Source organism: Carcharodon carcharias, chromosome 3 (genome assembly GCF_017639515.1).
Source record: "Carcharodon carcharias isolate sCarCar2 chromosome 3, sCarCar2.pri, whole genome shotgun sequence".
NCBI lineage: Eukaryota > Metazoa > Chordata > Chondrichthyes > Lamniformes > Lamnidae > Carcharodon > Carcharodon carcharias.
The window spans coordinates 186,584,384-186,728,562 of NC_054469.1; the positions used below are offsets into that span (position 1 = coordinate 186,584,384).

A 144,179-nucleotide genomic window follows, 5' to 3' on the forward strand; every position below is an offset into this window, starting at 1 on the left:
TGGGCAGTTAATTGCCACTGGCTACCCACTGCTGCCAGGTGGGTAGCTGGAGCCAGCACGACCCTATCTACAGCAAGGTAGCTCGGAAGTGTTTACAACTTTCAAAATTTACCACACTCCTGCCTCTAACTAGTAAGCATCGGGCCTTTCCCGGAATTTAGGTTCCTGGGAGTGGAATTCTATTACCTGAGGCTCTCCATTGTCCATCAGCACCACAGTGGAGGTATTGCACCATTCAGAGGGTTAGGATTAACAAGAGACCCAGGCCACAGTTGAAGACAGGATGGGTGATGCTGGCTGGAGGTTGAGGGGGTTCGGTAGGGGGTGTGTGGGGGGTGAGAAGAAAGGGGCCACCCCTTCCCCAATGTTGGGTCCCTCAATTGGGCACCGAGTACTTTTGAGTGAGGAATCCCCCATGGAAGCCCACAGGCAAACCTGACAGACTTTGTTTCCCGGATTCCAAAGTAGTGACTCCCCCACCCACCATTGGTTGAATGCCAATGGCAGCAGGATGAGGCCATTAACTGGGCATTAATTGCCTGCTAAAGGGCCTCAATTTAGCATCCAGCAAGAAGGCCATTCATGAGCTTTCCTGCCCCAGACTTAATCGGGCACCCGGCACCCAAACTAGCCACCAGGGGGCATTAAATTCCACCCAATGTGCCTGGTACATGGGGGCAGTGATGGAGTGATTCGGTGAGGTCTCTTGTCTTTTCAGTTGAAAGCCTAGGATAGAATTAGAGGCTGAGGGTCAGAGGGAAGCGACCATGCATTTCAGGGCATGAACCAAGACTGAGTTAGATCTGTGATTTCTACTCGAGCTTAGAAAATGATTCTACGGTACAATAAGCACTTCATTAATTCGATAAACCACGATTGTTTAAAACCCTTTAGAATATTGTCCCGGAGATTTTTCCCCTATGTGGCCTTTCACGACTTGGGTCAGTTAGGCAATATTGCACTGGTCTTGTTAAAAAATCTTTTTTTTTTAAAAAGAGAAAGAAGTGATCCCGCAAGAATATTACTTTATCTGTCGTCGTCGTGTTATTATTCCAAACAGCCTTTCAATGCAGACTTCTCTATGACCTTAACAAGTGAGTGCACTGGGAGCTGATCAATTGGATGCTGAGGTGGGAGGAGCCGGAGCTCGTCAGCAAAGCTGAGGTGCAGAGACCGGACTGGCTGGAGAATGTTTGACACTTGGCTGTTCGGCTCGGTGCGACTGTGACCTTTCTTTGTGTTTCACTGGACTTCTCTTTTCCTGGGAGTAAAGAAAGACCTCTGCCCACTCCGAACTCCTGGATCTCTCCTGTGAGCTGCAGCAGAAAAGCTCGTCAGCAATTGGAAACTTTGCTTTCACTCGCCAGCACCATGGACAGCCCGGACTTCGACAACCTGGATGCCGTCGGTTTCCTTCAGATTTGGCAGCGATTTGACGCTGATGGTAACTTAATTTTACTTTGCCACATTCGATGTTAGTTAGAGGGGGAGACCCTTAAGTCATTTTATCAATACACCGACACAATGCAAGTATGGGATGATTGCATAAAAAACTCGAAGTATTAATCCTTATCTGGCTATAAAATAGGAATAATTTTCTATTAGGTTTTGAAAACTTTTTGGGACCAAATTGAGCGCTGGAATACTCAATAGAGCGGAAAGGATAAAACAAATTAATTTTAACAATATTTGCATAAAGACGGCGGTTGAGCAGGACACTCTGACACTTTTCATGGGTTTGACTGTCGCCCGTTCGAGACGTTTTATTATTAAGTTGGTCCAGTGGTAAGACTAGGGTCTGCTTCAATTTTTTTTGTTCTCCATGGGTGAACTCAACCAATTTTATTCCATTGTTGCAGCTTCCCACTTTTCACACTGATCCAACTCCCCTAGTAATCCTGACTCTTGAACCAACAAATCGGTCTTTTATATCGAACATCATTTGAACGGACTCCACCCTTGGATTAGGGGTGTAGTTGGTAATTTTGGGAATATTAATTTTAACCAGTTATCTGTTCTATCAGAAATAGAATTCTGTTTGGTACTTGCAATTTTTATTAAAAAAAAGTAGAAGATAGAGCAAAATCAGATGAAATCTTCAATTTTGCCGTTTATAAAAAGTTGACCTTGAGAGCTTCAATAAAGAGCTGGTACAAGGGTCAGGTGTTGGGGCTTCTGATTCATAAGTACCAATTTCAATACTTTCCCCCCAGAGGACATTAAAAGCTGCAGGTCAGGAACCAGTCCAGTTTGCTTTGGGTCATTGACTGTCATTGTGCTCACTGTCTGCATTTCGGAATGAATTGTGCCATTGAACATTGGTGCTCATCGGAGAAATGCTCCTCATTCTAGACCCAAACGTGTCAGCACCATGGAGTCAAGGACCTCCCAGATACTGCCAGACCTGCATCCCAGCATTTTCTTTTTCATTTCAAATTTCTGATATCTGCAGGATTTTGTTTTTGTGTTTGTGTCAGCACCATTGTAGGGGAGTACACTCAACATCATTCTAAAGTAAATTGTAAGACACTATAGGTATCACAGACTATTTAGGAAGTGTGGACTTGGGCATGGTGTCATTTCAAGCCTATTTATTCTTTTGTGGTGAACTATGAGCTATACTTTTATAGTCAATAAAAAGTTTTCTTTTCAATTTATGCGCTACTCACTCCATTCAGGACAACACATAAGATGGTGGAACCTTGTCTTTGAGAGCACTCAGTGGTTCGCTCTGACCTCTGTACATCCTTTTGGAACAGCAGCAACCAAGCAGAATTACTATACCACTAAAGCAGATTATCATTTTAAAATTGCTGCTCTTAACTAGCTCTGTCTGAGCAATGTCTGTTAGGCAGGCTGTCATCACCATTAATGCAACCCAGTCAGCTCTCTTGGCAAGTAGTTTTCTGTTGTGTGTTGTCTGGAGTTGTAAACCTATTTAGATGACAAATGAAAGTATGAATACAAATCCATGTGAATAATAAAGGCATCTTAATGAAATCAACTGAGCAGTAAAATGCCCCAAATTCTAGCTAGCCATGTTGGTACAGATTTGCTCCTGGGTAGGCAAGTATGCTCACAGTGTTGTTTCCTAATAAATTCAGCTCTATTTACTGTACTGTATTGTTGCTTATTCTGTAACAGAAGTTCTTCAGACAGGATTGCAGAAAATGCTTGTTTTTACTAATCTTATACAGTACTTCTGCAAATGATTTTGTTGGAACGATTACACTGTTTGTTAAACTCCATCTAGATAACGGCTACATTGAAGGCAAAGAACTGGATGATTTTTTCCGTCACCTCATGAAGAAACTTGGTACTGAAGTGAGTACACATGCTACTTTAACTTGTTAAGTAAACCTAATTGTACACATTTCCATGACAACATATTTAGTTCCTTTCTGGCAGCTGATTGCCAAGTGCATGGATCAAAAGAAATGGGAAGCGCTTTCACTAAAAACAAAATATTGACAATGTCAGTCATGCCAGAGAATAATAACGTTTTGTTCAACTCTGATTGCATTTGCAAGGACAGAAAAGAATTATCTGACTGGATTGCACGATGTTTTCATGACATTCACCCTCCTTAAAAACCCAGCAAATCCAATCCTTTCCATGAATAAAATACCTCTTATCTTTTCTCTTTTGTGTATCAAGTTTGTTTTAGACTTCAAATCATAATTGTTTAAATCATGACTGCAATAGTTCTGCCACAATTATTTTCTTCAGTCAATTAACTCTTTATGGTGAGCTTTTCTTGAAGTTTTTAAATTTAAGTGATTTTAATTTTGTGACTTCTGCAAAAAATATCAATAATCTCAAATAGAATTGAATATATATACATGGGGCCAATAAAATATGTTATTAAAAAGCAAATAAACTGCAATTGTTGGAAATTCAAACATAAACTGGTGGAAATGCATAGCAGATCAGCAAATATCTGTGGAAAGAACTGACAGTTTACCATGTCAGGCTGAATCCTTCAGGACTGAAAAATGAAAACTAGGCTCGCCCTTAGAATCAGCGAGGCAAAAACAGACACACAAATCAACAAAAATATGCCAAGGAGAAAGAAGTATCTGTTGAAAAATCCAGTATCCTTAACACATTCGAGTGTGTAAGAGATCATCTCGATCAGGCAATAGAATATAGTGTGACAGAAACAAAGAACATCGAAATAGCTGATGTAGTAACTGACACAAATTAAGAAGAGAACAAGAAAATGGAAGAAATTATCACATACTTTGTTATCTTTGTGAACATTTGTGTTGATAAGGCATTGTATGCTGGTGGTCTTCATTCCAGTACAGCAATATTCAGCATTTGCCTAGGGGCAGCACTGTTGCCTCTGAGTCAGAGGGTTATGGGTTCAAGGTCGGTCCAAGACATATGTACATATTTTTAGCTGACACTCCACTGCAATGTTGAGGGAGCACTACATTGTGGAAGATACCATCTTTCAGATGCGATGTTAAACCAAGCTCCCATCTGCCCACTCGGGTGGATGTAAACAACCCCATGGTGCTATCCAAAGAAGAGCAAGAGGGCTGTCCCAGTGTTGTGGCCAATGTTCATCCCTTAACCACTACCACTGAAACAGTTTAATCGGTCCTTTTTTTTCATTGCTGTTTGTGGGGCCTTGCTGTGTGCAAATGGAGTGTTTTGCTTCCCCACATGACAACAGTGAGCACACTCCTGAAATAATTCACTGGCTGAGACATTATCCAGATTGTGAAAGACACTATACAAATGCATGTCCTTTTTTCCTAGATTATGCCTGTCGTAATATGCCTTTAAGGGATTTCGACATGATGTCTCTAGAAGGGAGTGGTTTTAGTTTCACTTTTGCTTTTAAGCAGAGCACATACAGGCAGGCTCTGCTGCTGATCAGTCTTCAAACTTTCCACCTTTGTACCAATGTACTTACTAAATGAGCCCACAATTTGTTTAACCAATTCCTTAGTAATTGGTGCCTTTATATCATTGCGACAATGCACAGGTGAAGCAAGGAAATTAGATAATTTGTTTAATGTCAGTGATTGTTAAAACTGCTTCAATATTTTGAGTGAATAAAATAAAGATTTTTATGGATTGCTTTATCGGATTAAAAGCAAAACTTGGAAATAAATCCAGAAATATGGCACAAATTCAATGTCACCATTTTGCCACAAGTGAACTTGTTTGCAGGAGGACTGGATTAATACATATGTGGCTGTGAGTGGTGAAATTGCACTTTCGCAAGTTTATTCACAATGCAAAATATCTGATCTGAACCAAATTTTCAGATTCAGTGCAAAGAGTGGGACAAATATATTCTGGCCTCTAGAAGATGAAAGTTTTATGAAGCTGGTAGCAATAAATAGTAAAAGTGTCTGTCTGTTTTTGAGGCACATTGAAATTCAGAAAAATAAATGACCAAGTTTGAAGAAATAAGTACCCTCAACTAGGAAGATACTGCTGTATAAAATCAAAACTTTGTTCTAAATTAGTCTGTGCACTATTGGTACTGAATCTTTCTGTTGAATTTGTTCTGTTTTCAAATAATTAGGTCAATTTGTTTGTCTTTTATACCAGAAGCTTTTCTGTGCAGGAGAATAACCTAATTTAAAATGCTGATGTCAATTCAGAATTGCTTTAATTGTCAGTGCATGGAGCAAAGACCTGACACTGACTGAAGATTTTGTGGAAGGTATGGGAAACCAAGTGTCTTAAGGATATTTAGATTTAGTTAATGGACAGAGTGGCTCCTTCAAGGTTTAATGCTGCATCACTATGGAATATCAGGGTGATTTATTGGGAGCTGAACTAAATTGTCATTGAGAAAATGCTAGAATTCATTGTTAAGGAGGCAGTGGCAGGGCATTTAGAAAATCATAATACAATCAGGCAGAGTCAACGGGGTATTGTGAAAGGGAAATTGTCTGTTCCAAATTTGTTAGGGTTCTTTGAAGATGTAGCAAGCAGGGTAAATAAAGGGGATATTTGGATTTCCAGAAGGCATTCGATAAGGTGCCACATAAAAAGTTACTACATAAGATAAGAGCACATATGGTGTTGGGGATGATATATTAGCGTGGATAGGGGATTAGCTAACCAACAGGAAACAGAGAATCAGGATAACTGAGTCATTTTCCACTTGGCAAACTGTAACTAGTGGAGTACCGCAGGCCTCAACTATTTACAATCTGTATTAATGACTTGGATGAAGGCACAGGCTGTATTGTAGCCAAATTTGCTGACAATACACAGATAGGCAGGAAAGCAAGTTGCGAGGAGGATACAGAGCGTCTGGAAAGGGATATGGATAGATTAAGTGAGTGGGAAAAGCATTGGCCAGTGCAGTAGAATGTGGGAAATGAAGAAGAATAGAAAAGTAATAGACTGCAGAATGCTACAGTACAAAGGAATCTGGGTGTTCTTGTACATGAATCACAAAAAGTTAGCATGCAGGTACAGCAAGTAAATGGGAAGGCAAATGGAAGGCCTTTATTGCAAAGGGACGGAGTATAAAAGTAAGGAAGTCTTGCTACAGCTGTACAGGGTGTCGGTGAGACCACACCTACAGCACTACGTATACTTTTGGTCCCCTTACTGAAGAAGAGATACACTTGCATCAGAAGCAGATCAGAGAAGGTTCACTAAGCTGACTTCTGAGATGAAAGAGTTTTTTCTTATGAGGAAAGATTGAGCAGGTTGGGTCTGTACTCATTGGAGTTTAGAAAAATGAAAAATGATCTTATTGAAACATATAAGATTCTGAGGAGGCTTGACAGATACTGGGAGGATGTTTCCTCTCATGGGGGAATTTAAAACAGTTTAAAAATAAGGGGTTTCCCATTTAAGACTGAGATGAGGAGGAATTTCTTCTCTCAGGGGGTTGTTAGTCCTTGGAATTCTCTTCCACAGAGAGCAGTGGAGGCCAGGTCATTGAATTTACTCAAGGCTCAGTTGGACAAATTTTTTATTGACAAGCAAGTTATGGGGATGGTGAGGGGGGCAGGCAGGAAAGTGGAGTTAAGGTTGCAGTTGGATCAGCCATGATCTTATTGAGTGGCGGAGCAGGCTCAATGAGCCAAATATCCTAGTCCTACTCCTATTTCTTATGACCTTATGAAGTTCTGAGAGTATGAATGGGTGGTACATGCAGCATGAGGACAAGTGACTAGCATGAGACATAAATTGTGGTCTGGATAGATCACTAGTTCTGGGCAATTTTTGTGAAAATAAATGTTAATCAAGGCAAAGGAGCTTTGCACTCATTAATTTTAGGTTTGGTTTTTTCACCATTAACAGCCAGGGAGTAATAATTTTATTGATTTTGTGTTACTGTTGAGTGTTCCATTCGTTAATTTTAACAAATGGAGAAAACAAATGGAAAATGATGTGCATTGCGCCTCTGTATTTTTCAGATTTGCTGCTGATGGGTAAAGCCTTCCAAAATTGGTGAATCTGTCAGAAATGTCAGTATCACTTGGGTCGAGTGTAACATGGACCAAATGCAGGATAAAGTTCCCTCTATTCAATCCAGTCATATGTGTGTTAAACCCCAACTTCATTGTGGCATCTCTGAGTGATTCTTTTAATTTCATTTTGTATCAAATTATGGGCAATTTTTGTGTCATGGACCAACAGCTGTTTAACATTGAACTGAGACAACCCACACTGGTTTAATGCACAGTGTCAATGTCTAGCATGCAGACCAAGAAGTTCATTTATCAACTTATATGCATTCCTTCCAATTTATTCTACTGGGAAGAGTCACTATTCATGAGTAAGGAAATCCAAGAATGATCATGTTACTTCTCCTTGAATTGTTTAGATCTGCAGGTCAGGGAGGTATTTTCCAGAGTCTTTTTTTTCCCTTATTGGTCCTTTTCTGGTCTCTCCAGAAAATAGCATGTCAGTGAAGAAGAGGAGGGAGCGTTTGCAGGAGATGGCTGGTGTGGTGCCATAAGAAATGCCTAGTCATTATGTTCCACCCATCATGAGTGTGAGACAGGCTTGATGGGACCAGCAATTGTTTTCCCTGTTAATCATTTTCCTCTGGTCATATTAGTTAGGGCTAGAGTCAAATCCAGGTGGCAGAGTGCGATTATGTTAACTCAAGGTGCATTACCTGGTGGAAAATATTTTCAGATATCTTACTGCCTTAAATTTAATGTTCATTAACATTTTTCTCTCCCTTAATTTAGTGGGTTTATTCAACAGGCTTTTTGAATGAGTTAATGCCATCACTGAGAAAATGAAGAGCAGAATTTCAGACAAATAACACTATGCTTTCATTCATGAAATCCCACAAGGTAGTGTCAAGGCTTACATTTTTGTTTCATTTCACTGAACAAAAATACAAGCTGAAAGCAATGTGTTCAAACACTATTACAAATAGACTTTGATCAATTTATGGTAAAGCAAATGTTTACAAACCATGGCACAGCAATGGTAGCATACACTCAGATCAAAACACAATGTTTACCTACATCCACCAATTGAAGAGCTTTAGCTGTTAAATATTTGTCTCCATCAGATACAATTTATAAGCTAAGTTCCATTTCATGTGGCTGGTTTATATTAGGCAGATAGTTAACCATTAAAGAGGAGCCACGCCAGGCTTTGCAATTGAACCACCACTACTCATGTCAAACCTGGCTTGTGTCAATAGATCCACTGTTTCTTCCACATGATTAACCAAACTGCCTCAGGCAAAATCAAACTGAATAATGTTAACTTGTGCAGCTGCATCCTCAAAGTTGACAGTCCATGTTTTCATGAAGGCTTAAAACAGATTTATTTTCCTACTTTACTCTTGTGTATCCCGGAAGGTGCAGGATTCTGCTGAAGACCTGTCTGCAGCTGATGGTAGATGATAAGTACCTTGCCCAAGTGTATTTTTTTTGGTGATTATATGTGCCTGAACGGTGAGTTGCTGTCGGACTATTTCATGACTGGGTGGGGGAACCACAGGCAGGTAGGACCTCTGTTTAATGTCACATTCAAAAGACAGTTTTCTCCTGAAGTTTCGGCATAGATTATATCCTTGTTTGATCATAAATCAAAATGAAGTTAATATTTGTTATTTAAACAGCATCACCATGACACACAAAAGATCTGTGGCATTATTGGAAAAACAGAGATTGCTCCAGTGTTCTTTCATCTCTCAGCTAATGTTAGCTAAAATAAATGAATTGGTCATTGCTCTCACCTACTGTTTGTGGGATCTTGCTGTGTTAAAATTGGCAGCCACATTTTCCTACAAAAGAACAGTGACTACCTTTTGAAAATAATTGTTTCTGAAAGAGACATCGTGAAATTATCTGATACAAATATAAGCTCTTTCATTCTAAGGTACTTAATGTCTAGCTGTCAATAACATAATTTGTAAAAAATTGACAATGGACATTATTTAATTCATGTTCCTTGTTTTACTGGTCATACAGTATTATTGTAAAATTGTTAAACAAAAACAGTGATGGCATAAAAAATAGCTGCCATGATAATTTCACGATACCTTCAATCTAACATGGCCCACCTTCAAGAAAAGCATGACCAAGAGGACAATGAGTAACTGTGCTGATCTCACACTCCCAGCTGGGAGCGAGCCCCAAGGGAACATGAGCCAGAGATACAACTAGAGCAGTTGTAAAGATGTAAGTGCATTAGAAGCAATTCAAAGAAGGTTTACGAGACTAATAGTAGGAATGGGCGAGTTGTCTTATGAGGAAAGGCTGGACAGTTAGGTTTGTATCTGCTGGAATTTGGAAGAGTAAGAGATGACTTGATTGAAACCTTTAAGATCCTGAGGGGTCTTGAGAGGGTGGGTGTGGAGAGGATGTTTCCTCTTGTGGGAGAGCCTAGAACTAGAGGTCACTGTTTAAAAATAAGGGGCTGCTCATTTAAGACAGAGATGAGAAGATTTTTTTTCTCTGAGAGGGTGGTGAGCCTTTGGAACTCTCTTCCTCAAAAGGCAGTGGAAGCAGAGTCTTTGAATATTTTTAAGGCAGAGCTAGATAGATTCTTGATTAATAAGGGGGTGAAGGGATTTCGGGAGTAGGCAGGAATGTGGGGTTGAGGTTACATTCAGATCAGCCATGATCTTCTTGAATAGCAGAGCAGGCTCAAGGGACCAAGTGGCTGACTCTTCCTAATTCGTATGTTCATATGTTTACAGTGCAGCTCCAATTCTGAAATCTGCATTTTCCAAGCATGGCTTCCCGTTGGAGATGCTACATTTTCTCTAATGACTATACGAAAGGGTATAATATACCATGATCATGGTGGTTTACATAGTGAAAGATGCAGCTCTCTCTTACAGGACTTGTAAGTCAAGAGTGAAATGACTCCTGACTATCTGCTGTCCTGCCGTCCTGTACGTTCTCTTCAGTGAAGTGTGCAATTTCTTGAAGGAGAGTTTGGAATAGATTTGAAATGCTTGTGGATAACATCAAAATTCATGCCAAAAGCCATTCATTCAGTACCAATTCTAACCCATGTCATGTTTTCAGGAAAGTCAGAGCTTCAGGGATTGGTGTCTGATCACACGTGTTGTGATCCTACCGGTGTCAATTAAAAAATATGCGAGCAAATGTCCAAGTTAATGCTCATGGCTCCCAAATTTCACAGAACCTGAAGTGCTTTTTGGGGAATTTGGATGCACCCAAAGTCACCATGGCACCAAAATTCCCAATACAGCACCTAATAATATAACTCAGTGCATAGAAGATAAATTTATGTCATTTGCCCTTCAATTAATTTCCAGTAGAGCAACACCCCAGCAGATATACTCCAGGTGCTAGACCTGTTGCCAACTGTAGACCAGACTACAGCAAGAGCCTGTGCTTTTAGGAGAAATGCGAGATTTAATTTAATACTAAAAGCTTCATGAGTAAGATATAATATGGCTTCAAATTCCAATTGAATTACCTTGAAATCTACTGCTGCACTTGCACGCACTATTGCAAAAATGAGATTTTACTGTTACATTACCTGTCATTTATTATCAACCTGGGCTATATTAAGTTCTTTGAGAACCATCAATTAAAAAATAATTATATTTCCATCTGGTTGCACTTGCTTTATAACTTTATTATTATTTTTAAATTCTATCAATCTGTGTCCTCTACACCAGCTTTTTAATCAGTTTAAGTACAGGAGCTTAATTATTTTATTTTAAACAAATGATACTAGCTTTGTATGTATGTATGTCTATATATATGTTCTATGTATCTGTGTATATATACATATAGGTATGTGTAGGTAATTACATCAAAGCTAGACCATTCCACCCTTTGAGCCTATTCTTCAATTAGAAAATGGTTGCTATGTAGCTGAACACCGTTTAACCAACCTAGATCCCTTTCCCTTGATGCCCTTTTTTATTTCAGATCTTTGGATCTCAGTTTTGAAAATTGACCCAATATCTTTGGCCATTTGGGGGAGAAAGTTCCAGGTTTCCAATACCCTTTATGTAGAAAGGTCCTTCCCAGTATCACTGCTGAGTAACGTGGCTTTAATTTTAATATTCTGCCACCCCACTAACCCCCCACCCCCCTACCTCCCCCAATTCTGGATTTCCTTGCATGAGGAACTCATTTTTCTGTATCAAATCTGCCAAATCCCTTTCTTCTTTTAAAGCCTCAATTAGCTCACTCCTCGACCTTCTAAACATCAGAGAATGTAAGGCAAGTTGATGCAACTTCTCACAATTTAACCCTCTAACACCTGGTGAATCTGCATTGAATCTGCACACATGCGCCCCAAGACCAATATCTTAAGCTGTAGTGTCCAAACTGGATGCAGCAATAAAGATAGTGACTTACCATGTGCTTATGTATCTTATGTATGTATACAAATACAATGTGTCCATACATTTATGCTAGTTAAGATATAAATCCTTATTTATTCTATGAGTCAATGCTTTTATCTCTGATCTTGCATTCATCATACCTTGTGAGTATTATTGTTGTTAAAAAGTACAGGTAAATTAGGGAGTAATTTTACAACTTTCTACTCCTGGGAGGGCATTGATCTACATACCTGGATTTCTAACATGCACTTCCAGCTGGCAAAACTTTCTACCAGGAGTGTAAATCCATAAAGTTTACCATTCAGAGTCTGCTTCTTTCCATATAATCTGTGGAATGCTATGAGAACTTCAATAGTTATGTATTTTATATACAAGAATTTGAGGAATTGCTTGATGTTGAGTAGGATTAGAGTAAATGATCTGGTTCTAATTCTGATAAAACTAAAATAAAATCTATTTCAAAAATGAACTTATGGCAGCACTATTTATCCCTGATTCCAAGTCACACAGGAGAGTGGATAAATCTCTCTCTGCAAACAATGCATGACTGATCCTAGTAGGTCATTACAACTTTTATGAATTTGGGTGTAAGCTAGCTGCCAGCTTCAGCCTGACTACTTCAGTAACTGCACTATATTGGCAAGCACAATTTCCTTCCTTAAAGACCATTTGTGAACTAGTTGGCTCTTTACAACAATCTAGCAATTTTATGGTCACTTTCTTTTCAAAGCATCAAATGTTATTTATTTGTTCAACCTTCAGTATCAAAGATAGCAGAATATTGTCTCATCTTTTTTGAAGTGAGTTCTTTGGTGAATGATGAGACCTATATTTTATTTGAGGTGAGCAGCTACAGACAAATAACAGAAGAGAGCTGCATCAGGGAATATTTTATCCCACTCAGTCATTGAGAGATGTCATAGCAAACCCATTCTCTACACCTGACATCCACAACTACACTTTCCAGCAGGAGATAGCAACAAAGGAGAAATTGAAGGACTTACACTTCCTCCCTAGCTCAGGAATATTCAAGCCAGCTGTAATGCCTGTATCGCAACCTGGACCCTGATCAGCTAACACAACACAGAATTTGGCCTCTTCCTCATTTGAATTCCTCACTGAACAGTGATTTTCCCAGCTGAACCATCAGTGAAGTTCTGTACTCCTGTATTTATTTAAGATGCCAGAAGGGTTCCAGTGCTGTAAACCATAAAAGAAGCTGTCTTGGGTTACAATTGTCCAAGCCTGTGTCTTCCAACTAGTGTTACAGCTCTGAACAGATGACAAAAAGTGATCACTTTTGTAAATCTACTTTGACTTTATTCGTTGTTCTGTTTTGCTATTAAAATGTTGCTGCGTGTTGGTACTTTCAGCTGTTGCTGGTAACTTTACCTTTATAACCACATGATTTTTTTCATGACTGGAACATCCAGTATGGCGCAATTGAGAAGAAGACTCAATATTTAACTGGAAACTATTTTTTTTACAAATGCATAGTGTTACATACATATGACTATGTCCAGTGCATAAGATGCATATTTAAAAGTGTAAAACACAAATGCTACATGTGCTCCTGGTGCAACAAAAAGCTAGAAAAGTACACCTGTTCAGCACCATTCATTTCCTTATCTTCAGCACCAAGTCCCAATTCTTCACCTCAACCCCACACCAGCACCCGCCTCCACCCCACAAAAAAGACAGACGTTTGAGTTGTTACCAAAAGCATAGCCGCTTAGACTGTTAATTTTTAATGTTATTGAAAAGTAGTGTTATTTATGGAAAATGGGAATGAAAATCATTTTCAATTGGTAAGAATAATTTAAACTTAAATTTTTCAAGTGGCTACAGGGGATAGAAAAAAATCTGTTGTTTTATTCAAAAGTTGGCAATGACAATGTAAGTTGAGTTACAAAAGTTAAATACACAGCTATAAGTTTTGTGTTTGCCAGTTTGCTAATTAATGATTGTGGCGGGTAAGATAGAGTACACTTAGGAAAAACATGCTGTGGGAGCGACTTTTTAAAGGCAAGTAATGCAACGAGCAAGATACCTACTTAAAGCTAAAGAGAAAGATTGAACACCATAACTGAGTTTCATGGCAAAAGCTGCAAGGAAGAGGAAAACAATCACCAATAACAATACCTGAGCACTGCAGCAGCAGGTTAGCGGGAAGTTTATATGAAATTCCAAGAGGAGAAATAGGAGATCAAGATAGCGATGTTGAGCTTGCTATAAACATGCCTTTAAAGTATCCATTATATATTCATTTATAGGTTTCCCCATGAAAGCCATGAGGAGATCCCATAAGCTAATAAGGTTTCAGTCCGTTTTATCAACTTTCTGGATTTTTTGCAATCTATTAACTTATTGGCATCTTACATGTGTAGTTTTTTGACAATATTAGTGCTGTTTAATTTGGGGAGCTTATGCTGCCTTTCTAATGTTAGGATGGTGGGATTCTCAGCAACACATCAATATTTTCGAAGAAGGTTCCTCATTTAAAAGAGCTTGAAAAACTGCTGCTTTCATTCTAAACCCTGACCCCAGAGACAGAAAGTGCTGAAAATTGCCCAACAGGTCAGGCAGCAGTTGTGAAGAGAGAAAAATAGCATTAACATTTCAGGTCACTGGCCTTACATCAGTTAGAGACGTGTAATTGGTTTGAAGCAAGTACAGAGGCAGGGAAATAGGTGGAGAAGCAAAGGGGGTAGGTCTGTGATAGCGTGGAGGGCAGGAAAATGACAAAGGGGATCATGTTGCAAAGTTCCCATTGGAGAATAAATACAAACACAGCTGATTGGGTTGAATGGCCTGTTTTATGTTGTAATCTCTCTCTCCCCCTCTCTCTATGTATTTTTATGTATACTTGTGCCCAGTATGCCTGACAAAAGCACTTCTTTTATATATTGTTGGTGGCTTCTAATATCAGCAGCACTATGTAATTTATATTGCTGGTTTACTGTAAGTTTGCACTTTAATTAAAAGTTAAACAAGTTAAGAAATATAGTGGGGGTGGGGTGGGGGGTTGGGGGGGGGTGAGTTTTAACGGAGTCTGTGCTCCTGCCACCTGGCTTAAAAGTCAGGGGAAAGCCCACCTCCACTTGGCCAGGTCATCCAAGCCAATTTTACAGTTATTGGTGCATACATTTTCTTGGGTGAGACTAGCCCCCTCCCCCGGTCTACCGGGGCTAAAGTGCAGCCGCCGGGAGCTGCTGGTCAATAAATGAGCTCTTTAACCTCAGCAACACCACTGGGCGAGGTAGTCTCTCCAGGGATTACAGGCAATCCCCAACAAAGCAGAACCATGGAGCAGGATACCCAGTTAAGCCTGGGGTTTCGCCAGGGCTAGGCTGGCAGACCCCAGCAGGGGTCAGGTTTGCAGGGCTGTGGTGGGGGGAACTATGTGGGGAGGGGGAAAATGCCTTGGAATAGTCTTGCATTGGATACAGGGTGCACAAGCAGGGGCACCCCCACTAGCCAGCAACAAGGCTACCAGGTTTAGCCTTGTCACTTTGCCCAAGCAGCGGTGGGTAGGTGATGGGTACTGTGCTACCACTGTGGCCTTCAATTTTACACACCTCCACCGCCACGTACCACCCATAGAGACATAGAAGTGTTCAAATACTGCTTCTCCTTAGGCAGTCTCTCGGGATCGAGATTGACTTGCTTCCACTCCAGTACAGTGGGCTCTGAGATGGCCAGTAAGTTCAATGCAAGACCTACAGACCCAGCCACATGTGGGCCAGGTGGTGCTTAAAGGGTCAGGCAGATGAGGTATTTGGAGGTTTGTACGCTACTTCAGGTGCCTCCGCTTCACCTCTGCATGCTCCCAACTGTCTTGATTTGTTGACAGATTCTCAGTTGAGGAGTTATTCAAAATGTTTTCTCCAGTGAACACCGACTGGTTCCCTGTCTTTGGTGAACTCTCCTCCATGTTTTGCTCTCAGGGGGGTGGGTCCTTGAGTGCTTGGGCTGTAGATTGACTTGGTAGAGAAACCGTGCATGTTGTTACTGTCCGTAAGTTGTTCATCTCCCACACTCTTTCTACCCACCATTTGTTATGTCGCGGGCTTTATGCTGTACCACTGCCTTCAGGTGCCTGTAGGACTGCTGTTTTTCTCTTGAGGTTTTATTGAAGTTTTCAATCTGCAAAAGCTTTGCACTTACAGTTGCTTAGATCCTGTATCTCTTGGTCATTTTTGTCAAATCAGTCATAGTGTTTCCTGATAGATAGACCAAGGATACCTTCACAGCTGCCTGTTATGGTGGACTTTAGGGTCAGCTAGGCACTATGCACACACTGTAGCTCCTGGTGGCTAGAGGTTGAGAGATTGGCACTGAGCTGCTGATGGAGAAGGGCCACCTTGGTGGTATCTTTGAAACCTTTGGTGTTAGTTATTTTGCAGCGTTGCTTCTGTTGCCTCTGCTGTTTGGAGCTAGGCTGATGGAGATGATAGATTGGTGCAGCAGTCATCAGTACCTATCATGGTGTGGGGACATGTGAATATTTCTGTGGTCCCTTGCTCAAACAATGATGTAGTCAATTGAGAGTCAGTGTTTGGACCATGGGTGCTGCCATGAGGCCTTATGCTTATCCTGTTGGTGGAACAGTGTGTCAGTTATGACAAGGTCATGTTCCAGACATTTTGCCAGGAGAAGGATTTCATTGGAATTTGTTTTCCCTACTCTTTCCTTGCCTATCCGTGCTTCCCAACTCTATTGAGATCTTTGAGGAGGATCAGTTTGTTGTCTATACTCGATCTAAGGTTTGCTTATGGTCAGTGTTGAATTCCTTCTTGGCCTTGTCTGTTGCCTCAAATATAGGAGTGTATGTGCTGATGACAGTGGCATGCTGATTAAATGAAAGGTGAACCAGGCAGTCATGAAGCGCTCACTTATCCCACGGGGAATCACTGGGCACCAGACAAGCTCATTTTTGATGGCAAAGCCCACCCTATGAAGGCATGAAGGCCCCCCCAGAAAAAGGTGTACCCGCTGCCTTGTTGGCCTTCTGCACATTGTGACTCATTTAGGGCAGCAATGTCAATGTCGAGGTACCTGAGGTCCTCGAGCTGAGATGGCAGCTCAGGTCTGTCCCTTATGGGTTGTCCACAAGGGTCCTGACATTCCAGGTCCCAGACTTCACTTTGACGAGTGGAAGAGGCCTGCGCGTGGTTTATTTTTTAACATGGGGTGGCCATTGCACACCGACCACCACATGGTCTTGACAGGGCAGGATCTTGGTCCAGTGGCAAGGGGGGTTCCGAGATGATTGGAGCCAGGCTGTACTGAGAGACATTAGCGCAGTCTGTGCGTGATCACACATGGGTGCATACTGTGACCAGGATAGGCTGAAGCTGACACATCCACAAACATTCACTACCTCCACCACTGATGCACAATGGCAGCAGTGTGCAATATCTACAAGATGCACTGCAGGAATTCACCAAGGCTCCTTAGACAGTATCTTCCAAACCCACGACTGCAAACATTTAGATGGACAAGGGTATCAGACAGATGGGAACATCACCACCTGGAAGTTCCTCTCCAAGTCACCCACCATCCTGACTTGGAAATATGTTGCCGTTCCTTCACTGTCACTGGATCAAAATCCTGGAACTCCCTTCCTAACAGCACTGTGGATGTACCTACACCACATGAACTGCAGCAGTTCAAGAAGGCAGCTTACCACCACCTTCTCAAGGGCAACTAGAGATGGGCAATAAATATTGGCCCAGCCAATGAAGCCCACATCCCATGAATGAATTAAAAAAAGCACAGTCAAACCAGTAACCAAAGGCTTAGCAGGAGATGAGGACAGGCTTTCAGTCATGGCAGTTGTGGAAGAATGACAGTAGACTGGTCCGAGAAACTTTAAATCTGGAAAAGTTTGATCAGATAGGCTGATGCACCAAGGAGAATTCACTGTATAACAGCCAAACTGTGAAACTGCTACCTGGTCATGGCAAAAATCATAGGAATTTCATTCATGTGTGACGGTTAGAATTGTTTAGTTTGGAATATGTCACACTGTATCAGGGTGAAGAGAACTGATGTTAATATGTTAGGATAAATAGTTATCTGAAGAATTAGACACACTCGATACACTGGCACTGAAGTGCATGGCTCAAAGGGTGATAGCAATTGTTGTGATGTCTGCAGAGCCTTAATTAATTAGCAGCCACTTGGCAAATCACGCATGAGTGGGCTTATAAATATGGATTGAATTCTCACACCAATGTGTTTATCCCACTTGGCTTTCGCAGGACGACCTGAGTGCTGGAAAGGTCCAGAAAATGAAAGAGCGATTTATGTCGGCGTATGACATCACTGCTGATGGAAGACTGCAAATCCAGGAGGTAACCACTAGCTCTAGCTGTGTGTACAGTGCAAGTCATGCAGCTAAGTTATGAGGACATGTTGTATTCGAAACAAAATAAATGAAGTAACGGCACAAATAGAATTTAATGGATATCATCTTATAGCCATTACGGAGATACGGTTTCAAGGATAGATGGGAACACCACCACCTGGAAGTTCCTCTCCAAGTCACCCACCATCCTGACTTGGAAATATATTGCCGTTCTTTCACTGTCACTGATCAACTAAATATTCAGGGGTATGTGACTTTTTGAAAGGACAGGCAGGGAGGAAAGGGTGGTGAGGTAGCTTTGTTACTACGAGATAGAATAAGTACGAAAGCAAGAAATGGTCTTGGATCGGAAGATGTAGAATCCATATGGGTGGAGGTAAGAAATAACAAGGGGAAGAAGACACTGGTGGTAGTAGTCTATAGGCCCCCTAATACTAGCTACACTGTAGGATAGAGAATAAATCATGAGATAATGAGGACATGTAAAAAAGCAATACATTAATCATGGGTGACTTTAATATTCTAGTAGATTGGGCAAATCAAATTGGCAGAGGTAGCCATGGGAAGAATTCGTAGAGTGTATTCAGGACAGTTTCCTAGAACAAAATGTTGTAGATCCAACCAGGGATCAGGCTATTTTGGATCTGGTAATGTGTAATGAGGCAGGTTTAATAAATGATCTCAGAATAAAAGATCCCCTAGGAAACAGTGACCAACATTGTTGAATTTAGCATTCAGTTTGAGAGTGAGTGAGAAACTTGGGTCCAAAACAACTGTGCTAAACTTATATAAGGGTAATTACAAAGGAATGAGGGCAGAGTTGGATGGAGTGGATTGGGAAAGGAGTTTAGCAGGCAAGATGGCTGTTGAACAATGGCAGGTATTTAAGAAAATAGTTTATGACTCACAACAAAGATATATCCCAGTGAGGAAGAAGGATTCTAGGAAGAGAATAAGCTAACTATAGTTAACCAAGGAAGTTAAGGATAGTATCAAATTGAAAGAAAAAAACATATGATGTGGTAGAGATTAGTGGTAAACCAGAGGATTGGGCAAGTTTTAAAAACCAACAAAAGATGACCAAAAATCTAGTAAAGAGGGAGAAAATAAACTTTGAGGGTACTAGCAAGTAATATAAAACCAGACAGTAAGAGCTTCTTTAAATATATAAAAAGGAAGAGAGAGGCCAAAGTGATCATAGGCCCCTTAGAGAATGAGGCTGGGGAAATAATAATAGGGAACCAGAAAATGGCAGAGGAGTTGAATAAATAATTTGCATCAGTCGTCACAGTAGAAGACACTGATAGCATTCCAAAAATACTAAATAATCAAGGGGCAAAAGGGAGGAGGGGGAGAGGAAACAAATACAATAACTATCACTAGAGAAAAAGTACTAGGAAAACTAATGGGGCTAAAGGCCAAGGAGTCCCCTGGATATTAAAAGAAGTAGTGACAGAGATAGTGGATGCACTGGTTGTAATCTTCCAAGAATCCTTAGATTCTGGATAAGTCCCAAAGGATTGGAAAACTGCCAATGTAACACCCTTACTCAAAAAGGGAGGGAGACAAAACACAGGTAACTATAGGCCAGTTAGCTTAACATCCATCATTGGGAAAATATTAGTCTATGCTAGTGTCTCTGTAATAACTGAGCATTTAGAAATGCATAATATGATCAAGCAGGGTCAGCCTGGCTTCGTGAAGGGGAATTTATGCCTGACAAATTTATTCAAATTCTTTGAGAAGGTAACAAACAGGATAGATAGAAGAGAACCAGTAGATGTAATATATTTGGATTTCCAAAAGTTGTTCGATAAGGTACCGCACAAAAGGCTGCTTAATAAGATAAGAGCCCATGATGTTGGTGTAGTGTACTGGCATGGATAGAGGATTGGCTAACTAATAGAAGACAGAGTTGGGATAAGGGGGGCATTTTCAGGATGGCAACCTGTAACTGGTGGAGTGCTCAGGGATCAGTGCAGGGGCCACAGTTATTTACTGGGATGAGAGAAGTGAATGTACTATCGCCAAGTTTGTGGATGACACAAAAATAGATGGGAAGGCAAGCGATGAGGAGGACATAAAGAGTCTACAGAGGGATATAGGCAGGTTAAGTGAGTGGGCAAAAACTTGGTAGATGGAATATAATGTGAGGTTATGCACTTTGGCAGGAAGAATAGGTGCTGAATATTATTTAAATGAAGAAAAACTTGCAGAAAGCTGCAGCACAGAGGGATTTGGGAGCCCTTTTGCATGAATCCCAAAAAACTAGGATACAAGTTCAGCAGGTAACAGGGAAGGCGGATGGAGTGTTGGCCTTTATTTCAAAGGGAATGGAGTATAAAAATTGGGTTGTCTTGCACTAGTTAGATCACACCTAGAATACTGTGAACAGTTTTGGTCCCCTTATCTAAGGAAAGATGTACTGGCATTGGAGGCAACCCAGAGAAGGTTCACTAGGTTGACCCCAGGTATGGAGGGATTTTCTTATGAGGAGAGGTTGAGTAGGTTGGGCCTGTACTCATTGGAGTTTAGAAGAATGAGAGGCGACCTTATTGAAACGTTTAAGATTCTTAGGGGGCATGACAGGGTCGATGTTGAGAGGTTGTTTCCTCTTGTGAGAGAGGCTAGGACCAGAGGGCATAATCTCAGAGTAAGGAGGCGCCCATTTAAGACAGAGATGAGAAGGAATTTTTTTCTCTGAGGCTAGTGAATCTGTGGAATTCTTTATTGTAGAGGCTGGGTCATTAAGTATATTGAAAGCTGTGATAGATAGATTTTTAATCAGTAAGGGTATCAAGGGTTATGGGGAAAAAGCAGGAAAGTGGAGCTGAGGATTATCAGATCAGCCATGATCTCGTTGAATAGCGAAGCAGACTCAATGGGCTGAATGGCCTACTTCTACTCCTCCGTCTTATGGTCTTAAAGTTGCGTACACTCGGTTCATATTTCCTTGAGTATAGAGGATTATGGGGTAATACAGTTTAGATGTTAAGAATGATTAAAGGAGTTGACAGGGTAAATATAGTGAGAATCTATTTCCACTAGTGGTGCAGTTAGTGCCAGGGACATAATCTTGAAGCTAGAGTTAGGCCCTTCAGGGGTGATGTGAGAAGCACTCTTCACACCTAGCACTCCCCCGCCCACCAATCCCGGCCTACCCGCCCACAAGGCTGTTGAGGCTTGGTCAATTGAAAATTTCAAAACAGATTGATACATTTTTGTTGGACATATATTATAGGATATGGATCCAAGGTGGGTAAATGGAGTTCAGATGCAGATCTCAGTGAATCAAGGGCTGAATGACCTACTCCTGTTCTTATCTTCCTCAAAAAAGACTTTCACGATTGCCAGCCATTTCAGGAAATCGAGTCAGTTGTAAAGAAACCCAAGAGATTTCCATGTTTTTTGACTTTGTTTTATCATTTGAGTATGTTTTTAAATGGTGTTTGGTAACGAATTTATCTGGAGGAATTACCTGACAGACTGAGAGCGTTGAATTAACATCAATAATGCAGTCATTCAGTTTGGGTGCTTCAGGAACTTGCCTTGAGTGTGCTAATCACATAATTTATATGAAGACATCTGGCAAGCTCCTAAACATCATGCCCTTGGTAGCAGCTGCTAAATTTCCATTAGGTACAGGATTGTCAAAATTGACAGAATCACAGAAGCCAACAGGCTGGGAACATAAAGAGCAGATATTGTTCAATTGGAAATGGTGAAGAGAGTACCTTTCTTAACGGTGTGGTGTAGACCAGCTTAGTCAGTGTTCAACTGAAAAAAAAAATCAACTTCATACCAGAGCATTTTCACACAAAACATTTTTTTTAAATAGGGCATGTTAATAGTCATGCAGCTAAGTTATGAGGACAGATTGCGTACACTCAGTTTGTATTTCCTTTAGTATAAAGGGTTATGGGGTAATACAGGAACATTGGAATAGATGTCCGTCATTCAACCCCTTCAGCCAATTCCACCAATCAATTATACTTGGCTTGTGCAACCTTTTTGTGTGGGGACCATATTTCAATTTTTTCTCACTCAAGGGGCTGAAGAGCAAATTTCAGAAAGATAAAGGGCCTGAGCTTCCTTGGAATGCAATCATTCAGTTTGGGTGCTTTAGGAACTTGCCTTGAGTGTGCTAATCACATAATTTCAGCAGATTTATATGAAGACATCTGTCAAGCTCCTATCCAGAGTTGGATTGCCACTCTGCTCCTAGGGGGGAATTTTCCATGCCCTTTGGGGTAGGGCATATTTGATGGCATGAGTGGACTCTATGGGTCAAGTGTCAAGAATATATAATAATGTCATTGGAAATTATTTTAAAATAGAGTTTAGTGGTGTCTGTGTCTATGTGTGTGTGCCTTAATGGATTAAAGCCAGCTGATCTAGAGGCTTTGATGTATAGAAGAGAAGTAGATTTGAAATGGTAATTAGGTAAACATAGGGAAGTTACACAGTGAAGTGAAAAGGGGGCAATTTGCGTTTTTAAATAAACCATTCAAAAGAATGGGTAAAATATCGCACCTAGCCGGAAGAAGCCAAACAATGTTTTTTTTCCGCAAAGTTTACTAATAAAATTGGTGCTGTGAAAGGGGTTTTATTGTTAGAAGAGGTAAAAATAACCCAGAGATACAATGAGAATTTGCATTCAAAGAGGAAAATATGTATAAAGGAAGAAAAGGCTGTTGGTAAAATAAGAGGGATTCTAAAATCTAAAGCCTCATTCTGCTGTCTGCAAGGGCCCAGAGTTGAAAGAAACTCACTTTGAATTCGACTGCCCAGGGTGTGCTTTGCCAGGGGTCTGTTTTTTACTGTTGCCTTAATGGTGGTGTAACTAGGAGTCAAATTAAATAGGGAATTTTTGTAGTAGTTATTGTAGTAATTTTGTAGACATATGTATGTGCTTACAATCTTTTTTTGTATTAAATGTTTAATTTAGTTTTATAAAAACCTCTCGAGGCCACCTCTCGGTGGTCTTATTACTACTGAATTCAAAGCCTGCATCTCAAAACATACAAATTGCAAAATGGGTTATGACAGTTGTTTCAAGTTTCCCTCTGGGATTTGAACAGCGCAGCCTTTACTATCGTCTGTGTCATAATAGGCAGGAAGGTCAAAAATTGGTTTTGTGACATAGTGAAGCCAGTTTGCAATCATCTGCTCTACCCGTCAATGGCAGGCCGCATTTCCTGCCATCGGACATCAGGAACTTCACTGTAATACATCTGCATATCATTATAAGCTCAGCCCACCAGAATCATCCCCCCACTTTGGATCATCCGAGCACGTCGGCGTGATTGCAGCCAATGTGTTTCACAACAGCATACACAAATGTGCACCCGGCAAGCTGCAGTTTGAGGGGAACTTGGAGGTGAGTGCAGAGTAACATTGTGCAGCGCTCACCAAGGTTGCCTGTTGGACTTCAAGGTTGAGGCACTGGGCATTCAGGTGAGGGCATAGGCTAGTTATTTTTTCCCAGCTGGCTGACAGTGCTGTGCTGGGACAAGGGCTGCCCTGCAGTTGATGGTAGTGCACAATCCCGTGTGGGGATGGAGTGAAGTGACGACGTGTAAGGGAAACCTTGTATAAAGTCACCATTCCTCCACAGCTGAGCCAGTTCAGGCATAGCCACATTGTTGTGATTGGAGTCAGGCCTCTAGCTTATCTGCCCAGTCAAGCAACACAGAGGCATCAAAGTGCCACCAAGTACTCCAGAGCTTTTCACCCTTTGGGTGCAGACTGCAAACTAATGAGCATTTTAATGGACTGCAGAACAATTGGACAACTGGGCATGATGTATGATCTCCTTGCTAAAGCTGGCCATGGAGCAGTCACTGGTGGAGACACTCACAGCCCCTTGCAGTGTCAGCATCCTAGTTTGGACCAGTCTCCCCTGATGGTTCAAGCTAACAGTGCAGCCTTGCAGGGCGGGTTAGGAGAATGCCTGTGCCTGAGCTGAGAGCACAGCATGCAGTCCAGTGGGTGAAGCTGCCGCCATTTGGCCAGGTGGAGTGGGGCCGAGGTGTTCGGGGTTTCGGGCAGCCATGCATTGCAGTAATCTCTGGCAATCCAAGTGGTGGCCAGCACTCTCTGGGATGCGTTAAGGGACCTTCAGACTTAACCAAGAGAGGTTCTTAGGACACCCAAGCTAACCCACATGCCTCTCTCTTTCATCCTGTAGGAGGAGCACATCAGGAGCATGGAGCCTGGTGACTAAGCTGTAGGCCTCATGGCTTACCGAGAGCGGAGACAAAGCAGAAGAGGGCAACACAGTGTCAAGAATATATAATAATGCCTGACTGGCCAGAGGGAGGAGCAGCACCCTCAGGAAGAAGGGGTGGCTGGGGTCCCTAAGCACACTGATGAAGAGGCACAGCGAGCAATTGCTGGTCGGCGCCTAGCGACACCCAGGGTCTATAGATGCCACCTTTCATTCCTGCAGCTAACTGAGAACCAGTGTTGCCGAAGACTGCACATGTCTAGGGAACTGGTCAGTCGCATCTGCTGCCTGCAGCAAATGCGGGTCACAATCTTCAGCCAGAAGTGCCGAGTGGATGATCCATCTCGCCCTCCTCCAGAGGTCCCCAGCATCACGGATACCGGTCTTCAGCCAATTCAATTCACTCCACTTGATATCAAGAAATGGTTGAAGGCTCTGGGCCCTGACAATATTCCAGCAATAGTACTGAAGACTTATGCTCCAGAACTTGCTGTGCCCCTAGCCAAGCTGTTCCAGTACAGTCACAACACTGGCATCTTCCCAGCTATGTGGAAAATTGCCCAGGTATGTCCTGTACACAAAAAGCAAGACAAATCCAACCTGGACAATTACCACCCATCAGTCTTCTCTCAATCATCAGTAAGTAATGGAAGGGGTCATCAACAGTGTTACCAAGCGACACTTGCTTAGCAATAATCTATTCACTGACACCCAGTTTGGGTTCCAGTAGGGCCACTCCACTCCTGATCTCATTACAGCCTTGGCTCAAACATGGACAAAAGAACTGAACCCCTGAGGTGAGGTGAGAGCGACTGCCCTTGACATCAAAGCTGCATTTGACTGAGTGTAGTATCAAAGAGCCCTAGCAAGACTGGAGTCAGTGGGAATCGGGGGGAAAACTCTCCACTGGTTGGAGTCATACCTAGCACAAACGAAGATGGCTATGGTTGTTGGAGGTCAGTCATCTCAGCTCCAGGACATCACCGCAGGAGTTCCTCAGGGTAGTGACCTCAGCCCAACCATCTTCAGCTCCCTCCTTAACAGCACTGTGGGTGTACCTACACCAGATGGACTGCGGATGGGCAATAAATGCTGGCCTAACCAGTGATGCCCACATCCTGTGAATGAATAAAAAAAAAAACCTGAAGAGTGCAGCAGACATCGCTTCCTGATGTTCCCGAGCTTGCATCTGCAGCTCCAGCAACTCCAGAGGCTTGTCATCTGACTTGGACACAGCAGATCTTTGGCTTCCAACAGTCCTCCGAGTGCCGGAAATCTGGGAAGTCCCTGCCATCACCTGCAATGGGCTCACCAGATCCCGAGGCTACTCGAGAACTAGGTCCCAACAAGATGTGTGTCTCTGCACAGATGGAGGGTGTGGATGAGCACTTTGATGGGTCTTCATTGAGGGTGCTTTCAGATTCTTCTTCCAACATGTCGTCAGGGCTTGATTGGAGGCCCTGGGTCATGGGCTCCACTGGCTGTTTCCTAAATGTGTGAAAGCAACAAGAGATAATTAGTGTATGGCAGTGGCCTGTGAAAGAGGACACGTCACTCACAGCATGGTTATCTGATGGATGTTGCACTGCTGGATCCTCACTTGGTAGGCACCGCTGACCTCACCGTCAGCACAGGAATAGTCCAGATCTTTGCCGGCCAGCTATATGTCTCTATTTTCAAAGTCTGTGAGGACCTTGATTTCAGGCAGTCCTCTACCATTCTGTGACCTCTCCCTCTTGCTGTGTGCTAGGTTGCCCTGCATAAAAACAAATGGAGAGAGTGTAAGCAGTACATCTGCCAGGCCAAATGATAAGTATGCTTGGTGTGTGTGGGTGGTCCCATGGATGGGATGAGGATAATGACGGTGTGTATGAGAGAGTGAATGGTGATGTCCCTTGCACTGGTAGAGAGTGAGGGCCCCGTGGATGTGTGATGATTTTGTGAGTGTGTGAGCTGAGTGATGAGAAGAGTGACTTACCCTGGTGGAACAGAGGTGATCATTCGTCCTCTTCCTGCACTGGGTGGCTGTCCTCTTTTGCAGGGCATTGGTACTGACCACTGCTGCCACCACCTCCTGTGCTGGATTGGTGATGTTGCTGCCCCTCCTGCAGCCAGAGCAGGTGTAGAGGTACTCAAGGGATGTGTCACTAAACCTGGGGCTGCAGCCTTCTCAACTTTCAGGGCCATGTCAGCTTTGAAACAGTTCTGGGCTGGAAGCACTGAAAGGTGTATGTGCGGTTGCACTTTAAATATGGCTCCCAGCGTAATGAAATGACGAGGTGATGGCATGGCAGGCAAATCCAACGCTGCTTGCCATCAAGATGGTGTGTTTCCCGGGAATGCATGTTCAATGAGGTGGGATTGGGATGATACGACGTGAAAAGCCGCCATTGCACTCAGCGGATAAAATAAATAAAATCTTCTTCTCCTGCCCGCTTTCGCACTTAATTCAAACCTGGGATGATTCTGCCCCTAGTGTTTTACCTGAATTTTTTTTCAATTCTGTCTCACCCGACCTTCTATCTCAGGCCAGGCAAGGTCTGCGCAGTGCAGTGCGTACCCGGGGCCTAGTGCCGAGGGCAGCTCCGTTGAAGGCAAAGAGGCCACATCCCTTTTTTTATGGCACTAGCTGCCATAAACCTTGTAAGATGAAGGCCCCAGCCAAGATTAAAGGTCCTTGACAGGGTAGGGAGAAGTTAAGTGTCGAAGGCAGGCTTGTCCAAAGTACGACCTACAGGCAGAAGCGGCCCACAAAACCGCTGTATGTGGCCCCCGGAGACGGTTTTCAAAATGCCAGTCAAACAGGTAAGTTTGAATGGAAGGTTCTGCAGGAGCTGCTCCTGCAATCACAGGCCCTTTCTCTCCCACTTTTGCTGCTGATAGGCTCACTCGTGAGCTCAAATGTAGGCCAAGCGACTGTGCGACAAGTTTGGCGGGCCGAGTCCAGAGGGCTTGGGGGCTGCAATGCAACCATGGATTGGACAAGCCTGAATTAGATCATGGATGAATTTGTACCTTAACTCTGTTTACTAGCCTTGGGCCCAAGCTCTTTAATGCCTTTGCCTAACAAAAATACCTCAAACAGTTTTGAAATTTTCCATTGACCTACTGACAGTTCAGTTTCTCATATTCCGTCCCTTCTGTTTCAATGCAGAGCAAGGAGGGAGGCTCAACATGTTTTCATGTTCCCCTTGAGCTAGAAATTAAGAATTTAGTTTTGAGTCCTTTCACTTTAAGGGCTCTCATGTCATAGAAACTTGTAATTGAAATTGAGCTAAATATTTAATTTCAGGTAGAAATATGTTTTCAATGTTTATTTAATTAAGCAACCCAGTCCTGATACTTACAACAGCTTTACTATGTCCCCGGTTACATACATAAGAGATGCATGTTAAAAATACAGTGTCATTCCCCACTGCCCTTTTAAATCCCACTCGAAAGCTAGAGGTCAGCCTTGGTAATGACTCTGGTGCATATCTACATGTAGCCTTTCAAAATTCTGCCGTCTTTATCTCTACCTGTGTATGCAGCACAAACAATGTGAATGCTGGAAATCTGAAATTAAAACAGAAAATGCTAGAAATACTTAGCTGGTCAGGCAGTAGTTGTGGAGAGAAACAGAGTTAGCATTTCAGGCAAGGATATTTCATCAGAAGCAGAAAAAATTTGAAATGTAATAGATTTTAAGCAGATGAAAGGGGGAAGGTGAGGATAAGAGCAAAAGGGAAGCTCTGTGTTAGAGTAGAGAGTGGAAGAGAGGTTAAATGACAAAAGAGTTGGCATGCAGAGCTAAAGGGAGTGGTAATGGGACATGTCTGGAGGAGGTATCAATGGCAGAATGATGAACAGCTGGCATCTGAAAGCAAACAAAATTGGAAAAACAAGAAAATAAAACAAAAACCTGCAAACACAAAAGAAACAGAGAAAAAGAAACAGATGAAGCAGAGTTTACATAGTCTGAAATTGTTGAACTCGATGTTGAGTCCAGAAGGCTGTGAAGTGCCTAATTAAAATTTGAGGTGTTGTTTCACAAGCTTGCCTTGAGCTTCATTGGAACACTGCTGGAGAGCGAGGACAACTAGGTCAGAATGAGACCAAGGTGGAGAATTAAAATGACTGACAACCCAAAGCTCAGAACCACACTTGCAGACTGAACAGAAGTGTTCCACAAACTGGTCACCCAATCTGAGTTTGATCTCCCCAGTGTGGATCAGACCATATTATGAGCACTGAATACAATAAACTAAATTGAAAGAAGTATAGATAAATCACTATCACCTGGAAGGTGAGTTTGGAGCCTTGGATGGTGAGGAGAGACGAGGTGAAATGGCTGATCTTGCACCTCCTGGTATTCATAGAAGGGTGCCATGGGAAGGTGTTGAGGGTGATTGAGGAGTGGACCAGAGTATCGTGGAGGGAATGGTCCTTTCAAAATTCTGAAAGGAGAGGTGAGGGGAAGATGTGTTTGATGGAGGCATCATTCTGGAGATGGCAGAAATTACACAGGATGATCTGTTGAATACAGTAGTTGGTGGGGTGTATGGTGAGAACATGGGGAACCCTATTATGCCTCCGGGAGGGAGGGGAAGGGATGAGAGCAGACATGTGGGAAATGGAATGGACACAATCGCAGGTCATGTCAACCAAGTCCAGGATGGAGAATCCTTGGGTGAAGAGTAAGGAAGACTTAGCAGCATTGGTATGGAAATCTGCACCATTGGATCAGATGTGACAGAGAATCTGGTAAAATGGAATGGAGTCCTTATAGGAAACAGGGTGTGAGGAAGTGGAGCCGAGATATCTGTGGGAGCCAGTGGGTTTAGACTGAATTTTAGTTGATCGCCTATATCCGGAAATGGAAACCGAGAAACCAAGGAAGGAAAGAGTTGGAGATGGATCATGTGAAGGTGAAAGAAGGGTGGAAATTGGAAGTAAAGGTGTTGAAATTTTCCAGTTCAAGTTGAGAGCAGGAAATGCCACCAATACAGCCATCAATATACCAGGAAAAGAGATGAGATGGGGTGAATGAGTAACACTGAAACAAGGAATGTTCCACATATTCAACAAAAAAAACTAGGCATTGTTGAGACCCATGCAGGTACCCATAACAAATGTAGGTGAGAAGAGATGGGGCAGGGAAGAAAAAGTGGAGATAAGATGGGAAGAAATCAGTTCAGTGGGGCAGGAACAAGCTGAAACCATGGGCCTACCAGGACAGTCCTATTTGTGGATTTTGGGAAGGAGGTAGAAACGAGTCATTTAGGGTTTAAGGAATATGATGTTGGAGACCATGGAGGGAAGATCTCCAGAGGAGGTGAGGTCAGTGAGATCCTGAAGATGATAGGTTGATGTATGGTGGTAGGGTCAAGGTCTGTGGGAATATGAGGAAGTGTTGGAGAGTTGTCGTTTGGCCTTTTCAAGGTAGAGATTAGCTCACTACCATCACCCTTGTCAGAAGGTTTAATGGCAATGCTAGGGTTGGATCTAAGAGAATGGTTAAGGGCTAATGGATTTCTGGGCTCGCAGCTCATTATGTATTCTTCGTTGAGAGCAGAGACATCATTAGAGTATTAAAACACCTGCACCTGAGGGAAAGAAATGCTTGATTGACAGCTCTTGCTCTCTGATCGCTGTTCTCAATTTCACAATGTTTATCTACACAAGATGAAGGGGTTTCAAGCACTTATAGTTTCAGCTATTGAAACTTTAAAGGACCTGGATGATTGACACTTTTATTGGGCTGTAGTTAAAAAAAAGTTTTTTTAAGAAAGTGGAACGTTATCAATGACTTTTTTAAAAGCTTTTTCTACACATTCTACTGTCACCATAGCATTTATTGCTTCTATATATTGTGGGTGAATGGGCATGGAAGTTCCAAATCTTGGCATGTGAGGCTATAAGTGGTGGGTAAAGGGGCATACCTTGACATGGGGGTTATGAGAGTCCAGAGGGGGTGGGTGTGGAAATACCTTGACATGAGGGGCCATAGGGGTTATTTAGGGCATACCTTAGCATGGGATGTGCATGAGGGGCCAAAAGGGATGGAGGGGAGCATACCTTGGTAAGGGGGGTATAAGGAGGACCTTTTGAATTTACTTTTCAAAAGTTCCTCATGCAGACTATGGTTCATGACATCACCGAGGTGCCGTCAGTGAAAACCTAGCTTGACTCTACGAAAATTGCAAAGGACTAGGACATGCCTATCCCCATGGCGGAGCCAGCAGGTCGGGAGTGCAGGGTGTGGGCAGTCCTGAAAAACGGAAACCTCGGGAATAGAGTCAGGAACCCTGGAATCAGGTTCCAGCTGCCATTTTTAAAGGGATCACCCATGTCATCCTGACTCTATGAAAATCCAGTCCATTAACTCTTTTTCTCTCCACAGATGGTGTCTGACTTACTGAATATTTCTGGGATTTTCTGTTTTTTACTTTAGCTTTCCAGCATCTGCAGGATTTTGCTTTTATATTGGTACTACTATTAGTGACGTGTATGCTTATTCCCCCAGATGATTTTCCTCCACTACCTCATTTAGGTTTTTCTTTTCCAAGTAATGTGTTGTCATCTTACTTTTCATACCAAAATGTATTACCTTGCTCTTATCTGTGTTGAAATTTATTTGCTAATTATATGCACGTTCTGAAAGTTTTTAATAGCATCTTGTCATTTCATGCAGTTCTTTTCAGAATTGACTATGCCCCAATCTAGCATTGCCCACAGGATGGAAATTGTGCCATGCGCCGCCATATGAACACACTTGACCTCTTCCTCCAGCAGCACCGCCGCACCCTTTTTCAAAGCTGCGCGTGCCCCCAGTTTCATTTTATTCTTCGTCTCATCCAACGCCTCAAGAAGAAACTTTGTCTCTTTCTTTCAGGTGCACAGGAACTCAAGCTCCAACAACTCATCGACACCAACACCCATCCAGGACCCTCCACCCCTGCCTGTCCCTCTGTCCCCATCCTGCCTTCCAATCCCAGCCCCGGCCGTGTATTCACCATACCGACACTAAACATTCAGTGCTCAGCAAAGGACTTAGTTTCATACCCTTACGCCCTCATCTCAATGAATTTCGGGCTCGGCATGATGCTGAACTCTTCTTCCACTGCCTTTGTCTCTGTGCTCACTTCTTTGGGTAGGAGTTCTCTCTCCGTTCAACGGATCCTTTTAACCACCTTCAATATTCTCCCTCCACCTGGACCCCTCCCTCTGGATTCTTACCTTCTCTTGATCTTTTCATTGATAACTGTCAGCGTGACATTAGTCATCTCAATTTCTCTGCTCCTGTCACCCAATCTAACCTGTCTCTCTCTGAAATTGCTGCACTCCGTTCTCTCAGGTCCAACCCTGACATTGTCATCAAACTCACTGACAAGGGTGGTGCTGTGGTTGTCTGGCGCACTGACCTCTACCACGCAGAGGCTGAGCGTCAACTCTTCCTCCTACCTGTCCCTGGACCATGACCCCACCACTGAATATCAAGTCATTGTTTCCAGGACTGTTACTGACCTCATCTCCTCTGGAGATCTTCCTTCCCAGCTTCCAACCTGATAGTCTCCCAACCTCGGACGGCCCGCTTCTACCTCCTACCCAAAATCCACAAACAGGACTGTCCCGGCAGACCGATTGTGTGAGCCTGTTCCTGCCCCATGGAACTCATTTCTCGCTATCTTGACTCCATTCTCTCTCCCCTTGTCCAGTCCCTTTCCACCTACGTCCGTGATTCCTCTGACACCCTACATCATATCAACAATTTCCAGTTCCCTGGCCCCAACCGCATCCTCTTCACCATGGACGTCCAATCCCTCTACACCTCAATCCCCCAACCGGATGGTCTCGCTTCTTGCTCGAACAGAGGCCCGAACAATCCCCATCCACCACTACTCTCCTCCGTCTAGCTGAACTTGTTCTCACACTGAACAATTTCTCCTTCAACTCCTCTCACTTCCTCCAAATAAAAGGTGTGGCTATGGGTACCCGCATGGGCCCCAGCTATGCCTGTCTCTTTATGGGGTATGTGGAACATTCCTTGTTCCAGTCCTACTCCGGCCCCCTCCCACAACTCTTTCTCCAGTACATCGATGATTACTTCGGTGCTGCTTCATGCTCTCGTCTGGAGCAGGAAAAATTTATCAATTTTGCTTCCAATTTCCACCCCTCCATCATTTTGACATGGTCCATCCCTGACACTTCCCTTCCCTTCCTTGACCCCTCTGTCTCAATTTCTGGTGATAGTCTGTCCAACAATATCCATTACAAGCCTATCGACTCCCACAGCTACCTTGACTACAGCTCCTCACACCCCGCTTCCTGTAAGGACTCCATCTCATTGTCTCAGTTCCTTCACCTCCATCGCATCTGTTCTGATGATGCCACTTTCAAAAGCAGTTGCTCTGACATGTCCTCCTTCTTCCTTAACCGAGGTTTTCCACCCACAGTGGTTGACAGGGCCCTCAACCGTGTCTGGCCCATCTCCCGTGCATCCGCCCTCACACCTTCCTCTCCCTCCCAGAAACATGATAGGGTCCCCCTTGTCCTCACTTATCACCCCACCAGCCTCCGCATTCAAAGGATCATCCTCCGCCATTTCCGCCAACTTCAGCATGATGCCACCACCAAACACATCTTCACTTTAACCCCCCCCCACCCGGTGGCATTCCGCAGGGATTGTTCCCTCCGAAGCACCCTGGTCCATTCCTCCATCACCCCCTACACCTCAACCCCGTCCCACGGTACATTCCAATGCAATCGCAGAAGGTGCAACACCTGCCCCTTTACTTCCCCTCTCCTCACCATCCAAGGGCCCAAACACTCCTTTCAAGTGAAGCAGCATTTCACTTGCACTTCCCTCAATTTAGTCTACTGCATTCGTTGCTCCCAATGTGGTTTCCTCTACATTGGAGAGACCAAACGAAGACTGGGTGACCGCTTTGCAGAACACCTTCGGTCTGTCCGCAAGCATTACCCAGACCTCCCTATCGCTTGCCATTTCAACACTCCACCCTGCTCTCATGCCCACATGTCCGTCCTTGGCCTGCTGCATTGTTCCAGTGAAGCTCAACGCAAACTGGAGGAACAGCACCTCATCTTCCAACTAGGCACTTTACAGCCTTCCAGACTGAATATTGAGTTCAACAATTTTAGATCATGAACTCTCTCCTCCATCCCCACCCCATTTCCAATTTTTCCCCCTCTTTTTTTTTCCAATAATTTATATAGATTTTTCTTTTCCTATTACTTCCACTATTTTTAAGTATATTTCCATCCATTGTTTTATCTCTACCTCCTATTTCGATCCCTTCCCCCCACCCCCTCCCCACTAGGGCTATCTGTACCTTGCTGGTCCTGCTTTCTACCCTTAATGAGCACATTCCTTTAGATAATATCAACACCTCTTTGTCCTTTTGTCTGTGACATCTTTTGGTTACCTCCACCTATCACTGGCCCTCTATCCAGCTCTTCTTGTTTCCCCCCCACCCCCACAAAACCAACTTATATTTCACCTCTTCTATTTTTACTTAGTTCTGTTGAAGAGTCATTCGGACTCAAAACGTTAACTGTGTTCCTCTCCACAGATGCTGCCAGACCTGCTGAGTTTTTCCAGGTATTTTTGTTTTTGTGATGGAAATTGTGTTTTTGATTTCAAAATCTAAATTGTTAAAATGAAAACAATGTGAACAATAGTAGCCCCAGCTCTGATCCTTGTAGGACCCCATTTTCTACCTCCTGTTATTCTGAATCATTACATTATACGCTCCGCTTTCTGCCTTGCAGTCAGGTATCCTTTCTGCTACTTGGCTCTGGCTCACATCCTTTTGACTTCATCCATTAGTCTGTTCCTTGATGGCTTTTTAATTTATAATATTACATCTACTACATTACTCTTGTCTGCTCTTTATGGACCTCTTCAAAGAATTCATTGATGTTTGTCTAATGAGGCTTTCCCTTTTGTAATCCATGTTGACTATTCATTATTGTAGTGTTGGTTTCTGGTTGACTTTCTATTTTCTCAGCAGAGATTCCATTATTTCTCCTACTGCCAATGTTATGCTGCCTGATCTGTAGTTCCCTGGACATGAACTGCTTTAAATTTAAATGTAATGTTAGCTATCTGCCATTCCCCTGGCACTACACTACTTTCTCAAAAATTATTAAGTAAGTATAATTGTGTCTCTACTATCGCTTCTTTAGATTCTTTTAAAATGCAAAATGGGGCCATGAATGGGATTCACACAGTGCAATGGGGTGACACCGTGTCACCTTAGTTAGGAGCTTTTAGAACCCACCTGACTTTCCCAGTATCATTGTGTGTAGATTCAATATATAGCAGATGTTTAATGTTATGCCTTCACATCATAAAGGGTCATGTTACATTAAAGTGCCTTTAAGTGTCATTGAATATGAATGGAAATTTCCTATAACAGGACGTAACTGATGTTCTACTTGTTTTTAAACTTTCTTGTGCCTTGTGATCATATTGCAAGCTTTGAAATTGCTGAGTGGAAACATGGGAGTAAACATGATGGGCAGGATCATACCATCCCCGCAGAGATAAATTTGGAGGTGGGGAGGGCACGTCAGTGCAGTTCCCCCAATGTGTCCCCTCATCCAGGAGAGCTTGTTGAAGGTGGGCTCCCTGCAGCAGCAGTTACCCATCTGATGGCGACAGGTTTCCGCTTTAATTGACAATTAACCCATATTTTGAAACACAGCTGGAATCTTGCAAGTGGCACACAAGCACCACACTGTGTCAAACTCCCTTGGCAGCTGAGAGGAGACAGTCTCATTGCAGGAGACCGGGGCATTGGTAATCTTCAGAATATGGAGGAGTTCAGCACCAGCAAATGGCAAGGATACATTGTAACATTGAGCCCTGAAACAGTGGAGATGTATATCTGCGCCAGCCATACTCATTCCACTTTCTGACATTCCACAGAAGCTAATGGTGGCTGGAGTGCCTTTCTGCCAATCCATTAGTCTGGCCCTCTGCAATGCTCCAACTCAGCAGGTCTGACAGCATCTGTGGAGAAGAAGACAGAGTTAATGTTTCGAGTCCATATGACTCTTCATCAGAACTAAAGAGAAATAGAAATGAGGCGAAGTATAAGCTGTATAAGGGGGGTGGGACAGGTGGAGCTGGATAGAGGGCCAGTGACAGGCGGAGGCAAATAAGAGATTGGCAAAGATGTCATAGACAAAAGGACAAAGGGGTGTTGACGGTGATGATTTTAGCTAAAGGATGTGCTAATGGTGACATTAAGGGTAGAAAGCAGGATGAGCAAGTGACAGATAGCCCTGGTGGGGTGGGGGTGAGGGATCGAAATAGGCTAAAAGGTGGAGATAAAACAATAGATGGAAATAAATTTTAAAAATAAGAATAGATGGGAAAAGAAAATATTTTTAAAATGTAATAATTATTAGGAAAAATGGGATCAGAAAGGGGATGGGGATGGAGGAGAGAGTTCATGATATGAAGTTGTTGAACTCAATGTTAAGTCTGGAAGGCTGTAAAGTGCCTAATCGGAAGATGAGGTGCTGTTCCTCCAGTTTGCGTTGAGCTTCACTGGAACATTGCAGCAGGCCAAGGACGGACATGTGGGCATGAGAGCAGGGTGGGTGTTGAAATGGCAAGCGACAGGCCTGGGTCATGCTTGCGGACAGACCGAAGGTGTTCTGCAAAGCGGTCACCCAGTCTGTGTTTGGCATCTCCAATGTAGAGGAGACCGCGTTGGGAGCAACAAATGCAGTAGACAAAATTGAGGGATGTGCTAGTGAAATGCTGCTTCACTTGAAAGAAGTGTTTGGACCCTTGGACAGTGAGGAGGGGGTAAGTGAAGGGGCAGGCATTGCACCTTATGCGGTTGCATGGGAAGGTGTTGTGGGAGGGGGTTGAGGTGTAGGGGGTGATGGAGGAGTGGACCAGGGTGTCCCAGAGGGAATGGTCCCTACAGAATCCCGACAGGGGATGAAGGGAAGATGTGTTTGGTGGTGGCATCATGCTGGAGTTGGCGGAAATGGCGGAGAATGATCCTTTGAAAGCAGAGGCTGGTAGGGTGATAAGTGAGGACAAGGTGGATCTGGGAGGGAGAGGAAGGCGCGGGAGATGGGCCGGACATGGTTGAGGACCCTGTTAACCACCGTAGGTGGAAAATCTCAGTTAAGGAAGAAGCAAGATATGTTAGAAGAACTGTTTTGGAGAGTGGCATCATCGGAACAGATGCATCAGAGACGAAGGAATTGAGAGAATGGAATGGAGTCCTTACAGGAAGCAGGTGAACAGGGAGGCAGCTTCTTCATTGGCCGCTTCCCAACAGGATCCCTCTGTCAGCATACCTCTGACCAATTTGGGCTGGGAACCAGGAAATGGTGCCGCTGTCAGAAAATTTTAGAAGAGAAGATTCCGCCCAGTATATGGGACTTTATATCAATAACCCACCGCCCCGTGTCACAACATTGGGAACCCAGCTCCTTGACTGTCTCGAACTGTGAAACAGGGCATCTGAGAAAAAAATTAAGATCATGTGATTGATTAGCATGGTAAACTTTTTAATTCTCCATTCCAAAGTAAACAACCTTCCTATTAGGCTAGTGCTTATCCCCTGGCACTTGCTATATTTGTGGTCTGCAACAGTCAGGAACTTGGAGACAAGGCATGTTCAAACAATGACAAGAAGTGGGAAAGGAAAAGGATGTTGAATTACAACTTAATAGAATTTGGCCTTGGTTTGTTGTTGGCCCACTCATCTCAATTTGTGTAAGACATTTAAGAAAAACAAGAGACAGTGGTAATTTTTAGAGCTTACCAGTATGAATAGTTTTAAACTACAGGGAGCACTCATTACATTAAGTTCATTGATCCCCTACTCTCAGTAAGAAGCAAAGCTCAAAGGCAGCATGAATAAGAATTAGGACCAGAAACACTGTACACTCAACCCTGGCCTGCATTCACTTCAGATGTAGCTTCCTGCCGGCAAAGCAGAAATTCCACTTTTTTTAGGTGTCTTCGGATAATTTAGGATTAAGAGATCATCCGCTGAGCACATTTCCTGCTTAATTTAGTCTTTTCCATAGTATGGTTCATTTAAGTCAAGTACTGGTTAAGTGAAATTTTGAAGGTTAGGTGTTCTCCCCCCTCCCCCAGTGTGAATAATCTTTGATCTCGCCATTGTATTTTATATTGTCAGCTTGTGGAATTTTGGATTTCATTCAGTAAAGGTCATTATTATGGATTTTTTAAGCCGGAGAGAGCATTTATTGAAATTCACTGGGATTTTTTCAAAAGCAAAGGTAGAGCTTGTGTATGTTTTCTTACACAGACACATAAACAAAAAAGTATGCGGAGAACATCGTGAGTAGAGGTAGAATGCAATTTACTCAGCCATAGAAGATTTGATCAAAGCAAAATTTCTATCCAACTTAGGCCAGGCTCCTCACCCCCTTTTATACTCCCAGGAGCAGGTGAATAGATTGTATGTGAGTTACATTTTCACTTTAAACAGTTTAAAAGCAGCGAGTCCCATTCTGCTTTGCTGTGATGTCATGGCAGGAGCTGTCTTTGGAGTCAGGCTGCATTTACACTATAACTGCACTAAACGCTGCAGACGTGGTGTAAAATGCACCTAAGAGAGAAAATTAATTTTGGCATTCAAACACTGTTGTTGTGAATTCTCTGTTATTGGTTTTATCATTGTAAAATATATCACGAATGCATTGCTCAGTGATACCACCTACGCAACTCTTCTCAGTGGTCAACATTTTTAAGTGATGGTGATATTTGGGATCAGGACCAGCCTAATAGCCAAAAGCTGTACAGCAGAATATCTGAACATATAAACATTGGAAAAGCATTTCCAATGATTCTGGCCCACATTCAGCTCTGAGGTCACATGCTTGCTGCCAATCAAAACCTGCAGCACAGAAGGAGGCTATTTAGCCCATCGTGCCTGTGCTGAATACAAAAAAACATTGTTAGGAGCTATTTTCCTGAGGATAGTCTCTATGTTTACCTTTAGCTCCAGTGTTAAGTCATGTAAAACTGATGGTCTAACCCCACCACAGAATTAAATTCCTAGATCCCTTTGTGTATAAAAATATATAAAGTATTTGTGGTCTGACATTTATTCTTCTTCTTCTGCAGTTGGCAAACATGATCCTCCCTGAAGATGAGAACTTTCTCCTGCTATTCCGACGTGAGACTCCATTGGATAATAGTGTGGATTTCATGCGGGTAGGTAACTGGACTCCGGGACTAGACATGGAGGCTAGTTTATACATATCTCATAATAAGCCATGGGATAGAACTCCTATGCATAATTTATTTAGCTTTTGAGTTAGCAATTGCTGCAAGACTCTTCACTAATTCATTACATTGGAGCGGAGACTAATTTTCTTTTGAACAGACTTGGGGCCATGGTTAGTTTAAGATCTAGTTCTTCAAGCTAGGAAGCATTCTTGTAGCTTCCCTCTGGACCTTTTCCAAGATCACCAAATCACCACCATGTTGGGGTATCAAAGCTAGACACTACTGTTGCTGTGGTCTAATCAATGTCAAAATCATGTCCTTTGATTTATATTCTATGGTTCTATTTGTATGTACCAACACCTTGTTAGCCTTAGCTACTGTTTGTCTACATTGGTCATGAACCTTCAGTGACCTGTGCACAATAACACCAAGATCTTTCACTCGATCTCTTTCATCATTGTACCCTACAAATTATACATGCGTTCTGTGTCGGTCCAACCAACATGCATGACACTACATTTATCTAAATTAAGTGCCGTTGCAAATGTGTGGCCTGCTCCCCTAGCAAAATCTTTTTGCATTTGATTGCACTGCTCTACCATCTAAAATCTTACACAGGTTTTGGTGTCATCTGCAAACTCACCATACCTGCAACATCCCTATCCACCGCTATTAAAGACTGAAGAGTAGAGATTCGAAGGTAACATATCTCCAAGCTGACCCACAGCTGTTAATTATCTCTTTAGTTATGGGATTGGAGTTAATTCTTCATAAAATGTTTCAAATTTCTATTAATCTTGCTTGACTTGGAATGAGTTTAGTCCAATCTCGGGTGACTTGTCAAATCAGATGCTAAAAGATAGAATTTCCAATCAGTGATGTTCATGTCCAAACAATTGATGCACTTGTATTATTTATTTGTCTGTAGTACTGTACACAGACATGAACCCACAACATAAGTACTGCCAATCAGGGAGAGCAAACAACCACAGTATTCTACTCCCAAGCAGCTTGTAGGAAGCCCTGCTAGAAGTGCACTTCTGTAAATATTGGGGAAGTCAGAATCAAGTTCAGTTCTGATTCCCCCTCTTCCCCTCACCCCAATATGTGGTAAAACACTCTGATAGTCACCGTCAGGGTCTATGGGTGAATAATGAATACTTAAGCAAAATGCTTGGAGTACCTGAGCACCTTCAAACTGTGGTGTAGAAATTCAAGCACAGAGTATGATCCCTGTCTGAATGGTGAAGCCCGATATAGACCCCCCCACCCTCCCCTGATTTTGGGCTACCTTTAAGCAAAACAAGCAAGCCTCGTGCAGCTACTAACAGATCCAGACTGAAGTCAGTCTGCTGTGAGATGAGGAAAGTGAAGATAAACAGATGATTAGGCCCCAGGCAGCTAGCAGGGAAAATTAGGCTGCGGAAAGGGGTTGGGGTGCTCATTGGCTGGAGGGAGATAGCTTTGATAAGGGGGTGGGGTTGATTGATAGGTTGGGGGGAATCGGTGGCTGAAGGGGAGTGGTGCTGCGATCTTTTAATGTGGGGTCCTGAGGAACACTCCGCAATCAGATAAGTTTGGGGACCTTCCTGTCACTTGGAGCCATCTTAGGCTGTATGAGTTAGATTCTGCAGGACTGTTATTTTCCAAATGCATATTAGAAGTTTACCCATTAGATGCAAATTAATCAACCTTGCAAAGTTTGGATGAGGCTTCTAGCTGGCAGTATAATATCATAAAATCAGCCACTTAATTTTATATACCTACAAGCATTGACAAGAAGATTGATGAAATTTCCAAACAGGAACATTACTTCGATACCAAGGATCAGCAGCCCAAATTGCAATAAAGGAGGAGGCAATTTGGAAAACTGGTTAAGGATCAACAGGAGAAAACTATTATGAATACATAGGTAGAATAATATTATTTTAGTTTAATTAGGTTGTCAGTTAAGAAAAAACAAATGTCCTAGGGAGTTTCTACTTTGCCTCAGGGCATTTTAAGAATTAGAAGGTGTCGGGGAAAGTAGACAGGATTTTGTGTGATATCCCCCACCATAAAAATCCTGGAAGTTACCATTGAGCAGAAACTTAATTGGACCAGCCATATAAATATTGTGAGCAAGTCAGAGGCTTGCATTCTGTGATGAGTGACACCTTTTGACTCCCCAAAGCCTGCCCATCATCAATAAGGCACAACTCAGGAGTGTGATGAAATCACTTACATTTGCCAGGAAGAGTGCAGCTCTAACAACACTCAAGAAGCTCAACACCATCCAGGACAGAGCAGTCTGCTTTTATAGCACCCCAGCTACTACTGGGGCTATTCACTCCTTCCACTATTGGCACACCAAAGATGCACTGCATCAACTCGCCAAAGCTATTTGACAACACCTTACAAAATTGCTAGCTTGACCACCTAGAAGAACAAGGGCAGCAGACACATTGGAATATATCCATGTGCAAGTTCCCCTCCAAGTTGTGCATCATCTTGGCTTAGAAATATAACCTAATTCGCTGGGTCACAATCCTGGAACTCCCTACCTAACGGCACTGTGGGAGTACCCTCACCACAATGGGTTGAATAATATGCTTCACAATCAGGAGTGTTTCCCGCTTCACCAGGCGCATTATGTGGAATGATGAGGTTGGGCAGCGTGCCCAACGTCATCACGCCAGTTTCAGACCATACAATATGCAGGCGTGTAAAAAAGTTGGGAACCCACCCACGTTAGTCAAATATCAGGTTAACTGCCAATTGAGGCAGTTAACAAGCAGTCTGACTGAAATAATACAACCAGAATGCAGTATAATATGCCTTCAAGGTGAGATTCACATCAGGCGGCCAACCCATTTTTTTTTAAGGGCAAGCTTGTTAGGGCGGGTTTTTAAACTGCAGCTGAGAGCAGAGTGTCAACTGTACAGGTCAAACCTTTGGCTATAAGGACTGCTCATTTCACTGGGCAGAGTTGAATTTCGGATATTTTCTCTTCAGAAGGATTCTCCTCTCATTCAGAGGCTCAGTTATTTAATATCCTACTGTCCATAACCCAGGGGTGAGAGGTGTCAACTCTCAGACACAGATGGCGATTGTGCTCTCAGTAGGAAGCACAACTTCCAGTGTGGAGAAGAGGAGGATTAGGAGGAGGAGAAAGGTGAGAGGACTAAGGGATCAGAGACAGGCCCAGGCCATTATGAGTCCTCAGGATGGGGACAAAACAGTGCCATACCCCGTCAGGGAGAGCCTCAAGACCCTCATCGGAAGCACAGAAGACATTACGCTGCACTGAGAGTATACAGGCAGCGATTCAGCTACCTGCAGATGACTAAGGCTCAGTGCAAAAGACAGCTGAGGCTCTCAGGCAACTGTTACATCCCTTTGTGAAATGCTCATCAAACTGCCTTAGGGGCCACCCAATGCCTGTCGCCTTGATGGTGACAGTGGCACTAAACTTGTTCACAACAGGCTGTTTTCAGGAAGCCTGCGGCAACCTGACAGGGATAACACAGCCGGTTGCACACCATTGCATAAAGGTGTTCACAGATGCAATGTTCCCGCAGGGTCGGTGATCACATAGCTTTTACCCATGACACCCAAAGCCAGAATGAGAGAGCCCGAGGATTTGCTGCTATTGCTGACTTCCCTTGGGGGGGGGGGGGGGGGGGGGGGGTGTGTGTGTGTGTGTGTGTGTGTGTGTGTGTGTGTGTGTGTGTGCAGGGAGCCATTGACTACCCACAAGTAGCCATCAAGGCTCCTGTGGGACAGCTCTGCACATTCATTAACAGGAAGGTATTGCACTCAATCAATATGCAGCTGGTCTGTGACCTGAAACGACGGATCATACAGGTGTGTGCCAGATAACCAGGCAGCAACCATGATGCCTTTATTCTCAGGAATTCCAAATTCCTGACACTTTCACTGGTGTGGATGCAATTGAGAGATGGCTTCTAGGAGATGAGGGCTATCCTCTTAAAACATGGCTCATGATGCCTGTGAGGGTACTAAATCCAATGAAGAGAGGAGACACAATGAGAGCCACGCCAGCACCAGGGCCATAGTGGAGCAAACCATCAGACTCCTAAAAATGTGCTTCCGAAGCCTGGACAGTTCTGGAGGTGCATTATAGTAGCTGTGTCTCTGATGGCCTTGGTTTGCTGTGCACTCCATAACATCACCATCCAAAGAGGCGATGCCCTGGAGGATGAAGACAGACCAGATGGGGGCTATTCCTCTGAGGACAATGGCGATGATGATTTAGGGACCACGGTGATGCTCCTGCAGGTGACCCTGGCCATGATTGAGCAGATGGTCCTCACACCAGTGATGCCTTAATATGGCAAAGGTTTCTATAGAGCTTCTTGCCACAGTTACAGAGGGGGTTTAGTAATATATCACCATCTCACCCCTCATTTTCCCAGTTGGCAGAGATTATCTTGAATTTAAATGGACTTACCTGGCTAGACTGGAAAATTCACAAATCTTCACAATGTACAGTTTCTGCCCTTGAGTGATGATCTGATGAGTCACCTGACACTGTCCCATGCTGGGGAGCCGTTTAAAGTGCTGGCCATGACCAGACAGCCTCTGGGCCCAGACATCCCGTTCTCCAGCGCTTGTTGGTTGGGATGACGGCTGTAATCCACTTTTGCTGCTAATTGGCAGAAATTGATGTATTATTGGGAGCACACCAACTGTAGGCCTGGATGTTGGAATGTCACCAACTTCTGGGTGCGGAACTCACCATCAGTGTGCAAGCGCATTAGTCCGCTCAATGACTGCAGCTGTTCAAGAAGGTGGTTCACCACCGTCTTCTCCAGGGTTGTTAGGGATGGGCATAAAATGCTGGCTTTGTCACCAGTGCCTACATCCCATGAATGAATAAAAAAAATCTCATGGCAGTACTCGAAGAAGAGGAGCAGCCCTCTAATATTTATCACTCCTGCAGCATCACATGATTCTCATCATATTGTTCTCTTTGTGAACTTGCTGTGCAAAATTGGCTGCCATTTTTCTACATTACAACAGTAAGCAATACTTCATTGGATTTGGGATGCCCTGAGGTCATGAAAGGTACTTTATAAAGGCAAGTCTTTCTTTTTTTTTTGCTATTCTATCAGGAATAGCATGAACTGAACTGTGGTGTCTAAAGTTGTACTGGAGAAATTTATGAGAGCAAAGCAAAGTCACTAAACCCAGATTCTGAGTTCTGAAACCAACTGAAGTTATTTTCAGAAGTGGTCTGTCTCGTCTTAATCAAAGTTACTCAATTCAAATTTCTGTTCATTCATTTTGTTTTAGCACTGAAGAACCACTTTATTGACTTATTTTTTTTTGGCTCATATTAATAAATTTTAGCACAAAATTATTTCATGTTATCAGGAGTTGGCCATTGCATTTAGCGAAACTTTTGGATTTCAGCCAGATTTGCTAATGAGCCTTGAAGCTATTGATGGTTGTGGTGACAGTTGAGGCACCCCTTAAGATATAATCGCATTGGAAGCCAATATAATGTTTTATGGATGATAAATGTGCCCTGCTATGTACACAGGAAGTAGGATTATAAATCTGGCTGGTGCTGGAATTCCCACACACTTAATTCCTCTATTGTCCTTTTCAGATCTGGCGTAAATATGATGCAGACAGCAGTGGATACATTTCAGCCACTGAGCTCCGAGTAAGTCACATATCAAGAGAAAACACAAAGCTTATTCAATGAGAGTCATAATATCTGTGAAATTCTCCCCACGGCAGTGATTTTCCTCCAAACTGGCCAATCAGTGTTAGGAGGGTGGGCACTTGAAGCTGGAGGGCCAATAGGAAGCCTTCTAACTCAGAAGGAATGGCTGCCTGTAGTTCAGGTAAGAGAAAGAGTGAGGTGTACTGCCCATTTTAAAAGTTTCAATTAAAAATGACCTCAGCAGCTGGGCTACCATTGTGGGGGCCCATCCACAGGGCAGCCTACAATTGCAGCATTGGACAGGCAGGTGATGTGGAAGACCTTAAAGCCTGTCAGGAGTGCTGTGTCTGTGGCCAGGAGGCACCTTCTAGGCAGCTGGTCTAATTTCTGACATCTTGGGAGGCCTGCAGGCCAACTGTCTAACATATAGATGTGATTTCATGATTGGACAACACTTGCTGAACAATCCTGAGTGTGTTAAGAATTACACTAACAACCAATTTAAGATTGTCAATCGGGCTTGAAATGTAGCTTGTTTACGCTTGCTACACTTTACATATATTCATACACAGGGACCTGTCCTCTGCAGGCAAAAGGAATATGTTCAAACTTCGTACCTTTTCTGAATAAACAAAAGTACTGGGGGCAGTAGCTCCCTGGTGCATCCGCCATGGCAACATCTCAACCAATCAAAACTGACTTGCCAACCAATCAGCAGCCCTCATGCAATATAAATTGTTGTCCCTTTGAAATTTGGCATTCTTGTATCTGTCATGATGAGTACAGGATGAAAAGCTTCAGCATGTGTCTTTTTCAGCAACAATAAATATCTGATCAGTATTTAAAACATAGAAAAATAACTCATACTTGTTTGAATTTAGGGTTTAAAAATAACTAGTTTCAGCACTCATGCACATCCAAATATTCGATTTTAAAATTATTTGAGTCGTAATTCCATTTCCCAAATTCCCATCATTTTGTGGCTATTCGTTTTATAATAGTACAAAATATTGGAAAGTGAGGAACCTGATAGAGTTGAACCCTCATGTTTTTGTATATCCATCTCCTAGGGCTCTGACATCAGTCAATGCATTGAGTTTATGGTCAGTGTGCAGGATTTATCTTCAATGCATAGGCCAGGATTTTCTAGCCCCGCCCACCACCAGGACCTTCCGGTCCTGCCGAAAGTCAGTGGATTTGGTCGGAAAATCCCGGCCATAGGGTTTATGGTCAATGCATAGTATTTATGATCAGCACTTAGGGTTTGTAATCAGTCTACAGGGTTTACAATCAGTGCAGGAGTGCAACAAGCCAGTGTGCAGGGTTTATGGTCAGGGTAGAAGATAGGAGAGTAAGTGTGTAGGGTTTATGTATAATTCAACATCAGCTACATTATAAGAAACTAGAAGAGTAGAATAAGCAGAATAATCTGTTTTTATGGGTTTTGAAAATATTCTTATTTGTTAAATAATTAACCAATAAATCTTATTCTTGACTTCCTTTTTAACACTCCTCTTGTCCAGATCCTGAAGCACATGGCAATTTAATCTAACAGTTTACACAGGGGGTGATATGTAATTCTAACCTACATTTTTAATTTGCTGGCTATTAAACAACAGAATTAAATCTTTTTTGGCCTTTTGTTATTAACAATACTTAATTAAATCTCATATCATTTGTTAATTCAGCAACAAACTGCACTGACAATTTGACAAGCACATTGACAAGACAGGGGATGCACTGGCTTTAATGATACCTGACAATCTCCTACAGGAATTAGGAATTGAAACAAAACTTAGCAACTACCAGAGTAGAAATTGCTTTCCTATGCTCCATGTGTTATTGAAAGATAGTATTTCAGAAAATAAAGAGCCATATTAACTGGGAGTTAGAGAATTAACTTCTGTTTGAACCCTTTTGCGATAAACAGAACTTCCTGAGAGACCTGTTCCTTCAACACAAAAGAATTATTTCAGATGACAAGCTGGATGAATACACTGACACTATGGTGAGCATCTTTGTAACCTTTTACAAACTCCACCTATTTTTCACAAAGCCATTTGTTTTTTAAATCTGTGTTCACTTAAATGTGAGCAACACAATTTACAACCCACTTATTCCATAGTTGTTGCTTATATCTCAACCCAAACATTTTATCTACAGTCAATTTCCTGGATGTCTTGACTGTTCTATTTGGTGTAATTCTAACCAGGTTGGACATTATTGTTCATTTTCTTTTCATGTAGTGGGTATATTGGGATGGATCTGAAGATCACACCTATAGATTTGCACTCAGCTGGTAATGAATGCACTAGTCTTTATAGTGAAAGAGATGTCTGTTTGCAATGAGAAGTTGGGAGATGGAGTCAATTAAAAATAAATCCATTTCTTCAATTCTTTTTGCACCAGCTTTAAATACAATAATAATTTTTCAATTTTGGTGTGCGTGTATAATGGGGTTAATAAATCACTGTCTGTTCCACAACCTGCTCAGTTTTCCTTATCATTGAAGCCAATGGAAAGGAAGGTCAGGCACAGTTGTAAGGGGACTGGTTATCAGTTTCCTGCTTCGCCTAACTTAATAATTAGTCCCTCATTCTCTCCAATATTAATTCCTCTTATTGTGCCCTATGCTACAACAGACAGGGAAAACAGCTTCCGCTAGAAATTCTGTTTTTGAACAGACTATTGAGAGACTGAGTTACCTGGTCTCCAAATTTTCCCCTTTAACTTTGGGATGCCCTTTGTTTGGGCTCTGAATCTCTAGTGATGAGTCAATAATAATGAGGGACTGGCTGCACAAGAAATCACAGATTTGTGGTTTGTTTAATAAAGATTTTTTTTCCATCCCCTCAACACTAAGGTCGGCTGTAACACCACAATTGCTGCCCTGGCTAGTGTCAACTAACTCAGCACACACTGCGTAATTGAACCTGAGGCCTCCTTGGATCTATACCAGGCAGTGAATTAATCAGTTGAGTTGTTAAAGGAGCCAATTTATTTTTTGTGATGCCCAGCTGACATTGGCATCAAGCAGTGATTGTTAGCCAAGCAGTAATGTGCAATGCACAATAATTTCTATGTTAGATAAATCAGTCACATTTTGCCATTTACAGAATAGCTTTATTAATAGTTTTAATCATGGTTGTTGTTGATATCTCTATCAAAGTATTTGCAATAAGTATACAATAGGATTAAAGGTAAATAATAGAATTAGTTTTAGAAAGTTAAATCTGAGCATAATTTAACACTCGAACAGAGGCCCAAACAATCCAAATCCACAACCACGCTCCTCCGTCTGACTGAACTTGTTCTCACATTGAACAACCTCTCCTTTAACTCCACTCATTTCCTCCAAATAAAAAGTGCTGCTATGGAAATCCACATGGCCTTAGTTATGCCTTTCCCTTCATGGGCTATGCCTTTCTTCCAGTCCTACTCCAGGTCTCTCTTTTGCCTCTTCAGGTACATTGATCAGGTACTGTATCAATGTCTTTTGCTGTTCTCACCTGAACTGGGAAATTTCACCAACTTTGCTTCCACTTTCTACTCTTCCCTCACTGTGTCTGTCTCCAACTCTGCCCTTCCTCAAGATATGAAGGGGTATGGAGAGGGCATTGGAAATATGAGGGATTGGTTAGCTAACAGGAAGCAGAGTAGGAATAAATGGGTCATTTTCGAGTTGGCAAGCTGTAACTAGTAGAGTGCCTCAGGAATCAGTGTTGGGGCCTCAACCAATTATAATCTATATGAATGACTTGGATGAAGGCATTGAATGTATTGTCACTAAATTTGCCGATGACACAAAGATAGGTAGGAAAGTAGATTGTCCAGAGCACACAGAGTCTACAAAGGGATTTAGATAAATTAAGTGAGTAGGCAAAGATTTGACAGATGGAGTATAATGTGGAAAAATATGAACTTGTCAATTTTTGCAGGAAGAATAAAAAAGTAACATATTATTTCAATGGAGAGAGATTGCAGAACTGTGTGGTACAAAGGGATCTGGATATCCTGGTACATGAATTACAAAAAGTTAGCATGCAGGTACAGCAAGTGATTAGGAAGGCAAAATAGAATGTTGGCTTTTATTGCAAAGGGAATAAAATATTAAATTAGAGAAGTGTTGCTACAGTTATACAGGGCCTTAGTGAGACCACATACAGAGTACTGTGTACAGCTTTGGTCTCCTTACTTATGAAAGAATATAATTTCATTAGAATCATTTTAGAGGGGGTTCACTTGACTGATTTCTGGGATGAAGGGGGTTACCTTATGAACAAAGGTTGAGCAGATTGGGCCTATACCCATTGGAATTTAGAGTGAGAGGTGACTTTATTGAAACACATGAGTTCATGAGGGGACTTGACAGGGTGGATGTTGAGAGCATGTTTCCACTTGTGGGGAAGCCTAGAACTAGGGAACACAGTTTAAAAATTAAGAGTCTCCCATTTAAGACTGTGATGAGGAGAATTTTTTTCTCTCAGAGGTTTGTTTGTCCATGGAATTGCCCAGAGAGAGCAGTGGAAGCTGGGTCATTAATTATATTCAAGTGAGACAAATCTTTGATCGACAAGGGAGTTAAGGGTTATGGAGGGCAGACAGAAAAGCGGAGTTGAGAACGCAGTCAGATCAGCCATGACCTTATCAAATGGCGGAGCATACTCAAGGGGCTGAAAGACCTGCTCCTGTTAATTCTTGTGTTCTTGTGAAGGTGTCTGGGAGATATGGGGGTCATGGGGGTTTGTGGAATGGTGAGAGCTAAAGGAACTAGCCATGAATTGGATTGGACCAATTTCCAGTAAATGGAGGCAGGCTGGTTTTGCTTTTGGCTCACCTCTGTTGCCACTTTGTGCCTTCCTCGGGAGGCAGTGTCCCTGACTCCAGCTTGCACCCAACACTTGGAGACCAAAAGACTGGGCAAATGGGCCGACTTTTAGAAATTGGGACCATGGTGTCGGGAAATGGCCCAACTCTGGTTCCTGAACTGAAAATGAAAATGCAGCCAATCAACTCTATTTCTGCATCCACAGATGTTGTCGGACTTGCTAAATATTTCCAGAATTTTCTGTTCCTTTTTCAGATTTCCTGCATGCGCAGTATTTTGCTTTTGACAAAAAAAGAGGATCACTGTTTATTAAGTGATGTTGCACGATGACGTGCTTCAGCAAGTTGTATTATTTTCATTTGCAACAGGAGCATTTTCCATTCAACTATTGTTGAAGTATGAAAAGAAAATGCAACAATGGTTAACAAAGCCTTTGAAATACTCTACTGGTGATGTAGAAACAAGTATTAATAAATTATGAAAAACGGATGTTACATTTCAGGGATGATATGACATCAACTAGCGATGAAGGCCCAAAATTATGCCAGGGACATAAATAAATTGGTGCTAGTGACGCTCCAGTAGCTCATTTGAGTGATCATTTTTTAAGTGTCAGTCAGGGCATTGAGTGCTGACAGGTTATTCACCCCTGGGTGGCAAGCCCAGATTTTCATGGAGTTGTCGAGTGTCAGAAGGCCTTTGAAATTGAAACATTGAGGGGGGAGAAAGCATAGAATATCTTGTAATATATGGATCAAATTAATCTGCATTACCAACTAGGCATATTTACAGTATACATTATTTCGTGCATTTAGGACTCCAAGATATAAAATTTGGTTTCTGACTGTAATCCCAATGCTTCTTGTTGACCATTTTATCTTGTTTTGGTGAGATATTAAAGTAATGCCACAGTATGCACTGTTTACACCTGAAACTACACCTCAAGGAGTGGTCACTTACTAAAACTTACTACTGTTTATTTCAGATGAAATTTTTTGATAAAAACAAAGATGGCCGCCTGGACCTCAATGACTTGGCAAGGTTAGATGCTTACTATACTCAGCACAAAATCATTTCCAGAAGATTGCTTTTCCTTGAATTAATATTTTAAAGCCTTACAAATGGGTTGAGGAAAGGTTCCTTTTTATGTTGGTTCTGTGCCTTATGTAAAATAAACCTGGATGGACTTAATCTGGTTCCAATATACAAGAAGAAACAGCCCCCATTGTAGTGCAAATTGAATCAATTCCTTTGTAGATGTTCATAAGGTGCTTGTGCAGCAGATTATCGTCTCATACACATTTTATTTTTTAAAGTTTTAGCCTTGGCAAACCTGTCCCAGCCCTCGTGCAACATGGATAGTATTGAGCCATAGAAACATGATAGGTTATTCAGTCCCTTGAACCTGATCATGTCTTATCTCAACTTCATTTACCTATGATTAATCCACATCCCCTAAAACCCTTACCTAATTAAAATCTAGCAATCTAAATCATAAAAATGTTAACTAATCCGGGATCCATCGTCTTTTGGAGGAGGGAATTCCAGGTTTACACTACTGTTTATGTTATAAAGTACTTCCTGATATCACCACAGAATGACCTAGCTCTGTCTTTAAGTTTGTGCACCATTATACTGGATTCCTCCACCCGAGGATATCGCCTCTCTGACCCTAACCTATAAAATCCCTTTATAACATTAAACACCTACATTTCAATCAACCCACAATCCGTACTCAAGGGAAATGTCATCAAATTTATGCATCCTATTCTCATAATTTAATCCTTTAAACCTTGGTCTCTTTCCTGATTTCAAAGTAGATAACCTCACACTTTCCTACATTGAACTCTCCATACCACAGTTTTGTCTGCTCACTTAATCTATCAGTGTCATTTTGCGGGAGCCCTTCAGGGGAGTGTCCTAGGTCCCACAATCTTCAGCTGCTTCAATGACCTTCCTTCCGTCATAAGGTCAGAAGTGGGGATGTTCGCTGATGATTGCACAATGTTCAGCACCATTCACGACTCCTCAGATACTGAAGCAGTCCATGTTCAAATGCAGCAAGACCTGGACAATATCCAGGCTTGGGCTGACAAGTAACATTTATGGCCACACTAGTTCCAGGCAATGACCATCTCCAACAAGAGAGAATCTAGCCATTGCCCCTTAATATTCAATGGCATTAATATTGCTGAATCCCCAACTATCAACATCCTGGGGGTTACCATTGACCAGAACTGGACGAGCCATATAAATACTGTGGCTACAAGTGCAGGTCAGAGGCTAGGAATCCTGCAGTAAGTAACTCACCACCTGACTCCCCAAAGTTTGTCCACCATCTACAAGGCACAAGTCAGGAGTGTGATGGAATACTCCCCACTTGCCTGGATGGTGCAGCTCCAACAACACTCGAGAAGCTTGACACCATCCAGGACAAAGCAGCCCGCTTGATTGGTACCACTCCATAAACATTCACCACCTCCAGCACTGTGTACTATCTACAAGATGCACTGCAGAAACTCACCAAGGCTCCTTAAGCAGCACCTTCCACTCCATGACCACTATCACCTAGAAGGACAAGGGCAGTAGGTAGATGGGAACACCATCACCTGGAAGTTCCCCTTCAAGTCATTCACCATCCTGACTTGGAAATATATCGCTGTTCCTTCACTGTTGCTGGGTCAAAATCCTAGAACTCTTTTCCTAACAGCACGGTGGGTGTACCTACCCCCAGGGTCTGCAGCGGTTCAAGAAGGCAGCTCTCAACCACCTTCTCAAGGGCAATTAGGGATAGGCAATAAATGCTGGTCCAGCCAGTGAAGCCCACACCCCGCAAATGAATAAACAAATGTCCTGCAGCCATGTACACAACACACTGTGCCTTACAACTTACAGTATCATCTGGAAACTTGAGTATACCACTCTCTATTCCTTCATCCAAATCATTGATATATATAGTGAAAAGCTGAGTCCCCGGTACAGGTCCCTGGCTAACACTACTTATCACATCCCACCTATAGTATAACGGAGTACGTTAGGCTAAGTTCCATTAAGGGTTAATTGTCGCATTCTGTGATATCATGGCAGGAGGTGACCTAGCACATGAGGAGAGTAAGCATGGTCAGAAGCTAGTGCAGGGTGTCCTTATAACTGTAAATATGTTATAATAAAGTTAGTGCGTGCAGCCAGTAGTCTGAAAATTTATTGAAACTGCTCCAACCCAGTAAAAACAATAATATGGCACCAATCAGAGTACTTACTTTTTACCCGTATTCTCTGTCTCCTGCTTCTCAATCAATTAACAACTCTATGGCTGGAATCATACCAGATTTGCACTAAGTGCAGTAGTGGCCGTGAGAAATGACATTTTACCCGTCGGCTGCAATGGTAGGCTTTGCACTCCCCCCCCCCCGCCCCATTAATTATGCAGCCACAGGAAACACACCGTTTTGCTGGCAGGCAGCCTCTGAACCGCCCATCACACTGTCATCTCACCGCTTCCTCACTCTGGGTGCCATATCTAAACTGCAGCCACCCACACAGCTCTCAAAGCTTGCAGCCCAGGACTGCTCTAATGAAGACATGGCCGTGAAGGCCAGTAAGGGTTCAGTGACCCGTCACTGGAATGCCTTTTGGAGGCCCATCGTGATGTCCTCTACCCCCGCTCTGGCCGCAGGAGGCCCAGCAATCTCACCATTCCGGCTTGGGAGGCAGTGGCAGTTGTAGTCAGTGCCAATGCTGCACAGAAGAGGTTGGCCATCCAGTGCAAAAAGGGAATGGATAATCTCATCCGTGTCAGCAGGGTAAGGCAACCACCTCATCACTCTGAACTCTCTCACTCACAAGGCCACGTTCACGGGCATCTTTCTTGCTGCCAGCTCAAGGGACATCACCACTCTCTCTCTCTCACATGCACCCTTACATATCCATCTGGCCTCATCTGCTCTGGAGACTGCCTCCTCACCCCACAACGCCTTGAGGCCACTTGTACAGATCAACATGTGCTCTCCCACACACCTTGGGATACTCCCCTTCCCCAGTACAGCCCTCACCCTGCAGCCTCTTTCCTTGCCCAATGCCACTTCTCCCCCTACCCCAAGCAAGCCCTGGCCCTCCAGCCATTGAAAAGCCATCCCCCACCTTACGGCTGGTCTGGTAGGTAGAGACCTGCCCATGAACCCCCCTAAAATTGATGTGGTGCTGCCTGCAAAGCGTGGTGCTGATGACTGCAAGTGTTAACCAAAGCAAGGTGGGAAAACAAACCTTCAAGTCCTGAGCAAAGTGCAGTTCGCACAGCTGTGAAACACGTCGGCATGGTACCTGGATGATCCAGCGTGGCGGTATGGTTCCTGTGAGCAGAGCTTATAATGGGATGGTAAAGTTTTGAAATTAGGTCTCTGGTCTGCAGTGGCAGGAAACACAGCACACTGTTGACGGATGGAGTGGACGATAACAAACATAAAACTGATTTTTGGCCTTCTCGCCATATTGTCTGCTCACACCTGCCATGACACCCACCACCAATAGGACTGGATGGTTCTGCCTTATGTCACAAGATTGCTTCCACTCCTATGCACATTTATTTTTGTTATCAACTCTTGCAAGGAACCTTTTAAAAAGTATGCTGGAAGTCCATTTTGTCAAAATCTATAGACACTCTCCTTCCATCATATTTGGGACCTTTCAGAAAATTCAATGAGCATGTTCATTTCATAAATCAATGTTGATTCTTTTTGATCAGCTCACAATTGTTCAAGCAGTCAGTCACACTGTTCCTGGTGATAGCTTCCAGCAACTTCTATAAACCTAACATGAGACTGAGATATCTGTAGTATCCAGCCCTCGCTCCCTCCCCTCCCTTCCTTCCTTTTTTCCTTCTTCCCTTAAGTCAGCAGAGTGATATTTGTAACTTCCTTGTATAAATATATAATTACTAAATTGAGAGAACCTTGAAAAATAATGATTAACTCTAGGCCCTGGCCATAATTTTGCAGTCGGGAGTGGTTCCAGAGCACTGGAGAATTGCAAATATTACACTCTTGTTCAAAAAATGGGTGTAAAGATAAGCCCAGCAACCACAGACCAGTCAGTTTAATTTCAGCAGTGGGGAAACTTCTAGAAACAATAATTTGGGAAAAAATTAATAGACAAATGAGGGTTAATTAAAGAAAGCCAGCATGAATTTCTAGAGCAAAAATTGTGTTTAACTAGCTTGCTGGAGTTTTTTGAGTTAGCAGAGAGAGCTGGTAAAGGAAATGCAATTGACGTGGTGCACATGGACTTCCAAAAGGCATTTGATACGGTGCCGAACAACAGACCTGTGAACAAAGTTATAGCTTGTGGAATAAAAGGAACAGTAGCAACATGGATACAGAATTGGCTGAGTGACAGGAAATGGAGAGTAGTGGTTTAATGGATGTTTGTCGGGCTGGAGAATAGTTTGTGGTGGAATTCCCCAGGGGTCAGTATTGGGACCCTTGCTTTTCCTGATATAAATGATTTAGACCTTGGTGCTCAGGGCACAATTTTGCGGAATATACAAAACTTGGAAGCGTTGTGAACTGAGAGGAGGACAGTGTAGAACTTCAAAAGGACACAGACAATTTGATGGAGTGGGCGGATAGATGGCAGATGAAGTTTAATGCGGAGAAATGTGAAGTGGTTCATTTTGGTCAGAAGAACATGGAGACACAGTATAGAATAAAGGATACAATTTTAGGAGTAGAGGGACCTGGGTGTACATGTGCATTAGTTATTGAAGGTGGCATGACAGGTTGAGAAAGCCGATAATGAAGTATATAGTATCCTGGGCTTCATTAATAGGGGCATAGAGTACAAGAGCAAGAAAGTTATGTTGAACTTGTGTAAGACACTAGTTCGGCTTCAGCTGGAGTATTGTGTCCAGTTCTGGGTGCTGCCCTTCAGGAAAGACATGAAGGCATTGGAGACAGTGCAGAAAAGATTCACGAGAATGGTTCCAGGGATGAGGAACTTTAGTTATGAAGCTAAATTGGAGAAGTTTGAACTCTATTCCTTGGAGAAGAGAAGGCTGAGAGGAGATTTGATAGAAGTATTCAAAACCATGAGGGATCTGGACAGAGTAGATAGGGAGAAACTGTTCCCAGTCATAAAAGGACCAAGAGAAAGAGGGCTCCAATTTAAAGCAATTGGCAAAAGAAACATAAGTGACATGTGAAAAGAGATACAAAAATTAATTGAGCATGTTCATTTCATAAATCAATGTTGATTCTTTTTGATCAGCTCACAGTTGTTCAAGCAGTCAGTCACACTGTTCCTGGTGATAGCTTCCAGCAACTTCTACAAAACGAACATGAGACTGAGATATCTGTAGTATCCAGCTCTCCCTCCCTCCCCTCCCTTCCTTCTTTCTTTCCTTCTCTCCTTAAGTCATCAGAGTGATATTTGTAACTTCCTTGTATAAATATACAATTACTAAATTGAGAGAACTTTGAAAAATAATGATTAATGCTAGGACCTGGCCATAATTTTGCAGTTGGGAGTGGTTCCAGAGCACTGGAGATAATCAATATTAAACATACCACCCACCCCTCAATAACGATCAGGAGGGTCGGGATGGGATAGCTAAAGACTTCAATATGGCGAATGCATTCCCAACATGCACTGAATGCACTTTTTTTTCATTCATGGATGTGGGCTTCACTGGCTAGGTCAGCTTTTATTGCCCATCCCTAATTGCCTTTGAGACGGTGGTGATGAGCTGCCTTCTTGAACCGCTACAGTCCATGTGGTGTAGGTACATCCACAGTGCTGTTAGGGAGGGAGTTCCTGGATTTTGATCCAGTGACAGTGAAGGAATAGTGATATATTCCCAAGACAGGATGGTGAGTGACTTGGAGGGCAACTTCTAGGTGGTGGGGGTGTTCCCATCTATCTGCTGCTTTTGTCCTTCTAGATGGTAGTGGTTGTGAGTTAGGAAGGTGTGTGTTGCCTTATTTACGGTGGCGGATATTAGGGCATCCAATTGACCGCCGTGGAGCACTGTGACACTTCATCGGGAGGCCACTTTAAATATGTTAAAGTGCAATTGGGAGTGTGGTTTAAAATTCCCTGTCACTGTTCAGGGTTGCCCAGGGGTTGGGAAATCTGACAGTAAAAGCGCGATGGGAGCTGTCGGATCTACAAGGTAAGTGCCTTCTCCAACACTTATTGTGGGCCAGGAAGAGCAGGAATATTCGTTCCCAAGTCCCCTAAAGAAGCCTTTGGCCTCCTCTCTGCTGATCACAGTCTTTTCTCTAAGCCCTGTTGCATTTGCCCCCACCCCACCTTCCCAATCTTCTCCCTGTAACAATGGTCTCTTCCTTTGACATCTCTCTTGCTCTCCAACCTGTCTCAGACCTATCCCTTTGTTGTTTCTGCATCCCAATTCTGTGCCTCTGTACTTTACTTAAAATCTTTCACATCTTTAACTTATTCCAGTTCTGATGAAAGGCCATTAGCCTGAAATGTAACTCTGTCTCTCCACAGAATGTTGCCTGACCTGCTGAATATTTCCAAAATTTTCATTTTTTAATTTCGGGTTCATGTTTGTACAGGCAGGATCAGAGACATCGGGCCAGACTTCCGCCACCGAGGTAGCAAGCTTGAGCCAGGAAATTTCCTGACTCGGCATACTGGCCTTGGTTGAAAGTGCCCCATCTGACCCAAATTTCATTCCGGGGGGTCAGCTGTGTGGTTGTCCCCTGGAACAGATTGGAGATGGCCAAAGGAGCAGCCATGTGCTGAGGCAGGCTGGTTAAAAGACTTGCCTCAGTTCTCTGGGACTTTGCCAAAGTTGTTTAATTTTAGGCTCCCTAGCCCTCACAACTCATCACCACCCCCCCATCCACTCCCCATGCCATCCACAATGGCCCCTCATACCCACCATGCCAATGCACCAGGTAACCATCATGGACAGATCTCAGGAGCCATGTTGAGATGAATTAAAATAAATATCTAAATATCCATTACAGCCTTCACTATAATAAAAATAACGCTCCCATTCATAAAAGCCCATTCAAAACTTTTAAATATCCTCTAGTGCTTAATCCTTCATAAAAACAAACAAACTTCTATTTATAATCCCACCTTAAAGACAACTAATCCCTTAATAATGTCTTTGTGCTGTCAATCAAACTAAGAGTTTAGGATCCCCCTGCTGTGGTAATTATAACTGGTGGAAATCAGTCAAGCATTCAGAATGATATAATGACAACCATTGGGGAAATGTCAACAAACAGCTATTGTAACTCCGAGAACAGTCTTTTCTAATCTCACTAACACAAAGATTCACAAAGGCTCTTTTTTTTATTTTTAAAGGTCTGAAGATTTAAATTACTTCACATCATGACAGTTCTACAGACCTTTCAGAGCATTTGCATCTACTCTATAAATTTGTGACATACACTGTGGGTAAAGACACTTGCTACAACAAAAATGAGGTCTGTTTGAACTCAGCACTAGTTCAAATGGCCCTGCTGAGTTTGGGCTTCCCTAATGTTTGAATCTCACTCTGACCCCTGCCCCTACAAGCAAAAATGGGATCTGTCAAAAGTGAGTCCAGGACTTCCACATCCGGGCCCCCCCCACCATTTTTAAAGATCCGTGGAGTCTCCTTAACTCCACAAAACTGGCCCATGGCCCATTTCTCTTTATTCTTTGCCAGTCCACTGTCTGCTTTTGGACAATGGAGCAAAGAAAATTCCAGCCCTTAGTATTTGGCAAATTGATTTTGCTTGTTTGCTAAGCATTTTGCAGGTGGGTGCACAGTGAGCTCTGTTGCAGACTGGACAAGATTAATTGTTGAAGTTGTTACAATCCCCGTAGAGACTGATAACTTTTAAAAGAGATAGAAATAGATCAGTGACTGGTGCAAATGGAATAGCAGGACACATTTTAAAACTTCTACTGTAACAAACACACTAAAATCAACATACAGAGGTGTAGTGCTGCTGGAGTGCACCAGAGCACCTCTGGCACCTCCAACCAGGGCCCAGGGAGCAGAGTTCCAGGGACCTGGGGGGGAGAGGCTGGCTTCAAGGCTTGGGAGTGAGATGCTTCAGAGACCCAGATCGGGGGGAGTGGGGGTGTGGGGTGGAAGGGAAGAGGCTGACTACCATGTGTGGGAGATTGAGTTGTGTGTGTGGGAGAGAGTGAGAGTGCACATGGGTGTGTGTGTCTGCCTAACTCCCAATCTCATGTCTCTCATTTAATCTCAACACCACACACCAACACATACACACACCCACTCACAGTGGGTAAGGGTGAGTGAGTGAGCACCTTGAGAACTGGAAGAGAGCCTGGCACACACACACTCTCACACCCTCTCACATTCTGGTCTTTTTTATGAATTACTCTTTTTTTAAATTTAACAGCTTATTGTTATGACATGGCTTTATTTATTGCCCAGCAATTGTTTCTGTTTCTTAATTCAGTTGAAAGTTGTGCCGAATCTTAACTTCCTGAAATTTGCTCATCAGCCCCTTGAGGGATAAAAAATGCAATGTGGCCCCCCCCCCCCCCCCCCCGCCCCCGGCAACTCGCCAATCAAAATGGGTGGACAAGCCTGTTTAAATGCAGTTCTTGTCACCCATGCTGAGCAGCCAGAGTTTAGGAGCTGACAGACCGACTAAAAAAAATCAGAGCTTTCAGTCTGAATGTTCTGATTTTTAGAAGCCGCTCTGTCAGGTCAATTTCACTCGTCGCTGTGCTGCTGCTGGGGAGGCTGTGGACTTGGGGAGTTTGTGGAGTGGAGAGAGGGGTAGAGAGAGGTTGGGGGAGGGGGTGGAGATGGGGTGTTGGGGGTTTGCGAAGTGGAGCGGGTGGTGTTGGGGGGTGGGTGTTGGGGAGGTTGGGGTGGGAATGGGGAGGTTGGGGGTAGAGGAGGTTGTTGGAGGAAGGGGTGAGATAGGTTAGTGGAAGTGGGGGCACTAATATTTTTTACTTAAAAAGCATAGTTTTACTGACTTTTGGGGCCTCAAATGATTAATACATAAGAAAACAATGTAATAGTAGATTTGGAAGTGATATTGCCAACACATTTTCTTAGAGCTCTGGCACCTCAAAATTTGGCTCAAAACCCCATTAACATAGAGCAAACATTATTTAGTAGGCAACTCATACACTAAGCTACAGAAAAGATATTCCCTAATAACTTCCTAACCTAAAACCCCATGCCATGTTTTTACATTACACCACATTCTCCACAGAAGTGTGGTTTTCTTTTTTAAAGTCCCAATCTGTTCCCGGCTTTAACTAGATCTCTCCTCTCTGCCCCACCAGGGGCAATCTTCCAGTGTATCCTTTTAACAAAAAAAATCCCCTTCAATCAATCTTCTAAGCATAATTAAGTGGACTTCCAGTAGCAAGGTACCCTCTGATGATTCCTTGTTTTTTACTCTCTGCAGTCCTGGCTTCCTCTAAAATCTTCACCAGCCCTCCACTTGTAGTTAACCCAAAGCAGCACTTCTCACAGAATCGCAAAATCTCTCAGTGTAGAAGAGGCCCTTTGGCCCATGGAGTCCGCATCTATATATGAGAAACACCTAACCTACCTACCTACCTAATCCCATTTACCAGCACTTGACGTGCCAAGTGCTCATCCAGGTACTTTTTAAAGGATGTGAGGCAACCGGCCTCCACCATCCTTCCAGGCAGCACCTTCCAGACCATCACCACCCTCTATGTAAAAAGGTTTTTCCTCACATCCCCCCTAAACCTCCTGCCCCTCACCTTGAACTTATGTCCCCTCGTGACTGACCCTTCAACTAAGGGGAACAGCTGCTCCTTATCCACTCTGTCCATGCCCCTCATAATCTTGTACACCACGATCAGGTCGCCCCTTAGTCTTCTCTGCTCCAACGAAAACCACCCAAGTCTATCCAACCTCTCTTCATAACTTAAATGTTTCATCCCAGACAGCATCCTGGTGAATCTCCTCTGCACCCCCTCCAGTGCAATCACATCCTCCCTATAATGTGGCGAACAGAACTGCACACAGTACTCCAGGTGTGGCCTCACCAAGGTTCTATACAACTCCAACATGACTTCCCTACTTTTGTAATCTATGCCTCAGTTGATAAAGGCAAGTGTCCCAAATGCCTTTTTCACCACCCAACTAACATGCCCCTCCGCCTTCAGAGATCTATGGACACACACGCAAAGGCACCTTTGTTCCTCAGAACTTCCTGGTGTCATGCTGTTCATTGAATACTTCCTTGTCAAATTATTCCTTCCAAAGTGTAACACCTCACACTTTTCAGGGTTAAATTCCATCTGCCACTTATCTGCCCATTTGACCATCCTGTCTATATCTTCCAGTAGCCCAAGACATTCAACCTCACTGTTAACCACCCGGCTAATCTTTGTGTCATCCGCAAACTTACTAATCCTCCCTGCACATAGTCATCTATGTCGTTTATATAAATGACGAATAATAGGGGACCCAGCACAGATCCCTGTGGTACACCACTGGACACTGGCTTCCAGTCACTAAAGCAGCCTTCTGTCATCATCCTCTGTCTCCTACAGCTAAGCCAATTTTGCATCCACCTTATCAAATTACCCTGTATCCCATGTGCATTTGCCTTCTTTATAAGTCTCCCATTTGGAACCTTGTCAAAGGCTTTGCTGAAATCCACATAAACTACATCAACTGCACTACCCTCATCTACCCACCTGGTCACTGCCTTGAAAAATTCAATCAAATTTGTTAGGCATGACCTCCCTCTGACAAAGCCATGCTGACTATCCCTGATCAAACCTTGCCTCTCCAAGTGGAGATGGATTCTCTCCTTCAGAATTTTCTCCAATAGTTTCCCTACCACTGATGTGAGACTCACTGGTCTATAGTTCCCTGGCTTATCTCTACAACCCTTCTTAAATAGCAAAACCACATTAGCTGTTCTCCAGTCCACTGACACCTCCCCCGTGGCCAGGGAGGAATTAAAAATTTGGGTCAGAGCCCCTGCGATCTCCTCCCTTGTCTCCCTCAGCAGTCTGGGACACAAATCATCCAGATCTGGAGATTTGTCCACTTTTAAGCCTGCCAACACCTCCAATACCTTGTCACTCCCTATATCAATTTTCTCAAGAACCTCACAGTCCTTCTCCCTGAGTTCCATACCTTCATCCTCATTCTCTTGGGTGAAGACGGATGTGAAGCATTCGTTCAACGTTCTACCAATGTCCTCTGGCTCCACCCATAGATTGTCCCCTTGGTCCCTAATGGGCCCTAATCTTTCCCTGGTTATCCTCTTCCCATTGATATACTTATAGAATATCTTGGGATTTTCCCTACTTTTACCAGCCAGAGCTTCCTCATATCCCCTATTTGCTCTCCTAATTGCTTTCTTAAGCTCCACCTTGCACTTTCTGTACTCCACTAATGCCTCCGCTGATTTGCTCCCCTTGTACCTGCTAAAGCCGCTCTTTTCCTTCTCATTGTATCCTGAATATCTCTGGTCATTCATGGTTATCTGAGCTTGTTACTCCTTCCTATCACCCTAGAGGGAACATGTTGAGCCTGTACCCTCCCCATTTCCTTTTTGAATGCCTCCCACTGCTCTTCTGTAGATTTCCCCACAAGTAGCTGTTCCCAGTCTTCCTTGGCCAGATCCTGCCTTATTTTACTAAAATCCGCTGTCCCCAATCCAAAACATTTTTTTGCTACTTGTCTATTTCTTTGTCCATAACAAGCTTAAATTGTACCATGTTGTGGTCACTGTCACTAAAATACTCCCCCACCATCACCTCAGCCACCTGTCTGGCTTCATTCCCTAGAATTAGGTCCAGCACTGCGCCGTCCCTTGTTGGACCCTCTACATATTGACCTAAAAAGTTCTCCTGTGCACATTTCAAGAAATCCACTCCATCCATGGAGTGTCTATCCCAACTATGTCTATCCCAATTAATGTTGGGAAAGTTGAAATCACCTAATATAATTACTCTATAGTTATTGTTTTTACACATCTGTACAAATTGTGCACGTATTTGCTCCTCAATTTTCTCCACCTGCCACCACCCCCCACCAAATCCCTCTGACTGGCTCTGAGAGTCTGGGCAGCAGCACGGCCAGCTGTCACGTCCACTTTGTGTCAAGGTGTTAAAATTTGCACCTGACTTTGAATAAGTTTCAATTTGAGTTCCTGTCTCCATACTTAGGCCACACTGGCTTGCCTCCAGGCAGATTTAGTATGAAGTCATGTTGGCTTGTCTCCAGACAGATCCCATTGGAAGCCACATCCCCTTCTCCAAACTGCTCCGCTTTACCTTGAATCAAAGGTCACAGTTTAAAACATGACCATTGGATGTTATAAGATGGTTATAATACAATGAACATTATGCAAGTCTGTTCTAGCTCTTTCCCACCAGTCCTACACTCCCCAGTCCTCCCCCAATCTCAGTGTTGGGATACAATGGGTTTTTAACCAAGAGAATTGTTGCTAAATGTTGTTTATAATTATTTTATGCTTGGATTAGCCATTGATTTCTTTTCTCTCTTTTGAAGGATTCTGTCACTGGAAGAAAATTTCCTTTTACAGTTCAAAATGGATGTAAGTTCAACTTTTCTTTGAAAACGTCTCAAATAACGAAGTAGGCAAACTTTTTATATTGCCACTTTATGGCCTGACTGAAAGGACAGAGTACGTGCTTCCAAGTGCTTTCACTGCCTAAACAGAGCTCATTGGTGGACGAGTGCTAGCAGTAGTATATGGGGTTCCAACCCACTGAAAGCTGCATTGGCAGAATCTTCCTGGTCCCGCGGCTTCAGGATGGGACCGGAAGGCATTTTAGAGGAATATCCATTGGGTCAGCTATCTTATGTGTTACTGCCTCAGGGCAATGCACCCCAGAGGTGGGTCAGCACAGGCAGAGGTTACCTGCCTGGGAGCATCAGGTAGCTAATCTGCATAATTAACTGCCCATTGGAGGGCTGATTGGAGATGCCACTGGGATGGCCCCCCCACCAAGGGCCAAGCCTGGCAGGTGCCTGAAAGTGGCTTTCCAGTTGTTGGTCTGTTTGGGGGTGAGGTGGGTGGCAAAACTCCCAGTTATAACCACTCTAATGGAGCTGCAACCATCAACAGGCTCTTGCTGCCGGCCATCCTGTGGAGGGGCCTCCCCGCTGCACAAGCGACCTCACAGCTGTAGCTGCTGGCTTAACACAATTCTAACCTCTTGAGGGTGCGCTTCAAGATAGAGGCACCTTTATATTTCCCCTCTGACAGTGACAGTGCTCTCCCCTGGTGTTGGCATTGCTATCCTACCTGCCCCTCCTTCCTTAATTGGATGTTGGACCCAGAGGCGGTCTCTTATATGAATTAGGAGCGGGGGTAGGCCACTCAGCCCCTCAAGCCTGCTCTGCCATTCAATAAGATCATGGCTGATCTGATTACAACTTCAACTCCATATTCCCAACTCCGCCTGATAACATTTCACCCCCCTTGCTATCAAGAATCTATCTAACTCTGCCTTAAAAATGTTCAAGGGCTCTACCCTCTACCACCTTTTGAGGAAGGGCATCCCAAAGACTCACCACCCACTGAGAGAAAAAATTTCTTCTAATTTCTGTCCTAAATGGGTGACCCCTTATTTCTAAACAGTAACCCCTGGTTCTAGATTCTCCTACAATAGGAAACATCCTTTCCACATTCAGCCTGTCATGACCTTTCAGGATCTTATGTGTTTAACTGGCTGCCTTTGCCAAGACTTTGCAGATGACAGGCAGAGCAAGGTTGGGACCTGGAAATAGCCCTGACTCTCACTCGGCCAATGGTGTGAAAACAAGTAGTTCTGCTGAAGGTGCAGTGGACAAGGGCTAGTATCAATCAATAAGGTGGAAATAAAATACTTAAAAATTTAACAGATTTTAAATACCAGTACATAACCATTATAGCTACAATGTATTGACAAGCTACCAGAGAAAATCTCTGCAATTTTTGCTATGCAATTCTTGGATTTAGTGTGCCTTGTGCTGACGACAATTTCAATGTAACTGCATTGCAAACTCATATGCAAACTTGTTTTGACTTGACAGCTCTTTTGGGGCTGTGTCTGCTTTTTTTTTAAAGCTGGTCAGTTTTTGTTAGTTGTCTGGTGCAATGGTCTGAAAAACTCCAAACTAGGAATGGGCAAGCAGAGATCGTTGTCTGGCACAATACTACAAGTCAATGGGTGGAATCTTCTGCTCTTGAATTGGCTACAAAGGGTGAAAATTTCCTTTGAGCTGTTTGCAGCCAGAAATTTGCCGGAAGAAATCCTGCAGCCCATATGTTATTTGCCCATGCCTGACAAAGTAAAAGTGGTGCAATTAGAGAAGGTCCAAGCAAATTTTAGGCCATAGAGCTGGCCCTCGGAGGCTAGGTAACTTTTAGCCATGTTACACTGAACCTGGGAGAGCTTCATGCTGCCACTGGGTATAATGCACTCTTTTTTTTCCACACTGAGTCCACAAAACTCAGTAAAGCGTTTTTGTTAACCTACACTTTTGAATTTGCAAGTTTTGTTTTCAATTGATTCCTGTCCATCCCTGTGATTTATTCCTGCACCTTCCAAAATAAATTGTTCCCCTCAATCCAGTAGAGTGCCAGTTGATCCAATATTTATCAGTTTGGCCTACTATCACATATGTCAGGCAGCATCAGTGGAGAGAAATATAGCTAGTGTTTCAGGTCGATGATCTTTCTTAAGAACAGGATGACAGGATCAGGAAAGGTTCTGATGAAAGGTTATCAACCTGAAAGGTTAACTCTTTCTCTCCATAGATGCTGCCTGACCTGTTGAGTATTTCCAGCAATTTTGCTTTTATTTCAGATTTCCAGCATCCACAATATTTTGCTTTTCTGTTGGCCTGCTATCATATTATACTTGCTTTTGGGAAGATGTTTTTACCTAAATCTCATTTTAAAAACACATTCAGAATTGTTCTAAATGAAACTATTATGTATTTTAATTTTCAAAATCATCGATTTTATTTTGGTCAGAATTTTGGCAATTGAGCACTTTTCAAAGAAAACTGCTGATGTTTTGACATTTTTTTGCCTCTTGTGTATAGGCCTGTAGCCTGAAGGACAGACAGAAAGACTTTGAGAAGATTTTCTCACATTATGATGTGGTAGGTTTTATCTTCAGACTTAGATATTTTACTCTGAAGTGTTTGTGTATGTACGCGCACACGTACAGATTTCTAACAAAATAGAAAGTCCAGTGTATTTTAGTACACAATTGCACAGATGAACTAATTTTAACCAGCACCTAAAATGGATGGTCTAGCCATGATCACATTACTGTTAGGATTTTGCTGTGTGCCAGTTAGTTTCCATACTTAGATCATAAGATCACAAGAAATAGGAGCAGGAGTAGACCATTCGCCTACTCTAGCATTCAATAAGATCATGACTGATTGGAATGTGGTCTCAACTCCACTTTCCTAATTATCCCCCCATAACCCTTGACTCCATTGTCAATCAAAATTCAGCCTTTTTCAGCCTAGCCTTGAATATATTCAATAATCCAACCACCACCCACCCCCCAACCCCAACTGCTCTCTGGAGAATGGAATTCCAAAGTCTAACAACCCCCTCAGAGAAAAAATTTCTCCTCATCTCCCTCTTAAATGGGAGACCCCATATTTTTAGACTGTGCCCTCTAGTTCCAGACTCCCCCACACGGAGAAATATCTTTCCAGCATCCATCATCAAGTCCCTCAGTATCTTATATGTTTCAACAAAATCACTCCCATTTTTGTAAACTCCAATGAGTAAATGCCCAACCTGCTCAACCTTTCCTTATAAGACAATCCCTTCATCCCAGGAATCAGCTGAGTGAACCTTCTCTGAACTGCTTCCAGTGCAGTGAAATCCCACCTTGAATAAGGAGTCAAAACTGTACACAGTACTCCAGATGTGGTCTCACCAAAGGCCTGTACAGTTGTAGCAACACCCCCTACTTTTATACTCCATTCCCCTTGCAATGAAGGCCAATATTCCATTTACCATCATACTAACTTCTTGTGATTCATTTACCAGAACACCCAGATCCCTCTGATTCACAGATTTCTGCATTTTCTCTTCATTTAAACAATGTTCTGCTTTTCTATTCTTCTTTATTCCAGAGACAAATGGCCCATCTTCACAATCCAGTCCAAATGTGGGACAAGTTCGCATTTCCCACATTTGGACTGAATTGTGGAGATCGGCCATTTATCTACATCATCATGCACCCTCACACATAATTGTACATCAATACACAATAATTTGCCAACAGGAGGGATTTTATGAGGCCTGCAAGAGCAGGAAACATGACGGGCTGAATTAGGCAGAGCTGAAATTTCACTTTCCTGACAACGGGTTCACATTCCATCACTTCCTTTCTAGCCAAGAGCTGGAGAGCACTTCATTGTTGTGCTGAACAGCCAAAGTGAGGCCTTCCTCCATCCTTTTTAAACTGGCAGCCAGTGTGTGCAGGCCACAGTTCAGGGCAAGCATGCATTTGGTTGCCTGCCATGTCTGATTCTCAATGGAGGTGAATGTCAATGCAAATGCCTGAGATATCACAGCACACATGTTTGAGACTGACTCCTCCACTCTCTCTAAAGGTCCACAGTGCCTCTGGAAATGTGAAAGAGAGAGGAATGATTGGAGCTGAAAGGTGTGTTGGTCTGAGGAGTGCTGTACAGGAAAATGTTGGGCAGTTAGAGTTTGGGGGTTGACACCTGAAAGTGAGATGCCACTCATCTTTCCTGCCCTCTTGAGGTCATTGAACTTCTTTCAACACCGACTCTATATTCAAGGGCCCACATGCCTAATGTTAGTCTGTTGACGGCCTTGCCTATTTGGTTTGAGGAACCAGGCCTCTTCCTCCAATCTGAAGGAAACAATACATACCAGCTGGCCTCCACATCCCACAGCAGGAACCCCAGGGAAGTGTCAGAGAACCGGGGACAGAGCAAGGTGCAGCCTTCACACATTGTGCTTCTATTATTGTGCTTGCTGAAACTTCAGGAAAGACCCTAGAATGACACCTGCCAGGGCCCCTTTAAATAGCAATCTATCCATTGATAGGCGTGGGTTGCCATCATCCCACGTTCTGCGATTGGCTGGGAAGCCTGGAAGTGGAATACCAATGCCGAGTTAAATAGCCACAACAAAATCTGTTTCTCTCGCAAGGGTGTTCCTGGCCACCACCCTCCACCCTGACTCCACCCACTGCTGCGAGTCAGTCTGCTGGGTTACAATTCTGCCCAGTGGATCAGTGAAGAAGGGAAACAGGACAAAAATGAATCTGGTGATTAGCTAACACCTAAAATGCAGATGTGATTGTGCTTTTGTCATCAAACTGAATGGCAATGACACTGAGTGTAACTGTTTCTTAAAACTCTCACACCATTGTTGAGAGTAGGTCCTGGGAAGGCTATTGGATGAAGGCCTACACATGCAAGATATTGAATATGGATGTATTGTCATGCTGTAAATCAGGTTTCTAATTGCAAACTGTACAGCGGGATTGACAACCAGAGCCATGAATAAGTGAGGTTACTGTTTTACAAACTGTAAACATGACAAAACAGCTGGACCAGATCACGCTGGGGTCCATTTACAAATGGCTGCATTCTGTAAAGGTGGTAGACCGTAGAATTGGTATTCTGGAAAGATGTGATCAAATGAACTGCTGGGCCTTCATCATTTGAACTTGTGATGCAAGGAACAATAAATTATCACTAAATCTTTTGTTGATTCCCAACTGCTGTATTGCAGAGTAAAACTGGAGCTCTGGAAGGTCCTGAAGTAGATGGATTTGTCAAGGATATGATGGAGTTGGTGAAAGTGAGTTTACACAAAAGTGAATTAATGTTTTATAAACTATGCTTAAATTATATAACAGCTCACAGCAGTCAGAATTTCAATTGCATTTATGTTTCCCCAAACTATCAATAAGTATTCTATAAGTATCAATATTAATAGCACCAACATGAATAGGAAAGCAGGATTTTCTGCTTAGATTCTTCGTTATTATTTTATGTTTCAGATAAAGCAAGAAAGGCTCATTCTTTAAGGGAACTTGGCTAAGAATACTCAAAAGCTAGCATTTAAGGCACAGTTTAATTTATTCTTGAGAAAATAGTTCACTAGTAAGGCCAGCATTTATTACCTGTCCTTAGCTAAGTTGGTGGAAAGCCTTGAACTTAGTCTGGGTGTTAAAGATACACTCACAATGCCCAGTAGCACCAATATAGATTTTGTCGCAAGTGTTACATGCCAAGCTTACTTTTGTCAGTTTAGCACTTAAAAAAAAACTAATTTCTTGCAAAACCCTAGCCATTTTGCCCTTTGGAATTCTAAAATATTGATTGTTTTAGGCTGTCCTCTCAAATACATTGCGACTTGCTTTGACTCTGGTATCATTTGAATGTAAGCAACTATACATCCCACATTTCAACTGCTGAAAGAACATTTTACCTCATGGAACTTCAGTTAATATTGTCTAAGGTATATTTGTTCCATGTCATTATAACCGTCGTTTAATAAAACTTACCCACCTGCTGAAAAGTGCAGATTTCAGACTTAAACCTGATGACCTCTGAGAAGCCTCAATGCACACATTCCATGATATCTGACCAATCACCAGAGAAAGGGCAAGGTATATTCCATAGCTTCTGTAACTGAGAATAGGCAGCTGCTGTCAGCTCAGAACAATGTGCTGTGGCATTCCATTTTGAAGAAAATTACACTGAAATAAATCTGAACTAATTCTAAAATAGAAGGCTTTTTTATCTTACAACTTATGTCAACTAATAGCTGTGTGAAGTTTCTTCACTCTCAGATTTCTCCATTAGACTCACAATATTTATGGGTAGGTGGGGAGTGTATGGGTGAGGCTGAAAATGACAGAAGAACCTGGCAAGGCTGGTAATGTGAAGACCCTACCGATCTTAATGACGGGAGGTCATTAACATTTTGTGGGTCTGTTTCCTCCCCACAAGCTAACCAAACTGACAGCCTGACCTGCAAGCAGGAGGACGAAAAGCATCAGCAGTGTGCCTCTCTTTACAGCAATAGTCAAGATTTGGCTTTCTATTAATGTGGATTCTGAGAACAGTTCCCCACAGTCCCTGCCAAGCTGATGCAACAATACAAACATGGTTCATGCCATTTTGGTTGCAGTCAATTAAATTTTGGTAGCTGATGGTCAACCTGTCACATCTTCTTGTGTGAACTATAGTGCAGGCAGGTCTACTGTCTAACTTTCCTCTGGCAGTACATGCACTAATTGTCTGCCAAGGCAAGCTTTGATCCCTCTGTATTCAGATGTGGGAATGTAAATACCAACACACACACACAGACACACACACTGCATCTCATGCATAAAATAAAAGCAAAATACTGCAGACGCTTGAGATCTAAAATAAAAGCAGAAAGTGCTGGAAATACTCAAATGGTCTGGCAGCATCGGTGGAGAGAGAAACAGAGTTAGCATTTTGAGTCCAATATGACTCTTGGGACTGAAGACAGGTAGAAATGTGATAGGTTTTCTGCTGTTGAAAAAGAGGGAGGGGAATCAGGCAGAACAAAAGGGAAGGCCTGGGATAGGTTAGAGGGTGGGAGAGATTAAATGTCAAAGATGTCATGGGACAAAAGACATGGGAGCGGTAATAATAGTAGTGAAGAAACAAAGCATTGCTCCAACATTGGCACTTTACAGCCTTCTGGACTCAACATTGTGTATAACAACTTCAGACTGTGAACTCTGTCCTCCGTTTTGATTTTTTTTTTGCCAAGTGTGAGCCTGAATCTTGTTTTCATGATTTCGCTTTCAGACAGAGCTGATCTTTATTCTGCTATTAACACTTAGTCTGGACCAACGCTTTGTTAGACAGCCATTATATATGGGTGAAATTTGCACCTGTCACTGATGTGGCTCAACTGACATAAAGTGGTCATCAATTATCCATTGTCTGTATCATTGTAATAATGTGATGAAGCTCTTGCCTGTTTTGGATGGGAACTTCCTAAGCATAGTGTGTTGGAAATGTATGTCATGTGAAAAAGGGATCGAGATATGCAGCTACAAGCATACATGGGGCATTAAAGACATGGTAGTTGGCCCCTTTGTAGCTTAAGTGCAAAGACACAATATAACAATGCACCATTACTGTTTTAGTAACTTAATTTTTCTTGTTTTGTTCAGTCAAGTATTACTGGAGTTGACCTTGACAAGTTCCGTGAAATTCTCTTGCGTCACTGTGATGTAAACAAGGATGGAAAAATCCAAAAATCTGAGCTAGCCCTGTGTCTTGGACTGAAAATAAACCAATGAGTCAACCACGCGATGGACGATTCTACACTGTTACCGCATAACAGAATGCAATCTTTACTGTCAAACATTTAACTGGCAACATTACTCAAGGTCTTTGAAGCACCACACTGCTACTTGTTTAAAAAGGGAGAGGTAGGGGGAGGGGAGTTGGGGGAAATCTAATTATCCAATCAGTCAGTTCAAAACTTATCTTGAAAAGTTGCTAACAGGTCAGAGGCTTTTTAATTTGCATGCACAGATTTGCCATTAGATTTCCATTTCAATATTAATGTAAATTAAAAGATTGCAGTAGACTTTAATTGGAACATTGACATGCATGGATGTAACTCCTTCCAAGCATTTTCACATCATAGGTGCAAAACACTGTCTATGCATTTTGACGGAATGGTTATATGAATTCAGCAGTATTAATACTTGTGTGACTAAGAATAAAAACAAGTGTGTGCTCCCAAAAATAACAAAGCTTTGTGAAATATTAAGTATATTTTAAGAAAAAGTGGAAGACATAAGTATCAGGCAGCAATATCTCCACAGTGCCTCTATTAGCATCAAGTAGTAAATTAATTAAGACACATTTGATAAGCTATCAGTGAAATCTGTAGTCATATTCGATGAGCAGCATACCTGCGGTATCTGTTCAATTTTTACGCATTTGGTCTGCAGTACATCTATTGCTGTGTATTGAAGAATTAACTGGTAAATAATGTTTTGTTTTGCCAAGCACTCTAGTGCCGATTGTACCTTTGCATGCTACGTTGCTGTGTTTGTTTTAACTGTCCCACCATGTTAGGCACAGATATTTGCTATGAAATCTATAGCTGTGGTGCTAGAGAATAATAAAGCATGGTAGTGCTAGTCAAATAGAATTGGTGCTTGGGAATATTTTAATTATTTTTTTGTCCTTATTTGTAGAAAACCTCTAATTCTACAGGTGAGATTGGGTTCATTAGTGCCCTTTTTGGTCTCTACAAGTGCCCTTAAAGGTCTAAATGGGCATCTGCAGCATAAGTGAACACATTCGTGGGGCGAATTGTGCCAGACATTGTAATAGTGAGGGCATTAGCACACACACACTCATTGAATATCCGCCAGAAGTATATAGAAAAGACAAGTCATGATGTCAATCTGCAGCAACACTCAGTTGACATCAACGATGCCATTTCGGAGTGCAACGCTCCAATTAATGCTGTCTTTTAACCTTACATGGCTAAAGGTGCATTTGGCAGCATGAAGAATGCTCTATTTAAAGGGATCATCAATTACCTTCAGCTTTGTTGCTGGTTGATTTATTCTGTGAGTTGCTACGATTCTGTAAGTGGCTGGTACTTTCTATAGTTGCAAAATTCCACATGGAGTGATGGGGTAGATGTTGAAGGCTTCAAGGCTTCTGTACAAATTACTTTCTCCCAGACATGGGTGCACTAGTAGGTGTTCCCCTTGTAGGCATTCCCTTGGAATACAGCATGACTTGGAGAATGAACAGTGATCAAATAAAGCTGATCAAGATGCTGTGAGAGGGAGGAGGAGGAGGAGAAATGGGTGAGGAGCTCTCAATGGAGGCCCTATCTGCCCATTACGTTCAGGGAGCAATTCTCCTGCTTAAGCCTCAACGAGGATCAATGTGTGTGACGTCTGCACTTCAGTAAGGATGTCCTCACAAATCAATCACCTGCTGCAGACATATCTGCAACCTTAGGTTAGGACAAGGTTCGCATTGCCAGTGGCTGTGAAGGCCAGTAGCAATGAACTTTTATGCATCTGGCTCTTTCCAGACTGGAGCTGGAGACCTTCACAACAACTCAGTTTGTCATCCACATAAGATAGGTCACCAAGGCTCATTATTCAAAAAGAGCCAACTAAATTTCATTCCCGCTTGCCAGAGAGAAGTAGGCAAAGCAAGCATGCACCTTGACTAGGCTTCCCCATGCTGCAGGGTGCCACTGACTACACATGCATTACTTTTATGGGTGCTACATTTCAACTGTGTCCTACACCGAAACGGATGTTTGCGGCATTAATTAGAGCCATTATCACAGCACAATGTTGCTAGGTTCGGAGTTTCTGCTTTTGTCATTGTGGCTGTTTTTTTCTCCCCATATTAAAATGGTGGGGTGGAGTGTCCACTTCAGCATGAGTGGGAGGTACCATCTGGAATATTGTATGGGCTCCATTACATGTGATCCACCCCACCTGATTTTCTGCTATGCACTTTGACCATCCCTTGCTGTACACCCTGGGTGATGAAGAGGAGAATCTGCTCCCAGTTTGGCAGCCTTTAACTTTAGCCCTGCACTTGCAGTCCCTCTGAGTCTTCTTTGTTCCGTTTCTCACATAACTTGCTTTTCTTCCTTTAGTGTCCACCTCAGTCATTTACACATACAACATAGATTTTGTTTCTTTGATGTCCTATTGCCTGATTGATACAACCTCCTATATCATCAAAAGCTCCTACTTCCCTTTTAAACAAGCTGCTGATACACCATTCAACATAACCACTCCACTTCTCTGTAAAATGTTTCCCAAACTCTCGGCTTTTAGATTCTAATACGATGCTTGTTCATCTCTCTGTCTTCAGTCCTAATGGATGCCCTACTTTACCTGAAATGATTATCTGTCTTCTCCCCCTGAAGATGCTGACTGGCTTGCTGGGCCTTTCCATTGTGCTGTCTGGTTCCATAATACAGTGACATAGAATGCTTGGCATTATAAGGGCATCTCATTTATTACAACAATCGATTGTTTTTTTTAAAAGTTAAAGTTAATTAATTAAATTGCTACCTAATGGCCATTTAAGGACCTCATCACCAGGGCCTGCCACTATCCTCTGTTTGCTTGTCCCTATCACCTCTCTTCCAGGGCCTCCATCAATGCTGCTGCTCTAGGCCTCCTGCAGACCCAACAGTGACCACTTCTCCCAGTGGCACTGCTGGGACTGAAGAGCTGCCATCCCTCTTATTCCTGCTGCTCTTTGGAAGAGAGCTTCTCACCATTAAAGGCACAGGAACCCAGAGAGCAGGCAGTATTCCCCATTCCTTTCAATCTAACGACCACTCAGTCCTATTATTTGAAGCACCTTGTCTAAACACTTCCAACACTTTGCCTCTTTCCATTTTCAAAGTCCTTCTCAAAATTCTTCTTCTTAAGCAAGCCTTCAGTTATCATGTTTCATCCCTTTCCCCCATGGCTCCATTTCCATTTCCTTATCTATTTCAGTCAATAAACACTTTGGGACTTTGTTTCACGTTAAACATGCTGTTCAAAAGCTAAACATTATTGGTGTCAACATCTTGCAAATCTCATCCCTAATATTCATGGTTCTATAGGTATTACTTGTTTAAAACTGTCAGCCTGTCCAGGACTTCCATCACAATTATGTTGAACTCATTTATGCTACAGCCTCCTCCAAAGATTTTACTGTTTGGTGAATCCCAGACTTAGACTTGGCTCAGGGTGATGGAGCATTCTGGAGAATGGATCTCGAGTAATACACCGATTAGCCTTGCAACCCACTGGGCAGCATCGTCCAAGATTTGCATGAAGTGCAGTAGCGGGTGGGTAAAACAACATTTTACCCACCAGCCACGATGGCAGGTTTTCAAGCCCTTATCATCACAAGCCCGCCATATTATTTATGCATTTGCAGGAAACACGGCATTTCCATGGCGGGCGGGTTCTCATTCCCCCGTCCGCCATCACCTCGCCACTTCATCACGCCAAGCACTACATTTAAAGTACAGCCACAGGCACACATCTCAATGCTTCCAGACCACCACTGCTGCAGGGCAAACATGGCCCTGAAAGGCAAAAAGACTGCAGCCCCCAGGTTCAGTGATGCATCACTGGCGCGTCTTTTGGATGCCGTGGAGGCCCACCGAATTGTCCTTTACACCCGCTTTGGCCGCAGGACGGGCAGTAGTGTGACCAACCAGGCTTGTGAGGCAGTGGCAGCAGTGGTCAGCGCCAATGGCCTTCAAAAGAAAACAGCCACCCAGTGCCGCAAGAGGATGAATGATGATCTCCATTCCACCAGGGTAAATCACTCTTCTCATCACTCTCAATTCTCTCACTCACAGACCCATCACACATCCACATGACCCTCACTCACTGCTGGTTCAAAGGACATCACCATTTACTCTCTCACATTCACTGTCATTGACCTTATCCCATCTATGGGACCACACACATCAGGCATACTTATCATCTGGCCTGGCAGGCTTCCTGCTCACACTTGCTCCATCTCTATTCATGCAGGACAAGCTGGTGGGGGAGGAAGGCCATCCACGGGCCTTCCAACCACAAATTTAATTGGGGTGGAGGAGGGCAGGTGGCCACGTCCCCACCTGCCACCCTCCTACCCAATTTAATGCCGTCCCTCCACCAAACACACCATGGGGGAGGACACAAGATCCTGCCCCTTGTTGCACACAAATGAGCTGCCATTCTTACCTGCAAAATAACTGTGACTATGCTTCAAAATTGATTAATTGCCGATGAAGCAACTAGAGCTGTCCTAAGGAGATTGAAGATCCTATATAAACATGTGTTCTGCCTAAATTATTTAAAGCTCTCTATTCACATCAGTAGTAATTTGTACCTTTAATTACAATTGAGAGGAAAATTACACCTCAGGCAGTATGGGTATTTTTTGCTATTTTACCATCCCTCTATATTTATTATACTTCCAACACTGCTGTGGAGGGACAGCTGCAAATTGTATTCCACCCTGTCTATCTGATGAATAAGGGAAACAGACAACAAGAATTTTGAATAACTTGAATGCATATTTTGAACCCTGAATGAATGTTACTTATAACCTATATATTAAACGTTGGAGCTCAAGGTGCAAACGAGCCCTTTGAGCAGTATGTGACTGCAGTAACATGGCTTGCAGAATCATGTAAATTCAGACAACTAAAAGATGATCTGATTAAAGATAAAATTGCCTTAGGCATGCGAGACCCCTCAGTGAGAGAAAGTCTACTGAAACAGGAGAAACATATGGTCAGGAAAACAATATACGTGTAGAAATGCAGAGCTTGTAAGATGTCAGTTAGAGCCCATGTATGACAGAGCAACCCAGGAGATACATTATGCTGAGAGACATAACAGGCTGAAAGAGAGATAAAGAAAAGTGGAGTCCGATCACAAGCCATTCAAAGCATTTCTCACAAACAGCTACTATCTGCTTCAAAGTATCTACAAAGAATGTTACTTTATTTACAGAGATATCATCTGGACATGACATATTAGCAAGGGAAGCAGATGTACAGAGCAGCACTCTCCATGAACAAAGTTGAGGATGCTACAACAGAATGTGAATCTTCCAGACTCAACATGAAGCAGCAGCTCAATATGAACTGGAAGTCATCAACCCAGCAGACACATTGAATCTGACAGGCAAGTGCTTTGCTCAGATCAAGCAAACTACCCAGCATGATGCAATTCTCCAAGTGCTACAAGAAGTAGTGATGAAAGGGTGGCCTGAGAGCATCAAGGATACACCTGTGGTCACAAGGGCGTGATGTGCACACCGAGATGAATTGACAACTCAAGATGAAATCTTGTACCAAGGAAATAGAGTCATCATCCCTAAGGAGATGAGAGGAGAAATGCTGAAGCACATCCATGGAAGCCACCAAGGAATTGAATCATGTCTGAGAAAGGCAAGAGATGTGCCCTACTGGCCAAACATTAGCAATGAAATTAAAGACCACATCAGCCAGTGCAGTGTTTGTAATGAGTACCAAGCTAAACAAGCTAGAGAGCCATTGATGATGCATGACATCCCAGACGGACCATGGATGAATCTGAGAGTAGGCCTCTTTACTATAGCAGGAATTGATTATCTTGTCGCTCTAGGCTATTATCCTGACTGCTGGTCAGACTAGCTGACTTCAATGATGACAGGAGAAACAGTAAAATGCCTGAAAGCATACTTCAGTCAATACAGCATTCCAGACATTGTGATGAGTGACAATGGCCCTCAGTTCATGAGTGAAGAATTCAGCTGCTTCACAAAGGATTGGGAAATTCAACACTATATGTCATCTCTGCATTATCCCAGTCAAATGGAAAGGCTGAGGTGGCAGTGAAAACCGCCAAAGGCATCATCAAGAAATCAAGCAAATCTAGCACAGAGGTATACAAGGCAATCTTCAAGTGGAGAAACACACTGACTGAAGGCATGAAAAGTAATCCAGTACAAAGACTAATGTCATGCCCCACCCAAACTACTCTTCCAATAGCAAAAAAACTATTGAAACCAGTAGTAGTAACAGGTATGAGTGAAATGGCAGAAGGCCAAATTTCATTTTGAGTCAGTCCACATGGAATCTTGGGACATACTTAGAGAATTTGTCACTTCAATCATTCGCGGTGGAAGTGAATGACCAAATATACTGTTGCAACCGCAGGCATATACAAACAACAAGTGAAGCTGTTATTTCACTGCAGCCGGCTAATCAGGAGGAAGGGATCTCACCAGTGAAAGAGAATACAAAACAACCATCACTCCCAGGAGTCCAATTGTCCCCAACAATGGAAATGGAACAATAACAGGTACCAAGACAAAGAGTGCCATGGGACCAACATTCTCCAGACAAGGAACATCACCCAGATGAACAGCCAATGACAACATGCATGAGTACCATTAAGAGACCTTCACGATTTAAAGACTATGTATGCAATGCAGGCGCAGAGACTGGCTAGTAGTGCAGGTAGTTATTAATGCATGAGGATAGTGGGTGTATAATGGGTAACTTGAGTAACTCACAGTTACACATGATCATGCATGCAAATGTGTCTTCTGTTTGTTAGGGAAAGGGGACTGTTTGGATCTTTCTTTCATTATGAAAAGGGGATTTTTAGGTTTTGAAATGCAACAGTACTACATGTCCTATCTGGCTTGCTATAGTCATATGACCTCTGCCATGAGGCAATCTCTCTAAGCTGCCATTTTACATCAGTTCAATGAAGGTTCACTAAGAAAACACTGCTGTATTTAAACATAAACATTCACTACATGCTTTACAAGAATTGGGCACTGTAGAATTTCTGGTGCTAGTGTTGGTGCTACAGAATCCCCAAGGAGAAATAATGACAGTTGGAACGCTTCCTGCTACCTCTGGCACAGTCCCTATGATGTGCCCTAACTGACAGGGCTCTATTGTGGATATGCTATCCACAGATGCAGTGGAGCTGAAACGGGCAACTTCTGTTGTTGCTGACAAAGGAGAGACAGCATTTCACCATTTTTTCTACGTCACTGTCTATACCTGGCCACCAGATATAGCTTTGTGCAAGCATTTTCATCTTTGAAATACCTGGATGTGCACTGTGAAGCTCTGTCAAGAGTGGTTCTCTTCCTTGTGAAGGGACAACAACTCTTGATCACCACAGCAAGATTCCATCTTGAAAACTTAACTCAGTTTTACAGGCATGGAATGGTGTTATCTCGTCAGACACTGGTGCACTCGATCATCCTTGCAATACCTGGTCTCAGACTTTTGACAAAATTGGATTCCAGTTTGCCTAATTCCTTACCTGCTTCTCATAGATTGGCGAAGAGTCCAAGAAATTCAACACAAGCACAATTTCTTGTGCTACTGGAGCATGTACGTTGCTATCTGCTACTGAAAGATGACTGAACCTGTCTGCTGAATATTGTGCTGAATATTGTGCAATCATCAGCAAACATCCCCGCTTCTGACCTTATGGTGGAAGGAAGGTCATTGATGAAGCAGCTGAAGATGTTGGGCCGAGGACACTACTCTGATGCCCTGGAGCTGAGATGATAGACCTCCAACAGCCACAACCATCTTCCTTTCTAGGTATAACTCCAACCAGTGGAAAGTTTTCCCCTTGATTCCAATCGACTCCAGCTTTACTGGGGCTGGACTTATAATGATATGCTGATGTATTACAATGAGGTTCCCGACGTCCAATAGCGGGGAACACGACCCGCCATTGACGGGCTGAGCAGGCATTTACAAACTGTTTTCACGCTATGTTGAAATTAATCGTGCCATATTGTCCACTCACATCACTGAACATGCCCAATGTCAGCTGGCAAAGAAAATCCCAGCCGTAGCCTATTGGCCTTTCGGAACCATCGTCCATCCTGTCTGACAACACAGCTCCCATCCTGTAGAGAGTTGCATCACAGGTTAATAATTCTTTTGATGGGTCATAATGTACTAGTAGAAATGATGAGTGTAATAGCTTCTTGACTTTTGTGAAGGCTTCTTCTTTGTAAAGGAGCTAACATTGTTGGCATGTTTGGCAAGAAGCAACTGTAAGCATTTATCATGCCCAAAAAGACTTGAGTTCAATGACATTGGGAGGAAAGGGCACCTCTTTGATTGCTCTGACTTTCTCCTCTACTGGATGCAACCTCTGGGCATCCACTCGATGACCCAAAGCTGTGACTCCAGCCGCTTGGAATGTATACCTCTCTTTCTTCAATTGTACACCAGTTTCCAAAAATCACCTTAAAACCTCTTCTAAGTTGGCCAAATGTTCGACTTCTGTTAATCCTGTGATCAGGATGGCATCCAGGTATACTACTACTCGGGGAAGCCCTTGCAATAGGTTTTCCATGGTCCTTCGGAAGATTGCACAGGCAGATGGTACCCTAAAGGATAGGTGTGTATATTGGTACAGGCCCTTGTGCATGTTAATTGTTACATACCCCTTAGACGTGTTGTCCATGTGCACAACATAACTGAACCAGAAGCTGCTGATACTAATAAGACATTGGTATGCATGGCTGGTGTAGGATTTTCCTCTAGGCTGCTTAGTGTATAAATCTTCAATCCTCAGGATAGGATATTTGTCTAATTTAGCAGCCTTGTTCACAGTTAATTTGTAGTCCCCACAAAAATGAATAATTTGATCTGGTTTCATCACAGGGACTACGGGCGCTGCCCATTCTGAAAATTGGACTGGCGGGATAATGTCCAGCTTCTCTAAGAGACACAATTCTGCATCCGTCTTCTCCTTTAGAGCAAAGGCACAGTCTACCCTTAAAGAACTAGGGTATTGCCTCTGATTCTACATATATTTTTGGTTGTAAGCCTTTAATCTTTCCCAATTCATCACAAAATACGCTGTCAAACTTCCTTAACAGCTCAGGAATTCCTCCTGTCCTCACTTGAAATATTCCTGATCAGTTAGCTTAATTTCTTTTAACCAATCATGGCCCAGAAGACTAGGTCCGTCACCTGTTATAATGATCACTGGAAGCTGGGCTGCCTGTTGCCTCTAGGAAGCAGGTATAGAGGCGATGCCTTTTAGCTCTATTGACTCTCCAGTGTACGTCTTCAGCTGAACCGTGGTTTGCCCCAGATTCAGTGGCTGGTGTCCTTCACCCAGGTATTTAAATGTGCGTTCTCCCACCACTGTGGTCGATGCTCCTGTGTCAACTTCTGTGACTAGAGGCTTCCCATTCACTTGAAGGGTAACAGTTATTGTTCAGTTTTTACTGCTTTGACACCGTATAGGGAATAGATATCAGTATCAGCAGCTTCTGGTTCAGTTATGTTGTGCACTTCAATCATCTTGGTCTGCTGTCTGATTAGCTGTCTCGATTTCATTCTGCATTGTTTTATTACATGCCCTTTTTTGTGGCAATGGTGGCATTCTGCCTCCATAAATTTGTGGATTTCCAGTGTTTGGTTACCCCCACATTGGTAACAAATTAATTTCTGAATCTCTGGTGAGATGCTTCCAGTATGCTTTTCTGTTTTTCGAGCAGTAGGTACTGTTTCCCACTTCGTGGCTGTCTCTCTGATTTTCGTGCCACGCCTGGCGGTAGGTTCCCGCCCCAACTGAAGAATATTTGCAACCTTCCAATCTGCAGGAACCATTGCAGAATCTATAGAATTTTGGAAGATGACCACCAGTGCATCCACTATCACTATAGCCAAAGTGTGTGGAACGAAGAAGTCATGTTGGACTCAAAACATTAACTCTGTTTCTCTCTCCACAGAGGCTGCCAAGCCTGCTGAGTTTTTCCAGCACCTTCTGTTTGTATCTCTGTAAACACCTTATTCAACGCTCTGGGATGTAGATCATCAGGTCCCAGGGACTTATCGACTTTCAGTCCTATTAATTTCTCCAGTATTACGTTTTTACTAATACTTATTTCTTTCAGTTCCTCTTTCCTGCTAGTCCCTTGGTTCTCTATTATTTCTTGAAGGTTTTTTATATCTTTCTCCATGAAGACAGACACAAGGGCCGGAATTTTCCAGCCCCTCACTCGGGCGAGATCTTCCAGTCCCACCAATGCGAATGGAGGTTTCAAAGGCCTGCTGGCCCCAACCCGGGGGAACCCGCTGTGGGAGGGCTGGAAAATTCCGGCCAAAGTAATTATTTAGCTTCTCTGCCATTTCCCTATTCCCCATTATAAATTCTCCTGTCTCAGTTTGTAATAGACCCACATTTGTCTTTGCTAATCTTTTCAGCCTTACATACTTATAGAAGCTTTTACTGTCTGTTTTTATGTTTCCTGATAGTTTACAGTCAAAATCTATTCTCCCTACCTTTATCAATTTCTTAGTCCTTCTTTGCTGAATTCTAAAATGCTCCCAATTCTCAGGCTTACCCCTTTTCTTGCCAACTTTATAAGTCTATTCCTTGGATCTTCAACTTCCTTTGTAAACCACAGTTGACTCACTATTCTTGTTGGACTTTTTTGCCTTAAAGAAATATATATTTGTTGCAAAGCATGTATTAATTCTTTAAATGCTAGACATTGCCTGTCTACCATCATACCTTTCGATGTATTTTCCCAATCCACCACAGCCGACCTTCATAGTTTCCTTTGTTTAGACTTAAGACCATGGTTTCGGATTGAACTACATCATTTTCCAACTTAATGGAAAATTTCATCACATTATGGCCATTCTTCCCTAAAGGTTATTTTACAACAAGATTATTAAGTAGTCCTTTCTTTCTGTGTATTACAAGAATCTAAAATAGCCTGTTTCCTAGTTGGTTCCTCAACATAGTGTTCTGGAAAACCATCTCATAAACATTCTAGGAATTTGCCCTCCACAGCAATATTACTCATTAGATTTTGCCAGTCCATATGTAAATTTAAGTCACCCATGATCTCTGTATTACCCTTTTTAATTTTTTGATTTATATCATGCCCTGTTTGGTGGCCTATAAAAACCCCTACCAATGTTTGCTGCTCTTTGCTGTTTCTAAGCTCCATCCAAGCTGATTCCACATCTTGACCTTCCGATCTAAGATCCTCTCTCACTTCTGTGCTGATCTCATCCCCTATTATCAGCGCAACCCCACCTCCTTTTTCTGCCCTTCCTAATTGTCAAATACCCTTGAATAATCAGTTCCCAGCCTTGGTCACCCTGTGTACATGCATCCGTAATGGCAATTATATCATACCTGTTTACTTCTATTTGTGCCATCGATTCACCTATTTTGTAGTGAATGCTGCATGCATTCAGGTAGAGTTCCTTCAATTCTGTCTTTTTAATGTTACTCTGTACTTTGATTCTATTTGATGCTGGTATTTATTTCTGCTGCCTTCCACTTTCATTTACTACTTTTCTACTTCTCTTTACCAGCTTTGTTTTTCTCCTAACTGACTTCCCTATCAGGTTTCCACCCCCCTGACAAACTAATTTAAACCCTCCCCAACAGTACTAACAAATCTCCCCAAAGGGGTATTAGTCCCAGTCATACTAGGATGTATCCCTTGTAAAGGTCCCTTCTGCCCCAGAACCAATCCCAATTCCTGAGAAATCTAAAGCCCTCCCTCCTACACCATTTCTCCAGCCATGTGTTCATTCATTGAATCCTCCTACTTCTATACTCACTAGCATGTAGTACTGGGAGTAATCCTGAGATTACTAGCTTTGAGGTCCTGCTTTTCAACCTCTTACCTAGCTCCATAAAATCTGCTTTCAGAATCTCATCCCTCTTTTTACCTATGTTTGTTAGTATCAATGTGGACCACGACCTCTGGCTGTTTACCCTTCCCCAAAAGAATGTCCTGACGTTGCTCAGTGACATCCCTAACCCTGGCCCCGGGGAGGCTACATACCATCTTGGAGGCATGTCTACGGGTGCAAAGTTGAGATGGGTGTTTTCCAACAATATATGCATAAAAACCTATCAGCAGTACATTAAATGTCTGCCGGAAAAATGGCTTGCATTTTCGAGAACCTTTCATGACCTCAGTATGTCCCAGATATTTTATAGCCAATTAAGCACTTTTGAAGTGCAGTCACTGTATTAATGTTTAAAATGTAATAACCAATTTGTACACCACAAGGTCCTCTAATTAATAATGGCATTTTGACCAGATTATCCATTTTAATGATGTTGGCCATGGAGAGTCCCTTCCTCATCTGAATTATGTTCAATGGCCCATGTGAAAGACAACACCTATGATATTGCTCTACTCCTCAGTAATTCACTGAAGTCTCACTCTGGACCATGTGCTCAAATCTCAGGAGTGGGGCTTGAACTCCTAATCTTCTGATGGATTACTAGGAAAAGCTGAAGAAACATGGCCACTGAAGTGCAAATGATGGTGTATGGGACAAAGATGTTATTTGTCATTAAGTGGATATGTTAACCTTTCAATATCTATTTGTGGGAAAAGAAAAAACTGCTGGCTAAACTCAAGAGATTGGATTATAGTATATGGATAGAGCCTGTGGGCTGCCAATGGAATGGCATAGCAGTAATTTCAATGGCTACCAGTGAGCAGATGCTGCTCTGTGGTGTGGATGCGAGGATGGTTGCCCTGTTTGCCCTTCAGGATGCCCCTCTCTAGAAGATATAGGGCAAAACCATGTCCAACAGGATGTAATGACCACACACAATGGTGTGTGTGCTACTCATAGCCTAGAAACAGAAATGGAAGAGGCTGGCCCACGTTAAGCAAACATCAACGTAAGCCAACTCCATTTGCTGGTAAAAAAAATAAAAATTCAGTTCTGTCAAAGGGTCATGAGGGCTCGAAACGTCAACTCTTTTCTTCTCCGCCGATGCTGCCAGACCTGCTGAGTTTTTCCAGGTAATTCTGTTTTTGTTTTCCATTTGCTGGTACTGGGTTAGTGTGTATATGTGTAATGCTACATTGCCTCTGTCATGTTTATTTAGCTCATCTTTTATTTAGACTGATTTTTATTTTGAGGTTTAGCACGGCATTGTATTATTTATTTTTACAGTCGTGCAGCTGTCAATGTTAGCTTGTTTTGAGATAATGCATGTACACAATGTAGAGCTTGGATGTGCCGCCAGTGGAAATGTTCTTGCCTGCAAAGGAAGTATAGAGCAAATAGGTTTTCTATGTAACAAGCTCCAGATTATTGACTGAAACCAGGAAATTGGAGTTGCTTCATTGCCTTTGTTTCTCCAGGTTGCTGAGATGATAACCGCATAACAAAATTAAAGTCATCATCATCAAAAGAATGAAAGGGAGATTAGAAAACATTTCCTCAAACAGAGGATGGTTAGAGTGTAGAATCATCCACCGCATTGTTTAATCAGAGTCTAAACTCGTCTAAAAGGCTTAAGACAAATGTTAGAAAGAAAATAATATAGGGGTACAGGGAATAAGGGGAAGAGTGGAATTAGATTAATTTACTCAGGTAGAGTAAACCACCAGTGCAGGTTTCTGGAACATTCTATGATTCTAATAAATGGACCCTCCTTCCTTTCTACATTGGCAGTGTTGGCAGGAATCTGCCGGCTCACTCAAAGCCCTGACACAAGTTTGTAGCTCTTCTGTTAATGCCCATGTATAACCATTAGTCATAAATTACAGCTATAGCTTACAAGTGAAAACACTGGCGCCCTCTTGTTCATAGAGATCCACACCCATAAAAGCAGTATTAGATACATTTGCTAAATTGCACAGTGTAATCTAATGATAATAAGGAAGAGCTGTGGCTTTGGGACATGTCTATCACTGGAAATGTACTCCTTCAACTTACCTGTCAAGCCTGCTTAGCTTCATAGTACAAGCCAATGCATAGGAAATCGCTGAATTAAAAGAGGTTTGGGAAACGACAAACCCTTGGCCCCCTTGGTGGAGACCTCGCTGAGACAGCCTTGCTTATAAGAGCAGTGAGAAGATAAAAGATGGTGAAATCATAGGGTTCCCTCAAGCTATGGAATTGGAGCAGCAAGGTTTTCTGTCCATCTCACCTTCTCAATGACTCCCACATAGCCATGCAGACAACCATGTAAAGACCATATATACTAAGTATCACACAATGTGGGCTCTGTTGGAAGGTGTTCCTCACAGTCACTTTATGGTCAGGCTAGGCCTAGAACAACAGTGTTCCAGGACAAGATAGCAACCAGTGGCCTTTTCACCAAACTCTGTGAGGCACAGCACACTGAAATACAATTAGTGAGCTTGAAGAAGTAGCACTGAGTGAGGCACAGGTAAGGAGAAACTGGTGGTGATGCTGCAGGAGGAGTGGGAATTTACTCGTTCCCACTATCAATAATACCTGTACTTGGCAAATGCAGTGACGTTGGGCACACCTACTGCTGGTCAGTGGGAGAGTTGAAATAGTTGACTATCCTGTTGGATTCATTAGTTATTTTCATAAATCTGTGACCAGTACATTGACTGACTGCAAATGGTGCCTATAAAAAACAGAAATAAACTGTCTCAAAATAAATTGAGTTGGTAACTTATTCTGCAACTGATAATGTCAACTGCATGGCCCAGGTTGGCTGCAGGTGTCTCCACCAATAGGCAGAACTCATCTTCTTCATTTTCCTCACTGCAATACTGCATGTCACCTCCAGCAAACTATAAGAAACTACCAACCTACGCCACCTTCAATCCAAAACCAAAGTCACTCCAACCTCAATCATTGAGCTTCAATATGCTTATGTGTGTGTGTTCACTCAGAAACTGAGCCCCTGATCATTGTTAACTCCTCTGAAACATATGAGAAAATGGGACTTCCAAGAAACAACCAGAAAACTAAGGTCCTCTTCCAATCAGCTTCCACAGAACAAGTTTGTTATAGTCCTTTGAGGGCATGAAAAGCAGGGTGGGTAAATGAGAACCAGTAGATGGAACCAGTATTTGGATTTCCAAAAGGCATTTGATAAGGTGCCACATAAAATGTCACTGCAGAAGATAAGAGTTCATTCATTCTCACGGGTAGAGGATTGGCTAACTGACAGGAAAAAGAGAGCTGGGATAAATGGGTCATTTTCAGGTTGGCAAATCAAACAGTAACTAGTGGAGCGCTGCAGGGATCAGTGCTGGGGCCTTAACTACTTACGGTCTATATTCATGTGTTGGATGAAGGGACTGACTGTATTGTAGCCAAATTTTCTGATGATACCAAAATAGGTAGGAAAGCAAGTTGTCAAGAGGAAAGAGTCTATAAAGGGGTATAGGTTGGTTAAGTGAGTGAGCAAAAATTTGACAGATGGAGTAAAATGTAGAAAAATATGAGGTTGCCCACCCTGGCAGGAAGAATAGAGAAGCAGAATATTATTTAAATGGCAAGAGACTGCAGAATGCTGCAGTACAGAGGGAGCTGGGAGTCATTGTACGTGAATCACAAAAAGTTAGCGTACAGGTACAGCAAATGATTCAGAACGCAATTGGAATGTTTGCCTTTATTGCAAAGGGAATGGAGTATGTAAGTAGGGAAGTCTTGCTACAACTGTGCAGGGAATTGGTGAGATTACACCTGGAGCAAAGTATACAATTTTGGCCACCTTATTTAAGGAAGGTTTTACTTGCATTGGAAGGAGCTCAGTGAAGGTTCACCAGGCTGATTCCTGGAATGAGGCATTTGTCTTATGAGGAAAGGTTGAGCAGGTTGGGTCTATACTCATTGGAGTTTAGGAGAATAAGAGGTGATCTTATTGAAACATATAAGATTCTGACGAGGCTTCATAGACTAGATACTGAGAGAATGTTTCATCTTGTCGGGGAATTTAGAACTAGGGGCACAGTTTAAAAAGTAATTTAAGACACAGATGAGGAGTAATTTCTTCTCTGAGTGTCATTAGTCTTTGGAATTCTCTTTCTCTAAGAGCAGTGGAAGATGGGTCATTGAATATATTCCAGGCTGAGTTAGATAGATCTGTGATCAACTAGGGAGTTAAGGGTTCTGGGGGACAGGCAGGAAAGTGGAGTTAAGGCCACAATTAGAACAGCTATGATCTTATTGAATAGTGGAGCAGGCTTGGTGAGGCAAATGGCCTATTCCAGCTCCTATTTCTTATAATATTATCTTAAGACAACATCTGCTCCCATCAACTAAGATCTACAGCGAGATGCTGGAAGCTATGGACCATTTTCCATATTTTGGGAGGCTCCTCTGAATGAAGGCAGACATACACAATGAAAGTCATCATCTCCTCCTATGTGCCAGCTTATTCTTCGGTGACTGAGGAAAAGAGTATAGAGCCATAGAAAAGTTACAGCACAGAAGGAGGTCATTCAGCCCATCTTGTCCATGCCAGTCTGAGGACACCCAGGTGCCCTTTCTAATCCCACCTTCCTGCACCCGGCCCATAGCCCTGCAGCTTACAGCACTTAAGGTGCAGATCCAGGTACTTTTTAAAAGAGTATAGCGTTTCTGCCTCTACCACCAACTTGGGCAGCAAATTCCAGACACCCACTACCCTCTAAATAAAAAAGTTCCTCCTCATGTCCCCCCTACACCTTCTGCCACTTATGTTGAATCTATGTCCCCTGGTTCTAGAATTCTCCACCAAGGGAAGCAATTTTATCCTATACACTCTATCTATTCCCCTCATAATTTTGTACACCTCAATCAAGTCACCTCTCAGCCTTCTTTGTTCTAAGGAAAATAACCCCAACCTATCCAATCTCTCCTCGTAGCTACAATTTTCCAACCCTGGCAACATTCTTGTAAACCTCCTCTGCACTCTCTCCAGTGCTATTACGTCCTTCCTGTAATGTGGTGACCAGAACTGCACACAATACTCCAGTTGTGGTCTCACCAGTGTTTTATACAATTCCAACATTATATCCTTACTTTTATATTCTATACCCCTGCCAATGAAGGAGAGCATTCCATATGCCTTCTTTACAACCTTGTCTACATGAACTGCTGCCTTCAGGGACCTGTGTACTTGTACACCAAGATCTCTCACTTCATCTACCCCTCTTAGTATATTCCCATTTATTTTGTAATCCCTGTAACTTTTTGACCTCCCTAAGTGTATGACCTCGCACTGCTCTATATTAAAATCCATCTGCCACTTTACCGTCCACTCCACCAACCCATCTATATCATTTTGGAGATTATGGCTATCCTCTACACTATCCAGTACTCAGCCAATCTTTGTGTCATCTGCAAATTTCCCAATTGTGCCCCCCACGTTCACGTCCAAATCGTTAATATATAACACAAACAGCAAGGGTCCCAACACCGAGCCCTGTGGAACACCACTTGAGACAACTTTCCATTTGTAAGGGCCTCCATTGACCATTACCCTTTGTTTCCTGTTACAAAGCCAACCTTTTATCTATTTTGCCACATTACCCTGAATCCCATGGGCTTTTACTTTCCTGACCAATCTGCAATATAGGACCTTGTCAAATGCCTTGCTAAATTCTATGTGCACAACATCCATTGCACCAACTTCATCAACCCTTCTTGTCACTTCCTCAAAGAATTCAATCAAATTTGTGAGGCAAGACCTTCCTTTAACAAATCCATGCTGGCCATCCCCAACTAGTCCATGCCAGTTAATCCTATCTCTCAGGATTGATTCTACTAATTTGCTGACCACCGATGTAAGACTAACTGGCCTATAATTGTTTGGCATTTCCTTTGATCCCTTTTTAAACAATGGAACTAGGTTTGTATTTCTCCAGTCTTCCAGTACCTCCCCTGTGTCTAGTGAAGATTGGAAAATCCTCCTCAGACCATCTGCTATCTCGTCCCTGACCCTCCAGCAGCCTCAAAAACAATCCATCTGGCCCTGGTAACTTATCAACTTTCAAGGATTTCAACCCTTTGAGTACTTCCTCTCTCTTTATGACTATCCCATCCAATATCTCGCTGTGTTCCTCCTGGACTACTATATCTACATCCTCCCTTTTCTTTGTAAACACGGAGACAAAATATTCATTAAAACCCTCCCCACAGCCTCTGCATCGACACACAAGTTTCCATCTTCATCTCTGATATGTCCCATTTTTTCCTTAACTAACTTTTTGACATTAATGTATTGGTAAAACATCTTTGGGTTATCTTTAACTTTACTTGCTAATCTTTTATCATGCCCTTTCTTTGATTTCCTTATTTCCTTTTTTACTTCGTCCATGCACTTCCTATAGTGCTCAGTTCTTTGTATCATACGCTTTCTTTTTCTATTTGATATTCCCCTGTATTCCTCTAGACAACCAGGGAGGTCTAGATTTGGCAGTACCACTCTTATTTTTGTAGGGGACATGTCTACTTTGTACAATTTGGATCTCACTTTTTAGTGCTTCCCACTGTTTTTCCACTGTTTTATCCTCCAGCAGTGGTGTCCAGTAGACCTCAGCCAAGTCCCTTCTCATTTCTGCAAAATTTGCCTTCCCCCGATTCAAGACTCTTACTCCTGCATTATCTCTCTCCAGGATCTCAAACCCAAGACTAAGATCATGGTTCACCAGGCAGCAGTGATCACCGCGTTCCTCAATGCTTCGGACACTTTGACAACCTACAGCAGTTACCTCAAAGCACTGGAGAAGCACCAACAGTGGTTCCCTCACAAGATCCTCCAAATCTGGTGGCAGAAAAGGCAGACCAACAGCACCATCCTTTCCCAAGCCAACTTTCCCAGCATCAAGTTGCTGATCACTCAAAACCAGCTGACAGGACATTTTGTTTCCAAGACTGACACCAGACTACTGAAGTAACTGTTCTACTCAGAACTCAGTCAATGCAGGAAACTCCTTGGAGGACAGCGGAAATACTTTAGGGATTTCCTTTAGGAATTCTAGGTCAAACATCCCCTCCAACTCATGGGAGTCCCTGGCTTGTGACCAACCAAATTCGCTAAAGGTCATTTGGGAAGACAAATACATCAAGAGGCTTCAGAAAGGTGCAGGGGTGAAGTCGAGATGTTGGAGGGAAACAAGTCATCCTCAATCCCAAGGGACTGCCTAAGAAGGAGGAGAGGAAGGAGGCCCAGTCCTCTCATGGCTTCCCTTAGTTACAGAGGGGTTATTGCTATGTAAATCCAGGTAAACCCGCCTGTTAAGTATTTGACATGGATGATAAGAATGGATGGGAGCAGGCTTACAAACTTACTTGCTTGGCATCCATTTGTTCTTCCTCATCTTCTCTTTCTCTTTCTGCTCTCTGTCTTATGTTCACACTTCTTTATCTTCATGATTCCTGCCACCACCACCCAACTTATCCCCCAATTCTGGGCCCCAAGAAGGTGGGAGTTCACAAAGGTCCAAAAATGTCAATAACTTCTTGCAGCAACAGTTATTGTAGAGGATAACAGTGCAAAGAAGAGCCCAGGCACTGCTGAGCCCAATGAGTTTCGGCTCAGTTGTCAAGTTCCAGGTCCTTACTCTAACTGAGTTATCAAGTTTGGGGGTGGGTAGGGATCATATATCAAATACTCAATACATACCCAGTACACTTCCACTTGATTTGCTTTTAACCAGCTTAATTCTTCAATTAGGTTCATCTCTGCTTGTTTTGTGTTGTCCTCCTGGAGGAACCAGCCTCCCCTATACTACTGGTTAAATCCCCCAATAATTTAAATACCCCAATGAAACCATTGCTTAACCTAATCTCCAGTGAATTCACTCTAGCTAAATTCCTTCATTCCAGTTATTAAAAACACCACTGGATTCCCTCAGAGGACTGTGTATCCTCACTATGATTGGTCACCTAAAACTGAATATAGTACTCCAAATGAGGCATGATGACTGCTGTGCTATAATTACAATACAACATCTTTGCTTTTATATTCTAAACCTCTTCCGATTAGGCCCAGCATCTCATTAGGCTTTAGTGCCTGTCAATCGTATTTGGGGTTTTCCTTCCATTTAGGGAAAAAATATAATTAAAAGACTTTAACTTCAATCTTGCAACAAAACATTACTGTAAGAAATCTAATATAGAGGCCTCGATCTCCTCAGCATTTAATTACTTAACACAACAGGCACTGTGAAGACTCAAAATTATCCTCACAGCACCTGGCCATGGACAGTCCTTGAGTTTCAATTATTCATATCCAGGTAACAAGGAGAGAGACACACAAGTGAATCCCTTTAATATATTGATTTTGTTATGCTAAGTAGTTCATCCACCTATTTAGCCATGCAGAATAAATGTCAAGCTATCAAATTGCTGGTCATAAATTACTATTAACCTTTATAATGTGCACATCATGTACAGTAGCCACCTGAACGTTATATTGTCAGTACTGGTTTTACCTTCCTGTTAATACCAGGTACAGAAGCCTGCAGCTGTGGTTGTCATGGCAAATGCTGCAAATCTAGAGGTTGGTTTCTCTGTTCCTGTGCCTGGCGTACTGGATTAACTGGGCACAACCAATAAAGGATAGTAAAGTACGAGAATATGATACCCAATTTAAATAGTAGACTGAACATTTCCTTGTGGCCATGTGATTCCCTCTGCATTATTTTCCTTTGATTTCCTTTGACTAAATGATCCAGATCACCTTTGAGCAAGGACACCAAAATCTATCCCAGAATAGATCCTGAATGATAATTGCGCAGTATTTTGAAAGCTCTGTCAGCGACAATAATTCAAACTAAACACTGTCTTTAAACATAAAATAAGATTAGTATATCTTTACTGTAGATTTTTTTTGTCAAAAGGCTTATTCTCTATATGCTTTTAGACTGCTTCCTGGTAAATAGAATTATATGGAATATGCAGCACGGTAAAAGGCCATTTGGCCTAACCATTCCAGCATTTATGCTCTGTTGTTTTTAAATTAAGTAGGGTTTGTTGTTCTGATCAATTATCTAATCAATCAGGACAAACTGCAACTAATATTAGGAGGTCTGTTTAATATAATCACAGTGTAAAATAGTTCTACAGCAAAAACATACAACCATGACAAACAATGATTAGCAGTCCAGGTCAGGCAGGATGGCCAGATCAGCACAGGTAAACAACTTTTCTTTTATTCCTTTCCTCTTCTCTGGCCTTGTTTCTTTTCAAGAATTTCCAGTCTACCCAACTTTGTTCCACCAGGGTCACTCAGCTCCTGACCTCATTACAGCCTTGGTTCAAACATGGACAAAAGAGCTGAACTCCTGAGGTGAGGTGAGAGTGACTGCCTTTGACATCAAGGCAGCATTTGACCAGGTGTGACATCAAGGAGCCCTAGCAAAACTGGAGTCAATGGGAATCAGGGGTAAAACACTCTGCTGGCTGGAGTCATATCTAGCACAAAGGAAGGTGGTTGTGGTTGTTGGAGGTCAGTCATCTCAGTTCCAGGACATCACTGCAGGAATTCCTCAGGATAGTGTCCTAGGCCCAACCATCTTCAGCTGCTTCATCAATGTCCTTCCCTCGATCATAAGCTCAGAAGTAGGAATGTTCACTGATGATTGCACAATGCTCAACACCATTCGTGACTCCTCAGATACTGAAACATATGTGCCTACATGTAGCAAGACCTGGACAACATTCAGGCCTGGGTTGATAAATTGCAAGTAACGTTCACACCACACAAGTGCCAGGCAATGACCATCTCCAACAAGAGAGAATTCAACCATCTTCCCTTGACATTCAATGGCATTACCATTTCTGAATCCCCCACTATCAACCTGGGGGTTACCATTAACCAGAAACTGAACTGGCCAACCATTGAAATACGGTGGCTACAAAAGCAAGTCAGAGGCTAGGAATTTTGTGGCGAATACCTCCTCATTCCCCAAGGCCTGTCCACCATCTACAAGGCACAAGTCAGGAGTGTGATGGAATACTCCCCACTTTCCTGGATGAGTACAGCTCCCACAACACTCAAGAAGCTGGGATAAAGCACCCAGCTTGATTGGCACCCCATCCACCACCTTAAACATTCATTCCCTCCACCACTGACACACGGTGGCAGCAGTGTGTACCATATACAAGATGCACTGCAGCAACTCACCAAAGGCTCCTTCAACAACACCTTCCAAACCCATGACCTCTACCACCTAGAGGGACAAGGGTAGCAGGTGCATGGGAATACAGCCACCTGGAAGTTCCCCTCCAAGCCACTCATCATCCTTACTTGGAAACACGTCACTGTTCCTTCATTGAGTTGAAATCCTGGAACCCCTTTCCTAACAGCACTGTGAGTGTGCTTAACCACATGGACAGCAGCAGTTCATGATGATAGTCACCACCTTCTCAAGGGCAATTAGGGATGGGCAATAAATGTTGACCTAGCCAGTGATATCCACATCCCATGAAAAGAATAAAAAATGTCAACATGGATCCACTCTCAAAAGTCTTCCTTTTCAATGTCGACAGCCCCAAGGCCTTCTAAACCCTTTATACTCTATTTTATAACCTGGGGTTCATTATTGATGAGATCTCTTGTCCTACAAAGGTTCCCTTTAATACAATACCTTGATGGTAAGTCAATTCTTTTTGTCCAAACCATGGAGTAATAGCCTGCTGTTATGTTATCTTCCACCTTCCATGGGCTTCTATAACCATTGCACATAAACCTTGCCCTTACATCACCTTCAGGACTGTTTTCCTTATTTGATCCTTATCTATTCCCCATGACTGGTTCAAAGTTCCTGCATGGCATTTTGTTTTGAGCTATCAATCTTACTTTCAGGGACCCCAGCGATCATTTCTAGCTGTTATCAATGGTGCATGTTCAGAGCTGTTCATAAGGCCTGTTAATATGCTGTTCATGATGGTTATCAGTTTAACTGTTCTAATTCCTTATCAGACTATTGAACCATATGGTGGTTCACTAAAGCAATTTCTTTTCTACTTGAACCCAATAACTAACTTTCTCAGTTTACCAAACATTTTAATTAAGCAAGGTTAAATGAAAAACCTAACACAGCTTTGTAGTGCAGTTACCTATTCATGCAGTTACCCAACTGTGGCCCCTTTTCAGGCTAACTGACACCTCCCAAGAATAATCATTCTGCTATCTTTTTTGTAGAGAAAATAAACTTAAGCAATTTCCAGTGAAATGAAACTCACAGCACTAACCTAATCCTCTACCTGTTCCAGGGTAATTGTGATACTAATTCCTAATAGCCTCACTCAAGCCTCACCCCACCCCTCCTCATCAAACTCTATTTGCATAACTCTCTATTTCTTCCTTCCTCAAATGCTTATCCAGCTATCCTTAAAATGCATCCATACTACTTGCTTCAGCTACTCCCTGTGATAGTGAGTTTCACATCCTCACCACTCTCTGGTTGCTTTTGAATTCCCTATTTGATTTCTTGGTGCCTCTCTTATACCGATGACCTCTAGTTTGCTCTTCTTCGCTAGTGGAAACACTGTCTCTGTCTACTCTATCAAAACATTTCACAGGGTGGAATTTTATGGTCCTGTCGTGGCAGGGGCAGGACTGGAAAATATGGATTGCTTTTCAAAACCTGAAAAACCTGCTGGAGGGAGGGGCCGTAAAACTCCGCCCATAATTTTAAATGAGTTAATGGAATGTTGGCAGTTACTTCAGTGGTTTTCGGAAATACTTTACAAAAAAGTTGATTGTATTAAAGGATTTTAATACAGGAGGGCAGAGACTGGAAAGTTATAAAGTCTATTGTGGCAGGTCTATAAGGGGATGGGGTAAACTTTGTCAAAGCTGTGCTTGCTCGGCTCCATCAGGAGATTGAGTTCAAACCCCAGAGGCTTGAGCACATAGTCTAAGCGAACACAGTCATTGAGGAACTATGGCACTGTTAGGAGTCCGATGAAATGTTAAGCTGAGGCCCCAGCTGCCCTTTCAGGCAAACATAGGGCAGGATTTTTGGGTTGTCAGACAGGCGTGGTGGGCGGGCCCAGGAGTAGCCGGCAAATGGTCAGCCGCCCACGATCAGCCCCCACCCACGATTTCATGCTGGCTCGTCAATTAATGGGCATCCAGTGTGAAAGGTGCACTAAAAGGCTCAGTGCTGCAGGGGTGGGTGCGGGAGGAGGGTGAGCACTGAGGTCAGCACAGGCACGGGGAAGCGCGCAATGAAAGCTCCCTGAAGGCGGAGAGGTACCTCAGGGAGCTGAAGAATTTTAAAACCAAAAATAAAGATTTTGAAAATCTGAAAAAAATGTCCCCACGTAGAACTCACTCACATGCACATATACATAAAAATGTTTTGACATACTTCTTTATTATTTTTTTAAAAATTAATATCGGAAACCTCATCCCGGCTGGGAATGAGGTTTCCGCAAAACAGCAAAGGCCGCCTGGCCGATTTGCCCATCCGCCAACCATAACATTGGACGGGCAGCAGAAAATGGCGCTTCATTCATAAATTAGTGGCCTTAATAGGCCTTTTAATTGTTGGTGGGCGCACTGACCAAAATATCGTGTGAATGCACAATGATGCTGGGACGCTCACCCAATGTCATCGTGCAGTATTTCACACTCCAGCTTGTCGGGCACGTGCCCGCAGGCACACTGAGCAGAAAATTCCGTCAATAAAAAGCCCAGTGACACTATTTGAAGAAGAGCAGGGAGGGGGGGTGGGGTTCCTCCAGTGTCCTGGCCAACAATTATCCCTGAAATAGATGGTCTGGTCATTTATCTCATTGCTATTTAGGGGATCTTGTTGTGCACAAATTGCCTGCTGCATTTCCTATGTTACAACAACACTTACATTCCAAAAGGACTTTATTGGTTGTAAAGCACTTTGAGACCTTGTCCTTTGTTGTGAAAAGCACAATCAAAATGAACACATCAGCTTGGCCTTACAGGGTACCCACCCAGCTGGACAGCACGGCAGCATGCCAAGCAGGAGGTAGGGTAAAAGGATTTACGGGCTGAATTTTATATTGAGGGCTTTCCCACTGGCTGAAAAATCGAGGCAAGCCCACCTCCACCAGCCCCTGAATTAATAAAACAACATCAATTAACTGAGGTTGTGGTTTCTGCCCCTTTGAGGGAGGATGCTCAGCTTCTCCAGCCAATCAGATGACTGGCAGCTCTCTAGTCCCAGTAGTGCCATCAGGAGCATTAGTCACTGCTGGAACTGCAGTCAGTCCTCAAATAGGAGAGTCGCTGGAAACTGGACTTGAGGGTAAGTAATGTTGCCTTGGCAGGGCCAGTTAGGCAGGGCCAGGTGAGAAGGAGGGGAGGGGCCAGTGATCGGGAGACTAGGGGTCTTCAGCAGCAGCAGCACTTTCTGCCTGGGGGCCCTCAGTTGGGAACAGGCTATCTGAACAGGTGGGACCCACCACCTCCCCCACTAAGCCCGCAGCCAGCCTGCCAGGATTTAGCTGGCAGCCTCACCACATGGCATGGGCTCAACACCACTCCCACCCTGCCACTGGAAAAATACCAGCAGCGGTGGGAGGAGTCTCAGTAATTAGCCACTTAAGGCACTCAGTTGGCCAAGGGCAGGTGGGCCACTTGATACCTATCCTGCTACTGGTAAAATACAGTGGGGTGGGCAAGTGACAGGCATGGCAATCCTCACCATCCCACCCAATTTTACAAAACCCCCACCCCACTAACAACCTGTCACCTCACTCCTGGGAGGGCATAAAATTCCAGCCTATGGGTGCAACTAGTTATGGCCACTAGCACTATCTATTCCATGATCCATGTTATCATTAAATAACAGAAGCTCTGCTCTGCTTCTGGCTATCTGCTGACCAGGAACCTCTTCCACCCAGTCATTGCCTGGTGGTTATATCTCTGCCTGTAAATGTGGCTAGGTGAACAAAGTGTCTGGTGAAACTTGACATTCTACCATCGCTCATTTTCTTCCTCCAAATAGCATAAAACAAGCGGGAAACATAATATCAAGGATTTGAACAAGAAACCATGGCAGAAAAATTGGTACAAAGCCTCCCGACCTGTTAAATGAGAAAAGAAAGTGTTCCGATCCCAGCTAATATTAACACTGGACAGGTCAGATCCCAAAGTGAAACCTGGCTTGATAGATCCTAACTTTTCTTTAGAAACCATGGAGGAAAGTTACTGAACAAATTCACAGGAGTCTGCTGATGAACTTTTAACACAAAGAATAAAACATTTATTAAACAAGAAAAATGAACTAGATTACACCAAACAAAAAGGTTGGAAAGATCTCAAAACAAATGCAAGAAAATGATTCAAATATTCACTATTCCATCACTCTGGCTACATCTTTACAGATACATACAAATTCGGAAAGATAATACAATTTACCATATCTATCTTATACTCTAATATTCAGGGTAACTATGCAGTACTTGTGAACCAACTGGTGAGCTTTGGTCAGACACACTGCACTCCAAAGTAAATGACACATGCGACCAAAGCAGATTCTATGGATTTCTCAATAACCCACCCAGATGCTTGTCACACCGTGAGACAACTGATCTCACTAAACTCCGTCTTTCTTACAAAGGTTTCGGAGAACTCACCTTGGAATTCTCTCCAAATGTTGCTCCCACTTGGATGACTTCAACAAAATCCACCTCCAGGGTTTTAATCTCGCCTTCTGAGATTCCTTTCCCCTGGATCTCCACGTACACTCAAGTTTCTGCTTCTGAACGCCCAGATCTTCGGCCCATGCCCGGATTTTGTTCATTCCAAAAGAAAAATTAAGAAATGAGTTTCAGAAAAAAATTCAGTATTCAGAACACCGCTGCCCTAAAAGAGTACATTTGTCTTTATGGTCCGCAGCATGGAGTCACCAAATTTCGGCTGCCCGCTCAGGTCTTCAGGGCTTCTCTCAAGCCCACTTCGCTGCAAGTCTGTTCCTCACAGCTCTCTTTCTTTAATTTGGAGTCCTTTTTCTCAACTTTACTAAACAGGATCTGTTTCTGACCTCTGTCCTCATCCCTTACTGGGATCTTCTTCTGGGACCTGTTTCTGCCCTACTCCCTGGTTTGGGATCTTCTTTGTTTGGGACCTCCTCCCTGTCCCCTCCTCCTGTTCCCCCCCACCACCCCCCCATCCCCGTCCTGCTCCCTGGGACACCTTTTCTACAATGGCATTCCTCTTCAGGTCACCTGACCTCCAGTTATGCGCCATTTCACTTTTTTCCTTTTCTTTTGTGCACAGGGCAGCTCCCAGCTTGAAGACATGAAAATGGACGAATTGTGCATGTGCGGCCCTTTCCTGGCCAGCACATGTGCAGAAGTCCCAAGGCCTTCTGGGAACTGTAGTTCCTGAACTCCAAACTCCAAACTTCTGATCTAAACTAAGTATCGGAGTTCATTCCAAAAGAAAAATGAAGAAATGAGTTTCAGAAAAACATTCAGGATAGTGCAACAAGCCTAATTATAGTGGCCTTTAAATGCACTTCCATAAATAGCACTTGAGCTGCCTGCTTGGCTATTATGTATGGACAGGTAGATAATGGAGTGCTACGCAGCAGGAAATTTTACAGTTGTCTAGGTGACAGACTTGGACAGTAATGTTAATATAACTAACAATGCTGACAAATGTTTGTGGTATCAGCACAAACAAAACCTAACTGAAAACATGGATGGAGTGCTAAGTGAATGGAAATCAGCTATCACAGACCACCACCCACTTTGATCAGTTATGCTCACTTAATAAAAGCAAAAAACTGCGGATGCTAGAAATCCAAAACAAAAACAAAAATACCTGGAAAAACTCAGCGTGTCTGACAGCATCTGTGGAGAGGAACACAGTTAACGTTTTGAGTCCGGATGACTTTTCAACAGCTGTAAGTAAAGATAGAAAAGAGGTGAAATATAAGCTGGTTTGGGTGGGTGTGGGTGGGTGGGTGGTGGGGTGGGGGGGGGGGGGGGGGGGGGTGCGGGGGGGGGTTGGACGCGGTGGGGGGGGCACGGTGAGGGGGGGGGTGGTGGGGGCGGTGGGGTGGTGAGTGGGGGGCGGTGGGGGGTGGTTGTTGGAGGGTAGAGCTCGATAGAGGGCCAATGATAGATGGAGATAGCCAAAAGATGTCATAGACAAAAGGACAAAGAGTTGTTGAAGGTAAGTTGTTGATATTATCTAAGGAATGTGCTAATTAATGGTAGAAAGCAGGACAAGCAAGGTACAGATAAACCTATTGGGGGTGTGTTGGGGTGAAGGACTCAAAATGGGCTAAAAGGTAGAGATAAAACAATGGATGGAAATACATTTAAAACTAATGGAAATAGGTGGGAAAAGAAAAATCTACATAAATTATTGGGAAAAAAGGGAGGGATCGGAAAGGGGGTGGGGATGGAGGAGAGAGTTCATGATCTAAAATTGTTGAACTCAGTATTCAGTCCCATGGCACCTTCCCATGCAACTGCAGAAGGTGCAACACCTGCTCCTTTACTTCCCCTCTCCTTACTGTCCAAGGGCCCAAACACTACTTTCAAATGAAGCAGCATTTCACTTGCACTTCCCTCAATTTAGTCTACTGCATTTGTTGCTCCCAATGCAGTTTCCTCTACATTGGAGAGACCAAACGCAGACTGGGTGACCGCTTTTCAGAACACCTTCGGTCTGTCTGCAAGCATTACCCAGACCTCCCTGTCGCTTGTCATTTCAACACTCCACCCTGCTCTCATGCCCACATGTCTGTCCTTGGCCAGCTGCATTGTTCCAATGAAGCTCAATGCAAACTGGAGGAACAGCACCTCATCTTCCGACTAGGCACTTTATAGCCTTCCAGACTGAATATGGAGTTCAACAATTTTAGATCATGAACTCTCTCCTCCATCCCCACCCCCTTTCCGATCCCTCCCTTTTTTCCCAATAATTTATATAGATTTTTCTTTTCCCACCTATTTCCATTATTTTAAATGTATTTCCATCCATTGTTTTATCTCTACCTTTTAGCCATTTTGATTCCTTCACCCCACCCCACCCCCACTAGGGCTATCTGTACCTTTGTGTCCTGCTTTCTACCCTTAATTAGCACATTCCTTAGATAATATCACCACCTTCAACAACTCTTTGTCCTTTTGTCTGTGACATTTTTTGGCTATCTCCACCTATCACTGGCCCTCTATCCAGCTCTACCCTCCCCCCCAACCCCCACACCACACCCCCACACACAGTCCCCCCCCCCCCCAACACCCCCCCCCCCCCCCCGCACATTATATTTCACCTCTTTTCTATCTTTACTAAGTTCTGTTGAAGGGTCATATGGACTCAAAACGTTAACTGTGTTCCTCTCCACAGATGCTGCCAAGCCTGCTGAGTTTTTCCAGGTATTTTTGTTTTTGTTATGCTCACTTAATGCCTGTTAACCAGGCAATGCAAATATCCTCGTATTTGCTACATTAAAAACAGGAAGCTGTTAGCTTTGAGTTGTATATATTTACAATAACTAACAATTTTTCTCATAGCGTATTACTGAAAGTGATAAGTTATTAAAAGGCTTTTATACTGATTTTTTTTAACTTGTTTTCTGGGATCATGCCTGTAAATAAGTGAATTAAGTAGCAATATAAATGTGATTTTGTTTCCTATCTCAAGACAGATGGAACACACACTGAAATGTCACAGAGTGGGCTGGGATTGCTGAGCCCTGAGGTAAACTCAGCAGTTACAGGTTGACATCTGTGCAGTGTTTACTTTGGATTATCACAGACAGAACAAGTAAGGATTGACAGGAATATACTAAAATTATTCAAAATGATAAGCAAAGCTTATTGACTGGCTGTTTTAAAAGAACCAAAGATTTTACATTAACACCGCATGTTTCACATCCTCAAGATGTTACAAATCAATTTGCAGCTACTGAGTGATGTTTGAAGTGTGGCCATTCTTGTAATGTAGACCAGCACAGTAGCCAATTTGTGCACAGCTAGATCCTGCAAACAGCAGTAAGATGAGTGACTATTTAATCTGTTTGTGGTGGTGGGGTTTGAGTGATAAGTATTAACCAATATCCCCCTGTTCTCCTTCAAATAGTGTTATTGGGTTTTATTTGCCTCCTTATGAAATGGCAAGTGGTTTAGCATTACCTTCATAAAATGGCACTTCAGGTAATGTTGTACTTCCCCCTGTATTGCACTAGAAGTGTCACCCTAGATTATTTACTGAGTGGGGCTGGAACCAATAGGTTTTCTAACAAGGCAAGGCTAACACGCCAAGATTTGGAGTTACACCTGTGTAATAGCAAGAAGACAGACACCTAGATTGGATCATCAGTCACAAGGTGTGGAAGAACAGGGTAATACCAATGACATTATCTATGTTAAATTGGTGAAGACAATCTATTGCACAGAGGGATTTCAAATCACTGAGTTTCAATCTCCATTATTCCTTTGCATAAAAGCAAAACTGACGGGCATAGTGTGGAACAGCTGGTGGAGTCCTGGGGCTGATGGAGCCGTTGTAGAGCAACAACCAACAAAGCAAACAAGGAACTCATAGGGGAAATATTGGATGAGGGGATTATGACGCACAGCTAACTCATGCCTGTTCATCACAATTCAAACAGCATGCAAACTTTGTGCTGCCTGCTCATTTACATGATTGCAGCATACAGCCAATGCCAAGCTTCTGTTGTGTGGCTGCATGTCTGAGCTGGGGACGCAAAATTTTGAGAGGCAAGCACAAGTTCAAACCAACCTGCACCTCTTAACATGGAGAAGCATTTTGACCTGTGTAGGTGCTTGAATTCATTGCAGAAGTAACTCAAATCTGGAGAAGACATTGATGTCGAGCACTATCTCCTCTATCAAGATAAGGACACGGAGCTGTGCCTGGCCCCTGTTGGTTGGGTGCTGCTGTTGCTGGCTGTGAACCACCTTGCCCAACAAGAGAGGGGGAATTGTATCAGTGAGTGTGGTCTAATGTGTTTAGGTGATGTTGTCATGGTTGAATAGCTGGCAGTGTGCCTGAATTGTGAGATGAGAATGCGAGGTTAAGTGTGCAAGTGTGAGATGAAGCTATGAATGAGGTCTGCGCTGTGATTGATGGAACTTGTTAGTAGGTAGAAGACAAAGGAATGGCACAACATGGCAGAGATTGGGCTCTAAGGTTCTCTGATGCAGCACTGGGGGTACTGGTGCAGGAGGAGAGAGCTCATCTATTCACAGAGAATCAGGGGGCCTTCCAGGCAAACTCTGAGAAAGCAGTGGGAGCAGACACCCATGCAGATCAGGGCCAACTGTGTAGCCCTGAGGACCTGAAGGAAGGCTGAAGGACCCTTGTGGTCAAGGTTAGTGAATGCATTTTCAAACGCCATGTTCCACCAACTGCACCAGTAGCCTCACAACACCGTCAATTATCTACTAACAAACTCCATCAATCACAACTCAGATCTCATTCATAGCTTCATCTCACCCTTGCACACTTAGCCTCGCACCCACAACTCATAATTCAGGCACACTGCCAGCTATTCAAGCATGACCACATCACCTAAACACATTACACCACACTCAGTGACACAAATCCCCCTCTCCTGTTGGGCAAGGTGGTTCACAGCCAGCGGCAGCAGCACCCAACCAACAGGGGCCAGATACAGCTCTGTTAGAGGAGATGGTGCATGGCATCAATGAAGCAGCCATGACTGAGGCCATGGCCAGCGGTGGAGCTGAAAGGATTGAAGATGGTTTGTTCCTCCCTCATTCTCCTTCCCTCCTTCTTACATCCCACGTTCCTCCTCATGCCACAATTTCTTTTGATTTCCAAGTTGCAGGTGATATGGGCATTCATTCACTTGTTGCTTTCCCCCATTTCCCTCACCTGGAACCTACCCTTGTGCCGATCTACTTTTAGAGATGCTATACCTAACCCGGCAATAGCTCCAAGAAATTCACCTTGGGCACTGACACAAAAAGGCAATATCAGATCAGCTGCCTGTTATACGGTGCGCTTGATAATTAGTCCCAGTGCAATCAATGGAATTAAACACTAGGCTCTGTATATAATGGACAGCTGATCCATTTTGCCCCACTGTCTATGATAAATTCCCATCCATTAATGTAGAAAACTTTCACGATATGCTTCATTGTGGTTTAATCACAAGAAAAGATGCTGAACCACAGAAGGAGGTGGTAGGAGGGATGACCAAAGGCTCAGTGACAGAAGTGGTTTTAAGGAAGATCTTAAAGGTAGAGAGACAGAGGGGCTTAGGGTGTTGGAGGTATAAACTCTAGAATAATTTAAGAAGAAGTTGTATGCTATGATGGGGGTTAGGGGGTGTATTGGTTTTTGTGGCATCATAAGTGAGATGGGCCAAATGGCCTCCCTTATCAGTATTTATCTTTACCAACTAACATGATTTGAAGAAGTCATGATCGATATGTTTAGAAGAGAGAGACGTGATGCCTGCAATGCACATGGGCATCATAGTTTGTCCTTTACATGGTTAGAATCTCATCCTTTTGATTATATTTAATTTGGAATAAGTTGGGACCTGAGTCTTAAAGTATTTTCTGCAGCAACAAGCGAACAAGACACAACCAGAGACCTGAAAAAAAATCTTCCTTTGAATCAATGCTTTCTGCACCAAACCTGTTGAATGGAAAAGTATTTTCCCATACTGTTGAAAATAATTTTTATTAAATGGAGAATATGCAATTTATAAATCCGATGCTTCATTCTCCCATCTCAGTGAAAAATCTGGAACACTCTTCTATTTTTTAAACAATCCATATCTCCACCATGGCATGTCAATAAGGGTTGCCAACTCCAGTTGTGTGCATTCCTGGACGTTCCATCATATGACCTCTCACCTCGCCACCAGCCTGCCGCCTTGGATCTGTCCTCAAAGTGCACTGCCTTCCAAGCCAATTGGAAATGGAACAGACTCTTTGGGGAAGACATTCATTCATATAGCATTGCTTCTCTTCACGCTATGTAGACTAGGTTGATTCCCTGGAGACAGACAGCGCTGGGGCTGCTATCTGTGCAGCACCTGTGGCTTTCGGCAATAAGATCAATGAGCAAACCCGCCCAGGTCACATAGTCATTTGGTAGCACAGGACTTGAATTTTGTTGAAAAAAGGGACATGTCAACGTTTTTCATCTTGCACTCATCAGGACACTTTGCAAGAAAGCAATATAAGGGGAAAACAACAATTTATACTGTATGAGAAGAAAATGCTGATTGGTTGACAAGTGGACTCTGATTGGTAGATGCGTTGCCATGGAGAATGCACCAGTGATGGTGACTCTCGGTTAACTGCCAACCATTGTTTGAAATTTAAACCAGGCATCTTGACCCTGATTGGTCAAGGCATGCCCTGAGGAATGAGTCAGCGAATGGCTGTCACTTATTTTGTTTAACTGAAACAGGTGCAATGTGTGTACATGTTCCTTCTGTCTGCAATGAACAACACCCTGGGTATTCATATCTGTAGCTTCCAGTACACACAAATGCCCCACACTGTGAGTCCAACTGACAAACTTAAATTGATTGTTAGCACACTGAGGATTCTTTAGCAAATTTTGTCCAGTCGCAGAATCACATCTAATGTTGGACACTGAGTTTTGAGTTTTGCAAGCACGGGCTGGTTGTACAGTCTGTACCTTGCCCATTGTGAACAGTGGCAGGGACATGCTGTTTGATATGATCCGCCAGTCTTTGGGATGTACAGCCTACATACCTAGTATCACACAGGCACTGAAATTCATGCACCACATTACACAATTGTGTGATAGGCAAAATGTCTTTTTTACTTGATAGCGGCATCCTGTTAGTGGTGAATACCACTCATATTGTTACTACACAGTAGCAGCATGAAACAGCTTCACCTGTTGCTCAAAATTTTGAGATACCTTGATCTTCTGTGAAGTTGCTGTCAAGCCAAAAAGACATTCTGCCTATCACACTAATGAGTGAGGTGGTATATGAATTTCAGTGCCAGTGTGATACTAGGTATGTAGGCCGAATGTCCCAAAGAATGGTGGATCATATCAAACAGCATGTCCCAGCCACTGTTCACAATGGGCAAGATACAGACCGTAACCAACCAGTCCGTGCTTTCAAAACTCAGTGTCCAACATTAGATGTGATTCTGCGATTGGACAACATTTGCTAAATAATCCTCAGTGTGCTAACAATCAATTTAAGTTTGGTGACCTAGCTGTGATGGCCCACAGAGACAGTAGAAGACGGAGGAGAGAGCGACTGAGGCATCTGGCCACGCAAAGGCAGGAGCAGCAACCTCATGAAGAAGGGGCAGCAGGAGCTCCTGCACATCCCACCCAGGATTGACAGAGAGCTGTGACTGGTCGGCCCCTAGCGATGCCCAGGGTCTATAGACGCCGCCTGCCATTCTTGCAGATAACTGAGAACCAGTCACCGATGACTGTGCATGTCTAGGGACCTGGTGGCTCACATCTGCCACTCACTGCAGGACTTGGCGCCAATAGGACATGGAGGACATCCACTGCCAGTGGCTGTGAAAGTGACCACGGTGCTCAATTTTTACATCAGTGGCTCCTTTCAGGGCTCCACAGGTGCCCTATGTGGGATTTCGCAATCCGCCACTTGCAAATGCATCCATGAGATCACGGACGCCATCTTCTCCAATGACACACAACTTTGTGCATTTCGCCCGGGACCGGAACAGCCAGGATGCAAGGGCCATTGGATTCATCCTGATCTCGGGATTCCCACAGGTGCTGGGTGTAATTGACTGCACTCATGTGGCGCTCAGGTCTCCATCGCTACACTCAGTGGACTTCTTCAAGCTCAAGCTGAACATGCAGCTGGAATACGACAACCAGACACGCATCCTGCAGGTGTGCGCACGGTTTCCAGGGAATGTGCACAATGCCTACATACTGAGTCACTTGTAGATCCCTGCAGTCTTCCAGGGTCCACAGAGGCTGCAGGGTTGTCTCCTTGGGGACAAGGGCTACCCACAGAGGTAGTGGCTGATGACACCAGTGTGGTGGCCTCAGACTGCAGCAGAGTGACGCTATAACGAGGCTCATGCAGGAGCTCGCAGCTTGGTGGAGCAGACCATTGGAATGCTGAAGATGCCGTTCCAGTGCCTGGACCGGTCTGGTTGAGTCCTGCAATACAGTCCACAGAAGGCGTCACACATCATCGCCGCCTGCTGCACCCTTTGCAACTTGATGCTGCAACTGGGAGAGGAGCTGGCTGAGGAGGGGATGGAGGAGCTGTGCGTCTCCTCTGATGAGGAGGACGCTGACGGGGATGAGGGTGAGGGGGGTTCCTCGGTGGTGATGAGGCTATCACACAGGCTAAACAAGACAGGGGCACTTGGGAGGCCCTCATAGTTGCCAGATTTGTGGAGGATGATGACGACATGCAGTGAGGTAACCCTTAAGATCCTCACATCGCAGTTGTGAATGCTTGACTGTGAGAATGCTCCTGTCATGGAGATGCAGTGGAGCCCCTAATAGTCACTCAATTGCAGGAGGATGATGACAACATGCAGTGAGGACACTCCATAGATTTTCACATAGCCTCTGAGAATGTCTGACTCCTGTCTGGCTGAGGACAGCTCACTTGCGCTCCGTGATCAGGGCTATCTCAGAGATGCAGCCATGAAACTTTAGACGCATCTGATGCTGTGTCCACCTTCAGCACCTCAGCCCTTCAGGAGCTAGTGCAAGGCATCATTGGTCCCAGATGCTGGTGTGATGGGGACCAGGCCCACCTTAAAGGTGCTGAGAGCTCACAGAAAGAATGATGGAACTCTGTGGTGCCTGCCCACTATATTGTGGCAGCAATGACCAGCACCACCGAGGTGCAGGCATCAGCAATGTTTCCAGGGAGTGTGAGGCTGGACCATCACTTTGGTCTGAAGGCCGCACAAAGCACAGAGAAGAGGCCCAGGACTGAGACACCTGCCTTTATCTTGTGCAGAAATGTTTCACATCTGAGTGACAAGAACACTGCTCATCAGAACAAGGAGCCACAGGCAGAGTGACATTCTTGGGAGTTCATTGACAATGGTGAACCATATGTACAACTGATTAACACCCATGCCCAGGCTGTGCAACGCCTAAATAGCCAAGTGGTTATGGTACTGGGTTTGTAACCCTAAGATCAAGAGTTCAAATCTCACAATGGCAAACTTTAAAAAAACAATGTTATAAAAAGCTTGGCCTAAATAGCCAAGTGGTTATGGTACTGGGCTTGTAACCCCAAGATCAAGAGTTCAAATCTCACAATGGCAAACAATGTAACTTCATCTGAAACAGATGGAAATGTGTTTGTACTTGAAAGAGTTACTTTTACCTAACAGGCTTGGTCTAAATAGCCAAGTGGTTATTGTACTGGGTTTGTAACCCCAAGATCAAGAGTTCAAATCTCACAATGGCAAACTATGAAAAACAATGTAACTTCATCTGAATAGGAACACATGGAAACGTGTTTGTACTCAACAGAGTTACTTTTGTCCGCTGAAATAGCTCAGTTGGGAGAGCGTTAGACTGAAGATTTAAAGGTCCCTGGTTCAATCCTGGGTTTCGGTAACAAATCCTATCGCCGGTGCATCACCAGCTGCTGCTTGTGTAATTTGCTAGCTGATGGTGCCAACTGCTTTAGCTAGGCCTAAATAGCCAAGTGGTTATGGTACTGGGTTTGTAACCCCGAGATCAAGTGTTCAAATCTCACACTGGCAAACTATGAAATAATGTAACTTCATCTGAATAGGAACAGGTGGAAATGTGTTTGTATTCAAAAGAGTTACAAGTGGTGGAGCACTTTGGGAACCATAGATCCAAAGTCATCTGTTATCCCTGGTGGTCTAGTGGTTAGGATTCAGTGCTTTCACCACCACAGCCCAGGTTTGATTCCTGGTCAGTGAATTAAGGTTTGCTTGGCCTAAATAGCCAAGTGGTTATGGTACTGGGTTTGTAACCCCAAGATCAAGAGTTCAAATCTCACAATGGCAAACAATGTAACTTCATCTGAATAGGAACAGGTGGAAACGTGTTTGTACTTGAAGGAGTTACTTTTACCTAACTTCCCTAACCCTGTCTTGGTGCTCCCCGGACATCCACAGTGGAGGTGGAGACAGCCTGCTGACTTTGATGCCCTGTCTGGGATGACCTTCACAGGTGTCCTCTGAAGGGCCGAGACTTGGAAGGCCCTGGGCTGTTTTTAGGGTCCTGCTGTGTGGCAGTGGCACCTTCCTCAGCCTGTGAAGCTGGATCTGCGGAGGTCACAGGAAGGGGGGAATCAAATAAAGCTAGGCCTAAATAGCCAAGTGGTTATGGTACTGGGTTTGTAACCCCGAGATCAAGTGTTCAAATCTCACACTGGCAAACTATGAAATAATGTAACTTCATCTGAATAGGAACAGGTGGAAATGTGTTTGTATTCAAAAGAGTTACAAGTGGTGGAGCACTTTGGGAACCATAGATCCAAAGTCATCTGTTATCCCTGGTGGTCTAGTGGTTAGGATTCAGTGCTTTCACCACCACAGCCCAGGTTTGATTCCTGGTCAGTGAGTTAAGGTTTGCTTGGCCTAAATAGCCAAGTGGTTATGGTACTGGGTTTGTAACCCCAAGATCAAGAGTTCAAATCTCACAATGGCAAACAATGTAACTTCATCTGAATAGGAACAGGTGGAAACGTGTTTGTACTTGAAGGAGTTACTTTTGGCTCCTTGCAGGCGTTGCCCGTCTTTTACCAGGACCTGATCAAAGTCTGGAAAGTGGTCGCCTCGCGACGCAGTTCTCCCCCGTCAGGAGTAGCGGCTATCGTCAGAGAGCCGCTGCTCAGGAATCCGCCCCTCCGTCCTTTTCAGTGGTTGGCGGAGAGGAGGGCTGTGGCCGCAGGGGTGACCAGGATCGGGGACGTGCTGGGTGGCGGAGGACTGGGCTGGATGCTCCCGCAGGAGTTGGCGCGACGCGCGTCTGTGAGTGTCCAGGTCGCAGCCGATGCCATCCAAGACCTGAGAACGGTCGTGCTCGGACCCGACGTTATTTTGGGTCTTGAGGTGGCCCAGGTGCGCGGTGGTCTTCCGTCTGAGCGTTCCCCTGTTCGGACGGAATTCCACATTGGCCCCAAGCCCCGAACCCTCCCTCGGGTGCTGGTGCCCCGCAATATGAGCCGCCTCGGGGACATGCCCTCTGTGCCTTTTGGCACAGCAAAGAGGGGCTTTTTGTATGGACTGCTGCTGCACACCTTCCATTTTCTCGCCCTTGTCCATCGACCGGACACGCCCTGGCGTGCCTTGTTGCCGTCCGGCGGCGGAGGCCCTCGATGGGAGGCCCTCTACGGAGGTGTCCTCCCCCTTTCTATCGGGGACCTGGGTTGGAGGGTGTTGCATGCAGCAGTCCCTTATAATAAGAGGATGCATAGGTTCACGGACTCTCAGGACACATGCCCTTTTTGCGGTCTTGTGGAGTCCGTGGACCATGTATACATAGGGTGTTGTAGGCTGCACTCCCTTTTTAGTTATTTGAAAAACCTTTTATTGATGTTTTGTTTGCACTTCAGCCCCACGCTCCTGATCTACGGGCACCCGGTGCGGAAGGGGGTCGGGAAGGAGGAGGACCTCCTCGTGAACCTGCTCCTGGGCCTGGCCAAGTTGGCCATTAACAGGGCCAGGCAGCGGGCGATCGACGGGGGAGTCCCGCCCGATTGTTTGTCCCTCTTCCGCGGCTACGTTCGCTGCCGGATGTCCCTGGAGAAGGAGCACGCGGTGTCTGCTGGCACTCTCGAGGCCTTCCGTGCTCGGTGGGCACCGCGGGGACTGGGGTGTTTTGTTGACCCCTTTAATCACATTTTGATTTAAAGTTTGTAAGTTTCCTTTAAACTTTGTTCTTGGTTTTACAGCTGACCTGAATTAGGGGCTGTGCCTGATTTATCCCAATTTTGTTGATTTGGTTTTCATTTAAAAGATTATCAAGAGTTCAAATCTCACAATGGCAAACTATGAAACAATGGTTGATCACCTGAGTGAGAAAGGAATATCAAGAGTTCAAATCTCACAATGGCAAACTATGAAAAACAATGTAACTTCATCTGAATAGGAACAGATGGAAACATGTTTGTACTCGAACGAGTTACTTTATAAGCTAGGCCTAAATAGCCAAGTGGTTATGGTACTGGGTTTGTAACCCCGAGATCAAGTGTTCAAATCTCACACTGGCAAACTATGAAATAATGTAACTTCATCTGAATAGGAACAGATGGAAATGTGTTTGTATTCAAAAGAGTTACAAGTGGTGGAGCACTTTGGGAACCATAGATCCAAAGTCATCTGTTATCCCTGGTGGTCTAGTGGTTAGGATTCAGTGCTTTCACCACCACAGCCCAGGTTTGATTCCTGGTCAGTGAGTTAAGGTTTGCTTGGCCTAAATAGCCAAGTGGTTATGGTACTGGGTTTGTAACCCCAAGATCAAGAGTTCAAATCTCACAATGGCAAACAATGTAACTTCATCTGAATAGGAACAGGTGGAAACGTGTTTGTACTTGAAGGAGTTACTTTTACCTAACTTCCCTAACCCTGTCTTGGTGCTCCCCGGACATCCACAGTGGAGGTGGAGACAGCCTGCTGACTTTGATGCCCTGTCTGGGATGACCTTCACAGGTGTCCTCTGAAGGGCCGAGACTTGGAAGGCCCTGGGCTGTTTTTAGGGTCCTGCTGTGTGGCAGTGGCACCTTCCTCAGCCTGTGAAGCTGGATCTGCGGAGGTCACAGGAAGGGGGGAATCAAATGGGCCAGGCACTCCCAGAGTCACCTGGGTGGATGGCCCTGGAGTGTGCACCTGCTGATCCTCTTGCCTATGGGTGCCAGAGGGCCCCTGGGGTAGCTGGAATGAGATCGAGCTGCCCAGCAACCCTCTCACGTACACACTGTTGGACACCAACTATGGCATTAGCGATGGAGTTCAGCCCGTGCAGCAGTGCAGGAGCGACGGCCTGGACCAAGGTCTCCATGGTGGCCGCCATCCTGCCAGGTTGACCTCGGTGCATTGCAATGCCGGTGTTATCAGCTCAGCCTGAAAACAGCTGGACTCCTCCATTGTGCCTTGCAATCTGAGGAGTGCAATGGACATCCCTTCCTGATGTTCCCAAGCTTGTCTTTGCAGCTCCAGCAACTGCGACATGACTGAGTTTAGCGGCTCGACATCTGACTTGGACTCAGCAATGTTCTGGCCTCCAGCTGTCCTCCAAGTGCTAGGGATCTGGGAAGCCCCTGCCTCCGCCTGCTGTTGATCAGAAAGAGCGATATGCTCACCAGATTTTGATCCTGAGGCTACTCTAAAGCCACGTCCCACCGAGGTTTGTGTCTCTGTGCTGGTGGAGGGTGTGGGTGAGCGCTTAACAGGACTTCAGGGAGGCTGCCTCCAGATTCCTCTTCAGAGGTTTCTTTGGGGCTTGATTGGAGGCCCTGGGTCATGGATTCTGTCGGCTGTTTCCCAGATGTGCCTGTGAAAGCAAGGAGAGATAATTAGTGCATGGCAGTGGCCTGTGAAAGAGGACACATCACTCATGGCATGGTTGTCTGATGGATGTTGCACTGCTGGACCCTCACTTCATAGAGCAGCACCAACCTCACAAGACCGGTCTTGGTCATCACCGGCCAGCTGGATATCTCTGTTTTTGAATTCTGTCAGAACTTTGATCTCTGGCATCTCCCCACCTGTCTGCAACCTTTCCCTCCTGTTGTGAGCCAGTTTGTCCTGCATGGATAGAGATGGCGAGAGTGTATCAGGACACCTGCCGGGCCTGTGTGGGTGGTGAGTGGTCTCATGGATGAGATGGGGACAATGATGGTGTGCGTGAAAGAGTGAATGGTGATGTCCCTTGCACTGGTAGTGAGTGAGGCCCCTGTGGATGTGTGATGGGTTTGTGAGTGTGTGAGTTGGGAGTGATGCAAAGAGTGACTTATCCTAGCAGAACGAAGGAGATCATTCATCCTTTTGTGGCACTGGGTGGCTCCGCTGTTAAATTAATTCTACTTAGGTCAATGGGGCTGAATATCAGGTGAGGAATGTGACCAGCAGTTGATATGATACTGCTCATTTTGCATCACTGCCCAAGACTAATTTAAACCCTTGTATTTGTGGCTCTCAAGGCTCAATGTGACACATGAGAATGAAGCATTTGGATATCTCTTTAAAAAGACTTTAAGATTTTTCCAAGCATACACCCATACTTTGATTTACACACATACTTTGTTAACCAGGCCTAAGTCTGGTTTATCGAGTCAATTAGTTAGGTTTTAAAGGGCCTCATAGAAATGTTTGATAATTGTTCGTTTGCAAGTAAATAAGGGTAAAATGTCATCTTGCATGTCATAATGTTTCCTCAGATAAATTCGATTTGCCAAAAGATTCATCAGGAAAATGCCCCTTTAAGGCAATATAAGTTTGAAAGAAAAGCTTATTGTACTTGCTCTGCTTTAACTATTAAATATTTAATTGATAAATGTTGAGACCAGAATTAATTTGACTAGTAAAATACTCTGCCTATTATCTCGACCAAGTGAGCAGTTGATCACTAGTCAGAAAGCTGAGATGCAAACACTGATCTTGGCTGCTGCCAGAGCTCAGCCATTAGGCTAGTGTTATTGGTTCTTCACCCCAGAACTGAACTGAGTGCTGCTGAAGAACTCTATAGTGTAGGGAAAAAAGAAAGGCATAGAAATCTACTCCTGGAACTGAAATGGAATAATATTGAAGACAACTGTGAAAATTTTGCAGTATTTATTTGTCAGCCGCTAAGGCACCATCAGCCAGGATTTAACCCTTCTCAACCAGTGAGAATAATGCATGGGAAGGATCAAAAATAGAAAACTCCACCTGCCAGCTCCAATCTGCTGTGTTCCTGCCTGACTGTCTTAATTCTTATGATGTTGAACTAGGCCATTGATAAAGGTCCTGCTAAAGTCATTGGTGCAGCAACAAAATATTAAATTTAAGTCGGGGGAGTCCCACGCTGGCTGCGGCCAGAACCAAAACAGTGGCAAGAATAACTGACTGTCCAGAAGAGGCCAAAGTTTAAGAAATTTTGCTGAGCTTCTTAGTGGCCAGGATTAGCAGAAGTGCCCCCACAAACCCCGCCATGCCCCCCACCCCACACGCCCAGGCCCCAGCAGGAGAGCAGAGACCTCTTCTATTATCACCAAACCTGAGCAGCTGCAGAGTAGAAATCTAGGAGGTGTAACTTTATTAACATACTTGTGTGTAATTCCGGTGTTGTACTAAGGTGGAGGTACCCTGGCTTTGGGAAGAGTATGAAAACGTACAGTTAAACTGATAACCAGTATTAGGCACTTGAGGTACAAACTGGGACAAAAACAGTTGAGAACATCAGCTCTGGCTCAGTTAGCAACATTGTTGCCTCTGAGACAGAAAATTGTGTGTCCAAATCCCCACTGAATTTCCCTGACAACAAACTTTTCAGACAATTTTTTTCCAAATGTCAGTGTGACTTTTTTCAGATTTTGAAAACTGCAAAGTTGGATTAAGAAGCTGTGGTTTCAAATTTGCATCTTGACAGTAATTCAGTAAGTAGAGAGTGAAACCACCTCAAGAAGATATTCTGTCTCTACTTGGACTTCACAGCATCTGTACATGTCCATGAGATAGACTGAATTGACTTTGCAGTTGGAGGCCTAGGCAATGGCATGAACTGCCATATGGAAGGATCGCTATGGTGATATAGGTAAATCTAAGCGTTGGGCCGTGGCCTCATTTACTTGATGTCCATGAGCTGCAGACACCATCTGAACATCCTTAAATAACTCTCCAGTGATGAGGCTTTAGATTTTAGGCCACTAAACAGGAAGCCTCTGGTAGGCTCTGGAATGGTTGTGGGTGGAAGCGATTGGCAAAGGCGAGGGCGGCAAGCCGTGATCAGGAGAAGGAGGGCAACAATTGAGAGAGCCAACAATTGGAAGAGAGAAAGGACAGCATTTGGGAAATGGAAAGGACCAAAGATCAAGAGAGGCAGGGGGCAGGATCAAGAGGGCATGATCAAGTGTGGATGGGGGCAGCGATAGAGATAGGGAGGTGTGGCGATAGAGAGAGGGAGGGATCAGCGACTAGGAAAGGGGTGGGGGTAAGTGATTGGGAGAGGGAGGGGGCTGCGATCAAGAGAGGGAGGGGGCGGCGATCAGGAGAGGGAGGGGGCGGCGATCAGGAGAGGGAGGGGGCGGTAATCAGGAGAGGGAGGGGGCGACGATCAGGAGAGGAAGAGGGAGAAACCATCGATCGGGAGAGGGAGGGAGAATCCATCGGGAGAGGTGGAGGTGGCAGTCAAGGGAGGGAGGGGGCAGCGATCGGGAGAGGGAGGGTGCTTCGATCAAGGGAGGGTCGTTTAGTGTGTGGTGTGAAAGAGGACTCTATTCAGAAAAGATTATTGTCCAAAGTGAATCTGGATTTCAAGAAGGTGCTAGAGATAGCACTGGCCATGGAAAGTGCAGTAGGTGATTCAAAAGCAATGCAGGGTGCACAAAATGGCGGTGTTTTCCACAAATGGGCGGGAAACCTCAGCTGAAAGAGGCGTGAAAAAGTGAGACTTTGCCGAGAAGCAGGAAACAGAAGAATAAAGAAAAATAATTTAGCAGCGAAATTAGAGAATAATTTTAAGAGAAACAATTGGAAACAATTAGTCCTTTAGCGATTGGCAGTTTAAAAAAATTAAATGCTGCTTTTGTCATAGAAGTGGATGAGACAATGCAAGGAAAGATTCAAGGAGGCTTGTAAACAAAAGAAGAAGGCAAAAGAAATCTACAATGTAGAAGAGCCTGAAACAACAAATTCTGACATTTACTCATTGTTTAATCTGAAAGCTGGAAAGACAGAACCAATATTTGTAACAGTGAAAGTAACTGGCAAGCCTGTTAGAACGGAAGTGGACACAGGAGCTTCCACTACAATATTGGCGATCATACCTTCAGATAAGGTGAGTAATAGTGAACATCAATTAAGTTTAGAACATACAGCCGCCAAACTAAAAACATATACAGGTGAAGCCATTCAAGTAAAAGGCATAAGCAGAGTAATTGTCCATTATGGAAGCTAGTCGGCAAAGCTACCCTTGATGGTGGTCGCAAGTGAAGGGCCAATCCTCCTGGGGCGAAGTTGGCTAAAGGAGATTAGGTTAGAATGGTCTGAAATTTTTCACTTGAGAGCAAGTGGGCTACCAGAGCTACTTAGAAAGTATGCCACTGTCTTCAAGGATGAACTGTGGAAAAGCCAGGGCCTGCAGGCCTAGATTCATGTGGATCCAGAAACAACCCCTTTCTTCATGAAGGCAAGACCGGTGCCATATGCCCTGCGAGAAAAAGTCGACATTGAACTGAACTGACTAGAGAACCTGGGCATTATGCAACCTGTTTAGTTCTCAGAATGGGCAGCACCCATAGTCACTGTCCTTAAACCAGACCAAAACATCCAAATTTGTGGAGACTACAAATTGACAGTTAGTAAAGTAGCTAAGCAGGTACCCCATTCCAAAGATTGAAGACCTGTATGCCAAGCTGGTAGGAGGGACAATGTAACTTTTTCAAGTACAAACCCGTTTCCATCTGTTTCAGATGAAGTTACATTGTTTCATAGTTTGCCATTATGAGATTTGAACTCTTGATCTTGGGGTTACAAACCCAGTACCATAACCACTTGGCTATTTAGGCCAAGCGTGGAGGGACAATGTACACAAAGCTTGACATGAGTCATGCTTATCAACAACTAGAATTGGATAATGCCTCTAGGGAATTTGTCATAATTAATATCCACAAAGGGTTGTATCAATATACATAATTGTCTTTCGGTGTCACCTCCGCTTGTGCCATCTTTCAGAGAACAATGGAAAGGTTACTGCAGGGACTTCCCCAGGCTATAGTCTATTTAGACGATGTATTGGTGACAGGATTCACTGAAAAAGAGCATTTGGCAAACTTAGAAGACGTCTTAAAACGTTTCTTGCAAGCTGGAGTGCGTCTAAAAAAGAAACGTGCACGTTCCAAGTGAGGGAAGTAATCTATTTGGGTCACTGGGTAGATTCACAGGGCCTCCACTTGTTTGAGGAGAAAGTGAGAGCCATAAGAGAGGCACCTGTGCCAGGACACCTCAGAGCTCAAATCATCCCTGTTATGGGCGGTTCTTACCCAATTTGTCTACAGTGCTGGCCCCCCAGCATTCTCTACTCAAAAAGAACCAACGTTGGTCTTCGGAGGCACCCCAGAAAGAAGCTTTCATAAAGATGAAACAATTGTTGCACTTGTCCAATCTAGTAGTGCATTGTGACCAGATGAAAGAGTTGGTGCTGACATGTGATGCATCTGCCTACAGAGTGGGAGCAGTGCTCTCTCATTGGATGGACAATGGCATGGAACGGACAATAGGTTACATATCAAAACGCTCACCACAGTGGAAAAGAGATACTCGCAGATAGAAAAAGAAGGCCTGTCCATCATCTTTGGTGTCAAGAAATTTCACCAGTACAAACATGGCTGCCATTTTACAATTGTTTCAGACCACAGACCATTGCTAGGATTGTTTAGTAAGGACAAGGCTATACCACCCATAGCCTCAGCAAGAATACAACAATGGGCTTCAATTCTGGCAGCATATGAATACACTTTCGTACATAGGCCTGGCAATCAAATTGCAAACGCCGATGCCCTTAGTTGTTTTCCTTTACAAGTTAATGATGAGCATTCCCCAGTTCCACAGGAATTGTTTTACTATTAAATTTCTTGGATTCCTTGCTGGTATGTGCTCAACAGATCAGAGACTGGATAAGTCGGGACCCAGTCCTATCTCAAGTATGAGAACAAATGATACGTGGTTGGTCACAGGAGCCCGTATCTGATGAAATGAAACCGTACTTCAACAGAAGACATGAAATAACCAGCCAGATGGCATCTTATTGTGGGGAGCACAAGTGATAATTCCTCCAAACGGAAGGGAGCCACTTTTAATTGAACTATACAGTGCCCATCCAGGAATTTCCCGAATGAAGACCACAGCACGCAGCTATCTATGGTGGCCTGGGATGGATGGCGAAATAGAGAGTTTAGTAAAGCACTGTGCAATGTCAACAACTGCAAAAGTTGCCAGTAACAGCTCTGTTACACCCATAAGAGTGGCCAGGTAGAGTAGACCCTGGATGCGGTTACACATTGACTAAAGTGGACCATTCCTGGGAACAATGTTTCTGCTTATTGTCAATGCCCATTCAGAATGATTGAGCGTATATGAGGTGTAGTCACCAACGTTGGCCACTACAATTGAGAAACTATGTCAGAGTTTTGCCATTCACAGACTACCTGAAGTAGTAATTTCCGACAACAGCACAGCATTTACGAGTGCTAAGTTTCATTTATCAGCTTTAATGGTATCGCTTATGTGAAAACTTCACCATTACACCCTTCCTCTAATGGATTGGCCGAAAGAGCGGTTCAAACATTCAAGGCAGGCATGAAAAATCGAATTATTCCTTGGCAATCAAGCTAGCATGCTTTCTTTCTCTTTACAGGACTACCCCTCACATAAAAACAGGCATGTCACACCTGCGAAGTTATTGATGAAACGCCGTCTCAGGATGAGATTGACTTTAATAATGCCAAATTTAGAGGCAAAGGTGGAAAATAGTCAGGGAAGCCAGAAAACCAGACCGACTGGCATAGTCATGAAAATTTACCATGGGAAAGCCAGCATATGTGAAAAACTTCAGGGAAGGACCGAAGTGGTGATCAGGTGAAATAAGTGTGGTGGCTGGACCTTTATTTTACCGCGTGGAGGTGGAAGACAGATCATCCGTAAACATGTGGACCATTTAAGGAAGAGAGAGACAAATCACCAGGATTTGGTTCCAACAGTGATCATGACCGAGCCTGCATTTCCTGTTGAGGATTCTCAACCCAGGACTGATGTGTCTAACGTTCCTGTATGAGTTGAGAATACAGAGCTTCAAGTGCCCACCGAAGTTCCTGATGTTCAGGCAATTCTGGAAAAGGAGGTTCTTGACAAAGAATCTGAAGTTGTGGAGTTGCGATGTTCCACACGTTCCAGGAAACCACCTGAAAGACTGAACTTGTAAATTCCTTACCCAGTGCAGATATTATGTTATCTTGAAAAATATGTACTTGTAAAGATGATATACTTAGCCGAGTTAAAGGGGGAGGAATGTAGTAATTATTGTTTTATTTAGTGTGCAATGTACCTTTAAGAATAATACTTGTTAAGGAAGATCACATAATCTGTAGTAACCAATAGGAGAGTAGCCCGGCTACCTCAGCAGTCAGTGTAGAGATAGAGTTGGAGTTGAAAGCATACGTGTAGTTGCTGCTGAGTATATTGTAAATAAACTTAATGGGCAGAAATTTTCAACCCGCGGGTAGGCGCGCGCCTGACCCGAATGGGAGTAAAATATTGCACGATGATGACGGGCGAGTGCTCTGACATCATCGCGCACTCTCGCGATCTTTTGGCCAGCAGGCATGCACGAGAGATGGCAGTGTGCCCGCCAACAATTTAGGTGGCCTATGAAGACCCTTAAGCAATTAATTAATTTGTATTTTCCGCTGCCCGCTCAACTGTTCCGTTGGTAGGTGGGCACATAGGCCAGAGGCGGCCTCTGTATTTTTTAGGAAACCTTATCCATGGGCAGGATGAAGTTTGCAACGATTACTTAAAATAAAATTTTAAAATATTTTTACATGTCCCTCTTCATGTGACTGAGTCACATGTAGGGACATACTTATATCATTTGTAAAACGTTTACTTTTGTATTTAAAAATCTTCAGCTCCCTGAGGCACCTCTGTGCCTTCAGGGAACTTTCACTGAACGCTCCCCCGCGTATGCGCAGACTTCGGCGTTTGCTCCCCTCCTGCCCCCACACCAGCAGTGCTGAGGCTTTTAGTGCGCATTTCACACTGGCTGGCTGTTAATTGGCCAGACAGTGTGAAATCACGGTCAGAGCCTGATTGCAGGCGGCAGTCCATCTCGCGTTCATTCCTGGGCCCACCAATGAGGGGAAAATACATTGTTTCCACCCAAGAAGTGTCTGCAGATCAACTCTATCATTAATAGTGCAACTCGGCCACCCTACAAGATGCAGCGATTGAGGGAGAGAGGGGGCAGCGATCGATGGAGGGAGGGGGCAGCGATTGATGGAGGGAGGGGGCAGCGGTTGGGAGGGGGTGGGGCATTGATCAAGAAGGGGGAGGTGTAGTGATCAAGGCGGGAGTGGGCAGCGATCGAGGGAGGGGGCAGCAATCGGGGGAGGGAGGGGGCAGCGATCAGGAGAGGGAGGAAGCAGTGATCAGGATTCAAAGTCGGGTCCCCAGACCATTTGGATTCGATAAAAACCTGGAATTAAAAGTCTAATGATGACCATGAAACCATTGTCGATTGTTGTAAAATTCCATCTGGTTCACTGATGTTTGTTAGGGAAGAAAATCTGCCATCCTTATCTGGTCTGCCCTACATGTGATTCCGGACCCAAAGCAATATGGTTGACTCTTAACTGCTCTCTGAAATGGCCTAGCAAGCCACTCAGTTGTATCAAACAAAGTCTCAAAAAAGGAATGAAACCGGACGTACCACCTGACATCAACCAAGGCACCAGAAACGACAACAGTAATCTCAGCCTTGTCGACCCTGCAACGTCCTCCTTACTAACATCTGGGGGCTAGTGTTAAAATTGGGACAGCTGTCTCACAGACCAGTCAAGCAACAGCCTGACGTTTCTCATAGAATCATATCTTACAGATAATGTCCCAGACACCACCATCACCATCCCTGTCCTGCCGGTGGGACAGGACAGAGCCTGCAGGGGTGGAGGCACAGTACTATACAGTTGGGAGGGAGTTGCCTGGGAATCCTCAACATCGATTCTAGACCTATAGAAGTCTTATGGCATCAGGTCAAACATGGGCAAGGAAACCTCCTGCTGATTACCACATACTGCCCTCCCTCAGCTGATGAATCAGTGCTCCTCCGGTTTGAACACCACTTGGAGGAAGCACTGAGGGTGGCAAGGGCACAGAATGTACTCTGGGCGGGGGATGTTCATCACTAACAGTGGCTCACAGGCACCACTACTGACCGAGCTGGCTGGGTCCTAAAGGACATAGCTGCTAAACTAGGTGCTTGGCAGGTGGTGAGGGAACCAACAAGAGGAAAACACATACTTGACCTCATCCTCACCAACCTGCCTGCCGCAGATGCATCTGTCCATGACGCCACACACCTTCACATTGAGGGCACCCTCCATCATGTTGTGTGTCACTACCAATGTGCTAAATGGGATAGATTTAGAACAGATCTAGCAATTCTACACTGGGCATCCATGGGGCATTGTGGGCCATCAGCAGCAGCAGAATTGTACTCGAACACAATCTGTAACCTCATGGCCTGGCATATCCCCCACTCTACCATTATCATCAAGCCAAGGGATCAACCTTGGTTCAATAAAGAGCTCAGAGGGAATGCCAGGAGCAACACCAGGCATACCTAAAAATGGGATGTCAGTCTGGTGAGGCTATAACACAGGACTACTTGGGTGCCAAACAGCATAAGCAGCAGGTAGATATACAGGGCTAAGCAATCCCACAACCAACGGATCTGATCTCAGCTCTGCAGTCCTGCCACAGTCAGCCATGAATAGTGGTGGACAATTAAACAACTCACTGGAGGAGGTGGCTCCACAAATATCCCCATCTTCAATGATGGGGGAGCCCAGCACATCAGTGTAAAAGATAAGGCTGAAGCGTTGCTACAATCTTCAGCCAGAAGTACTGAATGGATGATCCATCTCAGCCTCCTCTGGAGGTCCCCAGTATCACAGATGCCAGTCTTCAGCCAGTTTGATTCACTCCACATGATATTAAGAAATGGCTGGAGGCACTGGATACTGCAAAGGCTACGGACCCTGACAATATTCCAGCAATAGTACTGAAGACTTGTGCTCCAGAACTTGCTGCGCCCCTAGCCAAGCTACTCCAGTACAGCTACAACACCAGCATCCACTTGGCTATGTGGAAAATTGCCCAGGTATGTCCTGTACACAAAAAGCAGGACAAATCCAACCCGGCCAATTACCGCCCCATCAGTCTACTCTTGATCATCAGTAAAGTAATGGAAGGGGTCATCAACAGTGATATCAAGTGGCACTTGCTTAGCAATAGCCTGCTCACTGATACCCAATTTGGGTTCTGCCAAGGCCACGCAGCTCCTGACCTCATTACAGCCTTGGTTCAAACATAGACAAAAGAGCTGAACTCCTGAGGTGAGGTGAGAGTTACTGCCCTTGACATCAAGGCCATATTTGACCAAGTGTGGCATCAAGGCACCCTAGCAAAACTGGAGTCAATGGGAATCAGTGGTAAAACTCTCCACTGGTTGGAGTCATACCTAGCACAAAGGAAGATGGTTGTGGTTGTTGGAGGTCAATCATCTCAGCCCCAGGACATCACCGCAGGAGTTCTTCAGGGTAGTGTCCTAGGCCCAACCCTCTTCAGCTGCTTCATCAATGATCTTCATTCCATCATAAGGTCAGAAGTGGGGATGTTCGCTGATGATTGCACCATGTTCAGCACCATTTGCGACTCCTCAAATACTGAAGCAGTCCATGTCCAAATGCAGCAAGACCTGAACAATATCCAGGCTTGGGCTGACAAGTGGCAAGTAACATTCGTGCTACATATGTGCCAGGCAATGATCATCTCCAACAGGAGAGAATCTAACTATTGCCCCTTGACATTCAATGGCATTACCATCACTGAATCCCCCACTATCAACATCCTGGGGGTTACCATTGACCAGAAATTGAACTGGACAAGCCAAATAAATATTTTGGCTACAAGAGGAGGACAGAGGCTAGGAATCCTCTGATGAGTAACTCACCACCTGAGTCCCCAAAGACTGTCCACCATCTGCAAGGCATAGGTCAGGAGTGTGATGGAATAATACCCACTTGCCTGGATGAGTGCAGCTCCCACAACACTCAAGAAGCTTGACATAGTCCAGGACAAAACAGCCTGCTTGACTGGAACCCCATCCACAAACATTCACTCCTTCCACCATCTTCGCACAGTAGCAGCAGTGTGTACCATCTACAAGATACACTGCAGGAATTCACCAAGGCCTCCTTTGACAGCACCTTCCAACCCCACGACCACATCCACCTAGAAGGACAAGAGCAGCAGATAGATGGGAACACCATCACCTGGAAGTTCCTCTCCAAGTCACTCACCATTCTGACTTGGAAATGTATCGCCGTTCCTTCACTGTCGCTGGGTCAAAATCTTGGGACTCCCTTCCTAACAGCACCATGGATTGCACCGGTTCAAGAAGGCAGCTCACCATCACCTTCTCAAGGGCAACTAGGGATGGGCAATAAACGCTGGCCCAGCCAGCGAAGCCCACATCCCGTGAATGAATTTAAAAAATGAAAACATAGATCAAATGCTTCAATACAATTGTGATACATGTAATATTCACTGCATACATTCAACGTGAGTCGTACAGCAACCTTAGAGATTTTTTTTTGAAAAATATACTTTATTCATAAAATATCTGGAAAAACATTCCAAAACATTTCCAAATCACCAGCACAAAAGTACAATCAGATTCAGCTTTTAAACATGGATCACGAGGTGCATCAATACAATCAATGAATATTACAATCATTTCAATATGGTCAAAGCGGACAATCAGTCAACGATATTGGAGTTATCAACATGCATCATGTTGCACTCTAAGGTTCTTCAATACAATTATAATACAATTAGTATTCAATGCACACATTCATTGTGAGCTGTACAGCCCGAGGGGCTCTAAACAATTCCCGGCCCCTCGGTGCCCTATGGCAGAAAGGTCTTAGACAGCCACCCTTCCTCATTGTGCCTTTGCGGCGGCTGCCCCAAGCTTTAGTGCGTCCCTCAGCACGTAGTCCTGGACCTTGGAATGTGCCAGTCTGCAACACTCGGTCGGGGACAACTCTTTGTGCTGGAAGACCAACAAGTTTCGGGCAGACCAAAGAGCGTCTTTCACTGAGTTGATGATCCTCCAGCTGCAGTTGATGTTTGTCTCGGTGTGTGTCCCTAGGAGCAGCCAATAGAGCACAGAGTCCTGTGTCACAGAACTGCTCAGGATGAACCTTGACAGAAACCACTGCATCTCTCTCCAGACCTACTTTGCAAAGGCACAATCCATATGAGGTGAACAACGGTCTCGTCCCCACCACAGCCACCTCAAGGGCGATGTGCGGAGGGGGTGAGACTCCTGGCATGTAGGAAGGATCTGACGGGGAGGGCCTTTCTCACCACCAGCCAAGCTACGTCTTGGTGCTTGTTGGAAAGTTCTAGCGATGAGGCTTTCTGCCAAATGACTTTGACAGTCTGCTCGGGGAACCATCCCACAGGATCTACCCTCTCCTTTTCCCGCAGGGCCTCTAAGACGTTACGTGCCAACCACTGCCTGATGGACTTGTGGTCAAATGTGTTTCTCTGCATAAATTTTTCCTGAGGGACAGGTGGTATGGCACGGTCCAACCACTTGGAGTGTTCCGTGGCAGTGTGGCCAGACCCATCCTTCACAGCACTGGGAACAGGTAGAACCTCAGCACGTAATGACATTTGGTGTTTGCGTACCGAGAGTCTATGCACAGCTTGATTCAGCCGCTTCAAAGGTGGCCATCAGTATGAGGGCAATGTTGGGCACATTTTTCCCCCCTTTATCTAGAGGCTTGTAGATCGCGTCCCTGCAGACATGATCCATTTTCGACCTCCAGATAAAGCGAAAGATGGCTCGGGTGATCGCCATCGTGCAGGAGTCTGGAATGGGTCAGACCTGCGTCACGTACGGCAACAGCGAGATGACCAGGTTCTTACCTGCAATGGAGAGGGAGCGTCACTCCCACATGCCCAGTTTTCTTTTCACCAAGACACTCGCTCCTTCCAGCTTCTAACTCATGCCCCGGTCCTTCCGAAACATATCCCCAGCACCTTCAGGCCGTCAGCCCTGAAGGTGAAGAGGACAAAGGATCGGTCGGCCCAGTTCCCAAAGAACATGGCCTTGCTCTTTCCACGATTTACCTTGGCTCCCGAGGCCAGTTCAAACTGGTCGCAGATGTGGATCAGTCTGCGCACCGACAGCGGATCCGAGCAGAAGACGGCGACATCGTCCATGTACAGGGAGGCTTTAACCTGAGTGCCTCCACTGCCTGGGATTGTCACTCCTCTTATGCCCGGATCCTTCGTGATGGACTCAGCAAAGGGTTCTATGCAACACACAAACAGGACAGGGGAGAGAGGGCAGCCCTGCCTGACTCCAGATTTAATAGGAAAGCTATCTGATTCCCACCCATTGATTGAGACTGCGCTACTGATGTTAGTGTAGAGAAGTTGGATCCAATTGCGATTTCCCTCCCCAAACCCCATTTCGGAGAGCATATCCACCATGTAGGTGTGCGATATTCTGTCAAAGGCTTTCTCCTGATCCAGGCTAGCGAGGCAGGTGTCCACATCCCTATCCTGCACATAGGCAATCGTATCCCTGAGCAGCGTGAGGCTGTCAGAGATCTTCCTGCCGGGCACAGTGCAGGTCTGGTCAGGGTGTTTCACCAATTCCAGAGCGGACTTGACCCGATTGGCGATGACCTTGGCCAGAATCTTATAGTCCATATTCAACAGTGAAATGGGTCGCCAATTTCAAATTTCCTCCCTTTCCCCCTTGTGCTTGTAGATGAGGGTGATGATGCCTTTCCTCATGCATTCTGACATGCTGCTGGCCAGAAGCATACTCTCTCGTACACTTCTAGCAGGTCTGGGCCGATCCAGTCCCACACAGCCGAATACAACTCCGCTGGCAAGCCGTCGTTTCCGGGAGTTTTACTCTTCTCGAAGGACTCAAGGGCCTTAGTCAGTTCGTCAGGAGTTAGTGGTTTGTCCAGGCTCTCCCGTGTACTGTTGTCTAAGGCCTCTGTGATAGAGGACAGGAAGGACTGGGAGGCCGTGCTGTCTGCGGGCTTCACGTCATACAATCCGGCATTAAAGGATTTGCTGATCCTCAAAATGTCGGACTGCAATGACTTTACTGAGCCATCTCACAGAGCTCTCTCTGTGTACCTTTTGGAAGAAGAAACGTGAGCTCATCTCATCCTGCTCCACAGAGCGTATTCTGGAACAGAAGATGATCTTGGAGGCCTCCAAGGCAAAACGCGAAGCTTGCTGGCTTCGACCCCCATCGACTGCAGCCGGAGCAGATTCTGCATGTTTTTCTGGAGTCAGGACATTTCCCTCTGTTCCTTTATAGCTTTCTGGGTGCCTTTGAGGATGAAAAACCTCTTGAAGTTTCCCTTGATTGCTTCCCACCAGTGTGTCAGGGACTCAAAGAGGCGTTTCACGGTTCTCCAACCTTTGTAATACCTCTTGAGCTCCTTGATGTTCTCTGGGGTCAGCAGTTGAACATTTAGCTTCAATGGCCCCTGCCCATCCTCTGGTCTTCCTCTAAGTGACAGTCAGCCAGTAGGAGGCAGTGGTCAGAGAAGAACACCGGCTTAATGTCGGTGGATCTGACTGCGAACGCTTGGGGCACAAACAGGAAGTCTGTCCTGGAACAGATGGACCCGTTTGGCTGTGACCACGTGTATCTACACTGTGGTCCATCTGCAGGGTTGCTGAAGACATCATGCAGCTTGGCATCCTTTACTGTTTCCATCAGGGATTTGGACGTAGTGTCCAATCTGCTGTCGGCCCTGCCAGATCGTCCAGCCGCATCGATGATGCAGTTGAAGTCACCGCTCAGAATGACTGGCCTGGAGGTCACCAGCAGCAGTGAGAGCTGCTGAAAGACCGCCAGCCGCTCGCCCTTTTGTGCCGGGGCGTACACGTTAATTAACCGGAGTGGAGCATTCTTGTACATTACGTCTGCTAAGAGGAGGCACCCACCCGCCACCTCCTTAACTTGGGAGACGGTGAAGTTGCCTCCCTGCAGCAGAATACCCAGGCTGGAGGAATGAGAGTCATTTCCTCTCGACTAGATCGATGGCCCATGGGACCACCATTGTGACCATTGCCTGTAGAAACTGAGGTGCGGTATCGCACACTCCTGCAGAAACAACAGGTCAGCTTTGACCTTGGCAAGGTAGTCCAAGGTTGCAACATGTCGCATAGTAGATTTAATGCTACGCACATTTATGGATACAATCTTTACACCCATTTTAAAGCATTTAGTCTCTTACCAAACCTGTTGTCTCTGACAGTCCCAGACCTTTGCTCTGATCCTTCATACCCACAGTGTTCACAAATTGCCTCACTTTGGATGGGCTGAGGAAACTGTCCTGAACTGCCCCATTGGAGATGTTCTGCTCAGGTGGCATCTGGGGGTTCGTGCTGAGAATGGGATTTGAAATGTCCTTTGTTGGAGAAGCTTCTCCAATCCTCTCCCCCTCTGGTGCGTTGCTGCTCCCAGCTTCCCGGAGTTGGGGTGCGCTGGTCTCCTCATTGTCTCCAATGTTCTGGAGCTCGGGTGTCTCGTCCTCCAACTCCCTAGAGCTTTGCCGCTTCTTCTATAGGTGCCGCCCTGGCACTTCTTCGTCCGAAGAGCAGCAGCCCTTGTCATCCATGTCGGATGGGAGATGCCTCTTGCCACTTGTCTGGGAAGTGGCTTGGTCCCTTCTTAGCCCCTTCTTCCTTTTGGCTCTCTTCACCAGCTGCCACTCACCCTGCTGATTTTCTGCTGCTGCCTCCTCCTCCATTGATTCACTCTCCTGAGGAGTCGGAGGTTCAGGGGGCAGTGCTGTTGACTGGCTGTCTGCTGCCTCAATCTTTTCCTCCACCTTGTCTCTCTCCCTGTCCTTCTTTGTCCCATTGTTCTCATTGAGGGCCATGGTCGTTGGAGTGTCGCAAGTGTCCTAGGTAGTAGTGACATGAAGCATTTCTTCTGCTCCCCCCTCGTTGGCTTTGGCTGCCTATGCATAAGTGAGGCAGCGTTTGGGGCAGGTCCTGTAGAGGTGGCCTGCCTCACCACACAGGTTGCAGCACTTAGTTTGTTTGCAATCCTTTGTCTGGTGCCCTTTCTGTTTGCAGTTCTTGCAGAGGGCGGCGCTGAATTGGCCGCCACATGACCAGAACTTGCCGCATGAGCGACAAAGTTTGGGCTGCCCAGTGTAGACAAGGTAGCCACGGTTTCCCCCGCAAGCGAAGCTGGAAGGAGGGTGGAAGATAGCTCCCTTACCGTCGGTCTTGAGCGTGACCTTAACCTGGCGTTTGCATGTCCAAATCCCAAAGGCATCTCTAACCTCGGTGCAGCTCCCAACCTTGTCGACATACCTGGCGAGGAAGGTGAACACGACAGAGCAGGGATGTAGGGGTTGTAGAGGTGCACCCTCACCACACAGTCCCGTTGCAACGGCAGAGCAAAGAGCAGCTCCACCATCAGGATCTTCATATCCGGCTGGTCTCTCTTCTCCTCAAACACCTTCAGGAACTTGATGCAAGCTGCCACTCGCTTGAAAGTCACATCAAAATATCCAGTGCTGGGGAAGTCTTGCAGGGAGTAGATCTCCTCCTCTTCAAATCCACACGCCTTCGACAGGATCCGCTTGATGAAGAAGGCCTGATCCATGGGTGCTCCTCCTTTGCTGTCCTTCACCGTCACCCGGATGGTGTTACATACCCTATGGTATGGGGCTCAACTGGTTATAGCCATCGCTTCACGACTACACTTGATCTTAGCCAAAAGGCCGAGAAGCGATGAGAAATTATTTTTTTGAAAAATAAACTTTATTCATAAAATATCTGGCAGAACATTCCAAAACGTTTCAAAATCACCATCACGAAAGTACAATCAGGTTCAACTTTTACAACATGTATCACGAGGTGCATCAATACAATCAATGAATATTACAATCATTTGCAGACATTCATTTTGAGCTGTACAGCCCGAGGGGCTCTCAACAGTTCCCAGCCCCTCGGTGCCCTATGGCAGAAAGGTCTTAGACAGCGACCTTTCCCCATTGCGCCTTTGCAGTGGCTGCCCTAAGCTTTAGTGCGTCCCTCAGCACGTAGTCCTGGACAATAGAGAAGCGATGAGAAATGCCACAGAGTCCTGATTGAAGCAGTGTACTGAGCGACAACCTGCAGGATTCTTTGGAGCCAGGTAGAGTATCCCAGCTTCACGTTCTAGTAAGATTTTTATTCAATGTACCTTTTCAGTGGCAGCTTGCAGTGGTTCCTTTAAAGATCACTAATTAGGCTACATATAAACCTTGATTTCCTGAAAGTAGTTGATCTGGTGTTGATTGTGTTCATGGTAACAAAGCAGACTTCAAATAGGTAAAAACATAAAAACTTCGGATGCTGGAAATCCAAAACAAAAAATAAAAAATATCTGGAAAAACTCAGCAGGTCTGGCAGCATCGGCGGAGAAGAGTACAGTTGACATTTCGAGTCCTCATGACCCTTCAACAGAACTAAGTAAAAATAGGAGAGGAGTTTGTGGGGGGAGGGGGTGGTTGTTGGGACAAGCAAGCAGTGATAGAAGGAGATAACCAAAAAGATGTCACAGACAAAAGAACAAAGAGGTGTTGAAGGTGGTGATATTATCTAAAAGAATGTGCTAATTAAGAATGGATAGCAGGACAAGCAAGGTAGCTCTAGTGGGGGTGGGGTGAAATAAGACTAAAAGGGCACAAAAGGTATAGATAAATGATCGGTGGAATACATTAAAAATAATGGAAATAGGTGGGAAAAGAAAAATCTATATAAATTATTGGAAAAAACAAGGAGGAAGGGGAAGAAATGGAAAGGGGGTGGGGATAGAGGAGAGAGTTTAAGATCTAAAATTGTTGAACTCAACATTCAGTCCGGAAGGCTGTAAAGTGCCTAGTCGGAAGATGAGGCGCTGTTCCTCCAGTTTGCGTTAAGCTTCACTGGAACAATGCAGCAAGCCAAGGACAGACATGTGGGCAAGAGAGCAGGGTGGAGTGTTAAAATGGCAAGTGATAGGGAGGTCTGGGTGATGCTTGCAGACAGACCGAAGGTGTTCTGCAAAGCGGTCACCCAGTCTGCGTTTGGTCTCTCCAATGTAGAAGAAACCACATTGGGAGCAGCGAATGCAGTAGACTAAGTTGAAGGAAATGCAAGTGAAATGCTGCTTCACTTGAAAGGAATGTTTGGGCCCTTGGACGGTGAGGAGAGAGGAAAATGAAGGGGCAGATGTTGCATATTTTGCGTTTGCATGGGGAGGTGCCATAGGAGAGGGTTGAGGAGTAGGGGGTGATGGAGGAGTGGACCAGGGTGTCATGGAGGGAACGATTCCTATGGAATATCGTCAGGGGGATGTGTTTGGTGGTGGCATCATGCTGGAGTTGGCGGAAATGGCGGAGGATGATCCTTTGAATGCAGAGGCTGGTGGGGTGATAAGTGAGGACAAGGGGGACCCTATCATGTTTCTGGGAGAGAGGAGAAGGCGTGAGGGCGGATGCGCGGGAGATGGGCCGGACACGATTGAGGGCCCTGTCAACTACCGTGGGTGGAAAACCTTGGTTAAGGAAGAAGGAGGACATGTCAGAGGAACTGTTTTTGAAGGTAGCATCATCCTTACAGATGCGGTGGAGGCGAAGGAAATGAGAGAATGGGATGGAGTCCTTACAGGAAGCGGGGTGTGAGGAGCTGTAGTCAAGGTAGCTGTGGGAGTCGGTAGGCTTGTAATGGATATTGGTGGACAGTCTATCACCAGAAATTGAGATAGAGAGGTCAAGAAAGGGAAGAGAAGTGTCAGAGATGGACCATGTGAAAATGAGGGAGGGGTGGAGATTGGAAGCAAAATTAATAAAGTTTTCCAGGTCCAGACGAGAGCATGAAGCAGCACCGAAGTAATCATGGATGTACCGGAGAAAGAATTGTGGGAGGGGGCCGGAGTAGGACTGGAACAAGGAATGTTCCACATACCCCATAAAGAGACAGGCATAGCTGGGGCCCATGCGGGTACCCATAGCCACACCTTTTATTTGGAGGAAGTGAGAGGAGTTGAAGGAGAAATTGTTCAGTGTGAGAACAAGTTCAGCCAGACGGAGGAGAGTAGTGGTGGATGGGGATTGTTTGGGCCTCTGTTCGAGGAAGAAGCTGAGAGCCCTCAGACCATCCCAGTGGGGGATGGAGGTGTAGAGGGATTGGACGTCCATGGTGAAGAGGAAGCGGCTTGGGCCAGGGAACTGGAATTTGTTGATGTGACGTAAGGTGTCAGAGGAATCACGGATGTAGGTGGGAAGGGACTGGACAAGAGGAGAGAGAAGGGATTCAGTATTTCCTTTCTCAGCGACTTTCTCCGTCTTTGACTTACCCCACGTGGATTTCAACTGAAATTCCATCCCTCAGGTTTCGAACCCACCTAGGATTACAGGTAACTCCGGGACATACAACGTTCCTCAGATTGCTGTTCCTGTCGCATTCTGAGGTCCACACTCAGTGCCATGCGCCACCATATGAACACACTCGACCTCTCCCTCCAGCAGCACCGCCGCACCCTTTTCCAAAGCTGCGCGTGCCCCCAGTTTCATTTTATTCTTCGTCTCATCCGACGACTCAACAAGAAACTTTTTCTCTTTCTCTCAAGTGCTAAGGAACGCAAGCTCCAACAACTCATCAACACCAACACCCATCCAGGATCCTCCACCCCTGCCTGTCCGTCTGTCCCCACCCCAGCTTCCAATCCCAGCCCCAGCCGGGTATACACTATACCCCCTGACCTTCCCCTCTCTGACGCTGAACGTACAGTGCTGAGCAAAGGATTCAGTTTCATACCCTTACGCTCTCATCTCAATGAATTTCGGGCTCGGCACAATGCAGAACTCTTCTTCCGCCGTCTTCGTCTCTGTGCTCATTTCTTTGGGCAGGAGTCCACTCCCCGTTCAATGGATCCTTTTATCCACCTCCAATATTCTCCCTCCACCTGGACCCCTCCCTCTGGATTCTTACCTTCTCTTGATCTTTTCATTGAGAACTGTCAGCGTGACATTAGTCGTCTCAATTTCTCTGCTCCTCTCACCCGTTCTAACCTGTCTCTCTCTGAACTTACTGCATTCCGTTCTCTCAGGTCCAACCCTGACATTGTCATCAAACCCGCTGACAAGGGTGGTGCTGTTGTTGTCTGGCGCACTGACCTCTACCTCGCAGAGGCTGAGCGTCAACTCGCAGACACTTCCTCCTACCTCTCCCTGGACCATGACCCCACCACTGAACATCAAGCCATTGTTTCCAGGACTGTCACTGACCTCATCTCCTCTGGAGATCTTCGCTCCACAGCTTCCAACCTGATAGTCACCCAACCTCGTACGGCCCACTTCTACCTCCTACCCAAAATCCACAAACAGGACTGTCCCGGCAGACCGATCTTGTCAGCCTGTTCCTGCCCCACGGAACTCATTTCTCGCTATCTTGACTCGCTTCTCTCTCCCCTTGTCCAGTCCCTTCCCACCTACATCCGTGATTCCTCTGACACCTTATGTCACATCAACAATTTCCAGTTCCCTGGCCCCAACCGCCTCCTCTTCACCATGGACGTCCAATCCCTCTACACCTCCATCCGCCACCAGGATGGTCTGCGGGCCATTAGCTTCTTCCTCGAACAGAGGCCCGAACAATCCCCATCCACCACTACTCTCCTCCGTCTAGCTGAACTTGTTCTCACACTGAACAATTGCTCCTTTATCTCCTCTCACTTCCTCCAAATAAAAGGTGTGGGTATGGGTACCTGCATGAGCCCCAGCTATGCCTGTCTCTTTATGGGGTATGTGGAACATTCCTCATTCCAGTCCTACTCCGGCCCCCTTCCACGACTCTTTCTCCGATACATCGATGATTACTTCGGTGCTGCTTCATGCTCTCGTCGGGACCTGGAAAAATTTATTAATTTTGCTTCCAATCTCCACCCCTCCCTCATTTTCACATGGTCCATCTCTGACACTTCCCTTTCCTTCCTTGACGTCACTATCTCAATTTCTGGTGATAGCCTGTCCACCAACATCCATTACAAGCCTACTGACTCCCACAGCTACCTCGACCACAGCTCCTCACACCCCGCTTCCTGTAAGGACTCCATCCCATTCTCTCAGTTCCTTCGCCTCCGTCGCCTTTGTTCTGATGATGCTACCTTCAAAAACAGTTCCTCTGACATGTCCTCCTTCTTCCTTAACCGAGGTTTTCCACCCACGGTAGTTGACAGGGCCCTCAATCGTGTCCAATCCATCTCCCACGTATCCGCCCTCAAGCCTTCTCCTCCCTCCCAGAAACATGATAGGGTCCCCCTTGTCCTCACTTATCACCCCACCAGCCTCTGCATTCAAAGGATCATCCTCCGCCATTTCCACCAACTCCAGCATGATGCCACCACCAAACACATCTTCCCTTCACCACGTCCGGCGGCATTCCGTAGGGATCATTCCCTCCGTGACACCCTGGTCCACTCCTCCATCACCCCCTACTCCTCAAACCCCTCCTATGGCACCTCCCCATGCAAACGCAAGATATGCAACACCTGCCCCTTCACATCCTCTCTCCTCACCGTCCAAGGGCCCAAACATTCCTTTCAAGTGAAGCAGCATTTCACTTGCATTTCCTTCAACTTAGTCTACTGCATTCGCTGCTCCCAATGTGGTTTCTTCTACATTGGAGAGACCAAACGCAGACTGGGTGACCGCTTTGCAGAACACCTTCGGTCTGTCTGCAAGCATCACCCAGACCTCCCTATCACTTGCCATTTTAACACTCCACCCTGCTCTCTTGCCCACATGTCTGTCCTTGGCTTGCTGCATTGTTCCAGTGAAGCTTAACGCAAACTGGAGGAACAGCGCCTCATCTTCCGACTAGGCACTTTACAGCCTTCCGGACTGAATGTTGAGTTCAACAATTTTAGATCTTAAACTCTCTCCTCTATCCCCACCCCCTTTCCATTTCTTCCCCTTCCTCCTTGTTTTTTCCAATAATTTATATAGATTTTTCTTTTCCCACCTATTTCCATTATTTTTAATGTATTCCACCGATCATTTATCTACACCTTTTGTGCCCTTTTAGTCTTATTTCACCCCACCCCCACTAGAGCTACCTTGCTTGTCCTGCTATCCATTCTTAATTAGCACATTCTTTTAGATAATATCACCACCTTCAACACCTCTTTGTTCTTTTGTCTGTGACATCTTTTTGGTTATCTCCTTCTATCACTGCTTGCTTGTCCCAACAACCACCCCCCCCTCCTCGCTCCCCTCTAAACCAGCTTATATTTCACCCCTCTCCTATTTTTACTTAGTTCTGTTGAAGGGTCATGAGGACTTGAAACGTCAACTGTACTCTTCTCCACCGATGCTGCCAGACCTGCTGAGTTTTTCCAGGTATTTTTTAGACTTCAAATAGGCTTCAGACCCTTTATTTGCATATGCAAAGGGTGCTTTTCATTCACTGTGCTGATTGCTTAGGCACTTGTTTTGCATCTGAAAATTAAGCAGCACCATCAAACTTATAGGCATCAATGTTTTTAAAGAATCCTTCTGGACAACAGGGTCTTTATTTAAAAATGTCTTTGGCATCTAATGCGGATCCCTCCATATGTGTGTTAAGTGTAAGTGCAGAGAGCTCGACTTGTACCAAGAATGGAGCGGTATGAAAATTACAATAAAATGTGATGCTGCTGCAGTGAGTGCTTTTAAACAGGCACAGATTGCATGGCAGCGCAGCCAATCGGATAATGAGCAATTTCATTTTCCAAATCCAGGCAAATGACTTGGTCAAAGCATTTTGTCTTATCTCTGCGTACACATGCAGCAATTAAGATTGACTTTTTAATGACTGTCCTTCTGGTTTCTGGTTCCCAGTTGGCTTTTATCCCAGAATAAATGCTTTGCAATATGCAATTGAGCAATTTGCTTCCATTTTGGTATTCTTCAAATACAACATATTTATTGTAAACCCCAGAACAGGATAGATAATGGGGTGGCGAGCCATATTGTAGTCTCCCTGCCTCAACTTGAATCTCTCTCCCAGCACCGACCAGAACCATTGGTTACCAGCAGGAGAGAGGCTGGGCCCAACTTCAGGGATCAGTTCCCTCCTGTATAATCCTCTTAGTTAAAAGGAGGCAGAAATCCTGAGGTAGTAATTGTAATGGCACTGATGTTTGCAAATTGAGAGCAAGGGCCCAATAGAGGGTTTCCTTCTCTTCATTTTGATGCCCCAAAGCCTCACCTTCTTAAGCCTCAGCTTGAGCGAAGGCCTCCTTTGCATTTGCTTGTTCTCCTCATCATGGCTTTGCTGTCCCTCTAAATTTCCAGCTGTCCCTTCTGGTAATGCAGAGACAGTTCCACTATAGCATCATTGGGCCTTGCTCCATCACAATGGCAGATTCCTTCTTGGTGAGGGGCTCAAATCTTTCCTTGGCCTCATCCCTCCCTAACTCTGTAACCTGCTCCAGCCCCATAACTCTCCAAAAACTCGGCATTCCTCAAATTATGGCCTCTTGAGAATCTCATTTTCCTTTGCCCACCATTTGCAGCCATGACTTCAGTTGTCTCAGTCCTAAGCTCTGGAATTTCTAAACCTCTCCACCCCTCTCCTCCTTTAAGGCACTCCTTAAAGATTCTTCTTTGACCACACTTTTAGTCAACTTTCCTAATAACTTCTTACGCGATCCAGTGTCAAATTTTATCTAATTTTGTTGCTGTGGAATAACTTGGGCCATTTCACTAAAATGAAAACACTTAAAGGTGCGATATAAACACAAGTGGCTATTGTTGGGTATCTCTCCATGCAGGGGCAATAGACCTCACTCAAAAAAATGGGTCAGGTTTTTACAAGATCAGAGGGCCGAGTAGCTGCCCCAGCTCATCACTACAATTCTGCAAGCAGAAAAAGCCAGCCCATATATTGCAAATTTCTAAAACTTTTCCAAACAAGCCATTTACTTCACTGGCACGTAACAGACTCTACGCTTTCGACAACGTGTCGAGCAGGTCAGTGGATTTCCACAGTCTGACAGATGAGAGAAATGAAAACCTTGGACCCAGTATTATTATAGCACCATGAACATTGAATGCATCAGGTGCAGTAAGGCTATCTATCTGTTAATTTGTTTAATGCAGGAAGCCCAATAAGACGGTATGGGGACACAGCATTTCCTTTTCATATGACTGGAAATGTAGCTTCACACTGCTCTGGGATGGACAGCAACTGAATAAAGGAATTACATATATAGAGTGGTATCTTATTTCTCCAATCTGAAATGCTGTACGTAATGTTGCCCATGGCAGAGTGAGCCCTTTGCTTTAACCATTGGTATGACAGGAAGGAACAGTATCCATAGCGGCGGATCTAAATAAAATGAATATTCAACCGTAGCTGTGTACATGACAAGGTAAACTATTACCTCCAAGTGTTGTTTCTTGTTTTGTTTTATTTCCTTCTGAAATCAGGTCTCCAGATTTTAAGGTAATGTTCCACATTGCCAGAGATAATGCAGCCATATTTCAATCATTACTCTGGATTAAATAGGAAAGTCCCTACTATATGAAAGAGATGCAGCTTGCAATCCTCTGTTTCACACTAGGAGCATTTTTAATGCTTTGGCTAAGTATCATGACATACGTACTCTCAGACTTAACTAAAAGAGGAATAAGGTGAATTATATATATAATAACTGGGCTTGAAAAATGGGCGGCTGGCATGACATGTCATTGAATGAATACTAATAGGTCAGAGAAATCTACTAATGGTTCTAACTTTATCCAGGAGGAACCACTTTATCCTTTAATATGCACAGTTGATATTGAAGTTTCCACCTTATAACTGAAAACAAAGCGGAGTTACGAAATGAAATGACATGTCAAGCTCCAGAACAATATTACTGCTTCCAATTGACAAGGCACTGATTGCACATCACACCAGCCAACATCGAACAAAACAGCGACAATTCACTTAACTCCAGTTGACTTACAAACAACAATAGTCACTTTCAAGAGAGTAGCTAAATGTAACTATTGCAGTGAGTGTAAACAGAAACATGCAAATGCAAGGGACAGTTGCACCAATCTGCCAATAGCAATCAATGTTATCCAAGAAACAGCTAGTGGGAGCCCCAAAATTGACGTGTTTCTCAATCATGCACTGAGCACTTAAAAAGTGGCGGGTTTGTTGTGAAGCAGCTTACCATTTTTGGTGTTTGGCAGTGGTTAATTGAAGGACTGTGCTTTATTAACTAAAGTTTATCATGCACCCTGGCGAAAAGACTTCTCATTTTCAAGAAGCGAGTGGTCACTAATTATTTAATTTCGGTGCTGTTTCTTGCATTCCGCTGTGTCAGCCTCTCTGTGAAGAGAAAGACCAGAGTTAACATTTTCAGGTCGATGGCCTTTGATCAGAACTGACATATTTATTTTGCGTTTGTGGGTCATGTGCCACAAGTCCAATTATCCACAACTCAAATGTACAGAATTGCTTACCCGTCGCGACCAGGTTTCGGTGGTGGGGGGATTAGCAGGGGGTATTCGGTGAGGGTGGGGGAATTTCTAATCACTTCTCAAATTGTGTGGTGCTATAAAGCAAGATATTGCTATTGGCTGGATATAAATAATCTGAAGCAAATGTTGTGGATGCACTTTAAACTCAGTATGTGCACTAATCCCTCTGAGTACGGCTGCCTTCCATTGTCCTGATAATTATTTGTGGTGCAGTAAGTTTTTATTAGGTATTGAGTAGTTTGGATGGCAGGGCGTTAAAGCAAGGTTACCCATAGAATCATAGAATGTTAAAGCATAAAAGGAGGCCATTCAGCACAGTGTCTCTATGTCAGTTCTCTGCAACAGCAACTCAGCTATAGACCCACTCCTTGATCTTTTCCCTGTAGCCTGCAGATAATTATCCAGTTCCCTTTTAAAAACTGCGGTTGAATCTGTTTTCTGTAATTCATGTTTTAATAGGTTTGAATTAAATACTTAAACTGTTGCGTAATGAAATTCTAGCTATACTAAAGATACCACATTGTTCGAAATAAAATGCCTACCGGCACGAATATTTTTCACTTAAAAAGCATAGTTTACCTGACGTTTGGCGTCTTAAATTATTAATATATAGGAAAACAACATAATAGTAGATTTAAAAATGAGATGGCCAACACATTTTCTTAGAGCCCCTGCACCTCAAAATTTCCCACCACACCACTGATTAGAACCATACGTATGGGTGGATTCAAAACAAAAAACTGCGGATGCTGGAAATCCAAAACAAAAACAGAATTACCTGGAAAAACTCAGCAGGTCTGGCAGCATCGGTGGAGAAGAAAAGAGTTGACGTTTCAAGTCCTCATGACCCTTCAACAAAACTGAGTGAATCTTAGAAAAGTGGTGAAATATAAGCTGGTTTAAGGTGGTTGGCGGGGGGGAGAAGTTGGGGGGGTGGGGGGGTTGTAGGGACAAGCAAGCAGTGGTAGGAGCAGATAGTCAAAAGATGTCACAGACAAAAGAACAAGAGAACACGGAGCCGTTGAAGGTGGTGATATTATCTAAACGAATGTGCTAATTGAGAATGGATGGTAGGGCATTCAAGGTACAGCTCTAGTGGGGGTGGGGTGGAAAGGCTAGCAGGGCATAAAAGATTAAAAAATAATGGAAATAGGTGGGAAAAGAAAAATCTATATAAATTATTGGAAAAAACAAAAGGAAGGGGGAAGAAACAGAAAGGGAGTAGGGATGGAGTAGGGAGTTCAAGATCTAAAGTTGTTGAATTCAATATTCAGTCCAGAAGGCTGTAAAGTGCCTAGTCGGAAGATGAGGTGCTGTTCCTTCAGTTTGCGTTGGGCTTCACTGGAACAATGCAGCAAGCCAAGGACAGACATGTAGGCAAGAGAGCAGGGTGGAGTGTTAAAATGGCAAGCGACAGGGAGGTTTGTGTCATTCTTGCGGACAGACCGCAGGTGTTCTGCAAAGCGGTCGCCCAGTTTACGTTTGGTCTCTCCAATGTAGAGGAGACCGCATTGGTTAAGGAAGAAGGAGGACATGTCAGAGGAACTGTTTTTGAAGGTAGCATCATCAGAACAGATGCGACGGAGGCAAAGGAGCTGAGAGAATGGGATGGAGTCCTTACAGGAAGCGGGATGCAAGGAGCTGTAGTCGAGGTAGCTGTGGGAGTTGGTAGGCTTGTAATGGATATTGGTGGACAGTCTATCACCAGAGATTGAGACAGAGAGGTCAAGGAAGGGAAGGGAAGTGTCAGAGATGGACCATGTGAAAATGATGGAGGGGTGGAGATTGGAAGCAAAATTAATAAAGTTTTCCAGGTCCCGATGAGAGCATGAAGCAGCACCGAAGCAATCATCAATGTACCAGAGAAAGAGTTGGGAAGGGGGCCGGAGTAGGACTGGAACAAGGAATGTTCCACATACCCCATAAAGAGACAGGCATAGCTGGGGCCCATGCAGGTACCCATAGCCACACCTTTTATTTGGATGAAGTGAGAGGAGTTGAAGGAGAAATTGTTCAGTGTGAGAACAAGTTCAGCTAGACGGAGGAGAGTAGTGGTGGATGGGGATTGTTTGGGCCTCTGTTCGAGGAAGAAGCTAAGGGCCCTCAGACCATCCTGGTGGGGGATGGAGGTGTAGAGGGATTGGACGTCCATGGTGAAGAGCAAGCGGTTGGGGCCAGGGAACTGGAAATTGTTGATGTGACGTAAGGTGTCAGAGGAATCACGGATGTAGGTGGGAAGGGACTGGATAAGGGGAGAGAGAAGCGAGTCAAGATAACGAGAAATGAGTTCAGTGGGGCAGGAACAGGCTGACATGATCGGTCTACCGAGACAGTTCTGTTTGTGGATTTTGGGTAGGAGGTAGAAGCAGGCCATTCGAGGTTGGGCGACTTTCAAGTTGGAAGCTGTGGGAGGAAGATCTCCAGAGGAGATGAGGTCAGGGACAGTCCTGGAAACAATGGCTTGATGTTCAGTGGTGGGGTCATGGTCCAGGGAGAGGTAGGAGGAAGTGTCTGCAAGTTGGCGCTCAGCCTCCGCGAGGTAGAGGACAGTGCGCCAGACAACAACCGCACCACCCTTGTCAGCGGGTTTGATGACAATGTTGGGGTTGGACCTGAGAGAACAGAGTGCAGTAAGTTCAGAGAGAGACAGATTAGAATGGGTGAGAGGAGCAGAGAAATTGAGACGACTAATGTCGCACCGACAGTTCTCAATGAAAAGATCAAGAGAAGGTAAGAATCCAGAGGGAGGGGTCCAGGTGGAGGGAGAATATTGGAGGTGGGTAAAAGGATCCATTGAACTGGGAGAGGACTCCTGCCCAAAGAAGTGAGCACGGAGACGAAGACGGCGGAAGAAGAGTTCAGCATCATGACGAGCCCGAAATTCATTGAGATGAGGGCGTAAGGGTATGAAACTAAGTCCTTTGCTGAGCACTGTACGTTCAGCGTCAGAGAGGGGAAGGTCAGGGGGTATAATGAATACACGGCCGGGGCTGGGATTGGAAGATGGGGTGGGGACGGAGGGACAGGCAGGGGTGGAGGATCCTAGATGGGTGTTGGTGTCGATGAGTTGTTGGATCTTGGATGGGTGGATTGTTTAACTATGGGTTGTGATTACAATTGACAGTTAATGTAAACATTGAGAGAGATAACAAGATCAAGACATGACAACACTGGAAGAGCCCTTGGCTGCACAGGATAAAAAGCATGATGAAAAGAGATTCAGTGCACAAAGTTCAGGAAGACATAGGCTGGAATTTTCCACCTCTATTGGTGTCAGGTGTCATGGCAGGCCTGAGCGGACAATATGGCGGGAAGGCCAAAAATCGGCTTCACAACGTGGTGAAACCAGTTCATGATCACCACTCCGCCCATCAATGGCAGGCCATGTTTCACACCGCCGGATGCGGGAACATCCTACCAGTGTTGACCTCGATATGTTGGCATGCCAATGCTGCCACATCAGCCTGAAGGTGGACCGACTACTCCATTGTGCCTTGCAATCTAAGGAATGCAGCAAGCATCCTTTCCTGATGTTCCTGATCTTGCCTTTGCAGCTCCAGCAACTGAGATATGACTGAGTCCAGAGGCTGCTCAGCAAAATTCCGGTCTCCAGCATTTTTTCAGATGAGAAGGATGCCTGACATGTGAGTGGTGCCATGGATGGGATGAGGACACAATTGGCAGGGCAGATGAAGGTGTGTGTGAGAGAGTGAATGCTGAAGCCCCTTGGACTGGCAGTAAGTAAGATCCCAGTGGAGGTGCAACGGGTTTGTGAGTTGAGAGTGATGAGAAGAGAGGCTCACCCTGGTGTAATAGAGGAGATCATTCATCCTCTTTCAGCACTGGGTAACTGTCCTCTTTTGTAGGGTGTTGCCGCTGACAACCGCTGTCACCACCTCCCATGCAGGATTGTGACCTTGATTGTTGGCCTTCGCCCAGAATGGGGGTAGAATCCATCACGACGGCCTCCACTGTGTCCAGTAAGTGCTCGAGGGGGTGTTGCTAAATCTAGGGACAGCATGTTTCCTCTCTTTGGCAGCCATCAGTTCCCAGCAGCTTCCTATCCCTTGTGGAGTGCTAGCTCTGTGCAGGGGCGGCCTTTAAATATGGCGCCCTGTTTACAGAAGGCCTGAGGTGACGTTGGGGGCGGACGAATCAGAGGATGCCCTGCCAGCGACCTGCTGTTTCCTGGGAATACATAATGAATGAGGTGGGAATGGGATGAGATGACCAAAACCCGCCATTGCGGCTGGACGATTCCGTCCATAGGAAGAGAGAAGAAGAAACAGGAGTCACGAGTTGGTTGTGTTGTTAGAAGTCGGTAGTAAGCAAGAACCATCTAAGCTAGGATATCAACTGCCTTCATTTGTTAAGTGTAACTTTTATTGCTTAATAAATTGTCCTGACACCACTACATCTAAGTGCCTCCTTGTCCAAATTTTATTCTCTGGTCTCTGAACCTCTTAAACATGTCTCTTTGATTTTCCCAGTCCTCCACAAAGTGGAAAACAAGGCATTCTTGTCACTTTTTCAGCCGCAGCCGCTGTGTGGCCAAGTTAACTTTGCTTTTCAGAACTAGTGGCCCCTTTCAAGGATTCCAGCTGCATGGACAGAAACAGAGTCTGACTCATTTGGAAGGGACAAGACATTGCCCAAATCTCTTCTCCTGCAGGCTGAAGATTTGGCTTTCAATAAAAGGAACCAAAACCTTGTGGTTCAGTGACATTGCTACCCTCCGGATTCATAACTAACTGTTTATAACAGTAAATGGAAGAGGCTGAACACTGGGCACACAGCCAAAGGTGAAAAGCAGCCATGTTGCACTGATCCTGCAGTAGCCGGGAATATCATCCGGTGTTTACCCCTCAAATCAAGATCCAGCCAGATTTATGTAACCAAAATTTTGATTTCACTTCTTCCCCCAAAGTACATCTCAGAGACCGTACATTGTGTACTTTGCTTCATTCATGGAAGGTGCTCCTGCAGGATTGCTGCATTGTATAAAATTTCGGTTCTCCCTGAGCACGTGTCCAACCTTCGAACTATTAGGCATTTGTGAGCTTCTAGACCCTCTTTTACAGGTGGCTCTTTTTATACCTGAAGAAGTGTTCGACCATATAAGTAAATGGCACCTATCTCCAGTTTTACTAAAGGTCATTACAATCTCTTCAGACTTTACCAAAGTATTTTCCAGATCATGGCTCCTTATGTCTTACTCATCCCTCGCTACCTCAATACGGCTTGACACAAGATCGGTTCGTGTGCAATATTATCTTACAAAAGTAATACCAGATATAAGCTATCACCTCTGGGTGGAATTTTCCAGGGCCATTGTCAATGCGCTGGGAGGTGGGAAGGCTGGAAAATGACACAGGAAGGTATTGAGATTGTCCTCGCCTTCTTGCCAGTGACATTTTTCTAATGGCAGGAAACATGGCAGATGAGCCGCACACCAGGAGCCCAACTGAGCCATTAAGTAGCCATTAAAGGCCTCTTCCCACCTCTGCTGGCACTTTATTAGTGGCAGGCATACTTGCTGTTACCTAAGGAGACTGGCATATAAAGCCAGGCAGGTTCTGGGGTGGAGGAGCCCTCCTTTTGGACATTCCATAACTCATGGCGGGGCCCCAGGCAGTAATGACAGCCTCCGTGATGACAGCGTGTCTGTCCTCAATGATAACTCGATCCCTGGCCAGGGCCTGCTGGACTGGTCTCAGTGCCCCCAGATCCCACTTACCTGATTTTGAGTGTGCATGGCCATTATCCCTCTTATTCCAGCAGCGGTGCTGGCGAGATTGCTGAGCTGCTGACCCTCTGATTGGGTCAGCTGCTCCTCGGGGCAGGCTAGCACCCTGAATCGGATGGCAGCTCCATTGGCAGCCAATTGACTGGAATTGCGGCCCTAGTCCCGCTGCCGTCTGCCACAGCAGGGTCACCCCCGCCACCCTGCCACCCCTGCTTTTGGCTCTGGCAGCCTGCTGCCTCCGCAAAATTCTGCCCATTGTTGTTATCCTACATAATCTAGGCTCACCCACCAGTGCAGTCCATTAGGTCAAGTGCACTGTGTTAATCCAGCAGGAGATTGAGGTGACAGAGCAAAGCTATATTGTATTTTAGAGTGATGTTTTGTTCACTTGTTTCTTTATAGGATTTTATAATTATGTCAGCATGGTAAATACTTTCATTTGATTACATCATCCAGCCCCACCCATGCTCCAGATCATCTGCTGTGGAAACCCTCATCCATCTCATTGTTACTTCTAGGCATGACTATTCCAATGCAATCCTCACCTGTTTCCCATCTTCTTTAACTTAAGTTCATCCAAACTTTGCTGCTATATCCTTATTCACACAAAGTCCTGTTCATCTATTAATCCTGTGCTTGCTGGCGTACATTGGTTTCTGGTTAAGCAATACTTTGATTTTAAGGTTCTCATCCTTGTTTCCAAATCCCTCGATGGCCTCACCCCTTCTTATCTCTGCAACCCACTCCAGCCCTACAGCCCTGTCAGATATCTGTACTCCTCCAATTCTGACCTTTTGCATATTGCTGATTTAATTTAATCCATTGGTGGCAGCCATGTCTTCAGTTGCTAAACTCTGGTCCTAAACTCTGGAATTCACTCCTTAAATCTCCCCTTAGCTTTTTATGTGGCTCAGTATCAAATTTTGTCAGAAAGCACTCTTTGGGACATTTTACTGCATTATAGATGTTAAATATATACAAGTTGTTTTTATTGTTACTGCTTGTGGGAAGTATCCTGACTAAATTAATGCATAAAATACATACTGAGTGTGAAATCGGACCTTGTCACATCCTTTTTTAGACTATAGAACTAAAACCACCAAATTTGTGAGGCTATATCCTACACCCAAATGGTGCCTGAAGTATGCCCAACATTTTATTGTCATGGGTAATATACAGGGATTCCTAGTGACATCCTCAAACAGTTGTTAGCCTCCTTCTACATGTTAATGCAGAGTCTAACATCTGTTTCACAATCCCACTCCAAACTTCAGCTTCAGTTTCATTCAGTTTTTCAGGTTCTTCAGCAGCTTAACCAATGGTTCTTAAGGGCACTTCTGGCACAGGAAGCCTCGAATAAAAAGGTAAGTTTTTGAAGTGTTCCTGCTGTATCCACAGCATTATTATCTGTCCACTCTCACTTGTTCTGCTCTCCTTTCTCCAGGACCTACAAATTAGCCACTGTCAGTGTTTCGGACAGCTAAAATCGGTGCCCTCGAATCTGGCAAAGTGGATTGTGATGTCTCATTGGCACTCGCAGTTGTTGGTTTTAGATTGATGAGGCCTAAATCTCAATCTTGGGTCTCAAAAGATTGAGAAGAATATAAATTATGTTATTAATACAAGTCCTTTATTGAACTTTTGCTTTTCCAAGAAGTTGAACGAACTGGATTCTGCCAGTTCTGAACCCCAACTGCTCGTCCATTCATGGGCCAAGCAAATTTCTTTCCAAGATCTTGTATTGTATATAGTAGTCACTTTAAAAGGGTGTTACTTTCACCAGCTCATTCGTAGTTTTTCATTTTCTCTTAAGCAGTTAATCATAAGGGATCCTCATTGATTGGCCGGATACCTCAAACATGTTTTTGAGTTTGGTAGGAAAAGGGCTGATCATCATGGTTACCTGTGATGGTGCTAAGAGAGGGCCCTGTTTGCCAAATACTCCTGAATATGGACCCAAGTAGCCTCTTTGATACCTGCAAAACCTCATATGTCTCACACTGACCAGATTTAATTGGGTCATTAAGAAAAGTGTTTTATAGTTATTTTAATTTGTCATGGCTTGGATAGCATAACATTGAGAAGAATATAAGCCAGGTTAATTATGCAGGTTCTTTAATGATATTCTGCTTTGTTGGGCAGTTGGATGAGGTGGAAGCTCTGGAAATATTGCATGAGTATCTAATTTCATGTATAAATGTATTCTGAGAAACATATGCTCCAACTTATGAGAGTGATCAAGGTTTTGAAACATTTTTGCATTGCGTTTAAGAATTGGTGTGAAATCAATTAATCTAATTTAGTTTATAACCTACAATCTTTGGTTTTCCTAAACATGATTTTTCCCTCAAGTGGAGTGGTTAAGAGATTGCAGTGTGTCTTCCACATCAGCAACACAATTGGCTTAGTGTTAACACCCTGGGAAAGCTTAACTAATAGAACCATAGAACACTACAGCACAGAAAACAG

General features: G+C 44.2%; 1 protein-coding gene and 1 non-coding gene across 2 annotated transcripts; both read left to right on the forward strand.

Annotated features, from left to right (window-relative positions):
* Positions 1-1,114: 1,114 nt before the first annotated feature.
* scgn (secretagogin, EF-hand calcium binding protein) lies at positions 1,115-71,345 on the forward strand. Its single transcript, XM_041184377.1, has 11 exons — positions 1,115-1,444; positions 3,254-3,324; positions 18,067-18,159; positions 38,537-38,626; positions 44,259-44,315; positions 46,249-46,326; positions 50,132-50,187; positions 62,672-62,717; positions 65,219-65,278; positions 67,920-67,988; positions 70,351-71,345. The coding sequence occupies exons 1-11, from the start codon at positions 1,372-1,374 to the stop codon at positions 70,477-70,479; spliced, it is 822 nt and encodes a 273-aa protein (XP_041040311.1). The 5' UTR covers positions 1,115-1,371; the 3' UTR covers positions 70,480-71,345.
* Positions 71,346-106,943: 35,598 nt separating this feature from the next.
* trnaf-gaa lies at positions 106,944-107,016 on the forward strand. Its single transcript has one exon. It is a non-coding gene; the product is annotated as a tRNA-Phe (tRNA).
* Positions 107,017-144,179: the final 37,163 nt, after the last annotated feature.

Bases quoted from the DNA above. Each gene is read 5' to 3' on its own strand.
- scgn (XM_041184377.1), top strand. From the start codon at position 1,372: ATGGACAGCCCGGACTTCGACAACCTGGATGCCGTCGGTTTCCTTCAG. The intron at 3,325-18,066 runs GTGAGTACACAT...TGGCTTTCGCAG, and splicing joins TGAAGAAACTTGGTACTGAA to GACGACCTGAGTGCTGGAAA. The intron at 18,160-38,536 runs GTAACCACTAGC...CTTCTTCTGCAG, and splicing joins GAAGACTGCAAATCCAGGAG to TTGGCAAACATGATCCTCCC.